The following is a 125712-nucleotide window of genomic DNA, read 5'->3' as shown; positions in this document are numbered from 1 at the left end:
AATAACTACAACAATGTAAATGTAAAAGCAGCAATAAAAATGAACATTGTAAAATTATAAAGAACAAGGGGGCGGCTAGGTGGCATAGTGGATAAAGCATCGGCCCTGGATTCAGGAGGACCTGAGTTCAAATCTGACCTCAGACACTTGACACTTACTAGCTGTGTGACCCTGGGCAAGTCACTTAACCCCCATTGCCCCGCAAAAAACAAAAACAAAAACAAAAACACTATTTAAATTATAAAAAACAAGCTTGACCTCAAAAAAGAGATATGAAAAGATACCTCCCCCGTTCCTCTGAAGAGGTTGGTGTCCCTGGGTATTGAATATTGGATATGTATTTGATTTTTTGGATATGTTCATTGGTTTTGTTGAATTTTTTTCTCTTCTTATTTTTTCTTCCTTTCTTACCTTCCTTTTTTCCTTCCCTTCTTTCCTCTCCTCCTTCCTTCCCTCCTTCCTTTATCCCTTTCTTCCTTTCCTCCTCTTCATCCCTTCTTTCTTTCCTTCCTTCCTTGCTTCCTTTTTAATAAGAGATGACTTTCTGGGAGAAGGAAGGGGGAGGACTACAGGGAGAAATATAGGTGATATAAACAGATATCAATAAGAATCTCTTAAAAAGAAAAAAAAAGAAAGAAAATGACTTCTCAGTCCCTCAGTGTCCCCTCAAACACTCAGGGAACATGTAGTAGCCACTGTCTTGGGGCCCAAATTGCTGGTGTGAATAGAGATATGGGAAAGTAACCCCAGAACACGTGCTGCACAGAGGACATGCCACATAGTAGGCCAGAAAGAAAAGCAGGCCTTCTCCTTGCTCCTCATTATTACTTCCAGACCCTTATTCTGCCACCACCACTCAACACCCTCACCTTTGAGGTCCACCTGTCTCTATTATTCTGTCAAATCCCCATCATTGTTATCTACTAGATTCCAGGCTGCTCTGCCCTTGTCTCTAAGAGTTCAATACTTGCCCTATGGTCTTCCTCTCCTGCCCAGTCCTTTCTCTTCTCCAACCTGGGTTTGAAGCCCTCCAGTGAGCAGGAATGCACCACCCCTCCAGACAGCCCATTCCACATCTAATGATTAAAACATTGTTCTTGATGGCCAGTCTAAATCTGATACTTTGCAACTTCTATCCATTTCTCTTGATTCTGCCCTCTGGGCCCAAACAGAACAAGCCTAATGCCTCTGTCCCATGTCCTTCAAATATTTGAAGATAGCTATCATGTTCTCCTTGAGTCTCTTTTCCAGGCTAACCATCCCCAATCCCTTCAGAAACTCAAGGACCTTTGGTACCCTTGTTGCTCTTTTCTCATTGCTTTCTTGCTCACCAATAGCCTTCTTAAACTTCGGCACTCAGAACAAAATACAATACTCGAATTGTGATCTGACAGAGTATTGTCATTTCCTAATTCCTGGAGTCAGAAATGGTAAATGGAGAAGGAAATGGCAAACCGTTCCAGTATCTTTGCCAAGAAAACCCCAAAGGGGGTCACAAGGAGTCAGATATGACTGAAAACTACCAAACAACAAAATTCCTGGAAGCGACGCCTCTCGATATAGCCCAGGGTGGCATTAGCTTTTTCTAGCTGTCACGTCACAATACTGACTCATACTGAGCCTGCAGTCCGCTCAAATCTCAATATCTTTTTCAGAAGGGGAAGGAGAAGGACATTAAGTATTTATTAAGTACCTGCTGTGTGCTAGGTACTGTATTAAGCTCTTTACAAATACTATCACCCGGGGCAGCTAAGTGGTGCAGTGGATAGAGCACTGGCCCTGGAGTCAGGAGTACCTGAGTTCAAATCCGGCCTCAGACACTTAACACACACTTCCTAGCTGTGTGACCCTGGGCAAGTCACTTAACCCCAGTTGCCTCACTAAAAAACAAAAACAAAAAACCCCCAAATACTATCACCCAAGTAGGTGCCATTATTATCCCCAGTTTACAGTTGAGGAAACTGAGGCAAATAAAGGTTAACTGATTTACCCAGGGTCATGCTAGGCTAGTGTCTGAGGTCCAATTGAACTCAGTTCTTCTGACTCCAGGCCCAGTGCTCTATCCATTGTGCCACCACCATCTAAATCTGCATCCCCCATCTTGTACCTGTGACATGGACTTTCTGAATATAAATGTAAGGCTTTTCCATTATCCCTTCTGAATTATACCTTATTAGATAAAACCAGCCTGTCATAATCTTTTGGGATCCTGACTTAGGCGTCAGCAAGCATTTATTAAGCACTTATTATGTTCTAGTCATTGTGCTAAGCGCTTAGAATACAAATAAAAGCTAAGAGATAGTCCCGTTCTCAAAGTGTTTGCAGTCTAAGGAGGAAGACAACATGCAAATACTATGTAAAAAAAAAAAAAGATCTATACAGGATTAATTAGAGAAAATTTCAAAGGGAAGGCACTAAGTGGCATTAAGGGAGATTAGGTAATGCTTCTTGCAGAAGGTAGGGCTTTAGCTGAGACCTGAGCAAAGCCAGGGAATTATGCAGGCAGAGACATGGAGCATACATAGCCAGTGAAAATGCCCAGAGTCTGGAAATGGCACATCCAGTTTAAGGAACAACAAGGAGGCCAATGTCACTGGATTACAGGGTATGTAGAGGGGAGGAAGGTGTAAGAAGACTGGAAAGGCAGCAAAAGGCCATATCATGAAGGGTTTTAAAAGCCAAACTGAAGATTTTCTATTTGCTCCTTGAGGCAATAGGGAGGCGCTGGAGTTTACTGAATAGTGGAGTGACAGGGAGATCAGTTTGATAGCTGAATGGAAGATGGACTGGACTAAGGAGAATTGTAAATAGCAGAAAGAGGAACCAGTGGGCTATTGTAATTATCCGGGAGTGGAGTGATGGTTCGGATGTAGCTTTGATCACATCGAGGTAGTGAGTCAGAGAGAGAAGTGTGCTGGACTTGAAATCAGGAGGCCCTGAGCTCATATCCTACTCTGTAACCCTAGGCATGTAACCGCTCAACCTTAGTTTCTTCTTCCTTAAGATGGGTCTGATAAGGGAAGCAGCTAGGTGGCGCAGTGGATAAAGCATCAGCCCTGGATTCAGGAGGACCTGAGTTCAAATCCATCCTCAGACACTTGACAGTTACTAGCTGTGTGACCCTGGGCAAGTCCCTTAATCCTCATTGCCCTGGGAGAAAAAAAGAAAAAAGATGGGTCTGATAAAACCTCATAGGGTTGTTGTATCAAATGAGATAATGTATATAAAGTGCTTTGCAAATCTTAAAATACTATATAAATATTGGTTGTTATTATCATTATCCTAGTTATTATCATCATCACCTCCCACCATCTATTTTCTCTGATCCTTTTCTTATGCTGCTGGTTGAATGTTGGGTCCACTACAGATTTGTTATCTTATCTCAAATAGGCCTTCACTCTACATGGTAATCCACAAAGTCCTCTCCAGTGTTCCATCGTAATGTCCAAGTGACATTGGAATCTCAAAGCTTTGCAAGTCCAATGCCATTTCTGGCTGGTTCTCCCCTGCTGAAGAGGCTATGAATATGGTTCAAGCTAACAGAGAGAGTATGCTTTCTGAGGACTAAAGTATAGAAAGGCTCATCACCAATGGTCTGGCCACTTGGTGGTGAATTCTTTAGCCATGGAGATCTATAAAATTTCAAAAAATTCAAAATGACCCTCGGTCCTGTGCAGTCCTTTTTTGCTCCTGCAGTAACAATGGAGAATAACAGAAAGAGGGACAAAAGGTACAAACAATTAGTTTGGTTTTTAGACAGTCTATAAACATTAATTTAGTTGTTGATACTCCAAATGTGGATTTCTTGTCCAGTGACTAATGTGGGGATATTAATTAAACAAAAAGCATTTATTAAGTACTTCAATCAATAAACATTTATTAAGCACTTATTATGTGCCAGACACTGTGCTAAGCTCTGGGAATACAAAAAGAGACAAAAGACAGTCCCTGCCTTCATGGTACTTCCAATCTAAAGGGGGAGATAACATGCAAAATAAATATATACAATACAAACTATATATAAGACAAATAGGAGATAATTAATGGAGGGAAGGCACTGGAATTAAGAGGAGATAGGGCAGGTTTCCTATAGAAAGTGGGATGTTAGTTGGGACTTCAAGGTAGCCAGGGAGGTCTATAGTCAGAGTGGAGGAGGAAGAGCATCCTAAGCTTGGGGGACAGCTAAAGAAAATGCCTAGAGCTAAGAGATGGAGTGTTTTGTTTGTGAAACAGTCAGGGGGCCAGTGTCCCTGGCAGGGAATGAGGTGAAAGAAGACTAGAAAGGTAGGAGGAGCCTAGGTTATTGAGGGCTTTGAATGCCAAACATAGCATTTTGTATTTGATTGTGGAGGTAATGGGGAGCCACTGGAGTTTATTGAAGAAGGGCCAGCGATGCATGATTAGACCTGCCATGCACTGTGCCATATACTGAAGTTATACACCAAAGGAAATGAATGTTTTCAATCTTGACATTCTCACTATAAATGAGGTAAGAAGAAAGAAGCAATTGGCCGCTGAATGGAAAAATAGTTCATTGGTTCTTCTTGGAGAAGCAAATGAAGGAGTTAGGATTGTTTCATCTCCTGTGCAAGTTTTATGGAGCTGCTTTTCCCATCTTTGTTCTCTGTAGTACTAGTGCTACCTCCTCTGTTACACATCTTGGGTCATGATGTTAGTCTCCGGGTGTGGTGGGTTCTATTGTCTTTGTTGGTTAAAAAAAAAGTTTGCTATGGAAAACTTTGCAGATCTTTTACATTTTTCTTTTTCTGTTGTACTTCCATTTTCACCTTCAAATGACCTTGGGATGATTGCTTAGTTGGGTTTCTCACTAATTCTACTTTAAATCAATTTTACCCTATACTGTTTCTCTCTATTTTATCTCTAAAAATGGGTATTATAATAATAGCACCTACCTCATGGAATTGTTGTGACAATAAAATGAGATAATATATGTAAAGTGCTTCGCAGCCCTCAAAGTGTTATGTAAATATATGTTAGTTATTATTATTATAAGCAATTATCCATCCTTCCCTTATCCTTTTCTGTAATATCTTATAAATGAGTTTGTATTCTAAATTGTTGTTGCCCTTGACAGACGAATTTTTCTGATTGACAAGGAACTCAAGTATTTGTCATTCACAGTTGTGCCAGGGTGGCTAGGTGGCGAAGTGGATAGAGCACCGGCCCTGGAGTCAGGAGGACCCGAGTTCAAATCTGGACTCAGACACTTGACATTTACTAGCTGTGTGACCCTGGGCAAATAACTTAACCCCAATTGCCTGGCCAAAACAACAACAACAACAACAACAACAACAAACCAGTTGTGTCACTTCCAGCACTGTGAACATTTTCATACAGATAAACCTTACCTTATTGTCAATAAACAGGTAAAGAGGATTGTGGGAAGATGGTGGTATGTTAGGATTTAGGGAATACCAAACCATTCACAGATACTCTAGGAAAGCTCTAAAAACGAACTAGAATGAACAGTAATAAAGTAAACTAAGGGGATCGGTTACAAATTCCTTTATCCAGTCCAGGACTGCATAGGACTGCCAGGATCCTGCTGAAGTCCCAAATGGAGACAAGCCAGGGTAAGTGGAAAGCACAATGCTAACTAAGCAGCCCAGTCTTAGGAGCAGGGCAGCGCTGACTGCAAGAAGGGCAAGCCCCTGAGCAGTGTCCAGGCATGTTCAGCCCAACCCAGTATCCAGGCAGCCTTGACCTCACCCATGGCAAGAAAGAAAGCCAGACAATTCCTGCAGAAAGTGGGGCCTAGTTTTATCCTTTGCACTCATGAGATCAGGAACAGAATCTGACCCAAACGCTAGTCCCTAATCCAGACATTGAGGCTGGTGATATGAGTAAATTGAAGAAAATGCCCAGCACAGTGAAGAAAGACCTTGGATTGAGAGATACTCAGGGGTTAACTGAGAAGAGAGTAACTCTGCAAGTCCAAGTATGGTGTCAGAGAAAAAAAATGTCCTGGCCCCAAGGCCTTAAGAGTACCTGGGAAAAACTAAATAAGAGATAAAAAATGGAATAGCTAAGAAGGAAAGAATGACCCAGGGAATTAATAATACCTTGGAAGAGATGACGACAAACCTTCCCCAAGAACTCAATGTCCTAAAAATTAGAATGATTAGAATGGGCCAAAGAGAAAACAGCAACTCAATAAGACAACAGAAAACAATAAAACAAAATAAAAAGATTGAAAAAATCAAATGTAAAGAATATGATAAAAACAACTGGCCCTTCAAGGAGAGGTAATCAACTAATCTGAAAATCATGATCAATAAGCAGGCAAGACATTTCTGAGCCTCAGTTTCCTCAGTTATATTAGATGACTCCAAGGTTACTTCCAGCTTTATATATATAATTCGACGATGATCCTATGATCCTCTTGAAACATAAACCCAATAGATTAATTTCTGGGACAAAATGATATAATTTTTTTTTCATAATTCCAAATTATTTTCCAAACTGTTTGGCCTAATTCATAGCTCTACTAGTAATAAATTAATGTTTGCCTTTTGCCTTATTCCGGCCAACACTGTTTTCCCCCTGTCTTTTCCCATATCTTTGCCAATTTGATGGATTTGAAGCAGAGCCATAACTAGCTGCAGTTAGACAGGAGGCAAATTTGTAGTGTGTGTGTGTGTGTGTGTGTGTGTGTGTATAGGATTGGGGCATGGTCCTAATAGTTCAGTAAAGATAATCTAGTCTTGGGTTGCATCTCGGTCTGGCCCTTAGACTGAATGAAAAGTAAGGCCCTGGGAGACAGGCACAAGATCAGACCCTTCTGGTTACAGGCCACAAGTGGTTATGCTATACAATGCTGGAAGACTATGAGGTTAGTCATGGGGACAGTAGTCATTGCAAGGAGGGAGCATTCCATCACCATTCACAGAGAAGATTATAGATCAAGAATATATATATATATATATATGTGTGTGTGTGTATGTTATGTACATGTATATATGTTATATATATGCACACACATATATGAACAATGAAATAAAATATTAAAAATGAAAAATATGAAGGGAGAGTGATATGACCAGAAAAGAAATAATTATGCTAACTATCTGATTATGAATAAAATTTTTTATGAATAAAATGCTTTGCCCTGGGGCAAAGCTCCAGTTGTCATATCCTAGTTTTGTTTCTGTTTTGATATCTCATAGTTCTTTGTAATTCTCTGATCATTAGCACATTGTTAATGGTTTCTGGGTTTGTTTTTGTTTCCTTTTTTTTTTAATTGTTTTTTCATACACTTTGACTACATTTCTCCTGAGGAATGGCTTTGAATTGTATGTATGCATATCAGTTTCCTTTATGTCACATTTTTCCCAGATCATATTTTTTTCTTGTTATTCTAGCTGCATTTCTTTAAATGGGTGAAAAAAGTTAAATTTATTTATTATTGAAGTGATCTATTTTGCCTTTTATAAAATTTTCTGTGTTACTACTGGTTACCAACTCATTCCCAAACTGCAGTCATGATAAAGCCATTGTGCTTTAACCTGGGAACAGTCTGTCTTTTATACTTAACTTATTTATCTATTTAGAATTTATAGTGGCATATAATATAAGGGTTTGGTCTAAACCTATTTTACAGTGGGCTGCTACCATTTTTTCCAGAAGTTCTTGTTGCATAGAAATATTTTTCTAGCATTTGGGCTCTACAGCTTTTCTTCTAAATCTTGTTTATCTAATATAATCCACTGATCAACTTTCCTATATAATAACCAGTATTGATCATCAACAAATATTTATTAAGTACTTTCTATATAACAAACATTTTTATTCATAATCATATTGTTTGAATAATTACTGATTTGGAACATAATGAGTTCTGGTAATACCAATCTTCCTTCATCCTTTTAAAATATTATTACTTTATTTCCTTCCTATGAAAATAGCTTTCTGGTTGTATTTATATAAGTCCTATGTGTGCTGGTTGGTTAATTCCCAGTCTAGAGGAGGCCATGAACTAAGGTATTGCTAATGCGAATGAAAAGGAAGTGACATTCAAGAGATATTATACAGATGGAATCTGCTATTCATTAGATGGTTACAAACCTCTTGATCCCTTTGCCCCAGGTCTACTGTGTTTGGAGCCTATAGTCAAAGAGGCTGACACCCCTACTACTACCCCATTCCTCCAAGATAAGATCAACTGATTCTTCCTCTTTCCTGTCGTGGGCAAATTTCTAGCTTTTGTGTGCCTTATTCCTGTGAGTCAGAATCCTTGTTTGCTTAGGTGAAAACATTTTTCTTTCTCTACTCTCATCTTCATCTACCCCAGCCCTGCCCTATCAACAGTACATAGCTTCCTTTGCCCTCTCTTTTTCTGATGTACCCTATGAAACCCTAATTCTACTGTTAACAGGCTGCCCTGCAGCCTAGATCTCTATGCCTTACAATTATAGCATGGGCATGGCAGAGCACCCCATCTCTCTAGGCTCTAAGGTTTGCAACCTCAGTCATCTTTTAGGTGATATAGTAGATGAAGTTCTGAACTTGGAGAGAGGAAGACCTAGCTTGAATCCTGCTTTAGATGTGTGACCCTGGGAACTTCTCTCAACCTCAGTTTCTTCCTTATCTGCAAAATGAAGAAAATAATAGCAGTGAGTCTGTCAATAAATTTTTATTGAGTGCCTACTATGTGCCAGGCACCATGCTAAGTACTGGGGATACAAAGAGGCAAAAGACAGCTCCTGCCCTCAAGAAACTCATAATCTAATGGGGTAGGTGTGGGAGGCAAAACAAGCCAACAAATATATACAAACAAGCTCTATAGAGGATAAATAGGAAATAATTAAAAGAGAGAAGGCACTAGAATTAAGAGCACAGTTCACAAGGTTGTGAGGATGAAATGCAAACATACAGAAAATGCTACATAAATCCTAGCTGTTGTTATTATTCTTTCTCCCTCATCTCCCCTATCCAATTGGTTGCAAAGTTTTAGCTATTCTACTGCTGACATTTTGTCTGTCACCTTCACTCAACTCATACAGGCAGTACCCTAACAAAGGCCCTCATTACTTCTTGCCTGGACTGTTGTGATAGCCTCCTAATTTGGTCACATCACTTTCAGTCTTTCACCTCTCTAAGCCATCCTCCACACAGCTAGCTGCCAAATTAATGCTACTAAGATATAGGTCTGAACATGACACTCTGGTCAAAAAACTTTCAGTTACTACATAGAATTTCTAGGACAGGAGATCTTCACTGGTCCACAGAGTCCAACTATGTATTTGGATGGGAAAATGATCTCTTTATTTTAGTATAATTGGGTTCTTTTGTTATCGTGTGCATTTTATTGGAAACATGAAGAAGGCTTAGCAGATTGCCAAAGCAGTCTATGGTGCAAAAAAAAGGTTAAGACTTTTTGTTCTAGGATAATACAATATCCTCATCATGACTTAAAGGTTATGTATATTTCTTATTACTCCCTTTCACATACTCTGCTTTTCAGGCAAACAAACCTACTGCAATTCTCCCAATAAGCTTCCCACATTTATCTCTATCCCCATGCACAAGCAAAGGGACAACCCCTCACCTTCACTTTGAAGAATCCCCAGCTTCCTTCAGGCTCAGGTACCCTCCCCCGCCTCCCCCCTTCTCCTCCCCCCACCCCGAATCCTTTCCCGGATGATGAATCCAGCTGTTGGTGTTCTCTGTATCACAAAATATCAATCTGGGACTTATCTGTGTATACAGTGTATTCTCCCAAGACAATGTAAACACTTTGAAGTCAGATATTGTTTCATTTTCATATATCCCAAGAACCTAATACATCAATCACATAATAGGTGATTCATGAATATTTTAAATGTTTATCTCCTTTTGGGTCAAGGCATGAAAACTGGAAGCTAAGGGGAAAGGAGTGGGTAAAACTTAAAGCTTTGTAAAATATTTGGTTAAATAATTGATGCTGTTAGTAGGGGTAAATGGAGATGAATATAGGCTATGTGATAGTACAATTAGATGGATTTGGAATTGATCGAATGATTTGTCTCAAAGAGTAATAAATGATGCAATATTTAGCTTGGAATGAGGTCTCCAGTGGAGTGTGTTTGGCCCTGTACCATTTAACACTTTTATGAACGACTTGAATATAAGCACAGTTAGCATGCTATGTATGATAATATTATATATATTTTATTTATTAAACATCACCACATAATATATAATGTTTTTGATATGATATGATATGATATGATATGATATGATATGATATGATATGATATGATTTGCAGATGATCCCAATTTGGGAAGAATAGCTGACACACTGGATGAGTCAGGATCTCAAAGGATCTTCATAGGCTGGAACATTGGGCTAAAGAGAATAAAATGAAATTTAAGAGGGATTAGTGTAAAGCCTTGCGCTTGGCTTCAAAAAAAAATCATCTTCACATGTTCAAATTGAGGGGTACATCATAGCAATTTGGCTGAAAAAAGGCCTTGGGGTTGATGGTATGATTATAGGAATCAAGAAAACTGAGGTGATTTTAGTTGACTTTAAGAGAGGCAGAACTTCCAGGAACACAAAGGTCATAGCCATGCAGCATACTCTGCCCTGGTCAGGCCACATCTATCCAGTTCTATTTCAGGAACAATGGTATTGAAGTGTCCACTCTCTGGAGAAGGGTAACCAGAACACTGAAGGGCAACCAGAACACTGGTGACCTAAGTGTTGACTGAAGGATCTGCGGATGTTTAGTCTGAAGAAAAAAAGACCGAAAGGGGTGGAGAGAGATCTCTTTTAGGGATAACCAGCTGGACTTAGTCGGTTTGGCCTCTAGATGGTAGTACCTGGAGAAATGAGTGGAAGTGATAAAGAAGATTTAGGCTTTTTATAAGGAGAAACTTCCTTAGACTTAGGGCTATCCAAAGGTAGAACGGGTTGCCTAGGGAGATAGTGGTTTCCCCCATTGGAGCTCTTCAAGAAAAGGCTGGAAAGCACCAGGTTCTGTAGGATGGATTCAACTAGGTCTCCTAGGAGCCCTTCTTCAGTGTAGATCCCACCAGGATCTCTCCTTCCCAAATGTTGTAAGTCTGGGTCTCTCCAGGGTCCTATCTACAAGGTGGACATGGCTGATCACATCAATTCAATGAACAGAGATTCACCAATTAAAATCCTTCCAGTAAGATGGAAGTCCAGCAGATCTTATTATCTGCCCTGCTGATGATCCCTCTACCAGATGCCTGGGCCATACCACTTATGTTGCTATTGCACTCTAAGGATCCCTGGGCACCAAGTATGGTGGCACATACCTAAAATTCCTGGTGCCAGATAGGCTAAAGTTGGCAGGTCTCTTGTGCTTGAGAATTCTGGGCTTCAGTGGCCTAAAACTCCAGTGGCAGGTATCTGCACTATTTAGTATCAATATAGTGAGCACCCAGGAGCTGGGAGGCCATCAGGTTGCCTACGGAGAGGTGAATTGAACCAGGTCAGAAACAGAGTAGGTCAAAGATACTGTGCAGATCAGTAATAGATCAGGCCTGTGAGTCTGCCCTGAACTTCCAGGCTGGGTGAGACAGGGAGACATAATCTTAAAAAGAAATTAGTAGACCCTTGTTAACTTGCCTTGACTTGTCGGGTATATTGTGGTGGTAGTTTTTGTTTAGGAGTGGGTTGGATTAGTTGACCACTGAGGTCCCTTACAATTCTGCAATTCTATGATTTGGTGACTGTGAGTATGTGAATTGCATACCCACTCTTAGAGGGTGGGAGGAAAGGAACCAACCAAGGTGATGAAGAAAGAATGATTAAACAGGTAGGAGGAGGAGCAGCAGAGAACAGGGTCACAGTAGGCGAAGGAGAAGAAAGCATTAAGGAAGAATATGTAAGCAACAGCATATCAAATGCTGCAGAACAGGCAAGGAAGATGAGAACTGGGGAAAAGTTAGATTTTTGCAATTAAGGGGCCCTTAGAACGGTGAGAACAAAAGCCAGATTGCAGGGGATTGAGTGTGTGGTAAGTATAGCTTGTTCTCTGCATCATTTTAGCAGTGAAGAGGAAGGAGATGTTAAGATGATAAGATGAGCAGGTAGAAGGGTCCCTGGAAGGATTTTTTGTTTTGTTTTGTTTTAGGATAAGAAAGACCTGTGTTTGTCTGTAGGTAATGGGGAAGGAGGGAGAAAGATTGAAAGTAAGCACAGTTGGGGTCTGAGGGCAGTTGGAATCAGGGACATAAGTGGAGGGGTTAACCTTGGTATATAAAAGCATTCCATCATTCTCTGAGGAGGAAAGGTGGGCGAAGAAATAAAGAAGTTTGGAGGATGGAGGATGAGAGATGAAAGTACTTCCTCAATAAAGTAGGAGGCAAGCTCATCTTCTGGGAGATGGTGTGTAGCGGTAGTGTTAGGGCCTTGAAAAGACAGAAGAAAGTTTGGAATGAGAAGGTTTATATAAGCAAGAATAAAAGCTTCTAGAGGATGTACCCCCTCTCTGCTTTCATCTAGTAGTCACTCCAGCTACTAGCTCAGAGGCCCACAGATATGCATTCAGTCAATTAATACTTATTCACATTTATTTACGATTCACTCCCTGGACCTCAACACTATTCCAAACCAGAAATATTCTCATGCACCATCCACCAAGCATCTGTGGAAGATCAAATGTAGGGATGGGTCAGGGCCTGACCTCACCTTTTACAGAGGAGGAAACTAAACCAAATCTGCCTTTTTTTCTCCTATCACCCACCCCAAGTGGCAGGAGAAACAAGACCAAAAGCCAGGTGTCCTCACTGTCTAATCCTGGGCTGCATCCACAAGATTAGGTTGCTCCTTATCTTCTGTGTTTTGACATCTCAGTGTAGGTGTATGAGAGGAGGGGCCTCCTTACTTGGCAGAGGGAGTCATTTATCCTGCTTTGCTCTACCACGCTGCATTCTGTGGTTCAGAATCTGACAGAACTTGCTCAGGTTCCCCACCCATTTAAGGCAAGACTGACTCTTGTTTGTCTTGGATAGATGGACTCTTCTTCCCTCTCTACCCACACTCCCTTCCTCTTACAATGCCTTCTCTACTGAGCCTTGAAAGTACCCCTCGTTTCTTCTCTGTGGGTGCCCACTCCGACTCAGGTAATTCCCTTTATCCCAAAGCTGACCATCATCATCAACATTCTGACATATTTTGCCAAAAGTTCTCCTTGTTCCTCCTTTACAACCCTGCCTGCTATTTACAACCTTGCTTCCTAACACTGAGTCCCTACCAATATCCCCTCTTTCCCGTTCCATTATACTCCTACTCCATGAACCTGATGCTTCTTCTTTGATGTGTCCCATCTCCTCATCCAGGTCTTCCCTGATCATTCTAGCCAGAACTAGTCTCCCCTGTGTCTGGCTTCTTCCCTCTCCAATCCATCCTTGACATAGCTGCCAAATTGATATTCCTAAATCACAGGTCAAATCTGGTGCCCCCCCCACTCTGCTCAAGAATATTTGGGGGCTCTGTATTGCTTCTAGGATAAAAATATAAATTCCGTTTGACATTTCAAGCTCTTCATGGTTTGGCTCCAATCTGTCTTGCCTGGTCCTTCGTGCACTCTCTGTCTCAACCAAATTGGCCAATTTTAGTGTTCCCTACCTTCGTGCACAAGCTGAAAAGTTCTCCTTCCTCACTTCTACTTCACATAATCCCAAACACAACTCAAGTGCTATTCCTACAGAGGCCTTTTATCATCTCTTCTCCTACCCCTCTAAATTTCTTTGCAATTACTCAGGAACACCAGGCATACTAGATAGAAGTCAGGGAGATGTGGGTTCAAGTTCTAGTTCTGATGCATGCTGGATCAAGCAAGTCAGTGCCTTTGTGGAGCGGGTGTCACCTGGCTTTGGTAGACGTAGCTACATCTTTGGGAGGTTCCCAAACCATTAAAATCACATGTCCACCCCAAGAAAAATAATTTGTGTTTGTGTTCATGTTGTTCTCTGCCCTTCAACCTCAGTAGAATGAAAACTCCTTGAGGGAAGAAACCTCTTCATTTTTGTCTTTATCCCCCACTCAGTACTTAGCACACAGTATCTCCCCCACTCAATTCTTAGCACACAATATTTCCACCCCTCCCCAATACTCAGCACACAGTAAGTAAATTGACAAATATTGTTGAATTAAATGGAACCAATCTCTGGAGTCTTTAAATGCCTTCTATGTTAATAATGTGGCAGATTTTGTGCATTATTACATAGTCTCATATTGGCTATTTCATACATGTAGCTCTAGGAGCAAGGGACCATATCTTAATATACATCCCTTTGGTGTCCCCCACAGTATTAGGCAACAAAGTGGTTTCTCAATCACCACTTATTGCTTGATTACAATCCCCTAAATTGTTTTTACTTCAAAGTGTCACCTCAGAGTTCTTATTCCTTGACAAGTAGAATATTTTCTTGCAGAAGTGAGTATGTGCTCTGATGTTCAGGGCATAGGAGAGTGTGCTTAGCATGGACCCTGAGAATGACCTGTTCTTGTCTCCTCCTGACAATAAAGTTTTAACAGGGATGGGTACAGTTAACTGCTTGTTCTCCCATAACCCTGACATCCTTTTTCCTTCATGTGTATTTTCCACACCCTTCTGGCTCTACTGCTTCTCCCACTCCTTTCCCTCTAATAGATCCTTAACTTCTAGCTGACGCTCATCAACCAAGCATGGTTCAGCACCCCACCCCCTTCCTGCAGAAGGTCTTATTGCCTTTTATATTACTGGGAGGGAAACTGAGCCACCTCCTGATGAAAATTTCCCAGACCAGGACCAGTATCAGGCTGAGGACAGGACCCAGGTATCTATAGGTAACCTGCCCCAAGCAATAGGATCCCATCCCCAGCCTACTTATTCCTCTCTTTTTTCCTTTCCCCAATTAGAAACCTTGACCTGGGGCTTCCTGGCCCAACACTTCTTAATTCCTGTGCCTTCTCTCTTTTATTATTTCCTATTTATCCTGTATATAGCTTGTTTGTACACATTTGTTTGCTTGTTGTCTTCTCCACTAGACTGCAAGTTCTTTGAGAACAGGGACCGTCTTTTGCCTCTTTTTGCAGCCTCAGCACGTAGCACAGTGCCTAGCACATAGTAGGCATTTAGTAAATGTTTAATGACTAACTGATTGCTTGGTACCCTCTGAAGTACCCTCATTCTGAAGTTTGGGGGCTGCAGTCATCTGACATTTCCAAGAAGGGGCAACTTTTCTGCAGAAGGAATGGGGGGAGGGAAGGGTGTCAGTCATCATCAAGAGCAACTCTGTTCTGTTCCCTGGGAGACCCCCCCCCCTGCCCTTTCCTCCTCCCACCCAGCCCCAGGGAGAGAGCAGGGACAGAGCTTCTTCTATCACCTGACGCTGCGCAGTCACCGATCCCATTGGTGGAGCCAGATTCAGTCGTTTGCTCTCCCTCTTTCTCTCTCTCTCCCTCTCTCTCCCCCCTCTCTCTCTCCCCCTCTCCTTTTCCCTTTCCCTCTCTCTCGCTCCTTCTCTTGCTCTGTCCCCTAGTCTCTCCCTCCACATTGCTTTGATTTTCCTTTTTCTCCTCTCCGTGAGGCTAGGAGACATTTCACTGGAGGCAGCAGGCAGTGTATGCCCCAGAGGGAGAGAGACAGGCGCTGCCAGGGGAAGAAGCCGCATGGAAGAAAGGTCCTCAGCTTCCCAGAGCCCAGCAAGGCAGTGAAAGCCAGGAGTGCAGTGCCTGCTGCCTGCCCCAGCCCCGCAGGGGAGCAGGTCCGCACAGTGGTCCCCCTTCCTTACCAGGTCTTCTTCTGCAGCACCTGGTGGAGACAGGTAAGGTGCTCTCCCTCCCAGAAGCAACCTGATGCCCCAGGGTGGGGGTGGGGGGCATTGGAACCACTGGGATCATTGGGAAAGGGGGATGCTTAGGAGATACAGCTGCTTGTCCTCTTTGCGTTGCTTGGGACGCTCACCCTGGCATGTGTGTAGGACAAGTGGCATGCTTCCCCCCACCCTTCCCAGGAAGGGGGGGGTGGCTAATGGCAAAAGTGAGGACTGGACTCGGGCTCCGGGGCACAATACTGCTCAGTCACCTCGTGACCAGTCCTGCTGCAGTGAACAGTGCCAATGGGGACACAGCAGGTCGGGAGGAAAGGTTTCTGCTGGCATATGGGCTGCTCGTGGGTATGTGCGTGGCAGAAATATGGGTGCCTGTGTGCGCAGCATGTGTGCGTGTTGAGGAGGGGGATGTGAGTCCCTAGAAGCACAGAGAAATACGAGTGCAGTGTAGGAGGGGGCCAGCGCGGTCTGGTTCTGTGTTTATGCCAATATGTGTGTTTTAACCTGCGTGACCGTGTGTCCCAGTCTGTGAGTTCCTGTGTCCATGTGAAGAGCAGGGGAGCAGTTTATTGGTGGAGGGCTACTTTGGTATGTGTTGGCATGTACACATGTGCAATAAAATGGGCACTGCGTGGGTATGTTGCGTGTATCATGTGTGCACATATCGGCATGTGGGGGTGTCCCCCGCCACCTTGGGGGAGGACTTGCTCCCGTCATTTCTCCATGCGGGGAGGCATAACTGTGGAGCAGGCAAGTGATTGGTAGGTGGGGGAGAGAATAGACGTTTCTGTGTGAGGGTGTCGTTAGATGCAGGTCTCTGTGGGTGTATGATCTACATAGGTTCGCCACAGCCTTGACACACAGTGCACCGCTAAAGAGTATCTAGAGGCAAGCTCGTCATACATGCATTTCTGTGCTTGTGTGCCTAGGGAAGGATGTCGAGAGAGCAGGCAATGACCTGTGCGCATATATGTGTACTCATATATGTATAACTCGTGGGTTACCATGCATGTAGGTGCTTGTGGAGGTGGAGGCATATGTGTGTACCTACTGTGCGCACTTACCCTTGAATACAACTTGTGAGTCGGAATATGGCCAGAGCTAACACGCACATACATGAGGATGCCTATGCATAGGACAGCTCTGTGTGGGTGGGAGAAGCACGGGAGACTGTTAAAATAGGTGAAAGGTATGGGAATCTATAGAAGAATGTGTTTGCATGGAATTGGAGTAGCCATGTACAAGCATGGGAGTTGGTATGTGTAAGCTGCGGGGCGGGGGGGGGGGGTACATGTGGGTGGATGTGTTCATGTGTATGTATATGTGGGGGGCAGCGTCTATCTACGAATATGCCTCCATGTGGGTGTGAGAATGTATGTCTATATGTGTGTGCACATGAGAATATATGTAGGTGTTTCTCTAGGGTGTTGTCTCAGTTAGTCCCTCACACCCTGCCCTTCCCCAACTTATCTGGGCGGAGGAGACTGAATGGCTCACCCCCACCCTCTGTCCACAGGAGATCCAGCTTCATGGCTCTCCCAGTATCAGCCATCTTCACGATCCCACAGCAAGGATGGTGGAGGCTTCTCAGCTCTCCCAGATCCTAGGGAGAGCAGGGGCAGTAGGGAAAATAACCAGGAGAGGAGCAGTGGCCCAGGCACCAAAGGCCACATCTTCCAGATAGACCCCTCCTCCTCAGACAGCAGCTGTTCCCTCCAGGAGAACCTGAAGGGGTACAGGAATCAGTCTAGGAATTCATGACTCCTCCACACCAATTGGTGAGGGGGCCTCTTGGGTATGTACCAAGACTAAGCTGTAGCTCTCCAGTCATCTCTTTGCACATGGAAAAGGCACCAGAGGTTTTGCTCAGTATTGCTAGTCATGTCCCAGTGATTTGTTAGCTGGCTCATTCTCCTAGGGTTGCTCCCAGGGCAGCAGATTCAATTCTATAATCCCGTGGTTTCTCCTGGGTGGCATTCGACTGCTTATTTTCCTGAGGATCCTAACATCTCCATATCCCTTGCCATGCTCACACACAGACCATATGTCATACACGTAGAGAGACATCCAAATGGGGCTGTCAAGCAGTTAATAAGCATTTATGAAGCACCTACTATGTGCTAGTCACTGTGTTAAGTGCTGGCAAGGTACAGGGATAGCTGACTGAGCCTCACGAGCGGCAAGGAAGCCAAGGCACAATACCATTTAAGGCCAAATCCTACCCCAACCCATCCACATACATTGTATCTGCCGCCCAAACATCTCAGAGTTAAATATGGAGGTGCTGGGCTCGGAGCAATTTTAACTGAAGGGGAAGGTATAAGCTGAACTGTTATCTAAAAATAAAAGCATCTGCTTCTCAAACAGGTACAAAGTGAACCCACCACAGCTTTTCCTCTATCCTTGGAAAATGGACAGAGTAGACTGGGACATTACATTTGGGGGAAAGCCAGGTACTTAAGTTGTGTAAAGAGGAAAGGACCAATGCAAGAGTAAAAATGAACCAGGGAAGAACAATAACTCAAAATTACATAGCACTTTAAAATTCACCATACTTTACAGTATACATTTAGCTCATTTGATCCCCACAACACTGTGCAGTAGGAATTATTGCCCCATTTTTCAGATGAGGAAACCGAGGCTTAAAGGTTAAGTGACCTACCCACGGTCACATAGCTAGTAAAAACCAAGGGGTAGGATTTCAAACTAGGCCTTTCAGGTCCAGAACTCTTTCCACTACACCGTGGGTAGGCATGTAATAGACAGGAAAAGCAAGAAAGGAGAAGAGATGGAATGGGAAAGAACACATGAGCCTATAAAAGAAATATAAAGGGGGGGGCAGCTATATGGTGCAGTGGGTAAAGCACTGGCCCTGGATTCAGGAGGACCTGAGTTCAAATCCAGCCTCAGACACTTGACACTTACTAGCTGTGTGACCTTGGGCAAGTCACTTAACCCTCATTGCCCTGCCAAAAAAAAAAAAAAAGAAAGAAAGAAAGAAAAGAAAGAAAGAAAGAAAGAAAAAAGAAATAGAAAGGGGTGAGAGAACACGTGGACCAGGGCCCCTCCAATCACCCATGTCCAGACTTCTTCCTCTCTCCCTCCATTACAGAACAAGGAAAGACCTCCTCATGTGTAGGTAGAATCCATTTCTCTTCAAGGGGAGTCTCTAAGTTGGGATCCCTGTGTCTGAGGAAGTCACAGCAATGGGTGATAACCTTGATGCATGGCTAAAAGAGTGGTCTTCTCTCCCCTGGGGCCCCTTCCAAAAGCAGCCATGCTGGTGCCTGCCAGTGCTGGTGGGCATCACTGAGGCTGGGTGGGAATCAAAACCATAACAAGGAAAGTTGTGGCATATGGGTTGGCACATCAGCCTTGAAGTCAAAAGATCTGCCTGGGGCTCTCTCCCCAGGTGATAATTTCCCCATACCCTTTTCCTCCTCAGCTAAAGAGATAAGGATACTCACTGGCCACCTAGGTCACATAGTTGTCTTCAGGAGCCTGATTTAGATACGGATTATCACGATCACCCTTTAACATCACTGCTGTGAAGCGTCAGAGAGAAGGAAGGGTAGGGGAAATGTTGGGAGAATAGGGATGAATCAGATGGCGCTACAACCAAGCAGGCATTTGTTAAACACGTACTATGTACCAGGCACTGATGGGATAGGTAAGAGGGGAAAGAGAAAGATACTGTGATAGCCTGAGCTACACAGAGATCCCCCAAGAGACAGGGGAGAGAAGAAAAGCAGAGAGAGGAACAGCATAGGCTGAAAGGCTTGGCCTGTGACATCAGGATATGACACCCACCTCCTTCCATGTGTGTCTGTTCTGCCCCTGTACACATGTGTGCCCCCTGGAAGGGGTGGGGTGTTGACCTAATTGAGTTATGAGAGTTGGTTTTTTAAAAGAGATAAAGGAGGGAAGATCCACGTCTTCTCTCCAACATCCCTGTGCCCCTTGGATCTCCCTGAATCTACCTCCTCTCTCCCAATTGCATTCCCTAAAGGTTACCTCTTGCTATCCCCCCTTGTTTTCTTTTTCCCATCATCTCCTCCCCTCCCCCCTTGCTGTCCCTTTCTTTTTTTGATGCCTGCTAGCCCAGAGGCACCCCCCCTTCCTCCCCAGCTCCATCTGCTCGGAATCTGTCCTGCCCTGTGCTTGCAACATTCTCATTGCCTCTGCCACCTGGCAGGTGCCGTCTGCTACGCCTTCCCCTCTGCAGAGAGCTGAGAACTGCAGGGGGGGCTGCAGAATGGGAGAAGGCACCCTCCCCACCTCCCGAGCTGGGGGAGGAGAATCCTCCCACTCCACATAACCCTGGTTCTCCCAAAATGCTTCCCTCAGATCAGATATGGGAACACTGGCATGGCTGCACCGAATGCCCTCTCTGAACCTAGGTTTGCATGTGTGTGAAGGTGGGGAACAAGGGATGGGGGATGGGAGTGGCAGGGAAGGGGATAGGAAGAAATATGGTCCTGGGGAAACCATAGGGAAGTAGCCTTGACTGCCCCCCCCCCAACCATTCCCATAGGAGCTGAGACAGAGGAGAACATGGAAATGCTGCTGTCCACCCCACACAGCATTGAGATCAATAACATCACCTGTGACTCCTTTCGCATCTCCTGGGCCATGGAGGGCAGTGACCTAGAGAGGGTCACCCATTACTTCATTGACCTCAACAAGAAGGAGAATAAGAACTCCAACAAATTCAAGCATAGGGTGAGTAGGTGGCATGTTGGGGGACTCTCTGCTCCCCCCACCCCGGGAGTATTTTGAGGGTAAAAAGCTAAGATGAAATTTAGAAATACCACCAAACACTCACCCCTCCACACTGCCCCCCACAACCCAAACATCTCACAGCCATCAATGCCCCTTGGGCAGTTCTTGAGGCTTCCGGGCAGTCAGCAGGGACCAGGAGTAAGGTGAGGGATTGATATACTACTTGTCACGTCCACGTCTCACGTTCAAATCCAGATCCAGCCTTAGATTCTGGAACCCTCTCAGGGTGTTCCTCAGGTGCTCCTCTACAGGGGGTATGATCCTGTCTTCTACCCCAGCTGTCAATGACTAATGGCAGGCAACCTCACCCCCAGACAGTTTCTATCCCTGCATCCTCTACTGCAGTTTGTCTGTGAAGGTGTCAGTTTTAACTACTGTTTCCTTCACCTATGAGATATCTCTTGTACAGGAGGGGACCTCCACTCTGAGGAGCATGGAGACCATAGAAGGAAGGTTTCTACTTTCCCAAACTGAGGGAAAAGGAAGGGAGAAGAAGGAGGTGGGAAAGAACTGGTCCACATGATTATAGAACATCAAAACAGGTTACTCACCATCCCCCCCTCTGGAACAGTTTCCTTTGATCTGGGTGTCTTTTGGCAGGCCAGTTGCCACAGCAACTGAATGCTTCACATCTCCACCATCACCACCACCACCGCCATCCCTCCATTCCCCTCCCCCCCAACATAAGTCATTTTTTTTTCTTTCCTCCCCGGCTTCTTAGCATTTGCTGTTGCCATGGAGACAGCCCTGCAGTGCGGAGTGCTCTTGGAGAAGTCTTCCTCAAAAAAAGAAGGCCTCACCGCCCCCAACCTTAGGGCCCCCCCTTCACCAGTTTTTCTTCTCTAACTCCCAAGAAAACTGGATGTCAGGGGAACTGGAGGGCTAGGGGATGCTGGGGACAATCGGAGCTGCATTAATGAGCACTCTTGGCGTCAATGGGGAAATGGTGATTAGTTCATGGGTGGTAGTGATGGTGGTGGTGTGAGTCTTCAAGCCTTGGCATGGTCTTGTCCTGGAGAGCAGGAGGAAGGTTTCCGGTATGTTGGAGACGGCAGAGTGGTCGGCCACCTAGTTTGACTCCTGGTTTCTCATATTCTTCCTACCCTGTCCTATAGGACGTGCCCACAAAACTTGTGGCAAAAGCAGTGCCCCTGCCCATGACAGTGAGGGGTCACTGGTTCCTGAGCCCTCGTACAGAGTACAGTGTGGCTGTGCAAACTGCAGTGAAGCAAAGCGATGGAGAATACCTGGTGTCTGGATGGAGTGAGACAGTCGAGTTCTGCACAGGAGGTAAAGAAAAGACCTTTACCACCAGAACAACTCCCCCTCCAGGGCCTATTTACCTCTAGGCCCAAAGGCAAGGCTCCCCAACAGTCTCCTCAAATGAGCTCCCTGAACTTTAGTTCTCCAGCCTTTGGCCAAGGGGTCAATTTCCCAGCTATCCCCTCCTCCCAGCCTTTTCCACGCGGAAAATAGTGGATTTAGCTCTGTTCTATCCAAACTCGACAATGGGATGAGTAGAAGACAATATACACACCTGGCGCCTAGCCAGTTCTTCCAACACAATTCCCCTTTTCCATTGCCAGGGTTCACTTACTAGTGTGACTTGAAGGGTGTCAGGTGGGCCCACACCCCAAAATGTTTCCCTGTTGAGATATTTAACACTGTCCTGTTCTCTGGAGTTTCTTCTAGTTCAGTTACTCCTAGGAAGGGAAGCTCCCCAAGGCCCTCACAGCTCAGAGCCTTAGCTCAGGTCATTTGACCTGCTACTCCCATCAGGGACAGAAGAGAAGGGGAGATGAGGGGAAAGACACTGAAAAGAGAAAAAGAAAAGAGCATCTCCACTGGCCTGAGTGGCAAGCAACGTCTAAAGCATCGGCCTCAGTGTTTTGCCAAGGGTTGGGGGGTCTGCCTGTTGCATCTGTTAGTTAACCTGCCACAAATCCAGGGTACAGCCAGTTGTCCTGGGGATTTGGTTGGTCATAATTGGGGGTGGGATTTGCAGAGTGGGCTGGGTGGCAAAAGGCAGCATTGCCCCCAGTTGGCACAGAACCCATGCTCACTTGGGCTCCTTGTAGATTATGCCAAAGAGCATTTGGCACAGTTGCAAGAGAAGGCAGAACAGATCGCCGGGCGTATGCTCCGATTCTCCGTCTTCTATCGGAACCAGCACAAGGAGTACTTCCAGCATGCCAGGTACTGTATGTTTGGGTTCTCCAGAGGTTTCCATATTGGATCATGTATCTCTTGCCCCCTAGTTCTTCCTTCTTCCTCTTTTGGGTCATCCTTTTTCTCCTGTTATTCCTTTCTCTGGAGTCCTTATACCTCTCTGTACATAGGCCCCATCCCCTCCTTCCGGTCTCCTTTGGTTGGAATTCTCTCAGAATCCTCAGCTGAATAGGGAATCTGAGACATGCAGGTCCTCATCCAGCATGAGTGTGTGTGTATGTGTGTGTGCATGTGCAGACACACACCCATTGAGCTCAGCTGGTAGGACACTGTGCCACTGAAATTAAGGGTTAGATTCCCATGCAAGCCAGTTAGCTTTCCTCTCTTCCCTAATTCCACCATTAATCCTGAATAGATCCTCTGACTCCCAAATTGACTCCCTTAGTCAATGAAGAGCATCAATGTTCACTCATACCCACTACTAGAAAAAGCTATTAAAAAGTGTATGCCTGGGGGCAGCTAGGTGGTGCAGTAGATAAAGTATTGGCCCTGGATTCAGGAAGACCTGAGTTCAAACCTAGCCTCAGACACTTGACACTTACTAGCTGTGTGACCCTGGGCAAGTCACTTAAACCTCAGTGCTCAGCCCCCCCTCCAAAAAAAAAAGTGTATGCCTTTGGATAGTGGGAGAGTAGACCACAGCACTGTCATATACTAAATGTTAAAAATCATCATCAGCAGCAGCTTCAGATAGGGACACAGGGCCAAGAGAATGATGTAGGATCATAAATCTAGAACTGGACGGAATCTCAGAGTCTACCTAATCCAACCCCTTTATTTTACAAGTGAGGAAACTGAGGCCCAGAGAGATTAAGTAATTTGTGCAAGGTCACAAAAGTAGGAATCATCAGATGTGAAATTTGAATCCAGAGCCATAGCTCTCCCCACCACCACATTGCCTCCCAGTCAGTGCCAGTCAGTTAGTCAGTCAATAAGCATTATTGAGGGCCTACTATGTGCCAGGCACTGCACCTAGCACAGCTCCACTTCTGAGGGGAATCTACTGGCATCTTTTAGAAGATGGGATGCCTCTGGGAAAGGGGGGAAGGTAAAATGGAAAGGACTCTGGATTGGGAGAGATGAGAGCTGAGCTGTAGCTTAGGCCAGGGCTTCTTAAACTTTTTCCACTCATGACCCCTTTTTGCCCAGAAATTTTTACATGACCCTGGGTATATAGGTATATAAAATAGGGATACATAACCTTTTACTATTGCCAAATTTTTGTGCCCCCCCACATTCAGTTACACAACCCCATATGGGGTTGTGACCCACAGTTTAGGAAGCTTTGACTTAAGAGCTATATGGGTAACTGTATATTGAGCCTAGGCTTGGAGTCAGGAAGACCTGCATTCAAATACGAGCTCAGATACTTAGCAACTGTGGGACCCTGGGCAAGTCACTTAACCTTTTTGTGACTCAGTTTCTTCAACTGTAAAATGGTGATAGCAATGGCATCCACATCTCAGGGTTGTTTTGGGGGATGGAATGAGATAGTTATAAAGTGCTTTACCAATCTCAAAGCACCATATAACTATTACTGATTAACTTTCAGCCTGGCTTTGGGCAAGCCCCTTGTTCTTTCCCTGAACTTTTGTTTCCCCAGTTTATAAAATGAGGGGTTTGACTTAGATCACCTCCGAGTTCTAGGCTTCTACATGTGCCTTGAAGGAAATAGCGGTGGGGATGTCAGAGCCTGGGAGCCGGGACAAGTAGTTTCCTCCTCTTTGACGCACAAAGCAGCACCAGGCTGCTAAGAAACCCCTCTCTCTCCCCCACCTCCCTCCCGGCCCCGCAGGACTCACTGTGGGAACATGCTTCAGCCTTACTTGAAGGACAACAGCGGGAGTCACGGCTCTCCTACCAGTGGGATGCTCCACGGCGTTTTCTTCAGCTGCAACACTGAATTCAACACCGGCCAGCCCCCCCAGGACTCGCCCTACGGCCGCTGGCGCTTCCAGATCCCCGCCCAGCGCCTCTTCAACCCCAGCACCAACCTCTACTTCGCGGACTTCTATTGCATGTACACGGCCTACCACTACGCCATTCTGGTGTTGGCCCCCAAAGGCTCCCAGGGTGACCGTTTCTGCCGGGACCGCCTTCCCCTTCTGGACATTGCCTGTAACAAATTTCTGACCTGCAGCGTGGAGGATGGGGAGCTGATCTTCCGCCACGCCCAGGATCTCATTCTGGAGCTCATCTACACGGAACCCGTCGACCTGTCGCTTGGCACTCTGGGGGAAATCAGTGGACACCAGCTGATGAGCCTTTCCACCGCTGACGCCAAGAAAGACCCCAGTTGCAAGACCTGCAATATCAGTGTGGGGCGCTAGGGACTCCGAGGGGCTGGGGGGGGAGGAGGGGATGGGGTTGTGAGGGGACTGATGTGGAGAGGACAAGGGAGATGAGGTCTGTGGGAGGGAACGTCAGTTGGCTTCGGGCTAGAGAGCTGGGCTTCTCTCTCGTCTCCTCCTGACTCCCATTCCCAAGCCATGCTGGCCTCTCTCCCCTCCTCCCCCAGCACCGGTGGGATAAAGGGATCCCCCTGTTCAGCCGGCACTCCAAGTGGAAGCAAGTCACAAAGCTCCTTCTTTGTCCAGAAGGGCCTGGCCTTGCTTCTGTAGGTGTGGCCCACCCTGTCTGATGGCTCTGGCAAAGGTTTTGGCCAGGTTGGGGTGGGCTGGCTTTTTCTGAGGTTTCCTTTCTCCTGTAATCTCCCTGTTCTGCTGTTCCCACTTCACTCTTGCCTGGCCCTAGGTAGCACTGTCCCGGTCCTGGATAGGGCTTCTGGTCCTCAGTCCTAGCCCCCATGGAGACTCTCTGGGCTCCATCTTCCTGACACTTGTTTCCAGGAAAGATTGTGTAGGGAGGCTTGGGGAGCTCTTCTCCTCAGCCCCCGCCCACCTTACCAAGAATCAACCGTGAAATTCCCCCATGTCTTTTTTTGAGCCCCAGACTCAAATACCTATTCCCTAAGCAGCTCCCACAACCAGGCCCAGACCTCTCTCCTTTATAAATAGTCTCCTTTCAATGTGACTTCTTGGCTGTCCCTTGTCCCTGCTATATCCCTAGGAATGGCTACCCCCACCCTACCCCAGGGTCTCCTGCTTCCCAGAAGAGGGACCTTCTTTCTTTTCTATGCCTTGTGGGCACTTAGCTGTTGTTTTCATTTTTCCCCTTTCTTTTCCTTCCAGGGAGTTGATGTGCCCCTTTGTCCCAAAGCAGCAGAACTTGGACTATAATTAATTGGGGTTGAGGATGGGGAGCAAGGGGTAGGAAAGCACTGGTACTCAGAAATGCCCTTTCTCCAGCCGGGAATGGACTCTTTACCCCAATCAGGGCCAGCATGGAGCTGGAGTGCCACAGACTTTCCTCCAGGGGCCCCTGGCACCACGCCCGGCTAGCCTGCTTCTCTCTCTGTTTGCCATGGTGCCGTGCCTGTGTTGTACCTGTGCATAAGTCAGACTGGCTTCTCCCACAACCACCTGCCTAGGCCTTTTCTTTTCACCTGGAGGGATCTGGCATAGCTCACTGGGGCCCATTGGATTTTGCCAGAGCAGGTCCCAATTGGGCAGGGTACCCCCCCTTCCCTTGGGATTACTTGGGACTCCCCAGGGAAACATGCCAAGCTCGGGGCAGCCACCCAGGGGCTTCCTAGGGATTTCACATAGTTGTGATAACAAGTCAGGGGGTAGACTCCTAAGAAGGGGGTCTGATAGCAGGTGAATCCCTTCTTGGGATTGGTAGTTAAGGGGAGATCAGAGCTTAAGTCAGGCAGAGAAGGAGGTGACAGTGACTTCCACAGATAAGGAACTAACTGGGCCAAAGGAGTAGCAGATCCTTTTCTGAGAACAAGACAACTTTATCCTCAGATGGAAGGATGAATGGTTAAAGGACGGTGACCCTGCGATGGGGCTGAAGGCAGCTGGTGTGAATGGATTGGGCTCTGAGATGCTTGGAAGAGGAGAACACATAGACACTTCTGGCCCTTCCTGTTCCCTCTGCTTACTACAATGGCAGCAAGAGGTCCTTCCCTTCTGCCCCAGTCCATGTGTCTGACCTTTGCTGATGGCCTGCCTGTGCTGTGCTTACAATGTGCATCAATAAACCACTACCACCAGAGGCCCCACCTACTCCTTCCTTGGGCAGGGTTGTGGGTTGGGGTGTCTGTGCATGGAAGTACTCCCAGGGGTCAATAGATAATATTCAAGAAAGGGGTCTCAGGAATCCTGTTCCAGAGCTAAAAGGAGTTGGGATTCAGGAACACACTGCATTATAATTCCCCCCTTCCTGTAAAACAGGGTTAGAATCCAGGAATCAGGAAGCTGGTCCAGCTCTTAAAGATCATCAGCCTAGTCCAGTGCTTTTATTTATATAGACAGGGAAACTGAGGCATAGAGCAGAGTAAGTGGCACGCCTAAGATCCCACGGCTAGTTACCAGCAGAGCTCTGCCTAGACTCCTAGTCTCTTCTTTCCATTAGACTCCAAACCTGGATATCCCCTCCCCCTACCCAGGCGCTAAGAAAGTGGCTGTTCTGAGTCACCTCTTCATCAGTTATAGTTATGAAAACAGCCCCTCTGCCTGAGCAGAAAGGATCCAGAAAAAGCCAAGCAGGCCACTGACTGTTTACATGCCTACCTCAGGAACCACTAACATGTAAGCGTTAATGAGCACCCCTCCTGAACAGAAGAAGGATAGCCAGAAGGCTGGATGAAAGACTTCCCCAGGAAAAAAGTCCTTATGACATGAAGCTGGCCCATTGCCTCTGGATTAAGTTTGTGTCCAGTGGCAGGTCACAGATAGGTGAGAGGCCGTTAGATGGCCCATTGGACAGAGCGCTGGACCTGGAGGCAGGAAGATGAGCTCAGATCTGGCCTCAGACACTTCTTGACTGAGCCACTCTGGGCAAGTCACAACTTCCACTGCCTCTGTTTCCTCATTTGTAAAATGGGGATGATGATAGCACAGGTGCTATCACTTCCAACAGGGTTTATGAGGATCAAATGAGATCACAACTGTAAAGTTGTGAACAGTGAATGATGTTCCTGGAGTTTTACCTTCCTTGCCCCAGCTTGACAAGATGGGAATTTCAGTCTAGTTTAGCACCAGGGGGAGCTGTGGAGTCATAAAACGATGTCATGTAAAAAAAAAAAGATTAAATGAGCAGGGTGGGTGGGGCGGAGCATTTAGAAGCCCTAGGATTAGAAGGGATGGCAAAAGGTCGTCCAGGTCATCCTCCTTCCTCCAAGTAGGCCTGCAAGTAGGCCTCCATCCCAGCCAAATGAGAATCTTGCCTTTTTTTAGAGGTCTAAAGGGAGCAAATTCCACAGCCTCCCCTGGTAACCCCTAGGAATAATTTCTTGGTAAATTCCTGGCTCACAGTTGGATCTCCCAGGTCCCCATCACTACCTGGGACAGAAAGGTCATCCCTTGGAGTCTTGGTATGCTATTCCCTACTCTCTTTATTGGGGGTGGGAGCGGGAAGGATAAGGATGAGGTGGAAGGGCAGAGGACCTTGAGAGATGATTTTCCATTCTCAATTCTAACTGGTGATTTCTTCCTGTACTCACGATCATCTGGGCCAGAAGTGAGAATTCGTTCCAAGGGTCTTTCCCAGCCGACTTCCAGAACCCCGTTTTTCCTCTGGTCTTACCCAGTAATACAGTTATTCTTGCAGCCAAAAGGACTGAAGACAACTCATACCCTCCCCCCTTGCTCACCTCTTCCCATCCCCGTTGTGGCTAAGGCTCCTACCTTACCTCTCAGGTAGGGCAGGAAGGATAAATAGAGAAGCATTTCAGAGCAGCAGGGAAGGGTCTTGGGGGAGGGGTACAGCTGGAGTATTTGGGTCCATGGGGCATTCACATACCCCCCCTTATATTTTGTCCACATCCCTAAAAATTCACACTCATGCACACTACTGATGACACTTGGAAATACTCCTATATTCACATATGGGCATTGTCTGGGACAAGCTCATATATACATTCACACTTTGCTTCCTATTGTGTCTACCCCCCCCTCCTACTATCTCTTCCTCCTTCTCCAAGATGTCAAACCCTGTTTTTCCTTGTGCTTCAGCTTAGTGGACAAGCCCACGCAGTGGGCAGCTACAAGGCCAACTTCCACAAGGATTCCACGTAGTTCCTCCTGGCTCCTGTCACCCACCCTCCTCAGCTTCTGAGGAAAAGGAGGCCACAGGGGACCAGAGACCATCCCCTGAGGTAGGGGGCCCTCAGGAAGCCAAGTTGAGGCCTCCAAAGGCAACTGGCCATAAAAAAGCTAGGCCACTACATCTGGAATATATTAGAACCAGATGTGATGTAGAAAAGGAAGTGGGGGTGGGGAGAGGTGGTGATGTAGCAAGAGAAACTGCAGCCCTCACTTGATCAGGCAACTAGTAGGAGGGATGGGGCAAGAGGCCCCTAAGATTTATTTAGGAGAATGGTGGCTTGGGTTCAGGCTAACCCCTTCTCCCACCCCTACTTCAGCTAGACTCTAGAGTTTTTCTACCTGGCATAAATCCTGTGATGTGGCACCGTGGTGGAGTAGGCAGTCACTACATCATGTGATTTAAAGGGTGCCTGTCCTCCCAAGTATGTCATCCACCCTAACTTGGACTTCTTACATTCAGCCATTAGTCATTCATTGCTTTGGGTTAAACATTGCCCACTCCTTAGATTGTATTTTAAGGTCTAGATGGGGTAATGACTTTGTGGGGACAGGTTTATCAGTAGCTTTCTTCTAAGATTGGAGTGGGGTGAAGTGTTCCATAGACACACTGGGGTATCTGGAATAGCAGGAGATAATAAAAGGCAAAAAGGAAAATAAAAGAGAGAAATCAACAGTTGAACAGAGTCTACTTCACTGACCTGGGAACCACCACCACCACTCAATTGCCTCATACCTTCCAGCATCACCCCTACCTAAGAAGGGCCCCTCAATAACCCTAGGAAGGAATCTGCAGGATATCTCTGCTACTGTCTAGACACATAAGGATGCCTCATTCTGCCTATACCTCTCTGTTACCCCTGTGACCCATTACCCTGTTAAGGGGCCAGAGGACTTTCACCCTTTGTCTCTTACCCTTATACAGAGCACTGTGGCTACTGCTGCCCTGGTATCCCTACCCCATGTGGCAAGGGGCTGCCTAAGCAGCATTCATTTCAAGGATGCAGGATGGTCCAAATCATACCTCAGAAGCTGCCCAAACCCATACAAAACAGAAGCTGAGGAATACAAGACAAGCTGGAAATGACGTCAGAGAGGACATCCATCTCTGGCCCTTTCTGCCACCTGTGCCTTGGATCACCCCAATCAAGGAAACACTCAGACCTTCCTATGGGGGCTTTCTAGTAGTCATTCTAGCAACAATTTGCTTCTAGAGAGCTGCCTTCTCTCATAGTTTGTCCCCCTAGGTTATTTTCCCATAGGCAAACGTCATTCCTAACAGTCCTTGATTTTAAACATTCTCTCGTCACTTTTCAGGATCTTAGATGACCCAGTCTGACCCCAGGATTATTCAGGAATTGCTTTCCCCTTAGAATTATATGTCAGAGCTAGAAATGGCATACATTTCAAACTCCTCATTTTATAGATGAGGAAATTTGAGGCCCAGAGAAGTTATGTGGCCCACCCAAGTTCACACAGTTATTAAGTGACTTATCCGGGACCAGAGATTTCCTACCTTCTAGTATGATGTTCATTCTACCACATCATGCTGCCTTGTGTTTGGCTGGGGGAATCTCGTGCATTGTGGAAGGCATGGCCGGGACTCCAGAGTAACAAGGGTATTTAGTCACGGAGATGGTTAGCTTAGGGACAAGGTCTGAGGGAGATCAGTTAGTTCACCTGACCATGCCCTAGATATTCAGGGGTTCAAAACACCATGCCTAGCCCCGGGGGGTGGGGTGGGAAAGAGAGGTGGGGGTAGAAAGTAGGAACGTGGGGATCTTAGGGTGGCATTTGAGGGATTGAATGAGCCATAGGGGCAGTGCCTGAGGGTTACTGGCACCTCTGGGAGGAATAATGCCACTCCAGAATTGGGGGAGAAGGTGGGGTGGGGGAAAGAATTGAAGATGGAGACTTATTCCTGGAGAACTTATTAATTTATTAAATTCTGAAATACGTCTCCAGGGACAGCAACCAGCTCCTGAACAGTTCCCACCATCCATAGGAAACGGTTTCTTCCTCCTCTTCCTCTTCCCCTTCCCCTTCCCCTTCCCCCCACTCCTCATCTTCTGCTGGCTTCTTCTCTTCATTCTCCTGGAAGACCTCATCGTTGGCTTCCGTTTCCTTGTCGCATTCAGTTGCTGTCAGCTGAGTTGTCTTGTCTTGGGTCCCAGGTATCAGGTTATTGTTTTCATCCTGCTCCTGGGAAAACTCCAAGCTCTCTATAGGTAATGGCGAATCCTCTCTGATCATAATGGAGGGAACCTGTACAGCTGAGTGTACTTTCCTGGTCTTAGACTTCCGTTGCCTCCGGGCTCGTACATTCTGGAGGGAGACCTTACCTCTCTTCATTTTCTTGGACATGTTCCGGCACCACCGCTTCCAAACCGTTGGATTCCGAGTATGTTTTCTCACGTACCTCCTTCTGGAGCGAGGTGACTTCCCTCTGGGCGGCATATTGGTAATTGACCATTTCTTGAATTTGGGTTTGGTATAACTTGGGGACTTGAGGACCTTGTCAGATTTGGTCTCATCTGTAGAGACAGAGAGTTTGTCTTTGGATAAAACGGCAACATTGGACTTTTTCCTGGGCCGACCATGTTTAGAGAGCTTGATCCTGGGTTGAGTTCGCCTGTATCTCTTCAAACCGGCCCTGCTCCTGGTCATGGTCCGACGACGACGACGGTATCTCTGGGGGGAGCGCCCCTTGGACGGCACTGTATAGGCTGACTTCAGGGATGTGACTTGTATGATGTCTTTGTGGTCTTTCATGGTATTGCTCTTGGAAGCTTTGGGTTGGCAGGGAGGGTGCTGGTGACCATAGACTACAAACTCTGCCATGGAATAAGTGACCCCAATCCGTTTGGCAAACTGTCTGGGTGAAAGTCCCAGTTTGCTCCATTTGCTGGGGAGCCCTTCCATTCTGCTCCTGGCCCCCCAGCCTGCCCCATGGCGACCTTCATCCTAGCCTTGGGGAGGGAAAGAAGAGGGGTGGAGGTTGTCATGGCACCACTGGCTCTAGTGAGGTCATAAGCACTTTCCCCATGACTGTAATAAGTGGACTTGTTGGGTAATGCCTCCTATGAATTCCAAGCTCAACCAAGAGACAGAGATCTCTCCCAAAGAGGACAGTACTCCCAGTTAGGAACATGTCAAGTTCTTATTGTGGGGAAAGGGCTCTGTGGAGGTGAGCAGGGGTGGTGGTGGTGGTAGAGAGAATAGTATACCCTCCTTCATAGCTGTCTGGGAACAATTCCCAGGATGCCAGGGCCCTATGTAGGGTTTTCAGTGCTACTCCTTCCCCCACCTTCCCCTTGTGAAAGTACAAAGTCATGCTGGAACCACTCCCTAGGACCATACCCACCCTGCCAAGCCTCAGTTTCCTCATCTGAAATGGGAAAATGTAGGATATTAAAAAGCTCAATGAACCAACTCTCAGCTTAGGCCATCAACCAGGAGCTGGAGAGTTAGGTAATTAGCTATCACAGCTCCTCTCCAGAGTGGACCACCTGGTGCCACGGTAGTTGCCTGGCTGGAATGTGTCAAGAAAACAGGGTGTAAAGTGTGAGAAATGAGGTTAAAGATCAGTCGTCCCCTCCCCCCAGATCTCCCCCCCCCTTCCCTTGGGATTAGACTTTAAGGCACGAGCAGAAAGAGAACCATTTGTAGGCAACACAGATGTATGTGGCTTTCTGATCTCCCTACAAATGTAGGGGATAAGGTCAATGTATGCCATCCCCCTCCCCCTGCCCCAAGACACACACACACACACACACACACACACACACACAGAGAAACTCCCAGGAGTTTGGGGAAAGGGGCCTGGAACTGGAATGTTTGTTCAGCAGCTAAAAGCTGTCTGACTGTCTCTCACAAGGAGAGGAGGCCTGGCAGTGCCTCCAGAGACTGGGAACCCTGGGGGTTGATGGGAAAACAGTGGAAAAAGAGGTTGTTGGGGTTTTTTTTTGCGGGGGGGAGTTGTGTAACAACCCTAAAGTTAGTCCTTCCAGCCCAATCTGGGTTCCTTCTTGCCTGGATTTGCTTTGATTCTCGAGACTAGAAAACTAAACTGCATTCTCCCCCCAACTCCCTCCCTCCTCCCCTCACTCACACACACATGCTCTCTCGCGCTCTCTCTCTCTCTCTCTCTCTCACACACACACACACACACACACACACACACACACACACACACACACACACACACACAGATGGAAAAATTCAGATTGACAAGGAAACTTGCTTCCTGGTCCTTTACCACACGCCCTCAACTCTGAGTACATGATCTCCCTTGGGATATATTCTTATTCTTATTGCCAGTGGCTCACCCAGGTGGGGGAGGGGGGTGCCTGTAGATGCAGGTTTCCAGTGCCCTGGTGGGCATGTATTTTTGCATGCCAATGCATATTGTATGTGTTGGTAATTTCTGCATGCTGTGAAAACGAGTGTGTACTCTTGTGACACTATGTTTGAAATAACAACCCCAGGGAACCCAAGAGCAAAGAAAGAGTTCTGGCCAGAGAAACCAGGTGTCCTGGCTCCCTCCCAGACAGCACCAGACACACAGCAAGCCCACACATCTGGAATCAGCTTCGTCCCCCCAGGCACACGTGTGCCGTGGAGGCACATCTGGCAAGGTTAGTGAGTACATTGGTTGTAACACTTTCGGTTTATTGGCTGGGATATCCCCAGATGGCTGACCTCACTGCCCCAGGGAAGAGAGAGGCCTCTACACTGCCCCATCTCCCCCATTCCTGCCTCCATTACCTCCCTCACCACTGCCCATTGGACAGGCACGCTCTAAAACCAGAGCTTAAGAATAACACCAAAATGAAGTGGGGGAAGGCCAAAGGAAGGAAGGTTGGGTTTGCTGGTGCGTTACAATGAGGATTTCGCCACTCACTATACAGAATATAATTTGGATTGAGAGGGACAAGAAAGATGGGGGAGTCTTCCTCTCCAAGTAAACCTCTCCCAGATCACGGTGGAGGAGAGGTTGTGGGGAGGGAGTGCTGCTTGGAGAACACTGGTGTCTTCAAATGTCTCCACGAAACCTTCATCTCCTGGACCTTCCTCCCTCTCAGTCACAGGGCAGGGACAAGAGAGGAGTGAGGAGCAGTGGGGAAGCCATTGAGAGAGAAGTCTGATTCCCCTACCCCCAGAGACTCAACTGGTATCCACTCTGGAGGCTGTGGCTCTAGAGAGGAAAGGGAATGGCCTCCCCTTGTCCCCTTGTCCAACCATGTAAGACAGTCTATGGGGAGGGGGGAGCTGGTATCCGAGGGAAGAAGCCTTCCTCTTCCCTCTGGAGATGAAGGGAGAGGTCACTTCCGGCTCATTTCCTGCTGTGAAGGGTGTCCTGGAACTTGGTGCTGGTGTAGCGAAGATGGAAGCCTTTTTTGTTGATGGTGTCGTCAGAGTGGAATCTCACCAGGACCGAATCTCCGGCTGAATACACCTCCTCTGGGGGCTATTGGGAGACAGGTGCCAGGGGTGAGGGTTGGGGATACTCCGTGTCCCTTTAAAGGCCTCAGGATGGTAAGATAAAGAGCCCTCCCTCTGAGAGACCGTAGACTCATGGATTTAGAGCTGAAGAGGACCTTTAAGGTTACTGAGTTCAGCCCTTTTGTTTTACAGGTTAGGAAATGGAGTTCTAGAGAGGTTAAATGCCTTGTTCAGGGTCACACAATAACGAAGGGTCTGGGGGTAGGATTCAAACCCAGATCTTCCTGACTCCAAATCCAGCCACCTTATTTTATAGATAAGAAAAAACGAGGCACAGAGAGAAGTCAAGTAGCTTGCCTCCTATCGACAGCTAGCCACAGAAGGAGGTGAACACAGGGCTCTTGACAACAAACCCTGTGCCCTATCTACTTTCCTACCTACCTTGCTTGAGTTCCTAATTCACTCCAAACCTAATAGGGGGGCAAAGGACAGAAATTTTCGTGGCACAGACAAAAATCACTGGATTCCTAGTCTAAGAGAGGCCCAAGTTGTTATATAGTCTTGTATCTTGCTATGTGACTCTGAACAATATTATTACTCCTCTAGTCCTTGTTTTCCTCATCTATAAACTAAGGGAATAGGACTCTTAAAGAATGCTTCCAGCTTCAACATTCTATGTACATTGTTTCTAGATTGGCGTCACCAACTCCCCCAGTCAAAAACAACAACAACAACAACAAGAAAAACCCATTTTCACTAAATTCCTTGGCTCCTTTAGTGCTGGAAAGACTTGTGCAATAAGAATTTGAAGAAATCCAGCTGGGAAGACAGGTTGATTTAGGAGGACTCTCAAGTCAATAATTAGCTGCATGAGCTTGGGCAAGTCATGCTTACTTCAGTTTCCTCAATGGTAAACAGAGCTAATGATTAATAGCTGCCTTCCTTACCTCTCCAGATTGCTTGTAAAAAAAACAGTTGAGGGGCAGCTAGATGGCGCAGTGGATAGAGCACTGGCCCTGGAGTCAGGAGTACCTGAGTTCAAATCTGACCTCAGACACTTGGCACTTACTAGCTGTGTGACCCTGGGCAAGTCACTTAACCCCAATTGCCTCACCAAAAAAAATAAATAAAATAAAAAGCAATTGAGATCATAGATTCAAAACATTGTGTCCTAATCCATCAAAAAAGGTATTATTTTTTAAACTTGAGGTTTTATTGGTATATTGAATTACTAAAAAGGGAACCCCAGCACCACCACCAATGTAAACCCACAGCATTTTTGTCTTAGAAATTTGCCCGGTGTGTGTAAGGTTAAATGACCTCCCTAGGGTCACACAGCTAGTATCATAACTATCAGAGGTAGGCCTGGAGCCCAAGCCTTCCACATTCTGGGGTCAGGTCTCTATAATTGTACTACACTGCTTCTCACCTTATGACTATGTGGTGGTGGTTGAGTTTTTATTATTATTATTTTTCATTCAGTTGTGCCTTAATAAAGGTTGAACAGGGCAATCAATGTTCTCTCCAGGATGATTTCAATGATGGGGATGATGCTAGGGGAAAATGAGATGGAAACAAAGTCCTCCCCATACCTCTAAGACTTTTACCATTATATCTCGTGGTGATTCAGTGCATCATTCTTCTTCTTCTTTTTGGGGGGGGGGGCAATGAGGGTTAAGTGACTTGACCAGGGTCACACAGCTAATAAGTGGCAAGTGTCTGAGACTGGATTTGAAGTCAGGTCCTCCTGAATCCAGGGCCAGTGCTTTATCCACTTCGCCACCTAGCTGCCTTAAAGAGGAACGGATGGTTTCTGCTCTAGGCCCTCTTCTCTCTCTTTTCTCCTTTGGTGATCTCATCAGTTCCCATGGCTTCAGTTATCATTTCCATGCAGATTTTTCTCCAATCTATATATCAGCCATTGTCTCTCTTCTGAACTCCAATCTCATATCTCCAAAATGTCCTATTGGACATTTGAACTGGATGGTGCATAGTCATCTCAGACTCAACATACTCAAAACAGAACTCATCAGTCTCTACCAAAACCTCTCCTCTTTGGAACATCCCTATCACTAGTTGTTGTTGTTCTTTTTGGGGTGAAGCAAAGGTGTCCATTGTTACCACTTCCCTATTCCTGCTGAGGGCACCACCACCCTCCCAGTCTCCCTCTAAGGTTCACAACTTAGTCACACTCTTTTGAGTCCTCATCCTTGCTCACCCTATATAGCCAGTCTACTGCTAAATATTGTTATTCCTGTCTTCACGACATCTCTTCATAAATTTCCCTTCTCTCCACTCACACAACCACTAACCTAGTTCAGGCTCTCATTTCTTCCCACGTAGACATTGGCTTCTAATTGGTTTTCCTGCCTTTAAGTTCCTCGCTTCCCCAATCATCCTACACAAAGCTGTTGAAGTGATTTTCCTAAGGGTAGGTCTGCCCATGTCAAAACCCCTTATTCCATAAACTCTAGTGGCTCCCTATTAGCTCCTAGATCAATTATAAAGCCCTCTGTTTTGCATTTAAGGCTCTTCACAACCTGTCCATTTCCGCCCTTTCTAGTCTTTTCATACTTTACTCTCTTTAATGCTCTCTAGAGTGGCCCAGGGGTGTTTGCCTACTTGTTTATTCTGTCTTCTGTCCCCATGCCTTTACATTGGCTGTCTCTTATGCCTGGAATGCTCTCCCCTCTCACCCTCTCTGCCTCTTCGAATTCCTCACTTCTTTCTAGACTCAGAACTTCCCCTCCAAAGTTACCTTCCTTCTACTTAGTATGTATCTTATATATGTGTATATGTTTACACACTGAATCCCCTATTAATATGTAAATTCCTTGAGGGCAGGCACTGGTTTTGCATTTTTTTGGCCTTTTTTTGGCCTTCCCAGCACTTAACATAGTACCTGGCACATAGTTGGTGCTTAATTACTACTTATTAATTGATTAATGATTGATAGCCTTTACTTCCTATACTTAGGGTGGGATGATACCCACAAAACAGCCTTGAATGCTGGCCAGGCTGCTGCTCACTGGACACCCAGGTTGGGGCCTCCTTGCCCTTTCCTACCACTGAAGGGCCTGTGACCCCACAGAACACCAAATATTCTACTTCAATCTCAGACTGTCCTTGTCTAGGCTGCCCACCTGTGTGGTGGCACATACTGGGGACTTTTCTCACCAAGCCCTGACTGAGTCTGGGCTCTGTACAAGGCTTGGAGAGTGGGGGGAAAATATGAATCCTGAGAATCCTGGTCAATGACTAGAATGCTGGTTGGAACTGAGGGTCCCAGTTTGCAGAAACTGTATACCTCCATTTCCCTCTTTCCATGTCTTCTAGTATCCAAGGGGAGGAGGGAAATGGGAAAGCAGAAGGCTGCTTGGGACACATGACTTCTATGGAAAGTCATTAGAACTCAAAGGAAGGGGGCAGCTAGGTGGTGCAGTGGATAGAGCACTGCCCCTGTATTCAGGAGGACCTGAGTTCAAGTCCGGCCTCAGACACTTAACACTTACCAGCTGTTTGACCCTGGGCAAGTCACTTAACGCCAATTGCCCAGCAAAAAAAAAAAAAAAAAAAGAACTCAAAGGAAGAAAAGGAATTCCTTCCTCTTCTTGGGCAGGGCTGGGGTGAGGTGGAGGGGCTGGCATCAAGAAGCTGTGGGGCAGGGGGGGAAAAAGAAGCAAAGCTTTATAGCCCAGGAATGCCAGGCTAGGTGGTCAGAGCTGAGAGGGGCAGGCCAGGAAAGAATGGGGTGTGTGGTCTCTGGATCTTCTTCCAACTCCACCCACCCCCACCTCCCTCTCCCTGTGACTCTTTTCCCAACCCTTTGCCATTTACACAAAGGCTGGATAAAACTCCACTTCTTTAAAGGCCCTGCCAAAGCTAGGTCCAGCAGCTGCTGCAGGGTCATTGGTATTTAACTCTCTCTGAGGAATTCAGGCTGCCCCCCCCCCCAAAGAGTGGCCCTGGAGAGTAAGATAGCAGGGAGGTGATGGGAGGGGTTGTGTGTGTGTGTGTGTGTGTGTGTGTGTGTGTGTGTGTGTGAGAGAGAGAGAGAGAGAGAGAGAGAATTAATGAATGGAAGGGGTGGGAGCTTAAGAGAAAGTTGTTGAAATAATTTCACTGGAGGAGAGAAGGATGAGAGATTACATGGAAAAAAAGTGTGTGAGAGAAGAAAAAAGAAAACATGAAACTTAGATGATGTCCTTCTCGGACATACATTTTTAGGGCCTCCTATGGGTGGGAGTGGGGGGCAGGACTCTTAAAGTGCTGTGGAGGTTGCTTAGATCAATAAACTCTACAGAAGGTGGGAAGTTTTTAATCTATTGACAAAAGGGACATAGAGAATACAGGGTGAGCTCTTGCTAGATTCCATGCCCTCCGCATATGATGAACTGTGGTAGGCTTCTGGTCTCTCTCTAAGCCGCTCCACACTAGGAGGCCCCCTAAGCCTCCTTGGCAGGAGATCCATGGGATTAACCACTCAGGGCAAACAGAACTCCTGCTTCTCTTCAGGATGGGTGGTTTCAGATCCATTCTCAGGGCAGGCCCAGTACAAACAAGGGCTTCAACTTGGAATAGATCTGAACCTCGGGCTTTGGCCCCACAATGGCCTAGTTCTCTAGGTTCTTCAGAGATACTCACATAGCTGAGCCAAATATCTCGGTCTAACTCTCAATCACCAGTAAGTCCTCAGCTCGGCAGCCCTTCCCTGTGCGGACTCATGGACCCCATTTCATGTGACCAGAGACCAGCGCCCCATACAACCTATCTGGCTGAGGGCCAGGTGACGGGGAAGAACTCACCCCAGAGCCACAGTAGCGTCCCAGCCTGGGGGCTGTGCTATCATAGCCATCGAAGAGTTCCATGTAATCGTAGCCACAGTCAGCCTCCTCTTCCACCTCGAAAGTTTGGAAGACCAGCTCCACGCCGTAGCCCTCCTCAGCCATGATGACCCACTCACAGTCTGATCCACCGGGGTAGTTGTTGTCTCCAAACTGGGCGTGGGAGTATAGGTCCTTGGTCTTCACTTCTGCCCTCACGTGGCCCCCACACTCTGTACACAGGAGGAGGAGGAGACATGTGCCCGTGGTGTGGTGGGGAAGGTGAGCAGGAGAGGGAGTGAAGTAGAACAACACCTCCTTTCCTTCCTTCTTCTTTCTCCCTCTCTTCCTCCTCTTCCTCCTCCTTCCCTCCTCCCCCTCTTTTCACCTCCCCCATCTCCCTCCTTTTCTCCCTCTTCCTCTCTCCCCCTCTCACTCTCTTTCTCTCCTCCCTCCTCTCTGTCAGCCTCTTTCACACACTTTTACTCATACACACAGACACACACAGATACACACAGACGCATGCGCTTTATTGCTTGTTGCTGTTTTCCCCAGACACTGCTGATGTGGAGGGGAGGGACATAGCAAAGCCACAGGAAGGGAGAGGGGCCAAAACTGCAAAGGGAAGAGGGGGAAAGCTGTGTGTGCACACGTGAGCACACAGAGATGTGTGTGAATCAATCCAACACTCATTAAGCAGCCATTATAGGCCTCTTCAAAAGGTGAACTTTGAACAAGCAGTAAAACGCAGTAAGCCTCCTTAGTAGATCTCCCAGCAGGCATTATTCACACCCTTACCCCCACACAACTGACTGGCAGCAATACCCTTCTGACCCCCTCTGCCGAGAGATCTCAAGGTCCTCCAGCAGGTCCACTACCCTTCATGAAGCCTTACCCGACATCCCAGCCCACAAAGACCAGAGCCCTCCCCTCTGAATTCTCATAGTGCTTACTATTTCTACCAAAGGCCTTGTTAAATGTTTCACCTCTCCACCTAAGACTGAATTGGCCCCAGCCAGCTTAGCTTGGGAATCCCTTGCCTTTTTATGTGCAATGGGGATACTGTGCTTTCCCCCAAAGTCTCATGATCTTTCCAGGCCCTGACCAATAGTGCCCGACTTCCTCCCAAGATCATTCCAACCCAGTGATCCCTAGAGAAGCTTACTTATTCTAGAATGAATTTGGTACTTGGTACATTAGTTGTTTTCTTATGTGTAGATGGGTAGATGTACATCATGGCCCCCAGTTGGACTTAAGGTCAAAGCCTGTGTCTTATATTTCTTGTATCTCTCCTAATATCAAGAACCGTGCCTTCTAAACAATGGTTAAATGAAAGATTGAACAAATGGAGGAAGGAAGGAAGGAAGGAAGGAAGAAATAAGGATGCTCAGCCCAAGACCCACCCCCTTTAAACCAAGTCCAGGCTCCCACCTGTGGAATGAGAAGCTTGGAAGCCCTTTCTCTGGACAGAATTGTCAGAGAAGAAGCGCAGGAACATGCGGTTTCCAGTGGCCAGGACAGGTTCAGGCTTCTTGCTCCCGCAGAAGCGGCCCAGGACCGGGGCTTTGGCATCACGCCCATCATAGACCTCCAGGTGGTCATAGGTGCATTCTGGCTGAGACTCAATGTCCAACTCTGAGAAGGTCTGGAGAGGAGGAAAGAGAGAAGGAGGACATAAGCTAGAGTGGTAGGGACAGAAAGAGCATAGGAGCACAGCACCCCTTCCAGCCTCCAAAACAAGGACATGCCAGCGGGCTGAACTAGTGGGTGGGGTAGAGGGAGAGGCAAGAAAGATTAGCAGAAGCAGTGAAAGCTTCAGGATCGGGGGAGAAGAGGCAGACAGCTAACATTCTCAGGGGTGGGTGCTCATGTTCTCTGTCTGGGTCACGTTCAACCGTGTTCCTAGGGCTGGGCAGTGCTCCTCTCTATGGCGATGCTCACGTGACTCAACAGCCCAGGTGCCAACCTCCCTGTGACTTATTCCAGAAGGTGGAGCAATAGGGGATCTTGGCCAAAGGAGGTCAGAGGAGGGAGGACACACATACCCGTGTCGCATCTTACCAGTTTGACACGGTGCCCAGCAGTGCTGGAGATAGACCAAGTACACTCCTTTTTGCTCGGGTATTTATCAGGCCAGTTGGGGCTGGTGATGGTGCCACTGGTGGATGTTACCTTGTGGTCACAACCAGCTGTGGGGAAGTCGGGGAAGGGATCAGCATCGGCAGAAACTCCATTCTCCCTGGGCAACCCCTGGGAGAGAACTACTTTATCTCTGTTTGAAAACACGGCTTCGTGAACTATAATCCCTGTCACTCATCCACCCAGGGGAAAGCCTAGGTGGTTGGTCCTACTCGCTATTAGTCAGGCACCATGTGCTGGTTGGTTACTTGAACTACAGGTTTAGCAAATAAGATGACCTGAGTAAATTCTGAAGGGCGTGTGTTGCAAACTCAAACCTACAAAAGGATGACAAATGCAGTACCCAGTTGGACAGGTCTCCCCAAGAAACAAAAGGCCCTACTAGTCCAGGAAGGAAAAAAAAGGGGCAGGTGGATGGGGAGTTCAAAATCCTGCCTCATTCACTTATTATCTGTGACCCTGGGCAAGTAAGTCACTTAATCTCTCTAAGACTCAATTTTTCACATGTACAATGGCAATTAATAATAGCACCTACCTCACAGACTTGTTGTGAGGATGAAATGAGGCAAAAATGTGAAGTGCTTTGCAAACCCTAAAGTATTATATAAATGTTGACTGTTAGTATTATTATCTTCTCCAATGGCAGATGACAGTTTGAAGACATCGTAAGTATGGACAAAAGTGAGCCCAGAATTCTGACCAAGCCAGGATGAAGCATCAGACTTATAGGTACTGTCACTGTGATTTTCATCTTATACGCCCAGGTAGATTTTAGGATTCTCAAGGGCAGGGACGATCTTTTAAGAAATCTTTGTTGGTGATTCATTGATTTGCACTTAATCTATCAGTTGACAGTAGGTAAATGGATGTTTCCAAAGTGCATAAGGGTACTAGAAAATGGCTGGTCTTCGTGAGTAGTTTGTTGATGCTATTAACTGGTTTATCGAGTCTTTTCTTCCAACATAATACAAAGGTAAACTTTGACACAGACAATGCTGGAATGCTAAGGATAGAGCTCTAAAATAGAATTAGTTGAGTCCAAAGGAATGAAGCTTTCCTATTTGTTGGCACAATAAGGAAGGGGGAACAGGAGCAAGCATTAAGTGCCTACTATGCACAAGGCACTGTGCTAAGGGCTTTACAAATATTATCTCATTTCTATCCTCACAACAACTCTGAGAAGTAGGTGCTGTTATGATCCCCATCTTACAGATGGGAAAACTGAAGCAGACAGAGGTTAAGTAACTTGCCCAGGGTCACACAGATAGTAAGTACCTGAAGTTGGATTTGAATTTGGGTGTTCCAGACTCCATGTCCAGTGCTCGGTGAGCTATGGCGCCCCCTAGCTGCCTCAACCAGAACAAATCCCACCCTCTTCTCTCTTGCCTGTCCCTCTGCCAGGTGCCTTGGCATCTCTGTTCTGGACCCTACCTTCCTTGCAGTCATGCTTGTTGTCATGCAGGACGAAGCCACTTCGGCACTGGCACTCGTAGCTGCCGAAGGTGTTGACACAGTCCTGCTGGCAGCCACCATTGTCCTTGGAACATTCGTCCTTGTCTGTGCGGGAGAGAGAGCAAACACAACACAAAGCCCTCTCTGTGGGCTGGGGGCAGGCATCGTGGGGCCGGGCCGGGGGGAGCGGAGGGCCAAGCTCCTGGGGGTGGGAGGAGAGTTGAGGCTTTCCTCCCCCCAAGGCAAGGCCAAGCTGAGGGTACAGGATCCAGAGGTCAGAGCAGCAAGCGGCAACCAGATGTGGGAGGCCTAGCTGTGCAGCCTGGGAAGGATCCATCATATGGGGAGAGAAGGTAGGAGGCAGAGAGTGGGATGGAGTAGTAGGGAAATGCAAATGGCCGACGTGGGGACCCCCTACCATTACCTGCTTACTGGACAGACGGACAAGTGGAAAAACAGACACATGGACAAGCAGACTGCAAGAGAAAGGAGCAGGACGCAGGGGTCCCTCTTTTACTTCACAACAGGAAATGTCACAGACACCATCAAAATGGGAGGGGGTGGGTGGGGTGGGGAAGCACCCAGGGGGGCGGGGAGAAGAGGAGAGCACCAGTTCTGTCCGGCCGGGGCAGGCCGGAATGGAGGGAATGGAGGGAATGGAGGAGCTGAGGTGGGGGGTGGGGGGACTCGTGGCCCCCCCCTTTCGTCCAAGGTGAAGTTCCTGAGTAACAAACAGGTTGGAGAGGCCGTGTGGGCCTCACTGAGGGGTCCGGTTTCTTTTCTGCATTCGGTTTTTGAACGGCTGGGGGCGTCCCCGGGGTGGCTGCAGAGATGGCCTTTTTTCTGAAATGAGAGAGAGAAGGAGAAAAGGGACCAAGGGGGAAGGGAGGGAGAGGTAAGGGAGGTCAGGGAGGTCAGGAAAGAAAAGCAGGTGAAAACCACATCCAGGATCTCAGAAGCACACTAAATGGCTGGGCTATGGGGGAAGTCATGAGGAAGGGATGGGGGACGGGGTGTCAGAGGCATGCAGGGCAGCCATATCCAGGAGCAGCCAGGTCACAGGAGGGAAGCAAGGGGGTGCAGCAACCGTGGCATAGGAGGGGAACTCCTCGCAGGGGAGGCAGGGAAATGTGTCCCACCCTCCCAGCCCCAGGGAGAAGCCGTTGGGAGGGCCTGCTGCATCAGAGATCCAGGGAGTCTAGGACAGGAGACAAATGAGATTGGGAAACTGATTTGGGGAAGAAGGGAAGGAAAGAAGGAAGGAAGGCAGGAAAGGAAGGAAGGAAGGAAGGAAGGAAGGAAGGAAGGAAGGAAGGAAGGAAGGAAGGAAGGAAGGAAAGGAAGGAAGGAAGGAAGGAAGGAAGGAAGGAAGGAAGGAAGGAAGGAAGGAAGGAAGGAAGGAAGGAAGGAAGGAAGGAAGGAAGCAGGAGAGGGAGTGAAGTAGAACAACAGGAAGGAAGGAAGGAAAGAAAGAGGGAGGGAGGGAGGAAGGGAGGAAGGAAGGAAGGAAAGGAGAGAGGGAGGAAGAAAGGAAGGAAGGAAGGAAGGGAGAGAGAGAGTTCTTTTGTGAGAATCTAGTTTGTTCTTTTAGTTCACTTGCTGGGTCTACAGAGAGCATCCTGGACATACAGATACATGCTCACCAGAATGTGCAGATACTCACAGACACACCCACAGCTTCACTGAGCCACTATGACTGACATGTGTTCATGGAGATTCACAAATAGACATAGAGTCACATTCAGATAGAAGCATACGTAGAACCGTATACACATGCAGAGAGAAGCAGGCACACATATGCGCTCTCATCTCCTCCCCTCTCTCTTTCTCTCTCTCCTTCTCCCTATCTTTCTGTTTCTGTCTCTATATTCTGTCTCTTTGTCTCTATCTTACTCTGTCTCTCTATCTCATTGTCTCTCACTTGCTGTCTATCTCTGTCCCAAGCGATCTCTCTCTTACTCGATGTCTCTGTCTTTCATTTGCTGTTTCTCTCACTCACTGTCTCTGTCTATCTGTCTCTCTTTGTCTCTGTCTGTCGATTTCTTTGTCTGTCTCTTGCTGTCTCTGTCTTTGTCTCTGATTCTCTTTGTCTCTGTTGCTGTCTGTCTCTCACTATCTCTGTCTCTCTGTCTCTTTTTCTCTCTGTCTCTGTCTCTCTATGACTGTCTCTCTCTGTGTCTCTGTCACTATCTCTTGCTGTTTCTTATTTGCTGTCTCTGTCTCTCTTGCTGTCTCTCATTTGCTGTCTCTCACTGTCTCTGTCTCTCTCTTTGTCTCTGTCTCTGTTTCTGTTTCTCTCTCTGTCTCTTTCTGTGTCTGTGTCTTTGTCTCTCTCCCTCTCCCCCAAGACATAAAACAAGGTGAAACACACAGGAGTGTCAAACTGCCTCTTAGAAACCAGGTTGCTAAGTGAGGATCCACTTGCCATCCCTTGGTCAGAAAGGGTCAGTAGGCTCTCAGGCCATGAACTTGGAGACCCTGGGGTAGCAATCCTCTCTTAAAGACAGAGGGGTGTCTGATGGCTGGAGCAGACAGGAAGGGAAGTTATCAGGAAGCAACTCTGCCCTCCAAAAGGCACTGATGTTCAGGGATGAGAGAGAGCAAAGAGGATGCCCACCAAAATTAACAGGACAGAGAACTCTCCTCCACCACCTCCACTAAGGAGTAGCTTTTATATGACCATTCAGCTCTGGCCGTGGCCTCAGCCTCCATCTCTGGGGGACTCTTGCTCAGGCTAAGTAATAATGGGAGAACTCCTGGGCAGAGTATCTGATGCCTTACAGAAGGAACTTCAGAAGACAAATGTGATATCAAGAGGGGGTAATCCCTGAGGTTTGTCATAGGAAGAAATTTATAGGAACCTCTGGGCTAATTTTCTAGGTCCTGGAGCAAGGTGAAGGCTTTCAAGCTCAAAGAAGAGGAAGGGAGATGCATTTTTAGGGGACTCGATTCTCCTTATTCCCAATTCTCAAACTGGTTTGGAGGGCAGCAAGAAAGGTAGGTCCTGTGGGCCTATAAGATTGATCATGTGTTGGGACTCTGGCCTTGGGTGTGCGGATGAGAGGGAACCTCACCTCTCAGCCAGGGGAAGGGAAACAGTGGGAGTATCAGGGGCAAAGGGAGGATGGGCATGTGCCTGGAATAGGAGGCACCACTCACCCTGCGGTGCCTGCAAGCCCCTTGGCATCTTGCTTGGCTGAGATTGAACTGAAATTCCTCCAGGGTCTTCTGCTTCTCAGCCTAGGGTCTCCTCGTGAGTGTCCAAATGGTTCAAAGAGCCCCAGTCGTGGGGTTCCAAAGCCAGACACCCCATGTCCCCAGCACCAAAGGAAGAGGCCTCCAGCCAAGGCTCTTCAGCAGGTTTCTTTCACCCAGGGGTAGGGTGGGACATCACTGAGCTGAAGGAAGCCATCCATGGCCTGGCCAACCCCAGCATCCAGGCCTCATGAACTTGGGTTTTAAGAACACCCTTTTCCCAATTTCGTAAGACCATATTAACAGAAATGCAGAGAGAGAGAGACAAGAGTAGGCAGGTAATGGTTTTTCCCTAGGGCCACATCATCCCCTGAGTGGGTGCAATGTCAATTCTGGCCACTTCCGTTAGGCATCAGGCACCAGCACAGGAACATGTGGTTTGGATAGGGAAACCGTCTGGTCCATGTTGCATCAATGGGTATCTCGGCAAGCAATAGGAAAGGGATGGGGGACGGGAAATGGGAGAGTACTTCAAGCAGAGCCGCAGAGCTGGCAATGCCAAGCGGGACAGGATAGAAGAAGCAGGTGCACGGTGGCCAGGTGGGGCAGGCAAGGGAGGGCAAACTCCAGAAACAGGGACAAGTCAACTGGTGACATTGGAGAGGGCAGCGCACTGGGGCTTGGGGCGAGAAGGGAGGAAGGCACAGGACCGGGGTGGAAATGGACAAAGGGACTATGGCTAGTGTAGGAGGGGGATGGGGCATGAGAAGTGGACAACATCCCTCTGGACACCTGCCCTCACCTTGCCCCTTTCCCATAAGGCACTGCACAGAGTGGTTACTGGTTTGGACTCCTGAGCCGTCTTAGGGAGTGGGGGGTGGGAAAGGATGGTGGGCCCAAGTTCAACTTCCTCCATGTCCAGTGACTCTACGCCACATGATCCTCCCTACACTTGAGCACCTTTAGGATATCCCATATAATTGAGCCCTGGATTATAATATGGTATCTTCTACCATTTTGGCGGCATAAGTGTCTGTCTTGTCTCCTTGTGAGCCTGCGACTCTCTGAGACCAGAATCCTGTCTTACACTTCTCTTATACCAGCTCCAAAAGGCAGCTAGCCCGAGTTGGAACACACTGTAGTGACTCAACAAATACTTATTGATAGATTCACTGAAAAGCTGGGTGTAGGGGCAGGGGGGAGGTAGAGGAGCCCCAAGCAACAGTATCTCCCAGCAAGGGGACAGATGCTACAGACTGGCTGGAAACAGAAGGCTATAAAAGGGACAAGGATAATGCCTTGTATGTCATAAGCATTTAATAAATACTTACTATTGTGATGTGTCTTAATCTGGCTCTCCCTCAATTGTGGGCAGCATGGGGACAGGGAATGTTTTATGTTTGGGTGGAGATGCCTAATTATTCCTTCCCACCCCTCACCCCTATTCAAGGCCTGTGATTTCATCAGTGCAGGGAACTCTGGTAGAGAAACTCCAGTCAGGCAAACCCCCAACTCCTTCATAACTCAGCCTGAAAGGGTGGTCTGGGACATTAAGAGGTTAAGTGTCCCACAGCCCACATGTGGCAGAGGTAGGGCTTGTACCCAGTCTTCCTGACTCCGAGACCAATCCTCTGGCTACTCTACCACACTGCTTCTCTATTCTTCTGGAATCCCTGCAATGACCCAGCTCAGCCTGCATGGAGTTTGGCCAGTGGCCTCACCACCAGCCAAGGTGGAGACCTGTTGCCCAAAGCCTCAAGGGAACATCAGCTCTAAAAGGAACATGGGGGTGAGAGGGCTGACTCTGCCCCCAGAGGGGTGGGGGTGAGGGACAGGAAAGCCAAACCCTCCAGGCCCTTGACCACGAGAGCTCAGAGACAGACTGTCATCTCCACCCAAGGTAGGGGCCCTGGGTAGCCAAGGGGAGAAGGAGGGAGAAGAAGAGCTGCACCCTCTAGACATGATGGGAGAAGTGCCTTGTTGGGTCCTGGGGCACGGGATGCCACTGTTACCTGAGAAGAAGTGGGCCTTGAAGCCCTTCTTGGAGACAGTGTTGTCCGACTTGAACTCCACACGCATGTTGTTGTACTGAGAGGTGATCACCTCGGGTTTTTCGGCACCGCAGAACTTGCCATGAAGTTTGGAATCCGCTGTCAGTCCACTTCTCACCTCCACAAAGTCATACTTGCATACCTGCCCCAATGGGTACAGTTCAGATCCCAATTCCAAGGAAGCCCCCCTTTCCTAACCTATCCAACTCTCTGAACTATTCCTGCTCTGAGCCCCTAGAATGGGGGTTCTTAACTTGAGGTCCATAGACCCCCCCCGTCCCCAAGGGGTCCAGGATGTCCATGAACCCAGATGGGAAAAACAACAACACCTTTTTTTTCCACTAACCTTTAAGTGCAATTTAGCATTTTCCCTCAAATATTTAAAAACACAATTTTGAGGGAGGGGTCTCATAGGCTTTACTAGATTTCCACAGGGGTCCATGACGCGAAAAAAGTGAAAGGCCCCTGTCCTTTAGTGCTAAAAGGTATCTGGGCCCCCAAACAAGGATTCACATTACTGTCTTATTAAAAAAGGTGTTTTGTGAGTGCTAATTCTGGTCTTTCCAAATAAAATCATTGGATTTCAAAGGTAGTGATTTTTCCACTGGTTCTGAAGGTCAAAGGATCTGAGTTCATTTCCCATCTCTGATATTTATTTGTGTGACAAGTCATTTAACCTTCCTGAATCTCACTTTCTTCGTATGTAAAATGAAGGGGTTGGACTACATGGCCTTTGACATTCCTTTCAGATTTATATCTCTGATCTTATGAAGTGCAGGAAGACCTTCACTACTATGAAAGGCATCAAAATCAAAATCACTCCCTTTCTAAATTCTCCATCTTGCTCTGTTTTTTCCCTCTGTGGCCAAGCAGAGCAGTTGAACTTCCACATGACACCCCTTCAAATACTTAAACATACTTTTTCCAACCTGTGCCTCTGTCCCCAACCAAGCCTTGTCTTCATCCCCTGTTCCTTCAGCTGATCCCAAAGTGTAAACTCCTTGAGAGCAGGGTTCATGTCTTGTAAACTGATCAACCATTTGTGAGCCTATGTGTTAGATACTTTCAGAGACATACAAGGAAAACTTAGGTGGTACCCTCAAAGGATCTCACAATGGAATTGGGAAGATCTCTCTCTCTCTCATACACACATACATACACACACACACACACACACACACACACACACGCACGCACGCACGCATGCACGCACGCATACACAAAGATAACCATACAAGGCAGCAGATTCTAAATGCCAGGTAAGTGATTCACACAATTAAGTACCTACCACAGTCCTGGGCAAAGAGTAACATAGGACCATAGACTTAGAGATGGGAAGGATCATGAAGTCATTAAATCCAACTCCCTCATTTTATACATAAGGAACTCAGGCCCAGAGGTTAAGGGATTGTTCAACGTCATATAGCTGTTAAGTATATGAGGCAGGAATTGAACCCAGGTCTTCCTGTTCAAGTCAGTATTCTCTCCATGGCTCCACACTGCTGATTGACTAATAAGGGGAATCATACAGCTAGAATAATAACCACCACATCTCCCACCTTAGACATGGTCTTAGTGTGGATTAAAAGAAAGAGGAGATAAGGAGAGATAATAATAACAATAATTATAGTTAACATTTAAATGGCACTTAAGGTTGCAAAGTACTATATATACATATATGCACAAATAGATACATATACGTACATACCTATGTATATCTACATGTATGTGTGCATAAAAGTTTCAGTCCATGACCCCAACCTTGAGGCAGCTTGTGAGACAATGGAGAGAGCACGGGACTGGAGTCAGGAAGACTTGAGTTAAAACTGACCATAGACACTGCTTGCCTTGGTTTCCTCAGGGTTTTTGTGAGAATCAAATGAGATAATATTTATAAAGTGCTTAGCCCAGTGTCAAGCACGTAATAGGCCCTCCAGAAATGCTTATTCCCTTCCCTTGCCCAACAAAGAAATGAGGACAGTGCTATCGTTTTATCGCCAATTTACAACTGAGGAAACTGACAAGGAGAAGATTTACGTTTCTTGTCCAGTATCACCCATTAGTAACTGTTTGATTTGAACTCAGGTATGCTCTATCCACTATACCACCCAGCTGTCTTAATATATGCAAACTATGCATCTGTTCTACGAAATCTGTCAGTGACAAAAGGAAGTAAGTTAGAAGAGCTTTCCAAAAGCCTTAGGCAGGGGCTAGCCAGGTGGCACAGTGGATAAAGCACCAGCCCTGGATTCAGGAGGACCTGAGTTCAAATCCATCCGCAGACACTTGACACTTACTAGCTGTGCGACCCTGGGCAAGTCACTTAACCCTCATTGCCCCGCAAAAAACAAAAAAACAAACCCCAAAAAAGCCCTAGGCAGAGGGCATACCACCCTCCTTGGCCATACCGTGGTCATGAAGTGAAGCCTCATGACACACAGTGCACTGTAATAAATTTCAGTCCTATAGGACAGGAGTAAGACACCCACTTGGGAGCCAACAGGTACTACTGGTAGAGGATCATGAGTCACAGTGAACCAGAAGTTGAATATAAATCAGCAATTTAAAAAATCACTACTGAGATACTGAGATGCATGACCAGAAATATTAAAATGTAAGAGTTAGGATGCCAACTTTGCAGATCCAGTGGTGTGCTGGTATGTGTTTAACAACTGGCTTTCAGGATTTGTGTGTGGGAGTGTATGTGGTAGACACAATTAAGTTCGACCTGAATTATTATTATTATTTTCTACATCATTTTGTTTTTGTTTTTTGTTTTTGTGGGGCAATGGGGGTTAAATGACTTGCCCAGGGTCACACAGCTAGAAAGTGTCAAGTGTCTGAGGCCAGATTTGAACTCAGGTACTCCTGAATCCAGGGCCGGTGCTTTATCCACTGCACCACCTAGCTGCCCCCTCTACATCATTTTTAAGAGCTTAAAGATCAACAAAACAATAAATATGCTCTGATGTGTAGTTTACTGATTTCCAAGATGTAAATGCTCACAGTGAAAATTTAACAATCAGTTCTGGCTACCTGGTCCAAGTTGACTTTAGCATAGCCCTGCCTAGACCATCATTCAAATAAAATATCCAGGTTTGTTAATGATATTTTAAAAAGCTAGAATGAAGCGGGGCAGCTAGGTAGCAGCATAGTGGATAAAGTACCCGCCCTGGATTCAGGAGGACCTGAATTCAAATCCAGCCTCAGACATTTGACTCATACTAGCTGTGTGACCCTGGGCAAGTCACTTAACCCCTCATTGCCCCACCAAAAAAAAAAGTTAGACAGAAGGACTAACTTCCTGACTATAAGGGGAATCCCCTGGGTTCTATGACCTTGTCTTTGGGAGTTGATTCTGTGAGGTTCTGATTTATCAGCAACAAAGATTTATCAAGCATAGGGTACTGTGTCTGAACTTAGGAAAGAGGAAGATAGAGAATGTACCTGTGATTTCACTGGAATAGGGAGCTCCCAGGTGAGAAAACGCCCTTTGCCAAAGTGGATTGGCATCATTTCTACAACTTATAGTCTTGGAGAATTGACTAGAGCACTGAGAGGTTGTAACTTGCTTGGGGTCACACAGCCAGTGTCAGAGGTGGCAAGATTTGAACCCACAACCTTCTGGCTTGGAGTCTAGCTCCCTATCCACTAGGCAATGCTCCCTCTCTTAGGTTGCATAGATAAATAAGACCTCCTTCCCCTACCCCATCCAGACCCAAGTAGGAGGTAAAGGGGAGAATAGTGAGAGATGGGATATTAGAATGGGTATAGAAGAATAGGGCATGACTTCTTTGCCCTCTCCTGGCCTGAGATGGCACTTACATCATTTCCTTCTGTCTCAAAGAAGTCAAACTGTAGGGAGATCCGGTACTGGGTAGGTGCCACAAGCTGCCAGATACAGTTCTTGTTGGGAGGGTACTCCTTGGGCCAGCCTGGGCTGGTGATGGAGCCATTGAGCTTAGTAAGAAAACCACCGCAGGCAGCTGTGGGGTGGGGAAGATGGTAAGGTGGGTTAGAGAGGTCATCATATAACAAAGGTCTGGGAGCAGGGAAAGAGGCCAGGAGAGGTAAACCCTGGCCTGGGCATGACTGGGAAACTGACTGCCCAGCAGGTAAATGGAAAGGGAAGTGTCCAGTGGCTCCACAAGCCCAGACAGGCAGGGCTGGATAAGGATGGGGGTGGTGGGGGTGGGGGTGGTATCAGGGGCAAGGCAGAAGCCTCCAGAAGCTCCTACACAGAAGGATAGATCAAAGCTCTCTTGTCTTCAATGAAGCAACTTACCCAGGGGGTATCAGGAATGATCACTGATAACAAGCCAGTTTCTGGGCTTCAGAGGGATTAGGGGGGAGAAGATGGTACCGAGGTGCCACTTACCCTCACAGCGGCGTTTGTCTGGGGCCAGCTCATAGCCCGGGTCACAGCTGCATTTGTAACTGCCCAGGGTGTTGAGGCATCGCTGCTCACAGCCGCCTCGGTTGGGCCGGGAGCACTCGTCCACCTCTGGTCAGGGAAAGAAGAGAGCCACAGGTTGAAGTTTAGGATTGCAGTGCCCCCCTCTCTGAGGTTGTGGAGAAGCTTTCTCACCAGGCCTCTTCTGGAGCTTTCCAAATCCTCTCTTCCTTCCTTTCTGTGCCCCAAGCTCTTCCCTCACTGCTCTGCCCTCCTTTTCTGTGCTTGGGAAGGGTGACAATCCCCACTGGTTTTGTCCCCTGTGCCCAAGAAGTACAGCTAATGGGAGGAGGGGTGGACTGAAGAGGAAAGCTAGGACCCTGAAGGTCCCCCCATGTGGAAGACAGAGGGATCCCTTAAGGCCAAAGGGTCTTACCCTTCCCACAATGATGTTTTTACATGCATAAAATCAAGTACATAACGTTACAATAAAAACCAAAAATGAGTGAAAATAAAGATGGAATTTTTTCCAATCCAAGCTCATGAATTTCACGTTAAGAACTCCTCCTTAAGGGAACAAATATGAGGGCAGTGGGTACTGAAGAGTGAAACATATAAACATGTGCGCATACATGCAAGCATGGGCCTTGTGCATGTGTTATACATGTACACACATGTGCATGTATGTGTACATTGTGTTGCCTTATGTGTATATATATATATATATATATATATATATATATATATATATATATATATATATATATATAGTGTGTGTGTGTGTGTGTGATTTAGGGGTTCGGAACCATTCAGGAAGCTTTTCCTAACCACCTTAACCACAATGCCCTCTGCTTCCTCTGGACTCCTAGAACACTGAGTGTACCAGTCAGTTGGCACTGAGCATATCCTGCCCTGAGAGGAGGCATTGTAGAGTGGAAAGGATCCTGGGCTTGGAGTCAGGGGATACCTGGGCTGAAATCCCACCTCTGACAGTTATTTGCTATGTGTCCACAGGCAAGTCACCAACCCTTGCTGGGCACATGAACGGTAAAATGGGGATAGTAATACCTGCAGTACCAACCTCATAGAGTTGTCGTGTGGAATAAATTTTTGTAAATAAAGCCCTGGGTAAACATCAAAGACCTATATACAGGGTGTCCTAAAGGTCTTAGTGGAGTTTTAGCTTTAACAGCTATTCACTTCATCTTGTTTTAGGCTATTAAAGCTTAAGTAAGCTATTCATGTTTGCTGCACTAAGACTTTTGGAATACTCTGTAGAAATGTCAACTATTTTTATTATGACTTTTTTTTTTTTTTTTTTTGCGGGACAATGAAGGTTAAGCGACTTGCCCAGGATCACACAGCTAGTAAGTGTCAAGTGTTTGAGGTCAAATTTGAACTCAGGTTCTCCTGAATTCAGGGCCGGTGCTCTATCCACTGCGCCACCTAGCTGCCCCCTATTTTTATTATGTCTTATACCATTTGAGATTTGTATTACTGGTTAACTTTTCACTGTGCATATGTCCTGTCTCCCTTACTAGAGAATTAATTTCTTGAGGGTATAGACTAGGTCTTACATTTTTCATGTGTCAATTTGATTCAGCAAAGACCTACTATGTGCAAGGCCCTGTATCAATCAGGATCTGGAAATACAATGATGAAAAACAGCATGGTTCCTGTCTTCAAGGAGCTTATAATCTGGGGTGGGGGCGGGGGATGACACATCAGCACAGAGAGGGGTGAAATACTAAAAATGGTTAAGTGCTTAAGATCGATCCAACAGATTGAGAAATTCACTTCAGCCACTTTCAGTCATCCCCTGCCCCAGTGCCCATCACAGTGCTGGGCACATAGTTATTTGATAATATTTGTTCAATGAATGAATGAATGAATGAATGAACAAAAAAGACCAAATAAAAGAGGTAGATACATGGGCATTGCAGAGACTGATGGACAATGAGGGAGTTCAGCAGGAAAGGAGTAATTATATTATAAATCAAATTTATATAGCAGTTTAATGTTATTTCATTTGATCCTTATAACAACCCAGGAAGGCAGTAAGCACTCTAGGGATGGACACTGCAGGGTCTGGGTGGAAGAAGGGAAGGAGGCACCTTTGAAAAAGTTGACAGCGAAGCCAGCTTTGTTGATGGATCCATCAGAGACAAACTTAAGCCAGAGTCGGCTAGATGTACTCTTGATGTCATCTGGCTTCTCGTAGCCACAGTATCGTCCAATGAGGGTGCTGGTCTCACTGTTTCCGTCCCGTACCTCCAAGTAGTCATAGGCACAGCTGTCGTGGCGTTCAATCTGGAGGGGAGATGAAGGGCAGAAGCCAGGTTGGGAGGAAGAGCTACCAGATGCCATAGAAACCTGTACCCCCAGCTAGGCTCCTTGGAGAGGTAGAAGGGGTAGACATGAAACTATGAAGAGGGCAGGAGGGGGTTGATAGAAAGAAGCGAGGGGAGAGTAGTTGGGCATTGATTTCTGAAAGGGGCTGGGGGAGGCTGGCAATACATAGGTTTAAAGTACCATCATTTTCCACGAGCAGGACAGACCCATGTTCAGAGACTCAGCACCATACCTCAAAAGACTGGAAAGTAAGCCCCACGTGGAAGCCCTCAGACACTTGGATCCGCCAAATACAGACTTTGCTGGGTCGGTAGTCATCTGGGTAATTGGGTGACTGAATATGGCCATTGTCCTTCTTGACATCACCCCCACAGATAGCTGCAAACAATATGGGTGGAGGAAGTCAGGATAATAGTGGTAAGGACCTCATCCCATCTAGTGGGGTGTTTGACCTTCCTCACCTTCCTGTGTTCTAAGGACTAATGATAATTCCCTACCCTACTGGACCCTCCCCTTACAGGGTTCCCTTATTCCCCAGTTCCTGTCATTTCTAGAGTTCTGACATCTCCTGGATTTCCTTCTTCAAAATTATATAATCTCCCTCCTGCTCCACATATTTCTCTTCTCTCTTCCTTTAACTTTGCATCCACTCCCATGTCTTCTGTACTTCTGTCTAATTCCATTCTCCATTTGTTTTCTCTTAGGTTCTGCCTACTGCATCCCCCTTTTCCCTAAGGCAAAGTGGCTCCCTTCCTGATTCCAAGTCCAGTGCTATAGCCACTGCACCTCCTAGCTGCCCCTTATTACTAAAGCATAACACATGGTACACACTTAGTAAATGCTTGTTGACTGAGTACAGTCAATTTAAGAGGGCATTCTCTTTACACCCAGGCCTAATCGGCCCCACAGCATATTCCTCATGAATACCTTCATAAACAGCAAAGAAGCCTTTCCCAACCCAATTGCTGCTGCTTCGGAACTCCACCCAGAGGCGGCTGTCAGTGGAGACGATGGGTTCCGGAAGTTTGTTCCCACAGAACCTTCCTATAGATAGTGAAAGGGTAGGGGGAGGTGTGAGAAGAGTGTAAATAAATCCATCTAGAGACTATGTTTAGATAAAGCAGGTAGTACATAGGCGTGTACAACAAGGGACTCTAATATGACTCTGTAAATGCATGTTTGCAATATCAGAAAATCTCACTATCCATGGCCTGTTTACATTTATTTTATGATGTCATGTCTCATGTGTCATAAGGAAAGCTTGGCTTCTGTTGTAGATTGCAACACAGAAGAGACACGACTATTTTTAAAAAAGAAAAATGGAGGTTAAGTGACTTGCCCAAGGTCATATAGTTAATAAGTAGATGAGCCCAGATTTGAACTCCAGGGTCGGCACTCTATCCATTGTGTCATCTAGTTGTTCCTGAGATACAACTTTCAAGCCTTGCCTGGGGCAGCCAGATATCCCAGGTTCCATTCCTACTTTAGCCCTGACCCTATCTGTTTGGTGCCTTTTCTTCTCAGGCTCCCATCCCTCATTGGGTCATGGACGTGGCCATGTACAATCATTCCAAATTTCTTTCCCTTCCACAAACTGCAAAACTGTGAGCCAGACCCTGAACCTGGGGTGATCACATCAAGTACACAGATACAACAACAAACAACCTATCAGGCTTTTTCTTTCTTATCTTATCTCTACTCCAAAGAACTGACTACAGTGATGCGAAGGCCGGGTAGACATGATTAGCCCCCACCCCTACCACCATCACTTTATAGATGAGGAAACTGATGCCCACAAAGGTTTATGCGATTTCCTTAAGGTCATAAAGCAGAACCAGGATTAGAAACCAAGGTTTATGCCTCAGAGTCCAGGGTTCACTCTCCTATAGCATATTAACCAACTTGATGAGTATGCTTGGAACTGTGTGTGTAGAAGGGCTTTAGGAGAGTTATAAGGAAAGAAATGGGTAGTTCTCAGAAAGGAAGATAGAAGTAATAATAACAACTAACACTGATATAGCACTTTAATGTTCTCAAAGTGCTTTATATTGTTATCTCATTTGACCGTGATGTCTGGGGCAGGGTAGGACACAGTTACCTCGGAGGGGAGCTTTTCTCCAAAACCCGTCTCTAACCTCTACGTAGTCGTACCAGCACAGCCTGCTGCGGTATAAATCCAAGGAGGTAAAATTCAGAAGGATCTGTTGGGGGGAAGGAATAAGGTGAAAGATCATGTCATTTTTTGTGCCATCTGCTATATTCTTGCCCAACCAGTTTCCTCATCATAGCATGTCCCAGACACCAGCTGAATAGACTGTAGCCTTGTAGGGCTCAAGAGAGGACCTGCCTGCTCTAAAACTCCCAAGATGCCCAAAAGATATGTTCCAGAGCAGGGATGCCAAACTCAAATAAAAAAAAACATACATAAGGATCCCTACTGGCTGCATATTGACTTTGTTCAATGGTTTCAGTTGTGTCTGACTCTTTGTGTCCCCACTTGGAATTTGCTTGCCATTTCCTTCTCTAACTCATTTTACAGATGCGGATACTGAGGCAGACAGGTTTAAGTGACTTGCCGAGGGTCACACAGCTAGTAAGTGTCTGAGGCCAGATTTGAACTCAGAAAGAGGAGTCTTTCTGACTCCAGGCCCAACACTATCCATTGTACCACCCAGCTGCCTACATACAGAGTTAGAAAAACACAAATTAATATTATATATGTTATATTGTTTTTTTAAAGGTATTTCACAAGTACATTTTAATCTGTTTTAGGCATCATTTGGCTTGCACTGGAGTAATGCAAATTATAGGCTGCATGTTTGACACCTTTGTTCTAGAGCATCAGGGAGGTGCCCTCTCACTAAAGGCTTCTTTTCAATGTTCAATATAACTACTAATACTTTAGTGTGAATTAGATGGTGGGAGAGTGTTCCTTGGTGACAGGAGCAGTCTGGAATAGCATGAAAGTACTGGGTGCCTGAGTGGGGGAACGTCCTAGAAAGAGGGAGGAGTAGGATGTCATTCCACAATTCCTCTGCTTTCCACACACTTCATTATTAAGTACGTGCTCTGTGAAGGGAACTATACTAGACACTGTAGAGGAGACAAGGGTATATGTGACACAGTCCTTGACCTCAAGGAGCTCATAATCTGTTGGGAGTGACTAAGAGAGATATACATGAAAATATAGCTAACAAGACAGGGCAGTCAGTGACAAGACTATGCTTTTCTGTGACTGTATCACTGAATAACCCACCTTACTGATCACTAGCAGAGGTAGCAACTAACGAATGCTTGTTGGCTCATTGATTGACTGAATCAGGTTAGCAGGTGGGGACCTACGCCTGAGTAGGCAATACAAGCTTCTAGGAGAAGTAGGAACTATTTTTAGGCAGTTTCTAGATGAGTGTTTCCGGGGGGGAAAGTATAAGACAGATTAATTTGCCTTGTGATTCAGGAAGCATGAGCAGTAAGGGTCTTGCCCCAGTGATTCATGGTATTTCTGCTATATATGTCTTCTTTCCTGAGATGATAGCCCAATTGTGAGGGCTTCAAATGTAAGCAAACCCTTCAGCTAGAGGTGAGGTGAAAAGAGTTTGAGGAATGATGCTTTTCTTCATCTCACTAGATGGGATGAAGGGTTCCTAGATAGGAGGAAAGGAATAATTCCGGAAGATTAGTTAGTGACCGGGAATCAATAAATACCAGTGGGGAATCAAAGGTAGTGGTTGGTGAATATAAGAATATAATGCAGAGTACAAAGAGGAAGGGGCAATAAGTCTACCCCCCCCATCAAGACTAAGTAGAAGCTCTGTTTGCAGAGGATGAATCTAGACCTTGTGAAGAAGCATCCAATGCAGACTGGAAAACAAAGACATCAGCAAATGAGAAGAATGGGTTCCCTTCTCTGAGAAAAGAAACACATTATGGTAGCCCAGTACTCCCTACTTAGAAGCACATGGGTAGATCTGATGTGCTTAGTCTTACTTAGGTATTGTGGTAAAAAGTTTTAACAGTCGGTTAGATAATGGAGAGACGCCAGGTTTTTTTTAGGACTACCCTTTTGGGGAGGAGACCAACAGCATGAGCTACGCACACCAGTCCGCCTGCAACGCATGCCAGATTGCCTGCTGAGCACTCGACTTCCGGGGTGTAAGCTTAAAAGGCAAGAAGAGAACAGAAGTGGGGCCTTTTTTCCTGCTCCGCTGGTCTCCTGGCTGCGCTGCACAGACAGATGCGGACTGGAGTTTGACTCGGCCCGGCTCTCAGTTAACAGCACGTGCTTGACTCGGTCTCTCTCCCCAAAGGTGGCCTTCTGCTTTTGGTGAGTTTTATACGGAATATAGACTAAGCCTAGACTTAAGACGATTTGTATTGTATTTCTACTTTCCTATCCTTCTAATCAACATCACCTTGTGACTACCATACAATAAAAGCTCTATCTAGAAAACCAGAAGCTTCTTCCATTTACTAGTCTGAGAGATAAATTAAGGGAAAGGTTAAGTAGGGTAGATTTATGATCTAATATCCAATTTTAATCTCACAGTATCTAAGATGCAATTAACAGGCTGGTAAATATCTCTAAACCTACTTAAATAAACTACACACCTACCACTTGACCCATTCTTGCTGACTTACCTGGGGACACTTGAGTTGTTCAGAAAACAAACAAATAACAAACCAATGGAATATTTCACTAATAGCTCTGAAGCCAAGGGATTTGCTTTTCTGAATGATGAGTTAAGATCATAGAAATGATACAGGGATAACAGGAAGGGTGTATATCTCATATACACCAGAAATCCACTGACCCAATCATTAGGGCTTTCAATCAAAAACTGAGGGAGAGGTGGGAAAGGCCTAGATAAAATTATAATGACAAATGGTATGGAGAACAAAAAGTGTGATATAGAAGACAGAGGAAATGCCCAGTAATTCTCTGCAGGAGATGGGGTATAGAACTATAAGGAAGACAATTCACTTTAGAATAATACTTAATAGATTTAACTGTCTCTGTCACAGTTAATGAACAGTGTATGGACAGTAACCAAAGTGAATTTGAATTTTTAATATAAACAGGCTGATACAATTTCATAGTCATCACTGAGATGATACAATGGGGCTCTGGGCAATGGTGGGACTGCCATATTGGTTTGAACAGAAGAAGTGGGTAACATGTATGAAAATGGTCTGGAAATTCATGAGGCTCAAAGGGGAAACATGATACAGGGCAGACAGGCAAGGATCACAGAAGGGGAAAAGAAGCTTTATTGTTCATAGAACAAGCTACAGGACCATCAGCCTATTACAAGTTTACAAAACTGAAACAAAGAAAGAAAAACAACATGGTAGCAACAAGCCACTTCAAATATAATGACCTCACCTCTAGCTGAAGGATTAGCTTACATTTGAAACCCTCATAATTAGGCTAGCATCTCAGGACAGAAGACATACCTAGCAAAAACCCAAGGACTGGGTCAAGGCCCTTACAACTCATACTTTCTCCATCTCGAGACAAATTGATCTATTCTATGCTTTCCCTCTGGAAACACTCACCAAGAAGCTGCCAAAGACAGCATCTGATACATTCTTACCTTATTGCTAATTTTACCACTTAGAAGGTAGAGGGAGCAATAAAAAGACCTGCTACTCTAGACTTAATTTTAACCAAGGTAAACTAGTTGGTGACATGCCAATGACTATTTGAAGGAAATACTAGAAACAATAAGATATGGACCCTAGATTTTAGGAAAGTAGATTTGTTTTTTGTTTTGTTTTGTTGGGAAAGACCCAGTGAATAGATCTAAAGGCTCTAAAATGAAAGCTATCTCAAGAAGAATGACAAGTTTATCAGCTGCAGTTGTGACTATATAGTTGTGAATATTCCCAATGAAAAGTGGGTCAGGCAACTGAAGGAACCAATATCACTGCATGGGAAACTCCTGGAAGAATTTACATTTTTAATACATATGTATATAAAAGATGAAGGAGGTTCATGAAGACAAGGATGAATGCAAAATAGTGATGATGACCAATAAGAACTCACATGAGCCTAATGCTTTATATTGATCAAAGTCCTTTTATCATAAGCACCTTATGAGGTAGGTTAATACTACTACCTTGAACTGTGATAATCGTGTCAGAAATACTAAAGCCAAGGATGAACTTAATTTTTTAAATTGCTAAGGAAAAAAAATAACAACAGCAAATAACAATGGACTTAAAAATATGTTTAGACCTTGGGCAAGTCACTTAACCCTCATTGCCCTGCAAAAAAAAAAATGTTTAGAGTCCAAAAAAAAACAAAAAAAGGAACAGATCTGGGCCCAGGAAAAAAACAGTGGAAAGTTAACAGATGATAAAGGAAAGAAGAACTGTTCAACTCATATTTTCTGATCATTTTCTTTACCAAGGAGAATGACTTCTCCAACCAGACCCAAAAGGCTAAGACAAACATGATTAGGAGGCAATTGAAGCCTGAGATAAGGTAAAAATGGTAAGAGCACATCTAATCACTTTAAATGAGTTCAAGGCTTTAGGCCTAAAGAAATAACATCCCAGAGAACTGAAAAGACTTGCAGATGTGAGAAAGCAGAACCATGACTAGTGATTTCTGAGAAATCATGGTGGATGGGAAAGGGGCCAGAAAATCAGATGGGGAAATGCTGTTCCAATTTTCAAAATGTGGAAAAACGTAGATCCTTCAAACTAAAGACCAGTGATTTTGGCATTGATCTCTGGCAAAATTCTAGGGTGATTACTAAACAGATGGTCTGTGTGCATTTTGAAAAGGAAGCAATGACCATTAGTAGCCAGCACGAGTTCACCAAGAATAAGTCATGTCAATCTAATACTATTTCCTTTTTGATTCAGTTTCTAGACTTGTATCCCCAGGGGATGCCATAGATAATAGCATATCTGGATTTTATCAAGGACATTGAAAAAATCCCATGTTACAGAAGCAGTGGAAGGTAGTGGCAAGTTCACTAGATTTGGAGTTAGAAGACTGGGGTTCTAGTTCTGGTTTTGCCAATAAATACCTTAGGCTACCCTGGCCATATCACTTAATCTACCTGAGCCTCAGTTTCTTCATCTCTGACATGGAGATTGTGAGAATCAGCGTGCCACCCCCCTGCTGAGAAAGACATTGTGAGAACCAGGGCAACGCCCCCCTGAGGAGAAAGCATATGACTAGGGTTGGGAAGCTGCCTGGTGTCTGAAAGTTACATCCATTCATAGAACTGTTACATCTATTCATAGAAGCACCTGTAAGTTATGTCAGTCAATGCTACCAGCCAATTAGCTTGGAGCTGTGTGTGGGGACCGCCCCTCTTCCAGTCCCACAGGGAGCTTCTGCTCTAGGAAACTGAGGATCTGTCTTTTCGGTTGGAGGTTCTGGCGGAGTCACCAGGGTAGGTAGCTAGGTGTCCTTCTGAACTACCTGTGTTCTTCTCTCTTTTACTAACTTCTAAATATTTTAATAAATGTTTAATTCCCCAAAGACTGGTGCTATGAGCTTCTAATTTAAGGCAACCACACATTAGATTTTTAGACACATCACAATTATATTTTATTCATCACAGTTGGCAAACCACAAAGAGGAAGGTTGAACCCCTGATCTTCTGATCTTCTGGTTGGGTAAGAAATTTTCCCCCATTTCCTATTTGCCTGTCCCTTTAAATTTCAAGGTAGCAGCTAAGTAAGTATCTCCTAAGTACCCTTTTTCTAATTTTAGCCTCCTATTTTCATGTGTCTCTCCCTTTACTTTTTCCAATGGATCAGCCTCTTGAGTTTTTTTTTTCCTGGTTATTCACCCAGGCCAGGATTGAAATCATGTTTACGCTTGGTCCTTATGAATTCGAATATTCTATTCCTATTTTTATTTTTATTCTTACTTTTCTTTGTGTTATAGTGAGGAAATTTTTGAATTACAAAAAGGGCGACTGATGATACTATAGAGATTAAAAACACCAAAAAGACTATGAATACCAGAACATACCATATAATACAGGGGTCTCCCCTAGAGAAAATAATCACAGCATGGGACTCTGATAAGCTAGGCATGAAAAAAGAAAGGCTTATCAAACTGTGTTTTATGTGGCATAAAAAATATTTTAGCTTACTAGAGAACCAATGGTTAGAGAATGGATTTTTTGACTACTTAACACTGAAAGCTCTACAAATGATGCTGCACTTTGATTCCCCCAAAGATTTAACTTATTGGAACCTCTGGAATGTAGCAAGTAAGGAATTGACCAAAAGGGGGGCAAAAGAGGGGGAATCCAAGCCCAAGCTTGAATGCAAGCCTATCTCTCAGGCTGAAATGCCAACCAAGGAAATAAAAAGGAAAAAAAGAGGAAATTCACCTATAGAGGAGATAGAGAAGATAAAAATTCTTCCTCTTCAAGAGATCCCCACCCAGGATAAAAAGGGTACTGTAGTAAAGCTCAGGCACTATATACCTTTTGGCCCCAAAGATTTAAGTTTATGGAAACAAGAAATTCCTAAATTTGATGAAGATCCCACAGCAGTTATCAGCCAGTTTGGGGCAATTTTCAGAGGATATCAGCCCACTTAGAATGATGTCATTGATCTCATGGAAACAATATTATCCCCAGTCTAAAGAGCTGATATAAAAGTCACAGCGAACTCCTTAGAACCATCAGGAAAAGTTGCTATTGGATAGCCTTTAAAAGACCCTGACTGGGACTCCAATATCCTTGAGCAGTTTGTTTGTTTGTTTGTTTGTTTTTGGCGAGGCAATTGGGGTTAAGTGACTTGCTCAGGGTCACACAGCTAGTAAGTGCTACCTGAGCATTTTGAAATGTTGAAGGAAGCAAGAGAAACATTGTTGAAGGCAATGGAATCTTATGCTAGAAAGACTGATAACTGGCAAAAATTTATAGATACAGTTCAGGAACCTAATGTAAGACCTAATAGATTCTATGACAGACTGTGTAAGCATGCCAGGCAATATGCTAGACTAGACCCATTAGACGCTAGAGATGCCTATGTTTTCTATTCTCATTTTATACACCAGTACTTACCAGAAATATGGAAATATTTTGAAAGGCAGTGTCCAGGTTGGAATACCTTGAGTCCTGACAGACTTAAAGAAATAGCAATGTATATTTATGAAGGAAATGAGAGGGAAGAAAGGAACAGACAGGGCATTTTAGCTCCAGTACAGGAAACAACAAGGCAGCGAGAATCGCTATCAACTCCCTAGATTTTGCTATTACTGCAATAGACAAGGGCACATAATGCAGTACTGTAGGACTATGCAAAGGGAACAGAACCAAAATAGAGATAGATCTTTTCAGGTGGGTACAGACAGACAGAGACAAAACAGACCTTTTCAGAGAGATATAGGTGAGCAGAATGAAAACAGTTACAGGCTCTCTCAAAGGGGTATAGATCAGAGAGATATAGAGGATTGATGGTGTAGGGGAGGGGAAAGGATGGTTGAATCTAAAGACTGTACCTTTCCAGACCCTGAAATTTTTAGCCCTCTTGTGCCAGTCCATTCACCTCCCCAAAGTAATGAACTCCATGTAACCTTTAGGGTTGGAGATACTTATTATGATTGTTTATTAGATACTGGAGCCTCAAGATCAGTCCTAGTGAGCAAACCTGACCCTGAATGTACATCTTTTGGATCTCTAAATGTAGTTGGAGTTTCAGGAAAAGCTCAATCTGTTGCAAAATTAACTCCTTGCATAGTGAATCTGGGTCCATTAACAATAGAACATTAATTTCTACGTATGCCCAACTCTCCTGCAAACCTATTAGGTCATGGCCTCCTTTGTAAACTTAGGGCAACCATATCTTGTTCTCCAGATGGTGTCATTTCCCTGGAATTGCCAGAGGATACTGTTCACTTTCTGCCAACCTTGATCTCAGACACATAATAAAAATAGGAGGCAGCTAGGTGGCACAGTGGATAGAGCACCGGCCCTGGAGTCAGGAGCACCTGAGTTCAAATCTGGCCTCAGACACTTAACATGTACTAGCTGTGTGACCCTGGGCAAGTCACTTAACTCCAATTGCCTCACTAAAAAAACAAAAACAAAAACAAAAAAAAGTAATTGGGAAATATTTTTTTAAATTAATAAAACTATGATAGAACATAGATAATGGTAATATATGGTTTTCTAAGTCAATATGTGGCCCTCAGGTTTCCTTATGTATGGTTTATTAGACCTGTTTCTATTTGAGTTTGACATGCCTGGACTGCATGACCCATAAGATCCCTTACAATCCTAAATCTATTGTCCAGACAGCCTCTCTAAAGTAGGAGGTGAGGTCATCTATTAAGAATGAGCAGGGCAGTGGATAGAGCACCGGCCCTGGAGTCAGGAGTACCCGAGTTCAAATCTGACCTCAGACACTTAACACTTATTAGCTGTGTGACCCTGGGCAAGTCACTTAACCACAATTGCCTCACTAAAAAAAAAAAAGAGTGAGCAGGGGTGGGTGTGGGGACTTAGGTGTCATGCTCATCCATTTTGTTGATGGCATAGAGCTGAAAGGGATAGTCAACTAGATGGATGAAGAATCATGATTCAAAATGATCTTGGGGCAGCTAGGTGGCGCAGTGGATAGAGCACTGGCTCTGGATTCAGGAGGACCTGAGTTCAAATCCAGCCTCAGACACTTAACAATTACTAGCTGTGTGACCCTAGGCAAGTCACTTAACCCCAATTGCCTCACAAAAAACCAAACAAACAAAATAATCTTGATGGGTTGAATGAGCCAAGAGCATGACAGGGCTGCCAAAAGATATAAGGCAATCTTGGGAACATAGTAATAAAAAATATTGTGTTCACATCATGAGGGGTCACTCTGGGCTGGTCAGACCATTATCTGTGGTGTTTCTTGACAAAATGGCATATGCCGGGTACCCTTCAAATGGAGAATGACTGAACAAATTGTAGTATATGATTGTAATGGAACATCATTATGCTATAAATTTGGGAAGACCTGTATGAACTGATGTCCACTGAAATAAGTAGAACCAAAAGAACAAGTTAGATAATAACCACAGCAACACAAACAAACCAACAAACCAGTATTCAAAGGCATCAGACTGTGCTCTATGCTGTGACTGACATTGCCTTCAAATGATGGATAATGTATTACCATATGATGGTAATATGACTCTTGAAAGAGAGGTGAGAGATACAAGGTATTTGTTGAGGCATACACTGTTATACATATCCAATTTTGATACAAGGAAAAATTCTACTGCGTGTGTGTGTGTGTGTGTGTGTGTGTGTGTGTGTGTGTGCATATGTGAGTATGTGTGCATGTGTGCCTTCAAGCCATTTGGAAGTAATAAAAAAAAAGGGGGGGGCGGGGCAATGGGGATTAAGTGACTTGTCCAGTGTCACACAGCTAGTAAGTGTCAAGTGTCTGAGGCCGGATTTGAACTCAGGTCCTCCTGAATTCAGGGCCGGTGCTTTATCCACTGTGCCACCTAGCCACCCCGATAAAAAATTTTTAAAAGGCATTGGTAAAACATTTTATTAAATGTAGGATGTCAAGAAAAAGATGGCTAGAAAGTAAAAAAGATGGGAAATCATGTCACATGAGAAAGAGTTGAAAAAATTGGTCCTTTTATCCTGAGGAAGAGAAGATTGAGAGCATATACACAGAGGTATGTACATATGTAGATACACACATCTATACATATAGATGCATGCATACATGCATACATATATACATACTATGATTTCAAATATTTTCAGGGATGTTGTAGGAAAGAGAACGTGAACTTTCTCTGTGCTGCTCCAGGGGGCAGAAGGCAGACCAGCAGATTGGGTGGAAGTTATAGGGACGTATAGATCCTGTCTGAATTCTCACACTTTAAGAACATTCAACAATGAAGCAGGCTGCTACAAAGCAGTAATGAACTTCTTATCAGTGTTTAAGAAGGGACTGGATAACACTATCAGCGATGTTGTAATTAGGATTCTTGCATGGAGAGGGAGGATGGATAAGATGACCTCTGAGGTCCCTTTCCCACGCTAAGATTCTAGGATTCTATGAGACTGGTACCATTTGACAAAGTGTTACATGACAGTGTAAGAACACTAGGGGCTATAGAATGGTCAGGAACAATTTCAAAGAAGAGGCAGGATTTTAACAAGGCTTTGGAAGACAGAGACAAGCTGCACAAGTTTGGCCAAGGCTTGTCTTAACCACAACCACTCCTAGTTCCAAAGAAACAGCCAATGGAGGCATGGGACTGAAGAAGTTGCTGACCCACAAAAAGGAAGGAGAAACTGAAAACTGAAGTGCCTCTCTGGGAAAGAACTTGACTTGGAAGATGACAAAGGGGAAAAAGGGAAGGGAGAAAGGTAAGGTCAGGATATAAGACTTACATATATTTATCAAGTGCCTACTCCATACAAAGAGAAAGACAGGAGAGAGGGAAATATGAAAGTTTTGCTTTACTTATTGTTTAGTCTTGTCATTCATGTCTGACTCTTCATGACCCCATGGATCATACTGTCCATGGGGTTGCTTTTGTTTTGTTGTCATGCAAAGATACTGAAATGGTTTAACATTTCCTTCTCCAGTGGCTTAAAGTAAACAGAGGTCAATGACTTGCCAAGGGTCATACAGCTAGTAAATGTCTGAGACCAGATTTGAAATCAGATCTTCGTGACTCCATGCCCAGCATTCTATCCACTGAGCCACCTATTTGCTTTAATTAACCTGACTATTAATAATGTAGGCACTACAGTGGCCATTAGAAGGTTCTTCGTCTATATGTATGTTTTTAATTTGAATAATGTGCCCTTGTGTTTTATGGGATTTAATTGATTGACCAACTGGAGAGCTCTGGCAGACCCTGAAGAGCTAGAGTACAATCCCTCAGGGAATAACCCTTCACCTTTGCCCAAGCAGGGTTAAAAAGATAAGTGGATGGAGAGGAGGGACAGGTCACTCTGAGTAAAGATCTGGAGTCTCTCCTACCCCATCCTCTACCTCAATCAGGAACAAGACAAAAACATACTCAACGGGGGAAAAGGAAATGTCATTCTTTAAGGAAAATGTCACAAGCAGAGTTATAGATAGTATTTTTCACATCTGGGGCAAACAGCAGAAAATATGCCTTCAAATCAGCTTTTAAGACAAATTTAGCTGGATGGTAGTGGTGGTGGTTTAGGGACACTCAGACTCCCAAATTCTGTTTAGTTGAAAACTCTTTATTTAGAGAATAGTGCCTGCAATAAAGAAGTAGGTGCTGCTATCTAGTTGCTTCTGATTTTAACTAATTAATCTTACTATGTAGGAGCTGAGCTCAGTTATTTCTCTGCTGCTGGAGTGTTAATGCTGTCATCAGCCTCTAAATTCTGGCACCAAAAAGCCCTGATAACCCAAACTTCCTTATTAATATGATCAAAATCCTGTTTTCTGTAACCATATTTTTTTTCAAGTTAAGAATAAGGTTACATAGTCTGACAAAAGAAATTTTCCCTATCATATGGTTTATGGGATAGAATGTTGGAAATCTGTGGTTTTACCACTTATGGCCCTCTGTGTCCTAGGTGTGTTGGACCTGTTTCTTAAATGGATGGTGACAAAGTGATATGTAGGTAATAATGAACGGCATAACAGCTAGCAGATGAGCTGAATCCCTGATCTATTACTTTGATAATAGGGGTGGCAGGCTAGCTGAAAAGGTAGTACCAGTTTGATCAAAAGGAAATTCCCATTTCAGACCGAGATAAATCTAACAAAAGATAAATAAGAAAGAAGTTAAGGACATGAATAGAGGGTTGTGTTTTTTTTTAAAGTAAGATATAATAGATCTCTGGGACCTATCTGAATTACTGAATGGGAATAGAAAGGAATATACAAGGTTATCACTGTGCTTGATGCCTTTCCAAAAATTGATCATATTCTGGGATAGGAGTTCTTAATCTATTTTGTGTCATGGATTTCTTTGGCAGTCTAATTATGCCTATAGACCCATTTTCAGAATAACTTAAAGCTACAAAATAAGAACCCATTACTTAGAAATACAATTATCAAAATATATTTTCCAGTTCACAGACTCCATGTTAAGAACTTCTGTTCATTTATGACCAAACAAGAGATAGAGAATATTATGAAATGCAAAATGGATGATTTTGATTACATTAAATTAAAAAGGGGTTGTAGAAACAGAAGCAATGCATCCAAAATTAGAAGGGATTCAGAAAGCTGGGAAACAATTTTTATGGCCAGTACTTCTGATAAAGGCCTCATTTCCAAAATATATAGGGAACTAAATCAAATTTATAAGAATCCAAGTCATTCCCCAATTGAGAAATGGTCAAAGGATATGAACAGGCAGTTTTCTGATGAAGAAATCAAAGCTATCTATTCCCATATGAAAAAATGCTCTAAATCACTATTGATTAGAGAAATGCAAATTAAAACAACTCTGAAGTACCATCTGACACTTATCAGATTGGCTAATATGACAAAAAAGGAAAATAATAAATCTTGGAGAAGCTGTGGAAAAATTGGAACACTAATGCATTGTTGGTGGAGGTATGAACTGATCCAACCATTCTGGAGAGCAATTTGGAATTATGCCCAAAGGGCTATAAAAGCTGTGCATACCTTTTGACCCAGCAATACCACTTTTGGGTCTTTTTCCCAAAGAGATCATAAAAAAGGGAAAAGGACCCACATGTACAAAAACATTTATAGCTGCTCTTTTGGTGGTGGCAAGGAATTGGAAATTGAGGGGCTGCCCATCAATTGGGGAATGGCTGAACAGGTTATGGTATATGAATATAATGGAATTCTATTGTGCTGTAAGAAATGATGAGCAGGAGGAGTTCAGAGAAACCTGGAAGGACTTGCATGAACTGATGATGAGTGAGATGAGCAGAACCAGAAGAACATTATACACAGTATCATCAACATTATGTGTTGATCAACTGTGATAGACTAGATTCTTCTCACCAATCCAACGGTACAAGAAAGTTCCAAAGGAATCATGATGGAAAAGGCTCTACAAATCCAGGGGGAAAAAAAGGGAACTGTGGAATATGGATGCTGAGTGGACCAGACTATTTCTTTTGGTTTTGGTGCTGTTGTTTTTCTTTTTTGAGATTTTTCCTTTTTGCTCTGATTTTTCTCTTATAATATGACTAATGCAGAAATATGTTTAATGTTATTATATATATACATATACATATATATAACATATATCAGATTACCTGCTTTCTAATGGAGGGGGAGGGAAAGGGGAGGGAAAAAAATTTGAAATTGGAAATCTTATCTAAACAAATGTTCAAAACTAAAAAAACTAAATAAATAAATTTAAAAATTAAAAAAAAGAATTTCTGTTCTAGGTCATAAAAATTTCATAAATGCAGGAAAGCAAAAATATTAAACATATATTTTACTGAACATAATGAAATAAACATTATAATCAATAAAGGATCTCTAAAGAAAGGTTAAAACTTAGATGGAAACTAAATAATTTAATCCTAAAGATTGGTGTGTTAAAGAACAGCTCATAGAAACAATAGAAAATTTCATTAAAGAAAATTACAGCAATGATACAACATACCAAAACTTTTGGGATACATTCAAAGCAGTCCTTAGGGGAAATATCCCTGAACACTTTCACTAACAAAAGAGAGAAAGAACATTTCAGTAAATTGGGTATACAACTAAAAAAAAAAACCAATAAATTAAAAAACTCAACCAAGCACAAAACATAGAGGTTCTAAAAATCAAAATAGGAAATAAATACAATTTAAAACAAGAAATTAATGAAATGATAAAGAAAAGTAGGAGCTCTTTTAAAAACAAAAAAATAACTCATTTGCTAATCTGATAAAAAATATAGGAAAATTAAATTGCTAATTTCAAAACTGAAAAAGATAATTAACCACAAATTAAAAGTAATAAGGAAAGTATTAGAAACTATTTTACTCAATTAAATGCCAGAAAAATAACAACACATGAAATGGATAAATATTTACAAAAATACAAAATAGATTATCAGAACAAGAAATCGAGAATTTAAACAATCCAGTCTCAGAAAAAGAAATGGAATCAGCTATAAGTAAACTACCAAGAGAGGTGTGTGTGTGTGGGGGGGGGGACACCAAGACCAGATGAATGTATAAGTAAATTCTATCAAGTAGGCAAGAAACAATTAACTTCAATTTTACAAAAATCGCCTGCAAGAATAAGGTAAAGATGTCATACTATCAAACTCCTTCTATGAGATAAATATGGTCCTCATATCTACCTAAATCATGGAGCAAGAAGCCAGAGAATGAAAACCATAGATCAATATCTCTAAAGAATATTGATATGATACCCTTTGATCCAGCAATGCCACTGCTAGGTCTATATTCCAAACATAGAAAAAATGCAAAAGGATTTATTTGTACAAAAATATTTATAGAAGCTTTTTGTGGGGGCTAAGAATTGGAAATTAAAGGGGTACCTGTCAATTGGGGAATGGTTTAAAAAGCTGTGCTATATGATTTTGGTAGAATATTATTGTGTTATAAGAAATGACAAACAAGATGATTTCAGAAAAACTTGGAAAGACTTACATGAACTGATGCAAAGTGAAGTAAACAGAACCAGAAGATTGTTGTACAACAGTAACAACAATATTATACAATGAAGAATTGTAAATTACTTAGCTATTCTCAGCAATACAATGATCCAAGACAATCCCAAAGGACAAATGATGAAGCATACTATCTACCTCCAGAAAAAGAACTGATATTGTTTGAATAAAGACTGAAGCATGCTATTTTTCATTTTCTTTCTTTTTCTTTTATTTGAGTTTTCTTGTATAAAATGACTAATATGGAAATATTTTACATGATTTCATATATATAACCTATATCTGATTGCTTACTGTCTTGGGGAGGGGAAAAGTAAAGGAGGAAGGAAGGGATAGAATTTGGCATTTAAAACTTTTTAAAAAAATGTTAAAATTGTTTTAACAGGTAATTGGGGGAAAATATAGTAAATAAAAGAAAAATACAAAAGCAAAAAAATAATATTGATGCAAAATTATTAAATAAATTATAAATACCCACAAAAAGGCCACAGGAACACATACAAAAGATTGTGTACTATAAGCAATTTAGATCTGTACCAGGAATGCAGAGGTAGTTCAATATTTAGGAAATCCATAAATATAACAGGCCATATTAATAATTATATAATATTAATAACAAAAAATTTAAATCACATGATTATGCCAATAGATGCAGAAAGGCTTTGGAGAAAATTCTATATATTTTTATTTTAAAATACCACAAACCCAACATTTCTTTGTTATGATAAATAGTTTCTATAGAAAACCAAAAACAAGCATCATCTATAATGGAAAAACATGAGAGGCCATTCAAATATGATCAAAAGTAAGGCAAACATGTCTATTTTCACTAGTATTATTTGATAATAGTTAAGCACAAGAAAAGATGTTCACCAGAGAAACAGATTAAGTTAAAAGATTCAGAAATAATTGAACATAGTAACATAGTGATTGATAAACCCAAAGGCACAAACTACTGGGGTAAGGCCTCACTATTCAAAAAACTGCTGGGAAAATTGAAAAGCATTCTGGGAGCAATCAGATTTAGACTAACATTTTGAAACATATACAACAATAAGCTCCAAAAGGATACATGCTCTAGCTATAAAAGGTTTAAATATAATGAATAATATAATAAAAATATGTTATGACAATGGATAGGGGAAGAGTTCTTGACCAAACAAGGGAGAGAATAGTTCACAAAAGACAAAATGGATGGTCTGGATTACATAAAACTGAAAAGGTTTTGCCCAAACAAAAGCAAAGAAGTTACAGTTAGAAAGGAAATAGTTAACTGGGAAAAGATTTAAAAGTTAATATATCTGATTAAGGTCCAATATTAAAATAGGAATTGATACAAACATGTAATAACAAAAGCAATTCCCCAAAAGACACATTGTGAAGGGATATGAACAAGCAGTTTTTCAAGGGAAGAAATCCAACATATGGGGGGGGGAATACTCCATATCACTAAGAACAAGAGAAATGCAAATTCTAACAACTCTACCCATCAAATTGCCAAAGACAACATATAAAGTGATGATTCTCGGAGGTGCCAGTGAAGGATAGATATACTTAATGTACTATTGGTGCTGCTATGAATTGGAAATCATCTAACTTCGCAGACTCTTCAATCCAGTAACACTCTATTAGGCATGCACCCCAAAGTGATCAAAGAGGAGGAAAGGACCCTTATGTCTGCAAAAAATCTTATTAGCATCACTTTTTGTTGTAGCAAAGAACTGGAACAAAGTGGGAACCCATTCATTGCAGAATCACAGAACAAATTATGATTTATAAATCTAATGGAATATTACTGAGCCATAAGAAATTATGTAAAGGAATGGTTCAGAGAAAGTGAGGAAGACTTGTATGAACTGATGTACAGTGAAGTCAGCAGAACCAAGAGGGCAATTTATATTCATTGACTACAACACTGTAAGAGAAAACAACTGTGAAAGACATAAGACCTCTGATAACTGTGATGACCAATCCTGATTCCAGACGACTGATGAATCAAGGACAGATGACATACCATACATGCAAAGTGAGATATTTCCAGACACAGTCATTACAACATAAATTTGTTTTGCTTTTTTGTTACAAAGTTTTATTTGGGAGAAGGGAAGTTAGCAGAGGGAATGTGGGGAATAATGATAATCATACCCAAAAAAAGGGATGAAAGGAAAGAAAAGTGTCATTGAAACATTTAAAAATGCTCAGAGATGCAGAGAGGGGAATTCAGGGGGAGAAACAGGCAAGCTGGGCAATGTTGGTACTACCACATTAAATTTAATATATATTAAAGGGAGCAGGCTGCATGTCTCATATACAATTCCAATTATCTGGCTTTTGTGTATGAAAATGTTCATGTTACAGTCAATCACTCTTTAAATTTTTTATTACAAAATAGAAATTAAGAAAAAATAAAATTTAATTTAAAAAAACAAAGGATGATTTCAAAAAAGAGGGAATTCCCAGGTCCTTTCTCCAGTGTGTTTGCAAAGAACCACAGACTTTTCTCAGCCAGGGACAGTACAGCTAGAGTGACTCACATCAGAGGAAGGCAACAGCGTCAAAGTAACCTCCCTTGATCTCAAGGGAGATTGTGAAATGTGGTGACACGTAGAACAGTAAAAAGCAAGACGACCAGAAGTGGGTTCCAGCCTGGCCTGTAAATGACCATGTTATCTGTGTTGGGGCAATGGAGGTGGGGTAGGGAGATGGGCCATTGGCTCATGTGGAGTTGGAGGGATTCTTGTTTCTTGGTAATTTGAACAATGAATGAATGCTTGCAAGTATGGTCATCAGAGTTCCTGGGAGATATATTCCCCAGGTTTTTTTGTTAGGGTTTGAGCCCAGAAAGAACAGTAAACCCACAGAAGGCAATTCAATCCCTTTGTGTCCCAAATGTCTATGGAGCAAAGATTATGACAAAATCTAAAGATCACAGATCTAGTCCTAGAAAGAACCTTAAAGTTTACTTAGCCTGACTCTCTCATTTTATACCTGAGGAAACTGAGACAGAGAAATTCAGTGGCATCCAAAATTATAGATTATTAGAGCCAGAAGGGTCATTTAATCTAACTCCCTTACTTTGCACATGAAAAAGTTCAAAGAGAGATGACTTGCCTAAGGTCACCTGGCTAGGACTAGATGCTAGGTCTTGTGATATCCAATACAGGGCTCTTTCTACTAAACCACACTACTTGTGTGTACATTCCACATTGTGATTTTCCCCAGTGCAATTTCGATATGTAGGTCAGCATAAGAAATTAAGTGGGAATTTTTGGGGAGTTTTGCAGAAACATGCAGACAGCACGCAAAAGCCAGCAGACAACACAAAAAGTTTAGAAATTCTGAAATGCATAAACTATATGTATAGTATTGTGTAATATTGCCTATGACCAAATACTTAACCCAATTTTTACGATAAGGCATTGTAAACACACCATAAAAGAAAAAGAAAAAAAATCAGACTTCTTTTCTGGTACAAAGGGAGGGCCAATGTCAAGCAGGATGATTTCAGAAGGGCCTGGAAAGACTAGTAGAACTGATGTATAGTGGAGTGAGCAGAACCAGGAGAACGTTGTGCACAGTGACAGCAATATTGTTTGATGAAGAACTGTGAATGACTTAACTATTCTCAGCAATACAACAATCCAAGACAATACCAAAGGACTAATGATGAAGTATACTATCCACCTCCAAAGAAAGAACTGATAGTGATTGAATACAGACTGAGGCACGCTATTTTTCACTTCCTTTCATTTTCTTCTTCTATTCAAGTTTTCTTATACAAAATGACTAATATGCTAATGTTTTACATAATTCTACATGTGAAACCTTTATCTAATTGCTTACCGACTCAGGGAGGGCCAGGAAGGGAGAAAAGGAGGGATAGAATTTGGAATTCAAAAATGTTTATTATTTTAAAAAAAACAACAACAAAGGCAGGGACAAAAAAATTTATGTGGATTTTCCAGATTGCAAGGGTGAGGTAGCGGTGCTCTGTGCACCCTAACCCCTTCGATGTAAAAGGTTTTCTGCCTCCTCAGCCAGATTATATGTTCACTGTATCTTCCATATTGCCTACCACAGGGTACTTAAATACTGAATGAAGGAATGAATGAATGAATAGGTAGAGAGGTTCATTCACAAATCTTCAACACTATATTCCCTTTCAGGGTAAGTAATACTTTTAGAGCCATGGAGTAAAGAGAGCACTGGACAGACAGGTCAGAGGCTTGACGGTACCTTTTCTCCAGGTGTGACTGAGATGCGCCAAACACAGTGCATGTGGGCAGAATAGCCATTGGGGTATTCAGGAGAGGAGAAGTTTCCAGTGCTGTCCTGAAGAGTCTCTCCACAGGCTGTTGGACAAACAAATGCCAGTACCACTCATCAGCTGCAGTGATCCAGTCTTCCTGACTTGCATCCTTCCCTTCCTCAAACCTGTATCCCTGGCTTCCCTTTAAGGGTGGGGGTAAGGGTGGGAACAGGAGGCAAAGAAGAGTCTCTATGGAATAGCTCTGTCCCTTTAAGTTCCTCTCCCTATACACCCCCCCCCATTCCACCTCTCCCTGCCTTTCGCTGCCAGGACAACCAGCTGTACCATAGGCGTTATCATGGCAACAAAGGGTTCCTGCATCTGAGGTCAAACTCTGGTCTAAATCTCTTCCCCCTGTAGTGGGCCCCAACTCCTTGCCCAGCTGGGGGTGGGCTGGGCTGGGGGACAGAGAGAACAGGGGATAAGGAAGTCTTCTGGCTCCTTCCTATGGATTCTCCTTACAAAGACCATCTGATACCTAGAGCATATTTAACACTGGCAATTATTTCCCAGGAGCCCTCTCACCCTCCAATTTCCACCTCTTGATCCCTTACCAAGGTCTTACTATAAGTGCTTATCTCTAGATCCAGCCTTATCCTCTGCTCCTCTTCAAGCCTTCTACTCATTCCCTTGGACCCCGTCCTTCAATATATTGCTTTATTTTGCACTGCTCCTTTTTCCCTCCCCTCTGCCTAGACCTTGAAAGGCACAGCTCTGACCCCTCATGCCTGATTCTTCCCACCTTGTATAATTTGAAGATCCATTTTGGCTCCAATAGCCTCCTTACTCCCCTAAAAATTGTATGGTGCCACCCGCTCCCATCATCTTTCACAACTCTATTCAATGCAGTCTGACCAATGGAAGAAAAATCACAATCCCAGAGGACCAAAGATGCTACCCAGCTCTTGACAGAGAGGGGATAGACTCAAAATGCAGAATGATATAAATACTTTTGGACCTGGACGATGGAGGAATTGGCTATATATCTATATCTATCTATCTATTTATTATCTATTATCTATATATGTGTATGTGTATATGTATATGTATGTGTATATGTATATGTATATATATATAATATATTTTACAAATATGTTATTTTTATTTTGGGATATTATTATCCAGTTGAGGAAGGGGAGAAAAATAAATACTTGTTGATTTAAATATAGTTACATTTTATATATATATATATATATATATATATATATATAACCTATATCAGATTGCTTGCTGGCTTGGGGAGGGGGAAGGAAAGAGAAGAAGGGGGAAGGGAAGGAAGGGAAGGAGAAAAATTGAGAACTAGAAATCTTATAAAAACAAATGTTTAGGGGCAGCTAGGTGGCGCAGTGGATAGAGCACCGGCCCTGGAGTCAGGAGTACCTGAGTTCAAATCCGGCCTCAGACACTTAACACTTACTAGCTGTGCGACCCTGGGCAAGTTACTTAACCCCAATTGCCTCACTAAAAAATAAAAAATAAATGTTTAACACTAGCTCTACATGTAACTGGAAAATAATAAAATACTTTTATGATTTAAAAATATACATATAGTTACATTATTTAAAGAAGCTATTCTGTCCTTTGTGCCTTGCCTTTGACTCTCAATGACACTACTCAAGCAAACCCCCCCCCCCAACAGATGCTTCCCAACTCCTCTCCAAAGACTAGCTCTGATCCCTAACTTTAAGTTTTCTTTCTCACCTGGGCACTTGTAGAGCTTGCGGGCCTGGGCAATGTCCCCTTTACTGAGCCTGGTCCTCTGGCCAATAGGGGGCTTTACCCCATTTACATCATACTTGGGAACAATGGTGTCCAGAAAGATACCTCTGGGTAGGGAAACCAAAATCAGAATGGTAATGTTAGGAGGAAGAAAGGGAAGTGTGGTTAGCAGGGACCCATCAGTCACGGGCGCACAGTCCCACTAGTGAGTGGAGCTCCAAGAGGCTCTGTGTCTGCTCCACAGGTCACAACCCTGCCTGAGTTCAGACATTCTGCAGCAGGGTCAGTACAGGGTGGAGACAAAGCACCCTGTCATTACTAGGGCATAGACAGCAACCCCACCCCATGGCAGCTGGACCCACCAGGAGGCTGGAGAAGCCACAAGGGAACTCAACACTTAGGGAGGGAGGCAAAAATGGGGGATGGCATGAGCATATCTAGGATCCTGCTGGTATCTACATTCTTATTTGAAAACACAGGTAGATTTTGAGCCTCCAAACCTTTATCTCATCTCTATCTCCTCCCCACCTCTTCTCACCCCACTGCTCAGGTTGGCTTATGGCTGCTCTGATTCCCCAATTCCTAGCAATTTACCTTGCTAGAATTAGCTTCTCTGGGCAGCTTAAGGTTTGCTAGCCAACTCAGTCCTTAAGGATAACTCTAAAGACCTTGGGAGCCTGATGGCCCCAGCTACTTCCTTCCCTTCTCAATGGGGAATCCTGAAGTCCTGGAGGTTTCCATGAGGTGAATGAGAGATTGGGCAGGATTCTACCTCCCCAGAGTCCCTGACTCACATCCAGCTGGATGGAGCATAGCATGGGGGGAGGGTGGGGTGGGATATGGGTCTGTAAGGGTGGGGGATGTAATGACCTCATCACTTTTCTTTGGTCTCTGATGTTGCTTCAAGGGTCTGGGAACAGCCTTGGATTGAGAAAGAGCCAGAAGGCAGGAAGAGGGAGAGAGTGGAACTGAAAGAGAAAGAGAGAGATTGAGATTTGGCTGGGGGTGGGATGAGGGCAAAGGGGAAAAGGACAAATTCAGGGGCAGAGAAAAAGACAAGAAAAGAAAACAGAAAGAGCAGGCTGAGTTAGGAGCTGCAAGAGGCCAGGTCCTATATCCCATGAGAAAGGAACTGGGATGCTGACTTGAAGGGGTCTGGTGATCTCCAAACCACTTCCCCAGACTTTTCTAGAAGGCAGGGTTTGTGGTTCTTTTCTGGAATCTAACAGTGCCGGCAGGAACTCCAAATCTAACAATAGTGGCAGATTCTGAGAAAGGGAGGACAGATCTACTGCAGAACCACATGTGCTAGACAGAGGATACCGAGTGAGGAAGGATGGAGGATACACACTTAGGGCATTTCTCTGGGCTTTGGGGCTGCCGGTGCCCAGTGGACACCTTTGGTCCTAGCTGTGAGCTGCAGCATGGGGTAGCTGCTAGAACCCAGGCCTTGGAGTCCAGAAGACTTGGATTCCAATCCCACCTCAGACCCTAACTAGTTGTGTAATGGTGGGCAAATCCTTAACATCTCAGAGCCTCAGGTTCCTCATCTGTAAAAGGAAGGGGTTAGAGTAGATGGTCACCTAGCTTGATGCAGCTAAGGTCACTTGTAAAGGATCATAGTACACTACCATCTACCTGTCCCATCAGGGTGCTGTGTCAAGTCTGAAGAAACACAGCATGCTACTGAGAGATGAGCACGGTGAGAATGAGAAGAGCCGCTGGAGTCTTAGGCTCTAGCTCTTACCTGGAGAAAGTATTTCGAGCATAGTGCATGATACTGTCAAAGTCGTAAGTCTCTCCCAGAGATTCCACTTCCTCGAGCTCCATCTTCAGGAAGTTATACTCCTGTCCTGTGGAGACGGGGAAAAGGATGCGGGGGGCAGGAGGAAGGGGAAAGGAGAGGGGAACTGCCCAACTTTGGGGCACCGAGACAGTGTCAGAACACTTCTCTTGGGGCTAGCACACCAGGAAGGGGAGGATTCTTGGCAAGGATAAGGCGCTGATGCAGCTGGGGTCCCCAGTACTGAGCAGCCAGGAGGAGGACAGAGGTTCCTGCAAATAGGAAAGCTCTGCCCAACCATCTCAGAGGGAACTCCAAGAGTGGACAGGGGAGAGAGCAAGGAGGGAAAGGGCAAGGGGAGTAAACAGGAACGGGGCTTCTTTGGTGGTGAAAAGGAAACATTAAGATGGAGACAATGAGATGGAGAAAAAACAGGGAGAGACTAAGACAGAGAAGGAAAGCGAAAAAGGGAGATGGAGATCATAGAGGGCAGGGGAAGAAAAAGGGTGAGGAGATGAGAGACAGCAGAGAAGTGAATGGTTGGGAAAATAGCTCTCCTTGCCCCTGTCCCTCCCTTTTTACCCTAGAGACTAGTTGGATTCTAGGTTGATCTAAGGGCCTTTTTGGTCCAAGATATAGGATAGATTGGTATTCCCAAAGTGGTTCCATAATTGCCTATTCTACTCAAGATCCTCTGACCTAAGGACAATCAAAGGCTCCTTGGGTCCCTACAGTCTAGAGTGGAACCCATGGCACTGCCCAGAGACAGATCTGAACTAAGCTGAAGTTAGGGGAATCTACTGGCCGATCTATCTTTTCTCTATAATTCTGGGTAACAGAGAGGTGCCAGGCATCAGGCTGGAATGCTGGGGTCCTGGCCACAGGACCAGGGATGCTAAACAGAAAAAAGGTAGATGGGATTACCTGGCTGGATATTCTCCCTCACAATGGCGACGTGGTTGTCACGGTCAGGTCGTGTGTGTTCGTGCCAAAAGCCGATGACATGGCCCAGTTCATGGACAACGATGCCAAACTTGTCACAATTCTTCCCAATGGAGATGGCCTGGGGTCCCCCGCCCCGGCGACCCACATAAGAGCAGCACCTGGGGGGCAGGGCCAGCTCAGGGGGGCAGGGCCCGAGCTGGGGGAGTGCAGCTGACTCAGGGGAGGAAACTGCCTAGACTCCTAGGCCAGGCTGAGGGGGAGGGAGGACAGGAGCAGGGGAAAGGAGTAGGGAATGAAGGGGAGACAGGTCTTAGTGACCTGCACCCAAGACTAAGAGCCTGGACAGACCCCAGTAGGTCTGTCCCAGGGCCTGGAGGCCAGAGAAATGGACATTTTAGGGTGAGAAGGACCATACCCTTGGGCAGCATCTCCCTCTATAGGCAGTGCTCAGCGAGATGCCCTTGTGAGCAGGGCCAGGCCCAGAACAGTGCTTCTCTCAGGGGCCGTGCCCCCAAGAAAGTTTATGCCCTAGGGTTTCCCACTCACCCGCAGGGTCGGTAAGTGAAGACTATATAGCTGTCCTCATCTGTGCGCTCCAGAAAAGTGACACAGGTGTGCTTCTCCCAGTGTCTCATGGCCTGCCGGAAGACTGCGCGTTGGCTTCCTGTATAAGAAAACAGGCTGGCCAGGTTAGCACAGTTGAGCAGGAGTCAGACATCAGCCATGAGTCCAGAGGGATCAGCTTCAAGGGGAAACTTATTCTCATCATTCCATAGCTGGGAAACAAGAGCCTCCAGGCATTGACCAAAGACAGAGTCAGGAAAGGAGTTCACATGTCCTGGCCCCTAGTCTCTGTTGTCCATCTCCATTTATTGTGAAGGGAAAGGGGTCATATGTACTCCAAGGAGCACAGTGACCTGGGAGAGAGGAGTCAACAGGGAGAGGGGCTGATAAGGAGAGAGTGGGAGATAATCTCCCTCTTTGTGTTTCAGTACTGAAGGTCAGTACTTGGTTCCAGGAACCTCCTGGAGCCAACTTCCTAAATAAGTCAGTTCATCTGACCTTGCCCACCCACCCCACTCCCACTGTCACTCAGCCTCCAATCCTGCCTCTCCACTCACCAGTGAAGTTCCCTCCAATGACAAAGGGGATAATGCCATCGACCCACACCCGCTCCGGCCGGGATGTTGCTGCCCTCCTGCTCCGAGATCGGCCCCGGCCCCCCAGCTTCTCCCGGGCCTTCCTCTGAGCCCGACCCCGAGCATACTGGCCGGTGGGGGTGGAACTATTTCCTGAAAGGAAAAGGGAAGAGGAATGGAGTTCTAGGTGGGAGAAAGCTTATCCACTTTATCCCCACCCCACCCCAAGATCTGTGAGGGACCGGAAGCCATCTGAGGACAAGTTTGCCATCTTTGACCAATGTCCTACATTTGGAAAGGATATGACAGTTTTATAAACTGCATCCACATATTTGATAACATAAGGGCTGACAATGAAGGACCTTCTGGGGTTACAAAGTTCTGTACACTTGTTGAACACAGCTGCCATTGACATGCTGCCTTTGATCCATGAGCTTCCAGCTGTACTACATTGCCTTGTCCAGATCACAGAGTCTCAGAGCTAGGAGGACCTCAGAAGTCAGAGGGAGTCCTGAATAAGCAGTATTCTTCTAAAGATCCCTGCTAAGGGCTCATCGGGCCTCTGCTTGAACACCTACCGCCTAAAGACAACCCATCTTCCTTTTGGGAAGGGGCCCTCTCCAGTCATCCTGATTTATATCTTGCCTTGGGAACCAGATGGCTCCGGAGGAGAGACTGAAGCTGGTGAATTTGCACAGCACTGTCTCACTTAAATCCAAGTCACCTGCAAGTCACTGGTCCTCTTAGAGAACAAAGGATGAACAATAACGATTGGTAGGAAGTTTTCCCTAACATCCAACCTAAATCTTTCTTACTACATCTTCCTCATTGCTCAGACTTCCTCTCTGGGGCCAAGGGGAACTCTTCCAATGTGTTTTCCCAATGACAGCCCTTCAAATACATCTTCCACGCTCAAGGCTAAATGTTCCCTTGTTTCTTCTATTGCTCCTACAGTGTAAGCTCTGTGAGGACCTTATTTTAACGTCCACAACCTCCTTCTCTGGAGTAGGGTCAAAGAACCATAGACTTAGAGTTGGGAGCAACCTCAGAAGCCATCTGATCCACTGTCCTCATTTTACACATGAGGAAAGTGAGGCCCAAGGAAGTTAAATTAGTTGTCGGAGATCAGCCGGGTAATATGTGTCAGAGGCAGGATTGAACCCAAGTCCTCTGACCTCAGAACCACGGTTCTCTGGGGGAGCCCACCCCATCGCTTTACTGGGCTTGTTCAGTGGGGGCTGTAAGTCGGAGTGATAACTTCGCAGGAACAAGACCATTCCTCTGGCGCCAGCCTTAGAAAGGTTCAGGAATTGCCCCCTCCCAGTTTGGAGCAGTGGGAAGGCACGGCAACTTGGTCTGGGACGCTCCAGGTACTGTTTCAATAGGAAACCCAAGGTCCGAGGTAGGGAAAAGGAGTAGAAGGATAACGTTCTCAGCAACTGACTCCACTTTTTGGCCTCCTCCCCTTAAGGCTAACCTGCCTCCAGCTCCCAGATTCAGAGCCTCTGCCCTCTACGACCCAGTGGAGAAGGAAAGGAGGGCACTTCATTTACTGTGGTTAAAGCTCCCCTGTCCCCTGGATGTTCTTGTTCATATCACTTGCAGTCCCCCTTCCAGGGCATAAAAAAGCCCCACAGCTGAAGGTGAGTAAGGGGCCTGGGTGGGCTTAGTAGGTAGGTCAGATTCCGCCAGATCAAGGGTCATGAGAAATAGGAGTGAATTCTGGGTCCCTGGACAGCCCAGGGGACCTGTAATATTTCTCTACCCTATGTGCCTTCTCATGGACTAAGCTGACCGAGAGAAGAGGGATGGGCATCAGGGCTGTGCCCTGGCCTCCATGTGGCCTCTGTCTGTGCATGAGGCTTTGGAGGCTGCTGGGAAGCAGGCGGTCTCCACCCTGCCTTGATGAGCTCACGGTCCCTCAGGAGCGGCGATGGCCCAGCACTGGTGATACCTGAGGCTTTGCCAGTCACCCTGTGGATGGCCCGTTGCCTGAGTTCCACCATCCGTTCCACCTGGAAGGCCTTCAAGTCTTCTTCATCCAGAGCAATGTCCCCAAGAAATGCAGCTAGAGGGAGGCATGAGCAAGAGTCAGTCAGTTGTCCTTCCCGCAGCTGGCAGGGTCTCTGACTGCCTCCTCCCTTTCCCTGGCTGGGAGGAACAGGCAGCAGAGGTAGTGGGCTGGCCCACTCAAACACACAGCCTTCCTGGCGTCTGTCTGACGGGGGACCCTGCTCCTGGTCCTCACTCTCCTCCTGGTCACCAAGCCTATCCTTCCCCAAATCTCACCATCACAGGTTGTTAAGGATCCATGGAAGAGAGAAGAGAAGAAAGCGGGCACTGGGTTCTCCAGGGAGATGCAAAAGGCTTTTTCCTCAACGAGCAGTCCTGCAAGAGCAAAAGCCTTGCTGCCTAGTTTTGAGGGGGAACCTCTCCAAGGACTTGAATCAACTGAGAGATTAAGAAAACATTCAGACAGAACAGCAGGGAGGTAGGGGGGAGGAGAGGAGAAGAGACTATAGCCTGAGTCTATAATAACGACAGCTCTTACTTGGATAGTGCTAAAAGATTTATAGCTCATTCCTTACAATGACTCTGTGACGTAGGTGCTTGTGAGTATAGTTAGGACCATTTTACAGATGAAGAAACTGAGGTCCAGAGGAAGGTTCTGGTGAATTGTCTGAACATCTGAGCTGAATTCACTTCTTTCTGGGGAGGCAAAGAAGGAAGCAGAGACTAGAAAGAGAACTGTCTCAGAGAAATGGGAGTGATTTGAAAGGGGAGGGGGGAGGGGGCTGGACCAGGGAAGTGGAGCTAGGAGCTGGAAGCATTTCCCTGCTGCTCCGCCCATGGAGACATCTGCTTCCCATCCCACAGTTCATCTGGGGCTTGGCTGTCCGAATTACACAAATTGTTTTAACCTTGGGTCTTGACACAGATTTCTCTGCCCCAAATGGCCTGCTCTGTGGAAACACACATTCAGTTTATTCAAACACACACAGGTACACAAAGGCCCACCTGTGGCCCCGGACAGGCTTAAAGAAACAAAGAAATTCTTTCCATTATATCATGCTGACAATCTAGATGTGGGACGATGACTACTACCCCCCCCCCCACACACACACAGAGGCACTCAAAAGCATAGTTAGGAATGTGCACTAAGAAGAATTCACTGACACAGGATATAAAGACTCAGTCAATAAGCATTAAGTGCCTACTATGTGTCAGACATTGTGCTAAGCACTTTCCAAATATTATCTCATTTGATTCTCATAACAACCCTTCGAGGTAGGTGCTATTATTATCCTCATTTTACAGTTGAAGAAACTGAGGTTAAGTGACTTGCCCAGGGTCACATAGCTAGGAAGTGTCTATTGCTGAATTTGAACTCAGATCTTCCTGACCTCAAACCCAGCATGTTGGTTTCTGATATGCCCATAGTCACACAACTAGAAAATGGCAAAAAGGTCTTCTGATTCTAAGTCCAATACTCTTTCCATTAAGCCATGGGGCCACCCTATAAAAACATCCTCATAGATCAAAAATTCATACACACAGATATGCACGTTCCCTCAAATATTTTGTTATTCAGTTGTGTCCTTCTCTTTATAACCTTATTTGGGTTTTTCTTGGCAAATATACCATCATTTCCTTTTCCAGATCATTTTACAGATGAGGAAACAGAGATAAACAGGGTGAAGTGACTAGCCCAGGGTCACAGAGCTTTTAAGTATCTGAGGCCAGATTTGAACTCAGGAAGATGTGTCTTTCTGACTTTTAGCCCTGTGCTCTATCCACTTCACCATCTAGCTGCCCCATTGCCTCATTGAGTCCTGAGCTTTTCTATCTAGCCCCAGCAGAATGATTAGCTCATCATACTCAGATACAGAAGCCACAATTCATCCTTTCTAAAAACTCTATTCAACTATCCCAGTCCATGGGAAACAAAGAGCTGGTGACCTTATTGGATTACCTACAACCAACACGACAAAGAAGCTGGACGAGGAGAGAAGAGAGAGCCTGGGTCCTATTCCAGAGACACGGGAGGATGCTATGGAAAGAGCACCCGATGTCAATGATGGCTCCATTGTCTGGTTTCAGGCAAATCATTTAGCTCTTCAGACCTTCCCTTTCCTCATCCACAAAATGAAGAAAATTAGCTAGCGGATATCGAAGCTGATCTCTTTACAGTTCCAAATCCCATGATCCCTCAAGTATACGCTCTCACCTGCACACTGAAGTATAGGCCTATGCATAAACATTCATTTGTCCAGGTAGCTGCACAGGCATGCACCTGCAAACAGGTAAACACATTTGCACATGCAACAATAAAAATAATCCCAAACATTTGTCCAGAACTTTATGCTTTCCAAAGCACTCAATCATCCTTCATCCCCCTTTTCTTAAACACACGAGTGCACTTTTGGTGGGGAGGGAGTTGCAAGAGTGTGTGACTTTACAATTCCTCCCTGCCAAACATGCTTACTCAGCTCCCAGCTGAGAGGAGCCCCTTGGGGGAGGCTGAAATAATTCTAACCTGGAACCCTAAATTCGAAGTATTTGGGCCACTGATTAGGACATAGAACAGAGTGGGGAAGGGCCCACCTGGAGGAAGAAGGAATTTGGGGGGTGGGAGTAGCTTAGGAAAGTGGAACAGGTCAGAGCCTATAAGGGAATTGTGTTGATGGGCCTTCCTAATTTACTCGGATAATCTCAGAGCAAGGCAGGCCTGGATCAGGGAGCCCCATGGGATGGAATGGGATGTCATGGCCGAAGAATGTGTGGGAACAGACTTGGGGGGAGGGAGGCAAGAGAAAAGTCAAAGGGAGAGCTGGGGATGTGGGAGAGCCTCGGGATGGAGAGGAGGAGGAGTTTCTGGTGGAGAAACCAGGAAAATCACACCCATTAGGGAATTCCCTCCCAGCCAAAAGCTGGAAAAGCTAGCTTCTCCAGAACCAATGCCTTCCCGCCTCAGCACAGAAGGAAGTTCTGGGGTCAGGGTCGGTTGTTTTCAACTTGGGATCAAAAGTTTCTGTTTTTATTTTCTGGTTGTAAACTAGCCTGGGGTACTCAGTATTTAAAGCAGAGCACTGGATGAGCTGGAAGGAAAAGGGAAGGCTGGAGCTTTGGAGCCTGGGGGTCCTAGAAGTTTCAAAGCTAGGGTTAGGCCTTCTCCCTAATGTCTCCAGTCATCCCCTCACTGAGTGCCAGGGGAGGTTTGAGTGTGCCTGAAGTTGTGCACTCAGAGTTATGACACGGGCATTTCCATGTCCTAGTGATGCCCAAACATGGGCATTTCCTTTGGACTACCTACACTCATGATTTCATATACAAGCAAATATAAGTAACCATCCATCCTTGCGTATGTATGGATGAATTCATTCTCAACCACATATTCATATATATGGAGACATACTTATATAAATATTTGGTCTTGTCCAGGAAAACACCTGAACACACTCAAACACTTGATCATCTCAGTGTCTAAAACATATACTCCAGTCTCAAAAACACACCCACCTGTGTACATACGCTCTTCCTACAATCCATCCTACAGACAGCTGCTGGAGCGATTTTCCCAAAGCCCAGGTCTCTCCTCTATTCAATAAACTCTGATGGCTTTTAGGACCAAATATAAACAAACTCCTCCGTTCAGCTTTTCAAGTCCTTCACAATTAGGTCCCAATTTACCCAGCCAGATGTATACCTCCCCCCACACCCGAAAGCACTGTGCTCTTCCCTTCCATCTTTTTAGAATTCTTCATTTCCTTCTAAACTCAGCTCCAGTGCCATCTTCTACAAGGACCCTTTCTTGATTTCCTTAGTTGCTGGTGCCCTCTCCTCCTCCTCCAAATTTCTTTTTATTTAAAAAAAACAAAACATGGCATAGATGATAGATAGCCAGCTTTGAAGCCTAGAGGACCTGGGTTCAAGACCTGCCTCTGACACATACCAGTAGAGGGAGCCCAGGCAGGTCCCAATGTCTCAATGTTTCAGGCAGTTCTTCAGAATGATAATTTGCAGAGAAGGTGCCAACCTGTGTTGGAAAGAGAGTTTTCCCACCCAAGAGTTTCCTATACCAGGGAAATTACAGGTCTATTTGTTGTTAGGTAGTTCAGTTGTGTCTGACTCTTAGTGACCCAATTTGGGATTTTCTTGGCAAATATAATGGAGTGGTTTGCCATTTCCTTCTCCAGTGGATTAGACCAAGAGAGGTCAAGTGACTTGCCCAGGGTCACAGGGCTAGTGAGTGCCTGAGGCCACATTTGAACTCACATCTTCCTGACTCGGGGCCCCTTACTCTATCCACTGAGCCATCTAGCCACCTATGCCCTGTACTAATATATCTACAAATTGTCTCTCCCCCTCCCCCTGCCCCCCATAGAACAGAAGCTTCTTGAGAATGTCTTTATATTTCCAGCACCTAGCACTATGTCTGGTACTTAAGAGAAGCTTAAGGGGGCAGTTAGGTGGTGCAACGGATAAAGCACCGGCTCTGAATTCAGGAAGACCTGAGTTCAAATCCAGACTCAGACACTTGACACTTACTAGCTGTGTGACCCTAGGCAAGTCACTTAACCCCCATTGCCCCACCCCCAAAAAAAGAGAGAGAAGGAGAAGCTTAATAAATGCTTGTTAATTAATCAGCTGGTTGATTGGGATGAGGGAGAGGAGTGGAACCACACCAGGAGATTCTAGTTCATCCAAAGTGGATGCCTTTTCCTTTGTGGCAGAAGGACCTAGTAAGAAGTCACATTTATTTTCTGTTTTAAGTCAGGTATTTAAAGCCTAGGATTGGGGATGAGACTAGGAGTGTGGGAATAGCCAAGAATGTTCTATCCCCTGGGGCAGGGGGAACTGGAAGAATGGACCTTCGGGTACAATTTTGGGTTACTCAGTATTGGGATGATGAGCTTCATGACCCCTCCTCACCAAGCACACCTGCCCCTGGCATCAAAGCTATTGGTCAGACATCAACTGTGTCCATCTCTTTCTACATCAGATCTAGAGCAGTCTTAGACTTTTCTTTCTCCCTTGGGGCCCCAAAGAAAAATAACTGAACAAAGGAGTGAGTGGTGAGTGGGTGAGAGGTGACTCATTTAATGTGTCTGGGAGTAAAGCCTGCAGGGCCCAGTAAACCACCTCCCTCCATAATTTCCTGGGGACCAAACATGCCTTGATTTACTAATTAAAATGGACATTATAGAAAAAGCAGAAAAAAAAAAACACAAGCACCAGACTGACCACAGGGAGAGCGCTATTCTGGTCATTTCTTCACTCTGAACTTTGGTTTCCCCATCTGTAAACTGAGTCTAAATCTATTGGACTGATGTTCTATAAAGGCCATTCTAGACCTGACATGCCATGAGTTAATAATGCTATTAGAGACTTTGAAAAACCCCAAGGGGGTAAGGATGGTGAGAGGAAAGTGATGTTCCTGACTATGTACCCACCCTTCTCTATTAATACCTCTACATCCTCTCAGGCCCTCCAATATGCCAAATGTAGCAAGAGAGTTGCCAGACAGAAGAAGTAAGGTGCAGGAGAAGACAGGCAGAAATAGCTTCTCTAGGGAGGGAATCAGCTGGCTCATTTTCTCCTTAAGATCTTTCCCCACAGTCTGTATGTAGGATGTCCCCATCCCAACCTCTAAGATACAGCTTCTAGGGAGGTGGGAGATGTCAGGCATAGAGATAGGATGCCTTGATAGCATTCCGTCCTATTAGGCTTACACATTCCCCTTCCCCATTGCCCCTAGTTTTCTGCATCATTCCAGCCAATGAAGCCAGAGGTAGGTGGGAACCCCTGGTAAATGTGGGGGATGGAGGCAAGACATCATCCTCCTGCTTCCCTAAAATCTACTTGGAGAAAGAAAATAAGCAGACTATAAACAAAATATAAAACAGGAAAGGCAGTGTGGTTGAGTTGTGTTTTAACTGTGCCCCTGCCACTTACTACCTATGTGATGTTAGAAAAGAGCCTTGGTGGACCTCAGTTTCCTTATCTCAAAAATGGGGGAGGGGAGGGTTGGCAGGAAATTGGCAAAGAAGAAAAAGTTGGGAATAGTTAATATTGGAAGGATTATTGGAAAGCCAGGACAGGATATGTGAATGGACACAACCATTCTGGAAAGCAATTTGTTTTCATGCAAATAAAGTGATTCTAAAGTCTATACACTGATCAAGAGATCATACTGCTGGTATTTATCCCAGGAAGGTCACTAATAAAAAGAGAGGTCCCATATACACAAAAATATTTATAACAGCCTTTTTGTGGGCGCAAAAAGAAAAACTTGCAATGAAGTAGCTGTCCATCAGCTGGGAAGCATAAACAAACTGGTATATGACTGTAACGGAAGATTATTGTGCTGTAGAATCTACAAAACAATGAACATGATGAGTACAGAGAAGCATGGAAAGACATATGAAGAGATGCAAAGAGAAGTAAGCCAGGAAAACAAAATATACAACGACTACAACAACATAAATGAAAGGAACAAGAACCACAAGACAATTGAAATTTAATGTTGCAGTGGGCACCTAGGTGGTGCAATGGATAAAGCACCAGCCCTGGATTCAGGAGGACCTGAGTTCAAATCCAGACTCAGACACTTGACACTTTCTAGCTGTGTGACCCTGGACAAGTCACTTAACCCTCATTGCCCCACAAAAACAAAACAAAATGAAATTTAATGTTGCAAAATTATAATGAACAAGTTTGCCCCCCAAAAAATATGCAGAACACCTTGCCTGCTCTTTTGAAGAGAGGAGGTTCCACAGGTATTGAACATCACAGATCATCTTGGATTTTTTTTTATATCTTCATTGGTTTTTTTCTGATTCTTTCCCTCTTTTTTTCTCATTTAAAACATTTGTTATTTGTTATAAGGGATGGGAAGAGAAGAGAGGGACAGATACAAGAGGAAATGTGGATGACAGAAAACAAAAGATATTCACAAAATATATGAAAAACAACTCCAAAAATGAAGGTGTTGATGACCTTTAAGGTCATTTCCAGCTCTCAGTCTATACTCTCCTAACCGTCCTTCAAGTAGACCAGAATCCTCCCCAAGGGAGTGAAAATGCTCATGATTCTATTTAGGGGATCTCTCTCCAAGCTGTCTTGATAGCAACAGCAGTTGGAAGGGGGATGGGATCTGATTATCCCCAGGGCAGCCCAGTCACAAGGATGTTTTCACCTTATTGATAGGGCTGTCAACTCTCCGAAACTAAAAGCTTGTCTAAGCTATGTACAAAGGGGGAGGAGGAAGTGGAGGTGAACGGGGGGGGGGGGGGGGCAAATTCTGTCTCTAGGAGGCAGAGGCACATTGCGACCACCACCCCCTCCACCCATTTCAAGGTCAGGACTTTGGTCTTTGTTGGAGGGATGGCATGGCAGCCAGAAAAGGTAGCTAGACACTGGGTATATAAGATAAGACCTGTGCTTGGCCCTTGGGGTACAGAAACAACAGGGATGGAGGAGAAGGTGGGGAAAGGAATGAAAGTAAAGCAAGAGGGAGAGGGAACTGTGGTATTAGGGAATATTAGGGAGGTGTGAACTGGTAGACAGAACTCTTAGATGGACATCTGGATGATCTGAGTACTACTAACATCCTATATTAGGTCTCTCCCTGGGTGGTAGGCATTGGGCCATGCTGATCAGTCATGAGTTTAATTCAACAAACATTTATTAAGTACCTATTATGTATAGAACAGGTGGATAAATAGCACAGTGGATAAAATACTGGGCCTAGAGTCAAGAAAACTCATTATCCTGAGTAAAAATCTGGCCCTGGATACTTATTATCTCTGTGACCCTGGGCAAGTCATTTAACCCTGTTTGTCTCAGTTTCCTCACCTGTAAAATGAGCTGGAGAGGGAAATGGCAAACCACTCCAGTATCTCTGCCAAGAAAACCCCAAGTGGAGTCACGAAGAGCTGGACACAACTGAAAATGACTGAACAAAATATGCAGAACATTCTGCTGAACATTGGGAAAGATACACAATTTAATTAAGACTTGGCTCCTGACCTCATGGAGCTTACAATCCAGTAGAGGGGTGTGTGTGTGTGTGTGTGTGTGTGTATTCATTCCCCAACTGGATATACATACACACATCTCAAAAGTCTAATACAAATGAATATACAATGCGAACGCAATAAAAAATCATTTGGGTGTTCAGAAGTGGGAGAGATCACATATGGTCAGAGGAATCTAGAAATGGATTTGCAGGATCCAGACACACATAACAGAGCCAGAATGTGAACCCAAGTCCTCTGACAAAGCCAGTGCTCTTTTCTATGGGCACTGGGAAGTCCACGAAGGGTTTTGAATGGAGAAATGTCTGCAGAAGAAATATTATTCTGACAACATGTAAAGCATGAATCTGGAAGACAAGAGGGAGTGAATCAGGTGGTCGAGTCAGCCATGATAATGACCTGTCCGAAGTTGATGACAATAGGAATGGACACAAGCAGATGGATGCAAGAGATATTGTGGGGGTAGAATTCTCAAAACCTGGTACCTGATTTGCTATGAGAGGTAGAAGAGTCAGCATTTTTGCTACCATGGGAGCCTGGGTGACTGCTGAAAGCACCAAGAGAAAATAAATAAAATCTAGAGGATCTTTTTTTTGGGGGGGTGAGGGTAGGTAGGTGGGGGGATGGAGATTGGAACTTTGGTTTTGGAAATGACCTCATAGGTAGGTAAAAAGAGCATGCCCAGTTTGACCTGCAGCTTGGCTTGTCATTGTCCCAGGGATTGCTGTCCCCTATAACCAGACCATCACTCCTACTCAGATGCTTACCCCTGGAGCATAGGGTCGGATGTCTAACCCCACTGCAACTCCTCAAGTGGAAGAGCCTCCAAGAAAGGAAATAGTAAAAATGGGCAAATGAGATAATATTCATAAAGTGCTTAGCATAGTGCCTGGCTCATAGTAGGATTTAATAAATGCTTCTTCTCTCTTCCCCCACATAAAGAGGTGGAAAGAACCTTAGAAACCATTTAGTCCAGGGGGAAGCTAGGTTGCCCAATGGATAAAGCACCCGCCCTGGATTCAGGAGGACCTGAGTTCAAAAGCAGACTCAGACACTTGACACTCACTAGCTGTGTGACCCTGGGCAAGTCACTTAACCCTCATTCCCCCGCCAGAAAAGAAAGAAAGAAAGAAATCATTTAGTCCAACCCCTTCATTTTGCAGAGAAGAAAACTGAGGCCCAGAGAAGTTCAGTGACTTCACAAAGGTCACACACTCCCCTGGCCCACAGTAATCATTCCCTTGTCTGACTGGCACCACCACATATTTGGCACTTAAGGGCTAGATATATTATACATATATGTCTCGTCTCCCTTCTTGACTAATAAGCTTTACGATGGCAGGAAACCCCATGTTACATATTTTCAGTAATCTCCAGAGTTTGTGGTTCCCTCAGCCCTGCCATAGTAGATGCTCAGGAAATAGCCATTTATTCAAAGAAAGGGGATGCGAACTCCTTTGGGGAGACCTGGACACTGACTGTGGGGACAAGGACTATCGTTTTACCAGCCAACTGTCCTCTACCTGTCCCCCTTCCCACCCTCCTCCTAACAAGTATAGAGAGGAAGGGACTGAAGTAGAATGACATAAAGTGTAAGTACTACAAGTGATCTTGTCTTCAAATCGCTCTTTTATTCAACAAACATTATTAATATTTGTCACCTACTATGCATCAGGCACTGCGGTTACCAAGAGAGCTAAGACACAAGCCCTGCTCTCAAGGTGCTTACAATTAGATAGGGGAAGACATCAATACAAAGAATAAAGGACAAAAGAGAAGTCCACACAAAGAGAAATCTGAAAAACCACTTTTACTTGATGAGGGGGGAGGAAGCCAAGGAAGAGGGAGAGATTAAGGAGGGCTTCAGGGAGGAGCACCTAAGTTGTGGGGTGGGAAGGGGGTTGGGGGGGGAGTGTTCACTGAAATTGGAGAAGTGGGTAATCCATTCCAGACACAGGGTGTAGTGTGAGCAAATCAATCAATCAACAAGCAGTTACTAACACCTCCTAAAAGTCAGGTACCTTTTGAGGCCCAGGGGATACAAGTACAAAGAATGAAAAAAAAATCCCTATTGGCAATAAGCATCTATTCTAATGGTCAAGGTGGGAGAGGGTAGAATGGGACTGAGAACTAAAGAGATGTCCAGGCTGACTATGGCACAGAGTAAGGCTAGAGTTAGAAAGGCAGATTGGAGCCCAAGGAGTCCTGGGATTCCAGGATGAGGACTTTATACTTTATCTGGTAGGCAGTGGGGAGCCGCCGAAGGTTTTTTGAGTAGGAGTAACATCCTGAGTATGGAGATTAGGATGAATACCCAAGGGGCCACTATTTGGGCCTCTCCTATATATTTAAATTATGAGTTTGCATGTACAGGTCTCATTTCTCTTACCAGGCTGCAAACTCCTTGAGAACCTAGACTATGTCATTTTAAAAAACCCCAAAGCAAGCAACCAACCATCCAAATAAACAAATACTCTGTATCCCCCACCACTGAGCACAATGCCTTGTGCTTAGAAAACACATATTAAATGTTTCTTGAATTGTTGAACTGAAGTCAATAAAGGACTCTGGCTTAGAACTGAAGGCAGATATGGACACTGATGAGCAGGGAAAATGACCTGGCTCCTTTTTCTGTCTTAGGGACCTTCTGTCCCTGCAGTGGTCCACCTCCACCAAGAAGTCTGCCAGGGTAGCAACCTCAGTGAATCAGAGAGATTGGAGTAAATCATTAGAATGAGGCCAATCCCCGTGAGAGCAAGTGACCCCTGGTGTCAGGGCCCAGACTCACCCAGAAGGCTTACTCACCCACCCTGAGAATTCTTCCATCCCTCCACTCTTACTCCCCACCCCCACCCCAAACTCCTTTGGACAGATCTGCATCCTGAATCAGAAAACCCAGCTATCACCGTCCTCTGGGTGGCTCCTTGTCCCCAGGCAACCCTGTTCCAGGACTTCCTATGACATAAATGGCCCTGTGGCCTGGTCATCTGGACCTTCCTAGGGCAGGACCTTTTGGATGGTAGGATTAAATGGATTCTCCCAGGACCTAACAGTGGGACCACACACTCCCTATATACACACCTCACCACACAGCCCCAGGACCCTGACCTCTGCTAATTAACCTCCTGCCCCAGTGGGGTAGGGAAGTGGATATGTAAGATTCTACTTCTCTTTGTGCCCTCCCTTTCCCCACCACCAACTTGGCCTTAGGAGTGTGTGTGTGTGTGTGTGTGTGTGTGTGTGTGTGTGTGTGTGTGTGTGTTTGTTGGGGGGGGGGGGAGGGCGGGATGTTGGAAGCCTGCTCCCGGCAAGTGGGAAAAGGTTAATTCCCTCTCTAGGTTGTGTTCATTGATTCTGACAGTTGATTAACCCGTCTCCCTCAGCGTAGTGGGGCTTCACAACCACCCAAACAATCCCGGGCAACAAGAGAAACCAGAACTCTTACTGTTCGTTTTAAAAACTCTCCTCTCCCTCTGGGGTCAGGGGCCTGTCCCGATTAGGCCCTTAGGGATTTCCCCACCTCTCCTCTTTCCCACTAGCAGCGGGGCAGCCCCACGGACCATCTAGACAAACTGGAAAACATCTACAGCTCCAGAGGAAGAGATGGGGGGTGGGGGGGCCGCGGTGTGGAGAGAAAGGAAAAATTGCACAGGGGCTAAGACACACACACATCCACAAGTGTGGCCAAAAAAAATTTCCAGTGGGTAGAAAAACGAACTGCCCAGATACTGTCCTCCCTGAATCCAGGGAGATTTCCCCAGGAATCCTCTCCTGGAATCAGAGAAATAGCAGCAGGCAGCAGCAACAGGCAGCGGTGGCAGCAGCAAAACTTCTGTCCTAGAAGTCCCCCAAACTTCCCCCTCCCTTTCTCCCTCTCTCTTTTGTTCCCCGCTGCATTGCCAACCAGGCAGGCTCGGCTTCCCACACTGGACTGTCCTCCCCCAACCCGAACCCCTAATAGACCCCGTGGCGTGGCAGGGTTCTTCTTGTCTCCTCTCTCATACTGACCACCCCCAACCCTTGCTGTCCCCCCTCCCCAGGTCCAGGCCTGTCCTGCCCCCCCCCAATCCCCTGGTGGTGGTGGTGGTGGTGGTGGTGGGAGACACTTACCGGCTTTGCAAGGGTCTTTGTAGTTCAGGGGCTCGGGGTCCTCCTCTTCACCCAGGTCATAGGTGTAATCGGCCAAGTCCAGCGCCCGGGCCGGGAGCGGGGGCAGAAGCAGCAGCAACAAGGACAGCAGCGGCAGCAGCAGCAGCAGCTGCAACAGCAGCAGGGGCGGGCGAGCGGCTGAACCCGGCATGCTGGCGGGGATGCGACTCCGGGGCCGGGGCCGAGCCCGAGCGAGCAGAGAAGGAAGGAGGGGAAGAGGAGGAATGGAAGGAGAAGGGAGGGATTTTTTTTTCCTTCTCTCTCTCTTTCTCCCTCCCTTTCTCCAGCTCTCGTTACCCCTCCCTCTCTCCCTCCTCTCCTATCTCTTCCCCTCCTTTCCTCCTCCCTCTCTTCCCGTCCACCCCCTTTCTCAATTTCTCTCCCCCTTCTCTCTCCCTCTCCGGCCCTTGCTTTTCTCTCCCTCTCTTCCTCCCCCCCCCTCTTTTTTTTCCTCTTTTTTTTTTTCTTTTAGGGAAATGAGCTCGCCGGAGGGCGTGTTTTCGCTCGGAGCTCAGCCCCCCTCGGGGCCCGGACTGTGCTCAGCCCCGGGAATGGGGCCAGTCGGAGGCGGAGAAGCAGCGAGCCGGCCCGCGGGCGGTCGCGGTCCCTCCCGGCGGGGAGCAGGAGGGGGGGCCCCTCCACGCGTGGGGGTGGGGGTTCTGGCTGCTGCCGCCGCCACCACCACTGCTGCGGTTGCTGCTGTTGCTGGCTCCACCCGCGCAGGCCTGGGAGAACTGGGAGCCCCGGCACCAAGGGGCACGCGTGGGGCACGGGAGGTGGAGAAAAACAGCGCGATGTGGCCCCGGTATGGAGTTCACTTGTGGGGTGGAAGCTCGAGGGGGGTGCCTCCTAGTGGTTGAGTTTCTCCATGGGGTGTCCCTGGGGTGCCAAAGAGTCCCAAGACTGTCCCAGAAAAAGAAGCTGACCCCCACCTCCACCTCCAGCTTCAGCCCCTGCAGAAACTCTTCTCTTTTCTCTTTCCTTTCTTTCTGCCTCCTTCCCTTCCTCTTCCCTCCTGTGCCCCCCACCCCGCTCTCTCTCCTCTCTCTGTCTCTTTCTATGTGTCGGTCTTTCTGTGTGTGTGTCTCTCTCTCCCCCGTTTCCTTATCTCCTTCCCCCTCACTTCCTTTCTGTATATATGTCTCTCCGTCTATGTCTCTTTCTTTTTCTCTCTTCGTTCCCTCTTGGTTTCTTTCTCTTTCTCTGTCTCTCCTAAACTCGTTCTCTTTTCACGGAGAAAGGCCGTTCCTAAAATAGCCACTGGAGGGCGCTACAGCCTCGTTGATTTGCCCCCACCCCAATCTCAGCTACGCCCCCACTCGTGTCTGGGACAAGGAGTCACGTTCCACGGAACAGAGGGGGCAGCTCTGTTCTCGCCTATCTGCCAACCGTCTTTCTCAGCCCCGCCTTAGGAACGCCATTCCTTACTCTCTAAGTCCCCGCGGCCCTGGTCTGGGGGAGGGGGATGGAGTGGACTGACAGGCAGGAAGGAACTCACTCAGATTTTTTTTTCATAAGAGCTTTTCAAAAAGCTCATAAAGTAATTTTATTATTTTTATAGCAGAAGCACCCGTACTCACCAAATACTTCTTCCCTTCAACCCCCCACCCTCCGTCCCCCTCCTTTTTTCTCTTTGAAAGCTATAACCTTCTTCAGACTCGGGGACCATGACAGGATCTCTTCTGTCCCCTTGGCAGCCCAGAACCTAGAAAGCAAAGAAACTAGTTACCATGGAGGAGGTTACCACGAGAGCCAGCATGACATAACACATAGTGCCCTGGACTTGGACCTAGGTCCGAGTGTTTACTAGCTTTGTTACTCTCAGCAAGTTAGTTAATCTCTCTGTGTCTCAGTTTCCTCATCTGTAAAATGCAGGAGTTAGACTGAATGACTTCTAAGGTTCCTTACCAGAGGAAGAAGGGAGGATGAGAATCTCAACTCTCCTTCCCGCGACCCCACCCCACACCCATTTCTGGGTTTCCTGAACACGAGCCACCTCCTCTACCCCCTTCAATTCTACCCAATATGGTTCATCTGAGTTCAGTGCCCCTTGGCAGACACAGACATGTCATGCTTTCCACAATTCCCTTGGTGCAGTTTAGCAGTACCCTCCAAGAACCCTGCCTCTATTCCCTTGCTCACCAGATGGTTCCTAAATGTAGTATAAAGGAACCTTGCCACAAAGGACATTCATTGTAGTGCCCAGGAAGGCCAGGTCCACCTGGGACTCTGAGCTGGCACGGGGGGCCTCCTCCTGATCCAGGTTAGCAGTGGGCAAAGAAGGTTTAGCCTGAGAGAGAGAGAGAGAGAGAGAGAGAGAGAGAGAGAGAGAGAGATTGATGGATTGATTTCCCCCAAGGGTGGAGTGGAATTGATATCGCTACAAATACCTAGAGTTTGCATTGGAAATGGGGAGCACCACTTACCAGGTGATTCTGAAATTTTTGGATGATGACATCCAGGCTGGGGATATTCTCTGGAGTCATTTGAGTGATGTAACAGGTGGCACCCAGGGCGGGTTTATACGCAATAAAAAGCTGAGCATAGAAGGGGGGAAAAATCAATCGAAGAGTTTCTTCCTCCCCTACAACTTTACTCTCAACAACCCCAGTCCAGAGGCTTTGAGGGTTCAGAGCTTCAGTCTCCATCTAGTGGACTGTGAGAATCTACATTGGTGCCTGCTGATCTTTTGGGAGCTAAGAGCACAGGGAGGATCAGGTGACCCCTGAAGGATGAGGTGTGGAGGAGGGCATAAGAGTGGAGGTTGGTGTTCAGGCATGTTTGCACCTAAGCTAAATCCCAAACATGCTTGAGAGATATGGGAACCCCACCTTCCAGTCAATCTGGTGACTGATTTGCCCCACCCTCACCCCCCCATCTAACACCAGCCCTGCGGCATCTCTTGCTTACCCGATAGTAATCATACACCACAGTGCCAGAGGAGCCGACGGCGAAGGTAGCAATGGCTCCTTCTTGCCTGCTGAGGGCCAGGCGCTGCTGGACATCTGGTCCCCTGATGCTCATCTCCAGGACCTAGAGAATTGGACCGTCAATTGTGCCATGCCCTCCTCCCATTTCATGTGGGCTTCTTCCTTTCTTATCCTTTCAGGTTCCACACCCAGTGCCAAGGACTTTTGCCAAGTACAGCCTCTGGCTGGTCTATGGGCAGTGCCCCCCCATTCCTGCTACCCAGAGAGAATGAACTGAGTAGAACATTTGGGCTGGTGGGGAAAGGGTTGGAGGGTGCCAACTCTGCTGTTCTTTAATCAGGTCAAGTTTCTTGGTAAAGGGCAAAAGTTGTCTAGTGTATCTATTCTTTCTGCCCCCTCCTTTGTACCCATTCTTTCTGCCTCTTCAAACCCCATGCCTTCCATGCTCAACCCTCTGAAAAGCCCCATGATTTTCTATTCACAGTGCCCACCCCACCATCCCAAACCAAATTTCATCAGCACAGTACTCTCTGCCCATTCTGCCAGCCCACTTCCAAGCTGCCCACCCCTCCGGCACCCCCCTCACCATCTCCGTGTGCTTTTGACTCATATGCAGCCCCTTGAGCAGGGCCCCCAGCACCACAACCACTATCAAAATCACAACCACCACGATGATGAGCAGCCGCTTGAGGGACAGAGAGCAGCAGGGGAGTTTAAGCCGGCCTTGAGGAGTGACCGAGTAGTCCTGTTATGGGAAGAGGGACCAGGGAAATCATGGTCAAAGCCAAGTATTGTGGCTAGATGACTTGCCAAGCCCACCCCCACCGCCACTTGTGTCAGTCAGCAAGCATCCCCATTCTTTTTTTCTCTTTAAAAAATGCAAACACCTTTATTCTGAACTTTAAAAACACCAAATAAAAACAGGCATTTCTGTATGTATGTAAGAACAAAAAAAACAAGATTGCACATGAAACTACAGACTGCTGTTATAAGCAGCTTGCTTTCTTTTCAAGTATGTGATCAATTCAACCTGTACATTTCAATGCTGTCCTGCTTGTCTGTACTTCTTTCTGATTTCCCTTCTGTTCTTTCTTCTGCATTTTTATACACACACACACACACACAAATCCTTTAGTGTCTGTTTTTTCTTTTCTTTCCTTTTTCTTTTTTGCTATCCTATCCCTATCCCGGAGGTTGCCCATGCTTTTACTCTACATAAACAGACTCCTAAAGACATCTCCTAGGTGTTGAGTGATCAGTCACCAAGAATTTATCACATTCCTCCTATGGGCTTTACTGAGAGGTCCTGAAAAGGATAAAAAGGAGGTAGAAAACAAGAATCTTTGTAGTCAAGGAGTCCAGATGAGAATACCCCCCCCACACACACACACACACGCACACACACACGGAGATAACTATAAACATGCAATGTCACCAATGACTGTCCCAGTCAGGAAGTGGTGGAGGAGTTGAGAGGAAGGAGAAATCAGTAAGGGCTAGTAATCAGAGAAGGGCTTCATGGAGGAGATAGGTCTTGACCTGAGCCTTGAAGGATGACTAGGAGTCAAACAGATGGGGAGAACCCTAAACCAAGACACATATTCCCTTTGTCCCCACCTCCCAGCTGCCCCAGACCAACGCTTGTGCCCAGCTTCTGGGAACAACAAATGTACATGAGATGCCCTAGAATAGGGTGTGGGTTTGTGGGTATTGGGAGAGAGCCCTCCATCCTATTGTACTATATATTGCCTCCTGGCTAGGGACCCTTTCTCATCTCCACCAAACCTCCTCTTACCGGCGGTGGTAATGCACTCTCCATCAGGGCCTCTTTGGTGCCTACATCCATGTTGCTTCAGGCTCTTTCCCTTCCTCACACCCTCAGTCTCCTGGTCCAAGGACCTTATATATATTGCATCGGACAATGGAGGTCGTGTGGAAGGACCATGGGTTTCAGAACTCAAGCCAAGCTCTTAGCTTTGAAGCCTGTTTGTTCCTGACCCTCCAGAATCAAAGCCTCTGATAATTCCGAGTTTGAGTGCCTAAGGGCTCGCATCCTAGGACACAAAAACCCTCCTGGGCACTGCAAGCCAGCATCAAGTTCAAGCTGAATAAACTTGGCCTTAAGTAATCTGTTCCACCCACCACGGGTGTCTCTTCTGTTGTTTCTATCCTTCCTGTTGGCAGCTGCCCTTGTTCTTCAGCCCTCGGGGCAGTGCCCTGTTCTTCTTATAGAGTTGGGAGGCTTGGGCAATAGGGCCTCTGGCACATTTGGGTTTCTATAATTTCTCCTATTTGTTCTACCACACAAACTTGCAACGGCTCTGCACTAGAGAGTCCCTAAGGGAAGCAGCACCCACAAGCACTACTGGGTGCAGGGGTGGTATCCTGGCATTAGGTTGGTTCCAAAGGTTTCAGCCAAGTGCCAAGTTCCCCACATAGGTCAGATTCTCCCTTTCCGCCATACCTACTCCTTGTTCACCCTCCCCCTAACTTTTTTGAGTCCACTCTACGGTAATGAAGGCACCCAGATATAATGGGAAAAGCCCTACCTCTAGAGTCACAAGATATGGATTTGAATCCTTCCTTTGCTACGGACTTCCAGTGTGACCTTGGGCAAGTGACTTACCTTCTCTGGACCTCAGTGATTAGATTGGATGCAATCTGAGGTCTAAATCCTATGACCTGAGCATCCTAAAGTTCCTTCCTGGGGCAGCAAGGTGGCACAGTGGATAGAGCACCGGCCCTGGATTCAGGAAGACCTGAGTTCAAATCCAACCTCAGACACTTAACACTTACTGACTGTGTGACTCTGGGCAAGTCACTTAACCCCAATTGCCTCACAAAAAACTAAACTAAAGTTCCTTCCTCCTAAATTCCCTTTGAGTAGAGAACTGAGATTTATCACTTGCCAGTGACTTCTTGTATGTTACTCTTGGTTCCCCGACTAGAATATGAAATCTCTTTTCTTTTTTCTTTTCTTTCTTTCTTTCTCTCCCCTTTTTTGTGTGGGGCAATGAGGATTAAGTAACTTGCCCAGGGTCATACAGCTAGTAAGTGTTAAGTGTCTGAGGCTGGATTTGAACTCAGGTCCTCCTGAATCCAGGGTGTGTGCTTTATCTACTGTGCCACCTAGCTGCCCCCATGATAAACTCTTTAAACAATCCCTTGAAGAGAAGATTTGTAAAAGGCTCTACTCCTACAAGCTAAGCAGTGCAGTTAAAAACCCTCATTTTGGGAGCAGCTAGGTGGCACAGTGGATAAAGCATCGGCCCTGGATTCAAATCTGATCTCAGACACTTGACACTTACTAGTTGTATGACCCTGGGCAAGTCACTTAAACCTCATTGCCCTGCAAAAAAAAAAAATTCCCATTTTGCAAAAGAGGAAGGTAAGGCTCAAGTAGGTATTATAGTAGTAGAAGTATCAGTATCATAGTGGTGATAGTAACATCAGCAGCAATAGTAGTAGCTGCAGCAGTGGTAGAAGTAGTAGCAATAGCAGTAGTGGTGGTGGTAGCAGTAGTAGTAGTACTAGTAGCAGTGAGAGTAATAATAGTAATAGTGGTGGTGATAGTGGTAGAAGTAGCAGCAGTAGCAGTAGTAGTAGTGGCAGCAGCAGCAGTAGTTGTTGTTATAGTAGTTGTGGTAGTAGTAGTTGTAGCAGCAGCAGTGGTAGCAGCAGCTAACCTTTATGCAATACTTTAAGCTTTGCAAAGTAACTTATAAACATGATTTCATTTTGTCCTGAGAAGTAGATGCAATTATTTATCCCCATTTTTCAGAGGAGGCAGACTATAGCTAAGTGACTTGCCCAGGTTCACATAGCAAGATTTGAACTAGGGTCTTTCTGACAATATGCTCAGCAGTCTATCCACTGAGCCACCTCACACCCAATTAGTAAATATCAGAGCCAGGACTCAAACACAGGTCTTCTGACTTTAAGTCCACCACTGCTTCCACCACCTCTGATGCTATCCCACATGTCTAATATTAGAGTATCAGAGTTCATGACATGCCTGCTATGCTCTGTACTGCTACATGCTGAAGAGAGTATGAAGGAGGGAGAAGACAGAATCTTTGTCCTCAAGGAGCCCAGCCGGGAATAAACACACACACACACACACACACACACACACACACACACACACACAGAAATAGTGATTGTCCCAGTCAATAAGCAGTAAAGGAGTTGAGAGGAGGGTGAGATCAGCAGAGGATGGTAGTCAGGGAGGGCTTCCTAGAGGAGGTAGACCTTGACTTGGGCCTTGAAGGATGGTTAGGAGTCAGACAGGGGAGGACCCTACAGTAACCTATGGGCCCCCTGTCTCCCCACACCTCTGGTTGCCACAGGCCAGAGTCTGTGGTGAAGTCATGGAAGTCAGAAAGCCCTAGATTCCAATCCTGCTTACCAGCTATGTTGGCCTGAGCAAATTACTTTCCCTGAGTGTCAATTTCCTCATTTGTGAAATGAGGGTCATAACAGCACTCACCTCATGGGATTATTGTGAGGCACAAAAGAGAAGTATTTTGCAATCTTTAAAGCACTCCATTAATGTGAACTGTTATTTTTATGTTTCCGTAGCCCCCAAGAGCATGGGTGGGGGGAGATTGATTGCCTGGGATGTTTCTGTCTTCTAAACATAAAATTGACACCTAGCCTTCCTTCCCCAGGGTGGCTCACTCCTGTCACTCCATCTTCATTGTCCCCCCAGATTCCTCTGAATATTTTTCCAGGACTAAATCTGGCCTTCCCAACTCCCCCTCACACCTCACCTCTTTTTTCTGACATCTTTACTTCCCAGCCATTCAGTTTTCCAAATTCTAGGCCTTTTCCCCCAATTCCTATCCCTTATTGTCCCTAATCGAACTATTACAGGATTCTCTTTAGATTTAAAAATTGATACCCTGTTCCCTTTGGTCTCATATGCACATGTCTCCCCCACCTATGACCCCCAGCTGGAGTACACTCAACGCTCTAGAGGTTGTGCAACTAATTGGATTCCTGGCCCCTGAGAGGGTCTAAGAGGTTTCAACAGGGCTCCTCACCCCCAACCCTCCAACCGCCCCTTTAAATATTTGCCCAAGTCTCTACTTAGAAAAATGTCCCAGGAAAAGGTCCAGGGCAGGAAGAAGGGGAGTTCAAAGGGAGGAAAAATGAAGGAAAAAGAGAAATCCTCATCTCATACTCCCTGCCCTCCCAATAATACTGCTTCAGCTGTGTCCAGGTGCCAGAGGCTGGGAGCCTGCCCGCCTGCAGTGCCCACCCTTGCCAGCTCCCCAGGCCCTCTTCCCCTAGTTGTCCTGGAAACATTGGAATTGATCAGCTGACTCACGGGCACTGGGCTGAAGCCAGCTGGGGCACTGGGCCAACTGGAAAGCCAAGGAGAACCAAAGGCATCTCGGGGACCCTGTGGGCATCTCTAGGGGCCGGAGGGCTTTGACCCAGGGAGTGTCCTGAGCTTTGCAATTGTATAGAAGCTTGTTCTCAGGAGATCTAGTCAGATTGGGGGTGGTAATGGTGCAGCATAAATTATTAGACTGTGAATTTATTGTCTCAAATCCTTCAAATGGCTGGAGGACTCTAGGCAAGCTTCTGCCCAATCTGCATCATTATTCTCCTTAGTATGGAATCTTGGCTCTGCATTTGCTACCTATGTGACCTTGGGCAAGTAATTCACTCAACCTTTCTGGGCTTTAGTTCCTTCATCCGTGAAATGTAGAGGATTGGACTCTATGAGATGTCTTCTTCCTGTCAAGGATTCAGATGAACAGTGGATATCACAAATGTTTAAATCCATTACTATTTGGGACTAGCTGTGAAGAGAAGGTGATGGAAAATTTTCCTTCGCCTAGGGTAGAAAACAGATGGAAAGACTATTTTCCTCTTTCTCTGAGAACAGCCACCAACATGTTAACGGGTTTGGGGATTTCTGCAGGACTGGTGAAAAGAATTCCCTGCCAACATTCATGGTTCTATATCACCCTACTCCAGCCTACCTTTCCGGCCTTAGCTGCACCCCTCCCCCACCCCTGAACTCTATTTTTTCAACCATCCTTATTTTCTTCATCATGTCTTGAATCTGACCCACCCTTCAAGACCTGGGTAAAAACTCCCCTTCCCAGAAAAGTCTTCCCAGTCAATTTCAAACCACAGGAATGAATTCCTAGCATTTGAGTACCATTGATGTTGGCACCATTCACCGCTTTATATTTTCAGTTATCTTTTCATGTGTGTTAATCTTGGATCTCCAAGAGGGAAGGACAATCTTTGAATTGTTCATCAAGCTATAGCATACTGTCTTGCATATGGGTGCTCACAAATACTCCTTCAGTAAATGAATGTTTGATGGATTGATGTGGTGATGAAGGGGGACAACTGAATCTCAGATGTTATTTCTGTAATAATGTTGATAGTATATTATTTCAAATCTAGGTTTCCAAGGAGTCCCATTCCTCTACACCAGGGTTCTTAACCTGGTGTTCACAGATGCCCAAAGAGTGCTTAGGTACAATTCAGACAGTCCATGAACTTGGATGGGAAACAGATTATATCTTTATTTTTGCTAACCTTTGGTTTCCTTTGTAATCCTACATTTTAAATTTTATGCATTTAAAAACATTATCCTGAGAAAAGGTCCACAGACTTCACCAGATTTCCATAGGGAACCATGGCACAAAAGGGTTCAGCTCTTTCTCTAGATTTGAATCTTTTGCCTGTCTTTACACTGATGCCTTCTATGTTCTCTCTAGGATGGATAGAACCAAGGCACCCACCTTGGTCTTCGTGGAAGAAGTCAGAGTCAACATAGAGATAGTATAGTGGAAAGAACAATGAAGAATCAAGATGTTTGGGTTCTAGTTTTGGCTATCCCACTTACCAGCTGTTTAAGCCTAGGCAAGTCATATCACATCTCTGAGCTGTTTCCTACCTCTTTAAACTATTAATAAAAATATCTGCCTTCTCTACCTCAGAGAGTGGGTGGGAAGATCAAACGTAAGTGAAGAAAGTGTTTTGAAGATTGTAAATTCAATACAAATGTTGGAGGGGTTTCAGGAACTGTTAGTGGAACTGTGAATTGGTCCAGATATTCTGGAAAGCAATTTGGAACTATGCTCCCAAAGTTACTAGACTGTGCATACCCTTTGACCCAGATATACCATACTAGACTTATATCCTAAAGAGATCAGAGAAAAAGGAAAAGAACCTATATGTCAAAACTAGTCCCAAACTGGAAACTAGTGGAGTGTCCTCCCATTGGGAATGGCTAAGCAAATTGTGGCATCTAATTGCAATGAAATATTATTGTAAATGAACTGTTTCAGAGGAAACTGGGAAGATCTCTATGAACTGATGTAGAGTGAAATGAGCAGAAACTAGGGGGATAATTTATACAATGACAACAATATTATAGAGAAAAATGGCTTTTAAAGACTTTACAATCCTAATCAATGAAATGAACAGTCACAGTTCCAGAGACAAGACAATGTAGCATGCTACCAACCTGACAGAGAGGTAAATTCTTTTTGAAGGGGCATGACCAATGGTGGAACTGGAATTTATTTTGCTGGATAACTATACATATTTATTATGAGGATTATATTTTTAGTTTAAGAAAACTATTCTACAAAAGGGAAAGTGGGAGGGACAGAGATAATAGATGCTTATAAAAAATAAATAATTTTAAAGTTCAATACTAAAGGGGGCATAACTTCCTTTGCATTTTCTTCCATTGAATCTCGTTTGGGTTCTGCTCTGGTCCATCATTGACCCCTCTCCAGCAGTTGAGAAAAGAACCCAGGAATGCGGTTTCCCTGGGCTTTAAGAATCTCCTGCCTATCTCTAAGATGACCCCCATTATGTCCTCTCTGGGATGGATGACACCAGGGAGCCTACCCCTTCTACCCCTCCCTCTTCCTCCCACCAACAGGGGGGCGGGGCAGCTCTCACTCTGCTCTTTGTATGCCGGGCAGGGCTGTGCCAGGGACGAGTGGGAAGCCCAGCTGCCCCAACTCCCAGCCCCCCTCCCACTACTCTCTATCACACAAGTGGGCAAGAGCCGAGTGAGTAGGGCACAAGCAGATGGGTTGGCAGTGATGCCATGGGGTAACCCCATCTTGTTAAAGGCAAAAGCTTGGCTTGTGTGTCTGTGAGGCAGAAGCAGAGAGGAATTGTATGGAGAAACGCAACACTGCTTGGGCACAGGGGTGGCACGGAAAATCCAAACTAGGGAGGACTTAGGAGAAAGGGAAGCCACCTGTTCCTGAATAAGAGTCTTTGCTTAGGTTAGAGTACTCTCATCCAGAAGGGTTCCAGAAGAGGGAGGAAATCATTGTATACCCAAGCATACTGGTCCCCAGCTATGAGAACCCTTGACTTTAGTAAAACCACTAGCTGGCTGGGGGGGGGGGCGTTGAGGAGGGAAAGGGGGTCAGAAATATTCCAGATTCCACATGTGCTGAACAGCAAGGACTCTGTCCTCTCACCCACTCATCATGCCAGTAGAACAAAGGCATATTTTGTTCAGCAGCACACACATGAACATACATATGCTTCCTACCCTAGTTGTCTCAGTCCCTGTTACATACATTCTTAGGCATTCGAAAGTAAGCATGCACACAAACCATCATGGGCACTCTGTAGGGTGTAGAAACTGTAGAGGCATGGGAGCTATAGTTGATGGCAGCTAGGTGGCTCAATGAATAGAGCACTGGGCCTGAAAACAGAAAGACCTGAGTTCAGATTTGGCCTTAGACGCTTACTAGTTACTAGTGGGCAAGTCACTTAATCTCTGTTTAGCTTAATACACTGGAAAAGGAAACGGCAAACTACTCCAGTATCTTTGCCAAGAAAACCCCATGGACAACATTGGTATGCTATGGTCCACTGGGTCACAAAGAGTCAGAAACAACTGAACCACAGCAACAAATACTTGTTGATTGACTCCCACACTTACTAGTTGTGTGAGTTTGGACAAGTCACTTAATTTCTCTGAGTCCCATTCCCTCTTCTATAAAGTGGAGCTATGAATAGTTGCATTGCCTGCCTCACCAAGTTGTGTTTGCAAAGAACAGCGTTCTCAAACCAAAGGAGGCCAGGTAGGTATGCACACAGACACACACACATGGGCATACACAGAGACATGTTCGAACATATGCACACATGCACGCACAAAGCCCACTTGCACCGACGAGAGCACATGCGCACATATGCGTGCACACATGCGTGCACACATGTATACGAGGGAAGACAAGCGCGTTCACAGTACGCCCAGGCATAAAGTCGTGAGAAGATGCAAGACCCAGATGGATGCACTAAGGGACAAAGGCACACGCACACGCAGTCCTGAGACACCTGCTCTTCCCCACACTGCAGCAAGATCTCTTCCCAACCCCCTCCTCCTCCCCCTCCCTGTCTCTCTAACTCCTAGAGCCCTCCCTCCTTGCGCTGTCCGCGCCGCAGTCCCTTCCAACCCCACCCTTGGCCCCGCCGGTTCCTGAGTGCAGCGCGCTCCGCACTTGTCTTTCCCTCGCCGGGGGAAAGGGGACTGCAGCGGGGCAGCACAGAGCCTTTGTCGGAGGGAGATACTGGAAAGGGAGAGCTCAGCTTGGGGGAGGGGGAGGGGGAGGAGAAAGGGGGAGGGGAGGAGGAGCGGCGGCTGCTGCTGGGCTGCCGGGGGCTGAGGGAGGGAGAGAGAGGGAGGATCCAGCTGCCTGGGAGTTCTCAGCTGCGGCCACCGGGCAGGGATCCGAGCTGCAGGGGAAGGTGCCAGCCTGGGACGCTGGCATCCTTTGGGGGCCTTTGGAGCCTGTGGGGGACCAGTCTCCGGAGTGGCATTGTCCGTGGGTGAAGAGAGAAGGGTGAGAGGGGGCAATCTTTAGCTGCAGCCATGTTGGGACTGTGGGCATTGCCGCAGGGATCTGGGCATCGGCTTCTGGGGCTATCCTTGCTGGGCTTCTGCCTAGTCTTACTGGGAGGTGCCAAAAGGCCCCCCAAGACTCCCCCATGCCCACCCAGCTGTTCCTGTACCCGGGACACTGCCTTCTGCGTTGACTCCAAGGCTGTGCCCAAGAACCTTCCCACTGAAGTCATCTCCCTGTGAGTGCCCGATCCACGGGGGAGGGGGATGGAGGGAAAGACCAGAGACGATGGGGGAACAACAGGCACAGGCTTGGGGTTCTAGGAAGTGCATATTTCTAGGGGCAGGCAAAAGGTGTGGGATGAAGATGGGGGAGCCTAGATAAGGTTGGGGGGGGAGGGCATCAGGAGTTTCCCAAAGAGGTGCCTGCCATCAGAGGGGAATAATCATGATGCCTTGTCATCCCAATGTCTCAGAAACAGGAGGTAGGCATCAAGGAAGCAGCTCTTAGAGGGTAGGGGCTGGGGAATTTTAAAAATCTTTATATCTCCAGGATGCAGCACAGTGCCTTCCAGCGCTTGCTGAAAGTTGGATGAATGAATTTAAGGGGACCAGCAAGCATGACTGGGGGGGGGGAAGCAAAAGTATGTATCCAATATGTATATTGTCACCAAACATAAGCAAATATGCAAGGCCCTCTGATCCAGGGCATGTGGCCACACAAGCATGTGGATTACTTTGGTAAATATATGTGTGTATGCCCATCCTGCATGCCCACCCATGGGATCAAACCCACAATGATGCATCTAGGGAGGGAAACTGCAGCCACATTTTGCCCTGCTCCATTCCTTGACATTGATGCTGATCCATGCAACCTGACATACTAGCCATTCTCTCTGTCCTCTGAACTTTCAGCATTACAGCTGGAATTTTAGCCACAATTAACCCCTTGGTTACTAGGGTGTCTGGAATATAATCTTGAGAACAGAAAGCATGTCTCAGCCTCAGACAACAGTTTCTTCATTGTCTTGGTCTCTTCATCTATAAAATGAGGACAAGAGCAACCTGTTGTGAGGATCAAATGAGATCATGTAAGAGAAAGTGTTTCTTTTAGCCTTAAAGTGCTATGAAAACAACAATTAGCATCTATATATCCCTGTAAAGCTTTGCAAAGCACTTTACAAACATCTCACAACAACCTTAAGAGAGAAGTGCTACTGTTAATGTCTCATTTTACAGTGGAGGAAACTGAGGCAGACAGAGGTTAAATGACTTGTCCAGGGCCATACAGCTAATAAGTGTTTAAGGGTAGCTAGGTGGCACAGTAAAGTACTGGGCCTAGAGTCAAGAAAACTCTTCCTGAGTTTAAATCTAGCCTTAGGCACTAGCTGTGTGACCTAGGTTAAGTCTTTTAACCCTGTTTGCCTCAGTTTCCTCATCCCTCAAGGAAACTGGAGAAGGAAATGGCAAACCACTCCAGAGTATCCTTGCCAAGAAAACCCCAAATGGGGTTATGAAGAGTCAGAGAAGACTGGATAACAACAATAACAAAGTATCTGAGGTCCATGGCTCTACCCACTGCACCACCTCTGCCGCTTAATAGATATACGTGTCAGTTATTATTATTTACACCTCCAGGGCTTAACTCAGGACTTGTAGGACCTTGTACATAGTAGGCATGTTTGTTCATGATGATGCAACGGCCTCTTCCTGATGGGTGTGGGTGGTGAGAAGAGGACAGGATCTATCGAGGCACGGAGAAAAGGGTGAACACCCAGGGAAGGATGGGGTGAGGGGAGCATAGGGGAGTCTACGGGGAGGGGCTGAGGAGCTTCCCAAGGAATATCACAAGGACGTGGGGGGTGAGGGATTGCATCTAAGTGGCCCCTGGGAGAGGGCGTGAGTGTCCACGAAAGGAAGCTAGGGTTTGAGGCCTGGGAGAAAAAGGTAACATGGGAAATCTGAACAGATGAAGTGAAATCAGAGAGGAGGGGCATAGATTGACCCAAAGTAACATCAGGAAAAAAAAAGGAGAGGGCTTGGCTGAGGAACACTGAGAAACTGAGAATAGGAGTAAAGGACTGAGCTGAATTTCCCCACCCTGTCCTTCTCCTCCTCCCTGGCCCACCCCCACCCCTGCCCCAGCATAATTCCTACTATTCACTCTATCGCTGACCCAACTGCCTCCCCACAGGACACTGGTGAATGCAGCCTTCTCGGAGATCCATGACGGAGCTTTCTCTCATCTGCCACTCCTTCAATTCTTGTACGGCCCAGTCCTATCTATGGTCGGGAAACCTTAGGGTTGGGGGAATTTCGAGGAGAGGATGTAGCTTTGGTTCTTTGGTGGGTATGGTCACAAAAAACACAAAGGAGCATCCACGTGGAAGCAGGAACTGAGACCCAGATCCAGAGAGAGAGTGGGGGTCTCCAGGGTCAGATTCCAAGCTTCTTTGGCTGAGTGACTGGGGCTGAGGGGTGAAGTGAGAATAGCATTTTATTATTTATTTATTTGTTTTTGTTTTGCGGGGCAGTGAGGGTTGGTTAAGTGACTTGCCCAGGGTCACAAAGCTAGTTAAGTGTCAAGTGTCTGAGGGCAGATTTGAACTCAGGTCCTCCTGAATCCAGAGCCAGTGCTTTATCCACTGCGCCACCTAGCTGCCCTTGAGAATAGCATTTTAAACCAGGAGCCAGTAGTGGGGTGGACCAAAGACCCAGAAAAGATCATGGGCTTGGGTAAAGGCAGCAACTTAGCCTGGGTCTACAGAGTGGAGGAAGGATGGCGCGGTATGGAAATCGATGATCCTGGGGGTAATGACCTAGAACAGAAGTTCTTAACCTTTAATTGTGTTGTGGACCCCTTTGGTGGATCCTATTTCAGAATTGTGTGTTTAAATGCACAAAATGAAATATGTAGGATTACAAAGTGAAACAATTAAATTGAATTATAATTAAGATATACTAAAACAAACAAAACAAAACAAAACAGTTCACAGACCCTAGAGAGGGTCAAAGTTCCCAAAAGGTTGCTCAAGTCATCTGAGGGGTTGTCTAAAATGTGTGGTGGGGAGAAATGTGTGTGTGTAAATAACTTTAATTTCCCCCGGGGTGTGTGTGTTGAGGGTGGGGGGAGACAAGTATTCAATTCAGATGAACAGAAGGAAGGATTCAAGCCTTTATTAAGGGCCTATAATAGGTCAAGTACTTTACAAATATTATCTCAGTTGATCCATACAACAGCTTTGGCAAGTAGGTACTGTTGTTATCCCCAATTTACAGTTGAAGAAACTGAAGCAAACAGAGGTTAAGTGACTTGTTCAAGGTCATACAGCTAGTGTCTGAGCGCAGATTTGAACTCAGGTATTGCTGATCCAGTCCAAGCACCACCTACCTGCCTCAGAAGGAAGAAGTGATAGCTTAGAAAGGGAAAGGCAGAAAATAAAATTAACCATACATATCCAAAGGAGGTGGGGAGTGGGGAATGGGGAGAATACTTTTTTTTTTAATCCTGAGAAGGAGAATTTAGAAGGAACTTGTTTAGTTCAGGAGTTATTAACCTGGGTAGCTAGATGGAACAGTGGATAGAGTATCAGGTCCGGAGTCAGGAAGATCTGAGTTCAAATATGGCCTAAGACACTAGCTATGTGACCTAGAACAAGTCACTTGGCCCTTATTTGCTTCAGTTCCTCATCTATAAAATGGGGACACACTGAAAAAGGAAATGGCAAATCATTCCACTATCTTTGCCAAGAAAACCCCAAAAACAATGTCCATGGACAACAAAATTGTATGTGACCGAACAACCAGAGACCCCCAAAGAGTCAGATTTCAGGGGATCTGTAGACTCGGTTGGGAAAAACAATTACATCTTTCTTTTCGTTCACCTCTGGCTTAAATTGAATATTTCCTTCAATTATTTAAAAACTCTGAAAAGGGGTGTATAATACCGAAAAGGTTAAGAAGCTCTGCTTTAGTTCTTTAAACCTTTGCAATTAACTGAGCATCAGTAGAAGATGCTTTATGGTATCATCATACCACAGCATCATTCACTTGTGTGCTAGATTGTCTCAGATAGGAAGAGGAAAGGAAAGTTGCTGGTGAAAGGAAGGTGGGAGAAGCCCAGAATCCAGAGACTTCCATCTTTGACACCTTCTCTCTATCATTTTTACCCATGGGTGGCGTGGGGAGGAGAACATCCTAGCACCAACTGGTATATTTTGTCATAGTTGTACCTTACTGTCCCTAATAGCCAAAGGACCTCCTGGTCACCTATTAACAAATCCACTAGGGCTCTGGACTGGTACTCTGGGTGGAATGGGGGATAGTGGTGGCTAAAGTATAGGGAAGGGCCTTAGAGGAGAGACTGAGTGCTTGGGGAGGGGCATTTGGGTAATGAGCACACCCTAACTTCTCATTTTCCTCCTTTTCTAGGTTACTCAATTCCAACAAGTTCACTCTGATTGGAGACAATGCCTTCATGGGATTATCCCATCTGCAGTACCTGTTCGTGGGAGGAAAAGGGGGAAAGGGTGGAACAAAAGGAGGAGGAGGAAGAAGCTGGGATCTGGGTGGGGTTGAGTGGAAGTTGGATGAGGAAGGTTGGGAATGGAAGGTCAGAGGGTGAAAGTCAATGAAAGCCGGGTGTGGAAAGGATCTCAAGAGATCATTTCATCTATTTCCTTGTCGTGCGCACAACTACAGCTAAACCAGTGTTTCTTAAAGGGTGTATCACCTCAAGATTTCCTATTAGGTGTGCTTTAAAATCCCTAACCCTCACCTCCCCCAGCTGCATTTGGCTGCCTGCTCTTTGGGAAGGTCACAATAGCTACTCAGTGGGAGGAGAAGAGAGATGAGGGGTTGCCTCCCTTGCTAAGAGCCCTGGGGAGGTAAAGGGAGGGTAAAGAGAGGCAGAGGAAGCCTGCCTAATGGTCCTGGAGCACTGACTGCCAAGGAACTGTTCTTTGTTACTAACTTAAAATGTGCAGTGTGCCTTGATTCTTCATGGCAAAGAATACTATGCTGTAAGCAAAAAAAAAAAAAAAGTTTTGAGAATTGCCCTAGAATATCCTAGCCATGACTCCTTTTTTAAAGCTCTCCTGGGTCAGAGGGTCCCATGCACTCTCATTAGTAGCCTTTTTTGGAGACACTGGATTGTAGATTGGCTGGAGTTGAGGTTACAGGCTAGATAGAAGCAGAGGTAGAATTGAATTCAGGATGCCAGGCTGAGCCAAGCTCTTATTTTCTGTAGTTTCATCGAGAACAACGATATCTGGGCACTGTCTAGGTTCACCTTCCGGGGACTCAAGTCTTTGACACACCTGTGAGTATAACCCACAACAAGTATGTTCATGCACACGGGCAGGTGTACCACTGCCCAGTGGTCCCTACTAACAGTTCCCTCCCCAGGGCTAGAAAAAGGTGGAATGGTTAAGTTTGACCAAATGATCCCAACGCCTAGGGGACTCTCTCATAATTTCCAGGTGACCTTGACTGTGACTCAGGTATTTCTGTTTCCCTTGCAGCTCACTGGCTAATAATAATCTTCAGACACTGCCTAGAGACATCTTCCGACCCTTGGACATCTTGAGTGACTTGTAAGGCCCCTTTCCCTCTCTTCTTATGAACCTGCCTTGGATCTCTGGACTAGGAAGGGAGATTTCCTTTTGGGAAAGGGTTCTTTTTCTTTTTCTTTTCTTTTTTCTTTCTTTCTTTCTTTTTTTTGTGGGGCAATGAGGGTTAAGTGACTTGCCCAGGGTCACAAAGCTAGTAAGTGTCCAGTGTCTGAGGGCAGATTTGAACTCAGGTCCTCCTGAATCCAGGGCTGGTGCTTTATCCACTGTGCCATTGTGTCAGGGAGCTGCCCCCTGGTAAAGGGTTCTTAACTTGGGGTCTGTGAATGAGAGAGACACACACATATATGTGTGCATATGTATATGTATATACATATATGCATGTATATACTTGTATGTGTTATTTATTGTATATACATGTATATATAAATATATGCATATGTACATATGCATGCACTTGTAAATAACACAAATAACATCTCTGTAACATCTATTTACAGAGGTAACAGTTAATATAATTAGTTTCCTTTGTAATCCTATGTATTTTATTGCATAAATTTAAAAACATTTTCTGAGAAGGGGTCCATAGGCTTCACCAGACTGCCCAAGAGGTCCATGGCACAAGAAAGGTTAAGAACTGCTTTAAGGGAAATTTTAGGGAATGGTGGATGAGAAATAGACAAGTGTGGGTGCTGGGAACTAGGGGACAGAATTAGAAGAGGAGATGTTTAAAAGGTAGTTCACAAAGTTCTCAAAGGATTCCCCAAATCATTAATGAGCTTCTTTAAAATGTAGAATGGGGTGTGTGAATAAGCTGCCTTTCCTACTTTGGGGGTAGAAAAAGGGAAGGGAATAAACATTTATTAAGCTAGGTGGCATAGTGGATAGAATGCTGGGCCTGGAGTCAGAAGACCTGAATTCAAATCCAACCTCAGACATTTACTAGCTGTGTGACCCTGGGCAAGTCACTTAACTGTTTGCCTCAGTTTCCTTGTCTGTCAAATGAGCTGGAGAAGGAAATACAAACCACTCCAGTATCTTTGCCAAGAAAACCCCAAATGGAGTCATGAAGAGTCACTCGCGACTGAACAACAATGTTTGTTAATAGATGAGAAATTTGTGAGAAAATGTGAGAATATGTGAGAAAATCCCAGATGGGGTCACCAAGAGTTGAACATGATTGAACAACAGCAGACATTTACTTTATGCAGGAACTGTGCTAGGCACAGAGATACAAGTACAAAGAACAGAACAACAGCTGTATACAGAAGGTATATGTAGCTAAAAAATAGGGCAGCTAGGTGGCACAGTGGATAGAGCACCGGCCCTAGAGTCAGGAGTACCTGAGTTCAAATCTGGCCTCAGACACTTAACACTACTAGCTGTGTGACCCTGGGCAAGTCACTTAACCCCAATTGCCTCACCAACCCCCCCCCAAATACAAATGCATACAGAGTAGCTAAATACAAGGGAATTTGGGAGGGAGGGAGGGACAAAACCCACTTGGGAAAGGCATTTGTCAAGGAGACAGACAATTGGATGTCCTGGGTGAGGATCAGAGAGAAGACATCAAGACATAGGTCTTGATCTTGCCTCTGAGACATCATGGCTCGTGAGAACTCAGGTAAGTCTAATCTTTCTGAGCCCAAGTTTCCTCATTGGTAAAATGTGGATACTGCCTGTGGCTCCCACCTCCCTGGACTGTGTCAAGATGAGAATAATATAACATGTGGAAAGCAATTGGCAGTCCCAAAATGTCAGTGATTATCATTGGAGCTTTTGTGCCTCAGTAGGCCTTGAGGACAGCATTGAAAAACAGACCAGTACATGGTACAACTGATGTTTATAAAAACAACACTGAGTCATCAAGAAACAGATTCCTCTAACCTCCCTGTGGCTCTTCCATGGAGAAGGGGAAGACAATGTGATATAGGTAGAAGGGCACTAAATTGGGAGGTTTGGACCCCCAGCTTGGTGTGAAACACTCGGTAAATGCCGGTTACCTGTGATTCCTTTTGTAAACGAGTTCCCTAAGCTCTCTAAATTTCTTGGGATCATAGACTGAGAGCTGGAAGGGACCTCAGAGGATATCTAGTCCAACCCTTTCCTTTTACAGATGAGGAAACAGAGGCACAGGTAAGGTTAAATGACTTTTGAAGGGTCATGTAGGTAGCTGGTATCAGAAGTGGGATTTGAACCCGGAACCTATACCCTTCTCACTGTGACACATACTGTAAAATTCTATAAAATGAGGAAGTTGAAATAGGATCCATGGGCTGAAATCACATGTTTTAAGTTTATCTGTTTGCCTATTTGTCCTATTGTTATTTCAGTCTTTGTTTCTCTTTGCAAAGACCTGTTACTTCCAGTCCATATTCCTCTGAATAAACCCTTGGGCATGATAAAACAACCCAAGGCAGCCCCTAGGCTGGGGGAATTTCCATGCTGGACTGCCCTAATATCTCTCCCAGGTCTACAATTCTATCATTCTTATGGCATTATTTGGAGTTTTTTGGAGTGATCCAATTCTATCATTCTTTTTTTTTTTTGAGGGTCATCAGAGATGGCTCTCTTGGTTCAATTAGTAACAACAACAATATTAAAAAGTACTGTTGGACTCTTTTGAGTACTGTCGTACTCTTTTGCCTACTTCATGCATTTGTGATGGGGACATATATGTTTTGTGGAGGGTTTTTTGTGTTTTGGGTTTTTTTGCAGGGCAATGAGAGTTAAGTGACTTGCCCAGGGTCACACAGCTAGCGTCAAGTGTCTGAGACCAAATTTGAACTCAGGTCCTACTGAATCCAGGGCCGGTGCTTTATCTACTGTGCCACCTAGCTTCCCCCAATTCTATCATTCTTAACAGATTTGAGCATTCATTAAGAAGATCCCTATTAAAAGTTCAACTATGTTTATGATTACTTACCCAAGGAAATAATCTGTGAAAGTGAATAGGGAGTGGGTATTTTTTTGAGGGGGGGAGGTTGGCATTGGGTGATAGGAACAAAACAAAGGTAGGGGAGTTAGGAGGACCCTTTTCTTAGCAGAAGTGGTCCATAAACCTATACTTTGGGAGAGAGTCGAGGCTTGAGCTGGGCTTCTGAATGCCATTCTTCTCTTTCAAAATCCCTCACTCCCATTGGCCAGGGACCTTCGTGGCAACTCACTGAACTGTGACTGCAAAGTGAAGTGGTTGGTTGAGTGGCTGGCGAACACCAACACTACTGTGGCTCCCATCTACTGCGCTAGCCCTCCCAGATTCCAGGAGCACAAGGTGCAGGACCTCCCACTCAGAGAGTTCGACTGTATCACAACTGGTAGGATTACTGTGGGTTACCACAGCCCCTTTCCTGCCACCTCACCTATGGCCATCCTCCCGAGGCATCCATTGGGTACACCATCAAGAAGCCCCACATTTGTTACCCTTTTAGGAGTGGGTCACCATCAGATACCCCTCCCCTCCATGTATCTTCCCCCTGCCCTCTCATCCTACCTAACCCCCCTCTACCCTTCCTCTTCCCTTGACCAACCCCACTCTGCCCCTCCTCTTACTGACCCATCCTAGTCCATCCTTCCCCTTCCATCCCAACTTATTCTTTCCCTTGGTCCATGGGCCGTTCTCTCAGCTTCACCCCACATCTCTGTGGTGCTCTGCTTCTCCTCCTCACAGATTTTGTGCTGTACCAGACTCTGCCCTTCCCCGCGGTATCGGCTGAACCTTTTCTTTATGCCAGCGATCTCTACTTAGCCCTGGCCCAGCCCAGTGCCAGTGCCTGTAACATCCTGAAGTGGGACTACGTGGAACGGCAGCTTCGTGACTTTGACAGGATCCCAGGTATGGGGACAGCCCGCCTCCCTCCTGCTCCCCTAGCGGCATGCTCTGAAATCGACACAATGGCTCTCTGGGCATATAACCCTAAGATTCAGTGAGCAGGGCTTCAGGCTATGGGTGAAACTGCTGCTTAACAAAAATACTAGTCCTCCAGACAAACACCACGAGTTTTCAATGTGCTGAGGAAGAAGTGCAAAGTAGAGCAGGGACACAGTCTGTTAAGAGGGTGATAGATCCTATCCCTGGCAAAAGGAAAATCAGGATGGAGATAGATTTTGGTCTCATGCATGTTAAATTTTATCTTTGCATAATCCAGTGTTCAACAGGTGGACAGATTATTGGCAGAACTGAGTCATATCATTCTTTTTTTTGTTTTTGTTTTTTGGGGGGCACTAAGGATTAAGTGACTTGCGCAGGGTCACACAGCTAGTAAGTGTCAAGTGTCTGAGGTCAGATTTGAACTCAGGTCCTCTCGAATCCAGGGCCAGTGCTTTATCCATTGTGCCACCTAGCTGCTCCCTATCTTTGCATAATCATATAAGTTGATGCCTGCATGTGTGTGTGTGTGTGTGTGTGTGTGTGTGTGTGTTTTTAAAGGTGTGCCCACACATAGGCCTATCTGTGAGTGAATAAATGAATGAAGAAACATTGGGTAAGCACTCAACATGTGCCAGGCGTCATCCAAAGTACTGGACAATAACAAATACAAAAAGTTAGGCAGCTCTTCCCTCAAGGAGTTTACACTCTAACAGGGCTCTTCCTAGACATGCAATGAATCACAGTTGCTGTAATTCCCAGTGTGGATGTCATTCATACAAGGGGCCTTGTTTTTTGGTGTGAGCCTTCCTTCCACCCCAGACCAGTTAACTTCCTCCTAAATGCAATCAACCAACAGTTATGGAGTGCTTATTCTGTGCCCTGCCCAATCCTAGGCATCTCAGGGCATCTGGAGACTTCTAAGACATGGCCCCTTCCCTAACGGTGTTTTCAATTTGGGAAGATAAGGTCAATTCCCATGAATCAATGAGAAGAAAAATGATGCTTAGGGTAGTAATAGCTTTACAGTTTAGGGAAGGAAGAGAAATGACTGTGGCCTGCGATGGCTGGAGAGGATGGGCAGATGCCCCATTTATAAGAAAGTGGCTGGGGGGGACAGCTAGGTGGCGCAGTGGATAAAGCACTGGCTCTGGATTCAGGAGGACCTGGGTTCAAATCCAGCCTCAGACACTTGACACTTACTAGCTGTGTGACCCTGGGCAAGTCACTTAATCCCCATTGCCCTGCCAAAAAACCCCCACCAAAAATCCAAACAAACAAACAATAAAGTGGCTGGGATGGAGAGACAAGGAGAGAGGGATGGCCTCCACAATGCTGCCTTGCTTTCTCTTCCCATGAACAGCTCCTTCAGCCGTGCACTGTAAGCCCCTGGTGGTGGATGGCCAACTGTACATGGTGGCAGCCCAGCTCTTTGGTGGTTCCTATATCTACCACTGGGATCCAAACACCACTCGTTTCAACAAGTTCCAGGATATTGACCCCGAAAGGGTTCGGAAGCCCAATGACCTAGAGGCCTTCCGCATTGATGGTGACTGGTTCTTTGCCATAGCTGACAGCTCTAAGGCAGGAGCCACCAGCCTCTACCGATGGCACCAAAATGGCTTTTACTCCCACCAAGCCCTACACGCCTGGCACCGTGACACCGACCTGGAGTTTGTGGATGGCGAGGGCAAGCCTCGGCTGATTGTTTCCAGCAGCTCCCAGGCTCCCGTCATCTACCAGTGGAGTAGAGCCCAGAAGCAGTTTGTGGCACAAGGTGAGGTGTCCCAGGTACCCGATGCCCAAGCGGTCAAACACTTCCGTGCGGGTCGAGACAGCTATCTCTGCCTCAGCCGGTACATCGGTGACTCTAAGATCCTGCGCTGGGAGGGCACCCGATTCTCTGAAGTGCAAGCACTGCCATCCCGGGGCTCCCTGGCTCTGCAGCCCTTCCTTGTGGGTGAACGGCGTTACCTGGCCCTGGGCAGTGACTTCTCCTTCACCCAGATCTATCAGTGGGACGAAGGTCGGCAGAAGTTTGTGCGCTTCCAGGAGCTGGCCGTACAGGCCCCTCGGGCCTTCTGCTACATGCCTGCTGGGGATGCCCAGCTGCTGTTGGCACCCAGTTTCAAGGGGCAGACCCTGGTGTACCGCCATGTTGTGGTAGATCTTAGTGCCTAGGGAGATGCTGTGTGTGCTGAGATTTTTCTTTAGAAGATGCCAAGGGGTCCTTTGTAGTCAGTATGTAACCATGTGAAGACACATGTAACCAGTGTTCATACATGCATATAAATATACACACCCCGGAAACATGCATATGCACATGAGAAACACAAAGTCACATGTAATCACATGTCTGATTTGTAAGAACTGACCTAAACATAAGTATACCCAACTCCACCTAACCCATCAATATGCATTCCCAGGCATATACAAAATGCCCACAAGAGATGTCTTCAGGCCCTGTGTTGTCTTCACTTCCTCTCTCTCTCTCTCTCTCTCTCTCTCTCTCTCATATTAACAATCCCATATTAAGCCCTCATCTCTCTCAGGCATCTATGCCATAAGTGGCTCTCTGTTGCTTATCTCTGGCCCTCCCAGGCTTTCCTGTTGATGCCTCAGAGTATTTATTTAACACAGTTGGCGTTTCTGCTCTCAGGTGGCTAAACCCTTCCTTAGCTCTGTGTCTGAATCCATGTCAGCCTTCCCCCTTCAAACATACCCACCAGCCTTTGCTTCTGTTCACATGAGTGTACATAGGGACACACACACACACACACATACACATACATAAACACACGCATATAGACACACCTACATAGAGTGTCTGCTTTGTCTAACAGGGCTTCTACTCAATTCCTCCCCTTCATTTGCGACGAGGAAGGGCCTGTGGAGCTGCAAAGCCCTGGGGAAGCACATTCTGCCCATTCTGCCTCTGCTCCCCCACAGCTGTGCCTGTTCCCACTGTTAGCAAGGGTAAAGATGATGGTAGCAGCCCTTCCGTTTGAGCTTGAGCCGCCCCCCCCCGCCCCCGCCCCCACTCCACACCAAAAGCAATAATAAATCCCAGGCTTCCCCTGGTGCTGCTGATCCACGCTCCCCTCCCCAGTTCTTTCTGAGGTGCAGGATTCCCTCCTGCCTGGGGGCAGAAGATGACTAAGAGCCTGGTAGCAGGGCACTGATTCCATCTTGGCTCGATACCAATCTGTCCTCACCCTTGAGCCTGCCCATCTGTTTATCCTGAGCTGCCCTGGGTTGATTCCTTCTTGGGTAGGAGGGGGGAAAGTTGGCAGATCAGGGCACTTGTATCCATTTGCCGACAGGCCCCTAGCACCCAGAGGGTCCAAGCTAACCTGGGGATTTCCTGGGGGTTCCTGTGGCTCCTTTGCACTAAACCACGAGTTGTCACACAGCCTTTCAGAACATCTCCCAGACACACCAGTGGACTCTAGGAAACGCCAGGTATGAGCTAGCAGCCTTGTGATACCAGCCTGAAAGGGAGGGTACCTGGGTGATAAGCTTCTGCTGCCACCTTCTGGGCACTTGGTAGATGAAGAACCGAGGGGTGGGCTGTGGTGAAAGGAAGGAGCAGAGCCGCCCCCCACTGAGACCCCACAGAGCCGCCAGTATCGATCCATACGGCTCAGGTGTAAAGCTCGGATTCACCTCTCTCTTCCAATAAAAGCCCTCACCTCTCCTCATGTGTCCTCTTTAATTTCCACAGGCTCAAGGGCACTTCATCCAAGGCAGTAGCAGGACCTGCGTGTGCTGCCCCTCACATGGTTAAGCATTCACTTGCAGGGCCTCTGAGCAGCCTTTCCTGAATCCTTAGGGTTCCTTGCCCCTTCTTCCCTCCCATCTCAGTCTCTCAGACCCAGGGCCAGCATACTTCTTCATCTTCCAAGTGGGAGTCATCCAACAAGCAGAAGGTTCTGTGGTTAGAAGTTCACATGCACCCCAGTCACGGGGGCATCCCAGGCATACTTACCAGTACACCAGACTTGGGACTGAGTCTCAAGTCATGGTTATTCCTGTCCTGGAGGCAGTGCAGATGGGGTGAAAGGTAAGGAAGGTATCTGACTATTAGGAAATCCCATGGGGCAGGGGGCATCCTGCACCTGGGAACAAAACGTGGGGCCCTGAGGAAGGCTTGATTAGGAGTAAGACTCATTGCACCTAGAAGGGACCTTGGAACTCAGTCTTGTCAACCCTATCATTTCACAAAGGAGAGAACAGGGAAGAAGGCCGTGACAAAGGCAAACTTGGTGTCAAGTGGAGTGGGTGTCTACTTGGGTGTTGTGCCATCATTCCAAACTCAACATGTCCAAAATCAAACTCACCATTTTCCCATCAGAACCCAGAACTCCAGGGTTCTGTTGGACACTTCTGTGGCCCTTTCTCAAGGAAGGGTCCTTTGAGGTCATGGAAGACACTCTCCCCTCCTTTACAAATGGAGAAACTGGAGGCAGTGAGGTGGCACAGTGGATAGAGCACTGGCCCCGGAGTCAGGAGGACCTGAGTTTAAATCCAGGCTCAGACACTTGACACTTACTAGCTGTGTGACCCTGGGCAAGTCACTTAACCCCAACTGCCTCACCAAAAAACAATTGGAGAAACTGATGCCCAGACAGGATGTGACTTACCCAGGGTCACACAGTGAATGAGTATCTAAGAAAGGCTTCAAAGCCTTATTCAAAGTGCTATATTCCTTCCTCCACCCTGTACTGTCTCCCCTTCATATTCAGTCACCAGGCAGCATATATATTTTCCTGAAAAAAAAAATGTCGGATTTTGCCTTTTTCTGCTTCTATAACCCCTCCTACGCTGGCTGAGGCCCTCTTCTCCTGCCTCATCTTGGCTCTGATTCTTCCTGGATGTGTGACTTCTGAGCCTCGGTTTATATGTAAAAATAGGAAAAATACACCATTGCCTATTTCTTAGGGTTATACTGAGGAAAGTGTTTTGCTACTAGTGGCAAGGTGCAGGGGATATAATGGGAGTAGAGAGAACCTGAGTTCAAATCTAACCTCAGACACTTACCAGCTCTGTGACCTGAGGCAAGTCACTTTACCTCACTTTCTTTAACTGTAAAGTGGATAATACTACTTACTTCAAAGGACTGTGAGAATCAAATGAGATATTTGAAAAGGGCTTAGCCCAGTGCCTGGCACACAGTAGTGTGCTCATCCCCCTTCCCTCCTGTTTTATTTAAGATATTCGATTTTTTAAAAAGCCCTAAATGGGGGCAGCTAGGTGGCGCAGTGGATAGAGCACTGGCCGTGGATTCAGGAGTACCTGAGTTCAAATCCGGCCTCAGACACTTAACACTTACTAGCTGTGTGACCCTGGGCAAGTCACTTAACCCCAATTGCCTCACTTAAAAAAAAAAAGCCCTAAATGAGCTTATATTTTATACAGCGTATACTGTAAATAAATAGGTATATACCAGTCAAAAAAAGGGGCATCTAGTTTGTCCACTGGGTAAAGGATTGGCCCTAAAGTCAGAAAGAACCAAGTTCAAATCTAAATTTAGATATTCATTGGCTGTGTGACCATAACCACTTAGCCTCTGTTTGCCTCAGTTTCCTCAACTGTAAAACGGAGATGATAATAATAGCATCTAACTCCCAGGATTGGGATCCACTGAGATAATACCTACAAAACATTTGGCATAATGCTTGGCACATAGAAGGTACTTAAGAAATGCTTGCTGCCCTCCTTCCTTTGCATACCTTAAAACGCTCTACAGACGTGAGCTACTGTTATAACCCCTTCCTTATGCCTGGATTACTAGGTGCTCTCTCTTCTTCTGGTTTGTCCCTGAGCGATCCTCTCCTCTTCTATATCACTGACACAGTAACTTTCCTAAAACCTCGCTTCCCTCATGCCCCTCTGACTTGAGACTCTGTGGTGGTTCCATTGCCTATCACATCAAACGTAAATTCTGTCTGGCATTTAAGGCCCTTTGTTACCTGGACTCACCTTGCCTATCTGAGCCCTGGGCTAGCAGTCAGCACAGAGGAGACACCCTTGATGCAACCGACTCCCTGTGATCCCACTCTGCTTCTGTTCTGTCCCCTTTGATAAAGACTCTAAGACACGACAAGATAAAAAAGATGACTGAGAGGGGCAGCTAGGTGGCGCAGTGGATAAAGCACCGGCCCTGGAGTCAGGAGTACCTGAGTTCAAATCCGGCTTCAGACACTTGACACTTACTAGCTGTGTGACCCTGGGCAAGTCACTTAACCCCCATTGCCCCACAAAAAAAAAAAAAAAGAAGGCAGCTTTTAGGTTGCCCAATGGATGGAACACTGGGCAAAGAATCAGGAAGATTCATCTTCATGAGTTCAAATCTAGCCTCAGACACTTATCAGCTGTGTGTGACCCTGGGCAAGTCACTTAACCCTGTTTGCCCAGTTTCCTCATCTGTAGAATGGGATGGAGAAGGAAATGGCAAACCACTCCAGTATCTTTGCCAAGAAAAACCCAAATGGGGTCAAGGAGAGTCGGACATGACTCAACAGCAACAAAAATTGTTATGAAGTTCCTTTTCCCTGATCCTGTCTAGATCTGCTTTTCTGCATCCTCCTTTTATTGTCCCATGGGGCCAAGCAGAATGAATCTACTCACTCTTCCAATCAACAACCCTTCAAATATTTGAAGACAGAGGCAATATCCTCACTAAATGTAAACTAAAACGTTTCTAGGCTAAACCTCTCTCATTGCTTTAATTGGTCCTCATGAGGCTCCATGTTAAGGCTTTTCCCTATCCCAGTCACACTCTCATTTTAGCTTTCCAATCTCTTTCCTAAAACGTAGCCCCCAGAACTGAACACCATGTTCCAGATGGTTCTAATCAGAGCAGAGCATGAGTCCATCACCATCTGAACACCACTATACCTCTTTCCACTAGCCTGAGACAATCAGTGTTTTTGGATGATTAAGTAAAGCATTTTAAAGCACTTACTATATACAAAGAATTCTGCTAAGCAATGGGCATGCAAATAAGAAAAGCAAGTCCCTGCTCTCGAAAAGCTCACCTTCTAAAGGTGGGGGACAACACCTACAAAAGGTTCCAAGTCAAATGAAAAGGTCTCATGGTCCTTAGGATGCAGCAGCAGGGCAGATGTCAATGCATCTTCTCTAATGTCATTTCCACCCATGAAATGATCCATTCCTGATGCTGAACCTTTTTGTGTGTGTGTGTGTGTGTGTGAGGTAATTGGGGTTAAGTGACTTGCTCAGGGTCACACAGCTAGTAAGTGTTAAGTGTCTGAGGCTGGACTTGAACTCAGGTCCTCCTGACTCCAGGGCCCATACTCTATCCACTGTGCATCCACTGTGCCACCTAGTTGCCCCTTGATGCTGAACCTTTTGACAGCGTCAAGGAACTTTGGCGGCCAGAAATTTCTTTCCTGAATATTCAGTAGCTGTGGCTGTAGCACCTACAAGAGATGGGCTTCATCTCTCTCTCTTTTTTTTTTTTGATGAGGCAATTGGGGTTAAGTGGCTTGCCCAGGGTCACATAGCTAGTAATTGTTAAGTGTCTGAGGTCGGATTTGAACTCAGGTCCTCCTGAATCCAGGGTCGGTGCTCTATCCACTGTGCCACCTAGCTGCCCCGGGGCTTCTTGGGTTAATGATAGATGACTCTAGGCTAGAAGCACATGCTTCCTCCCATCTCCCCCTTAGGCTGCCTTGCTGCTTCAGCTAGGCTGGTTTGCCTTTCCCGTTAGTGGCCCTTGGTGGGGTTTCTTCTCAATGGGAGTTCCCTTCTCAGATGATGCTAGGCTGGAAGCAGGACAGTTTGAGAGGAGCTCCCATTCTCACTGCTCCTTTTCTTGTTTAGCTGTTGACTCTGTGTTATTTAATTATTCCTTCCCCTTGTGAAGTTGATTTCTTGGAATGTAATTATGAAGCTTTACACTTATCTCAATTAAATTTCATCTTTTCAAATTAGGCTCAATAGTCTAACC

General features: G+C 45.7%; 4 protein-coding genes across 9 annotated transcripts; 2 read left to right on the top strand and 2 right to left on the bottom strand.

Annotated features, from left to right (window-relative positions):
• The first annotated feature begins 15343 nt into the window (after positions 1–15343).
• On the top strand, positions 15344–26922 carry LOC122740732 (phytanoyl-CoA 2-hydroxylase interacting protein). Of its 3 annotated transcripts, none has more exons than XM_043983345.1 (5): positions 15344–15786; positions 20327–20514; positions 21690–21864; positions 22653–22770; positions 24599–26922. In XM_043983345.1, the coding sequence occupies exons 2-5, from the start codon at positions 20347–20349 to the stop codon at positions 25131–25133; spliced, it is 996 nt and encodes a 331-aa protein (XP_043839280.1). In that variant the 5' UTR covers positions 15344–15786; positions 20327–20346; the 3' UTR covers positions 25134–26922. The 3 variants fall into 3 exon arrangements, with proteins under 3 accessions (XP_043839280.1, XP_043839279.1, XP_043839281.1); XM_043983344.1 differs by lacking the exon at positions 15344–15786 and adding an exon at positions 15987–16137; XM_043983346.1 differs by lacking the exon at positions 15344–15786 and adding an exon at positions 16236–16380.
• A 6701-nt stretch (positions 26923–33623) lies between these two features.
• Positions 33624–95835, bottom strand: BMP1 (bone morphogenetic protein 1). Of its 2 annotated transcripts, XM_043984317.1 has the most exons (20): positions 95475–95833; positions 83279–83392; positions 81307–81477; positions 80732–80849; positions 80165–80343; positions 79205–79310; positions 77440–77564; positions 75666–75781; positions 56922–57024; positions 55751–55867; positions 55056–55201; positions 54586–54781; positions 52457–52582; positions 51904–52064; positions 48040–48220; positions 42812–42937; positions 41303–41430; positions 40673–40886; positions 39224–39474; positions 33624–34443 (listed from the first exon to the last, which is right to left on the bottom strand). In XM_043984317.1, exons 1-20 carry the CDS (start codon positions 95662–95664, stop codon positions 34309–34311), a joined length of 3003 nt encoding a protein of 1000 aa, XP_043840252.1. In that variant the 5' UTR covers positions 95665–95833; the 3' UTR covers positions 33624–34308. The 2 variants fall into 2 exon arrangements, with proteins under 2 accessions (XP_043840252.1, XP_043840253.1); XM_043984318.1 differs by lacking the exons at positions 33624–34443; positions 39224–39474; positions 40673–40886; positions 41303–41430; positions 42812–42937 and adding an exon at positions 43033–43675 and having other exon boundaries at positions 95475–95835.
• Positions 95836–97095: 1260 nt separating this feature from the next.
• Positions 97096–107151, bottom strand: SFTPC (surfactant protein C). 3 transcript variants are annotated; one of them, XM_043988391.1, is made up of 6 exons: positions 107065–107151; positions 99030–99188; positions 98424–98546; positions 97940–98050; positions 97656–97803; positions 97096–97218 (listed from the first exon to the last, which is right to left on the bottom strand). In XM_043988391.1, the coding sequence occupies exons 1-5, from the start codon at positions 107068–107070 to the stop codon at positions 97666–97668; spliced, it is 537 nt and encodes a 178-aa protein (XP_043844326.1). In that variant the 5' UTR covers positions 107071–107151; the 3' UTR covers positions 97096–97218; positions 97656–97665. The 3 variants fall into 3 exon arrangements, with proteins under 3 accessions (XP_043844326.1, XP_043844325.1, XP_043844327.1); XM_043988390.1 differs by lacking the exon at positions 107065–107151 and adding an exon at positions 100239–100376; XM_043988392.1 differs by lacking the exons at positions 97940–98050; positions 107065–107151 and adding an exon at positions 100239–100376.
• A 933-nt stretch (positions 107152–108084) lies between these two features.
• Positions 108085–121434, top strand: LGI3 (leucine rich repeat LGI family member 3). The gene is made up of 8 exons (XM_043986203.1): positions 108085–108538; positions 110494–110565; positions 112731–112802; positions 113548–113619; positions 113822–113893; positions 117017–117186; positions 117540–117704; positions 119101–121434. The coding sequence occupies exons 1-8, from the start codon at positions 108330–108332 to the stop codon at positions 119916–119918; spliced, it is 1650 nt and encodes a 549-aa protein (XP_043842138.1). The 5' UTR covers positions 108085–108329; the 3' UTR covers positions 119919–121434.
• The last annotated feature ends 4278 nt before the right edge of the window (positions 121435–125712 follow it).

Source organism: Dromiciops gliroides, chromosome 2 (genome assembly GCF_019393635.1).
Source record: "Dromiciops gliroides isolate mDroGli1 chromosome 2, mDroGli1.pri, whole genome shotgun sequence".
NCBI classification, from domain to species: Eukaryota; Metazoa; Chordata; class Mammalia; order Microbiotheria; family Microbiotheriidae; genus Dromiciops; species Dromiciops gliroides.
This window is presented reverse-complemented; position numbering and strand designations above follow the sequence as displayed.

Excerpts from the sequence above, each read along its gene's own strand:
- LOC122740732 (XM_043983344.1), top strand. The coding sequence starts at position 15,993 with ATGGCAAAAGTGAGGACTGGACTCGGGCTCCGGGGCACAATACTGCTC. Across the intron at positions 16,138-20,326 it reads GGCATATGGGCTGCTCGTGG|GAGCTGAGACAGAGGAGAAC; the intron begins GTATGTGCGTGG and ends CCATTCCCATAG. Across the intron at positions 22,771-24,598 it reads GAGTACTTCCAGCATGCCAG|GACTCACTGTGGGAACATGC; the intron begins GTACTGTATGTT and ends CCGGCCCCGCAG.
- BMP1 (XM_043984317.1), bottom strand. The coding sequence starts at position 95,664 with ATGCCGGGTTCAGCCGCTCGCCCGCCCCTGCTGCTGTTGCAGCTGCTG. Across the intron at positions 80,850-81,306 it reads CATTGGAGGGAACTTCACTG|GAAGCCAACGCGCAGTCTTC; the intron begins GTGAGTGGAGAG and ends TTTCTTATACAG. Across the intron at positions 80,344-80,731 it reads TTCACTTACCGACCCTGCGG|GTGCTGCTCTTATGTGGGTC; the intron begins GTGAGTGGGAAA and ends CCTGCCCCCCAG.
- SFTPC (XM_043988390.1), bottom strand. The coding sequence starts at position 100,289 with ATGGATGTAGGCACCAAAGAGGCCCTGATGGAGAGTGCATTACCACCG. Across the intron at positions 98,547-99,029 it reads GTCAAAAGCACACGGAGATG|GTCCTGGAGATGAGCATCAG; the intron begins GTGAGGGGGGTG and ends CCAATTCTCTAG. Across the intron at positions 97,804-97,939 it reads AAAAATTTCAGAATCACCTG|GCTAAACCTTCTTTGCCCAC; the intron begins GTAAGTGGTGCT and ends TCTCTCTCTCAG.
- LGI3 (XM_043986203.1), top strand. The coding sequence starts at position 108,330 with ATGTTGGGACTGTGGGCATTGCCGCAGGGATCTGGGCATCGGCTTCTG. Across the intron at positions 113,894-117,016 it reads TTGGACATCTTGAGTGACTT|GGACCTTCGTGGCAACTCAC; the intron begins GTAAGGCCCCTT and ends CCCATTGGCCAG. Across the intron at positions 117,187-117,539 it reads GTTCGACTGTATCACAACTG|ATTTTGTGCTGTACCAGACT; the intron begins GTAGGATTACTG and ends TCCTCCTCACAG.